The following is a 121896-nucleotide window of genomic DNA, read 5'->3' as shown; positions in this document are numbered from 1 at the left end:
GCATGGAACACACTGACATACCTTGATGTGGGGTTGGGGGGACGAGAAGAGAAAAACCAAAGAATTTATATGCTTATATGCATAGCCAGGGGACATGAACAATAGGGTCATGAAGACCTGGGAAGGGGGTGGGTAGGGGCTGGAAGAAGGGAGACAAAGGGGAGAGAGATGCGAGGTATCTGTAATACTATCAACAATAAAAAAATATTAAAATAAAATTATCAGTCTCCCCCTTCCCCCCCCCCCCCAAAAAAAATGTGGCCATATTTATTCCACATAAATATTTCCACTATTGGATTATGAAATCCCACGTCTAGGAATCTATCCCCCCAAGATGCTATCACACATCAGCAAAGTTATTAGTCTAAGATTGTTCAGTGTAGCATTGTTTATAACAGCAGCAAACTGGAAAAACCACAGGTCCATAACGAGGAGAACGGCTGAGCACATTACAACACAAACATTCTTCTGCCTCTAAAAAGAATGAGGCAAATCTGCAGAAGCTAAAATGGGAAGAGGTCCTTATTGTTGAGTCAGAAATTACAAAATACGTCAGTGCCATTCTGCCTTGGTTTCTCTAAATCTACTTATATGGAGATGGAAAAATTGGGACCACATATGCAAACTGTTCACAGTGGTTTCCTCTGGAGAGTGGGACTGGTTCAGATCCCTTTGCTTTATTTTAAATTTATTGAACAATTATGACTTTCATAAAACGCCAAGATGGTGGGCTAAGCTTCTTTTAGGCTTAGCTACAGAGTAAATTAGCTTTATTAAAACCCTAAACTCCCAGAGGCAGGACCATGCCTTCCTCATCTCTCCATACTCAAGAGCTGTCTTGCATACAGTAGGTGTTCAATAAACACCTTATTGCACTTGACTGGACAAGAGAATGCATCCTACCTGCTGGGCCCACTGTGTGCCGTGAACTGTGTGTGTGAGAGATGGGTGTGGGTGTGTGGAGATGAAGAAAAATAACATAGCAGATTCATGGCTGCTAAAACTATTTGCATGAGCGTGAATATAAAAAAGCTGGCATCGACTCCATCAGGCTTAAGGATTACCTAATGGGGGAGTTCCTCTTGGGATTACGGGAAACATCCCTGCGCCTGGCACAGGCCTGGTCCTGGGCCTGCTCTCTGCAGCAGTTGCTAACAAACACTCCCCAGGTTGCTACCTTCTGGGCTGTGGGGAAGCTGGATTCCTGCTGGCCTCGCGCTCCCGCTCGGGGAGAGACCAGTGTTTGCTCAACAACACTGAGTTGGTAAGGAAAAATTCTTTTCCTTCTTAAGCTTCCCTGGGAGTGTTTCCAGACAAGGAGAGGACTGCACAGACCAATGAACAGAAGGTGGAAAGTCTGCTTTCAGCCAGATGAGGAAACAGCCAAGAAAGAGAAGCACGTGGGAAACATCTGTATGCATGGAAGGGAGACCAGGCACCAGACCCAAGAATCAAAACAGACACAGGCTCCTCCCAGGGAGGGCCACCCAGCTCTCTTCATTGTACCTTTATCCTTCCCTCCCTTTTTTTTTAAATTCAACTATTTATTTTGCTTTGCGGTAAAAGATGTTTTCAATTACAAGTGACATTCAATATTGTATTAATTTCAGGTGTACAGTAGGGTGGTCAGCCATCTACCTGGCACCATACACAGCTATGGCAACATTATTGACTATATTCCTTATGCTGGACTCGGGGAGCTATGCAGGCTGTCTTGCACATAGTAGGTCTTCACTAAATATCTCATTGCACTTGACTGGACAAGAGAATGTGTCCCACTTACTGGCCTCACTGTGTGCCATGAACTGTGGGAGATGCATGTGGGCGTGGGGACAAGAGGAAAAGTGACAGCCGTCAAGAGAGGAACCTGGCATCCCCATGACCTTGGTAACCGCCACTTGGCACTCAGTCTCTTCACCTTTTTCACAGGCACCCTTTTTCCCTCCCTGCATCTTCCCTCTTTCTTCCTCCAAAGGCACTGAACCCCGAAAGCAACTCCAGGCTAAAGAGGCCACCTGATCCACCTCCGAGGGGAGGCCTGGCTCACTAGCTGACACAGAACAGGGGTGACCTCCACTCCATGATGGGGGCCCCCCACCTCTCAGAAATCCTTCCCGCTGACAAAAGGAAACACAAACTTCAAATACCATTCCCTTTTTTATTCTCTTTCATCATTCAGGTTTGCTCACATTATAATAACAGGCATGAAGAGAAAGACATAATCACAGTTTTCAAAACTCAACCTGTCCCAAGTATCATACATGAAATCATGCCATCCTCTCTTAGGAGGGAAAGCATTAAAAAACGACTGTGACCTGACGGTTAAAATTAAGACCAATCCCACGAGTGCCATGTGTTAAGGTTGAAGTGCACATAGTGTTTTCATGGCAATGACTTTACAGAAATGCAGGCGTGATGTATCTGATTGGAAATATTCAAATACTCGAAGGTTTCTGCATGAGCACTTTAAATAACAACTGCCACACTGGCATCGTTTCAGTGGCTTTCAATTTCCTGTTTGATCTCAGAAATGTACGGATGATCTTTGCCGTGAGCCACTTCCATGATCGCCAAGGCCTAAGAGAGAGAGACAAAGGGGGGGTAGAGGGTAAGAGCCCAAAGCCCATCCCCCGCTCCTGCACCGACTTTAATTCAGCTGGATTCTCTGCGTTAAGGGCAAGAGGCAAACTTGCTTTCAGAGTCTGCGCTCTGCTCCAGCATCTGCTCCAAAAGGGGGGAGAAAGAAAAAAAAAAAAAAAAAAAGGCCCTGGCAGGGTGGCTCAGTAGGTTGGAACGACATCTGGTACACCAAAAGGTTGTGTGTTCATTCCTGGTCAGGCCACATACCTAGGTTTCAGGTTCGATCCCAGGTAGGGGCACACAGGGGAGACAACTGATGGATGTTTCTCTCTCCGTCTCCTTTCCTCTCTCTCTGAAATAAATAAAAATATATCCTCAGGCCCTAGCTGGTTCAGCTCAGTGGATAGAGCATCAGCCTGAAGACTGAAGGGTCCTGGGTTCTGGTCAAGGGCACATGCCCAGGTTGCAGGCTCCATCCCCAGTGTGGGGTGTGCAGGAGGCAGCCGATTTGTGATTCTCATCACTGGTGTTTCTCTCTCTCTCTTCCTCTTTCTTCCTCTCTGAAATCAATAAAAATTTTTTTTAAATTTAGAAACAAATATATCCTCTGGTGAGGATTTTGAAAAAGGACAAGATTAGCTAGTAACCAAAGAGTCACCCAGTTTCTACCACTGCAATAGCTGAAGAAACCAGAGAGAGAAACTGATTACATGACATTTTTTACCCTAATAATCTAAGATTTGAGTAAAAAAAATGCTTTAGGGATGGATTTGGCTACGGTCAACCAAGTAAACAGCTCTGCTGGAACAGAAAAGTCACAGTGAACTTTACCTCAAACTTGTTTGATGTTAAGGTTACATTACTGATCTACAAGACACGACTAAGCCATTTTTCCCTTTCAAAGAGTGCATGCTTTCCTCTTAATACATATTCTTAAACAAAAACACCTAAAAAATCGCTGCAGGTTTCATTTTTGGAAGTTAGAGAGAACATATTAAATAAGGTTCTTTTAGAGTGAAGAGCAATAAAGCGAAGTTTCCACTGGCTCCGTTGCTTCCTAGCTGTGTGACCTCGGGCAATTGACTTCACCACTCTGTGCCTCTCAGAGTGAATACACATCGCGTGTTTGGAATAGTGCCCGGCATATAGAAAGTACGTACTGAATAAGAATTTATTTTGCTCCTTTGAACTCAACCATATGACTCACAGAAATACTCAAATGACTCCCATCCTCCCAAGCGGGGTTGCTGATGGCCTGTGACTATGACAGCATTCTTTCTGCTGTGCCCCTCTGTTCCCAGGTCTCACACCCACAGGAGGCAGGCCAGGGAAGAGGGCAGGTCTTCAGAATCACCTACCCTGTTTCCCCGAAAATAAGACAGTGTCTTATATTAGTTTTTTCACCCAAAGTTGCGCTAGGTCTTATTTTCAGGGGATATCTTGTCTTTCCATGCGCTAGGTCTTATTTTCGGAGGATGTCTTATTTTTGGGGAAACACGTTATTAGATGCCTCTGCATTCCTTTCATGACTCACATTCCTTGCTCAAATCTACCCTACCCTTCTTTCACTTCGTACTTAATTACCTACCAGCCCACTGCAATGGTGACCTCACAGGTTAATTCTCTCTCTCCACCCAAGTAACGAAGGCAATAAACAGATTTACTGGTTTAAAAAAAGGAAAATGTTATAGTTAACTCACGTTCCTGGCCTGGCGGGGCCCTGACCGTCGCATGTGGGATTCAGACCTCACCACGATGGTCCCCAATAGCCTGGGAAGGTTTAGGGAATCTGGAGGCCTGGGCATCCAGGCTAGCCGGTGGCCTCAACTTTTACAAACATTCTCTGACAGAGGTCAACAGGCTGGTTCCAAAGGTTACGTGTTACCAACTGTTCACTTCGACATCAACGGCGAGGAGCGTGGACGAGTACAGCCACACTGCTGGGAGGTGAGGGCCAGGACTCGGCCTCCCCAGGGAGCACTGGGTGGCCGGCGGATGCGGCCAGGGGCCTGGTTTCCCTGCGTGCCTGTCACAATAGGAGTGGAGGCAGCTGAAGCCTTCGACTCAGAACGGCCCGTTTAAAATCAAGGCCCCAGCATGTACCCGAGGCTAATTACTTAACCCGTTCGCATTTCAATTTCCTCATCAGAAAAAGCTCATTTTTGTGAGAATTAAAAGCCACATGTCAGGGTCCCGGCTGCCCACGGGCACGGAACAGGCAGCGTGGCCTCCCAGGTGTGGGCTGAGCCTCCCACCCGGGCCGACCCCTCTCCCCACAGGAGGGCCTGGACGCCAACTAGCAAAGGCTCAACAACTCCACCGCCATCTGCTGAGCCCACCCCTCCCACTGCCAAGGCCGGAGGGGGCCAGGGGCCTCTCGAGGGAGGGAGAAAGGAGAACGGGGGAGTGGGGAGAAGGGTACGGAGAAGGCAGCCTCGGGTCTCAGACGTACCTTCCGCAGGGCTTTCTCACCGGCAGCTCTGTTCTCCAGGCCCAGGTACAGCCTGCCCAGCTTCAGCCACATGGAGGCCACGTTCAGGGAGTACCGTGGGTAGTGCTTGCTGGAAGGGGAGAAAAGACAACAGGCCAGCTTGTCAGAGGCTGCCGGGCAGCCCACAGGCCGGGCGCCGTCTGCGTGGCTGCTGATGCCACACCCACGGAAGCCACCCCCCTCCCACCCCACAGGTGTGGCCGGAGCCTGTGGATGGTCAGCCCCAAGGGATCACCTGGAGGCACTTCATGGAATTCCGTTTGTGTGTCTCTGAAAAGCTACATAAAAACTGCAGGAGAAATCCTACACAAAAATAGTTACAAACAAGGCATTCAATCCTCATCAGATTTTGTTTTAGGTGCACCCAAAACAGGGCGTTGGGAAACCATCTTTTTGGGTAAATTCCCTATAATGGGGCATTAGGCCTCTCCCTCCTACTTGCCCACCCCCATTAAAGAGATAGTATACTTAAAGACATACACACACTGATATGCCTCAAGGCCCCAGCTTGGTATCACAGTCTATGATACCAGTTGGTTTAGCAAAACTATAAGCTCTGAAGTCAGGAGAATGCCTCCCGTTTCCTCTAGATCTTCTTCCTCTGTTGTCTGGTAGAGAGCTTTATACATACACAGTGGGCACTGCCATCTGGTTTTAACTGATGGCTGACTGACAGGTGGGGCTGGCCTAGGAGAGAGCCCTCTTCCTGGGAACAGAGACTGGCAGGTGGCTCCTGGGCGAGAGGATGGGTGCTGGGGTGTGTGTAGGTGTTTCTTTACGGGTACCCTCAAAATTCATCCAAAATACACGCATTCTGACTATATTCCTAGGCAGGATCCAGGCCCTGGGGCAATGCTGTCCCCTGCATCCCCATCCTCCTAATTGCCTCTAGAAGATGAGGACTGGGATTCACTAAGCTCAGGAAGAATCCAGAACAGCCAGTTCCTGCTGGGAGAGAAACTGCAAGGCTGAGATGATCTTATTCCTTCTCCTCCTCCTCCTCCTCCTCCTCCTCCTCCTCCTCCCTCCAGATCTCACAGAGGAAAGTGTGCATGAAACCACAGGACTTTCTCGTCCGCTGGCGAAAGGATAGGCTTTGAGATTATCCCCGATGTAGCAAATTCTAAGAGCAGATTTTAGGAGCTGCTTCTTCCCCTTGGGCTCCCCCTGCTGGCTAATCAGGGCAATGAGGGGGAGGTAGAGGGTCAGCAGGGCAGCGAACATTCAGACCAGACACCAATGTCACAGTCCCTCGGCTCAGAACTCAGAACGTGAATGGAGGGCTTCTCACATTCTCGAGAAACACCTGGGGTGCTTCGGGGGCACAGGGATTTCAGGGCCAGGGCCCAGGTTCTGACCCACTTGGTCCTGAGGGGATCGTGGCCATGCAAACGAGAAACGTGCTTAACAAGCACCCCAGGGATCTGACCCAGGCCACGCCAGCCCTGGAGTGGCTGGTCAGAGGCAGAGGACAGTGCCACGGCCTCCATCTGTCACCCACGCTAAGGGTTAACAACCCCTCCACAGGGAACTTCCCCGTGGCTGAGAGTCATTATCACCATACGGTAAGACCCAGCTTGATCGCTTCAAACCGAGGCGGGATATTGAATAACCACAGCCAATCCAATGGCCCCGAAGTTTCCTCGGCATCCTGGGCTGCAGTTTAGGAAAACACGAGGGGAGAAGGTGGAAAATGATGAAAAGAAACAAACAGGTGGGTTTTAAATACTGGCCTGAAACAGCTACCATAGATGGCATCTGGCGAGGTCCCAGGACTCCATCTAGCGCCAGCAATCCCTGCAAAACCTCTACCTGCCATCCTACCTGTCTCTTCCCGATGGTGGAGGGGACAGGCAGGACCCAGGGAGCAGCACCCTGCCCCTGTACCTCCGGATGTGGGTGCAGAGAAGAGAAAGCTGGTCTGGGCCTGCTCCAGCGCTCGACAGTGAGGAGGCAAAACGGCCTAGGTACGCACACCACCAGCCTCCGTTCCGTGCGGAGGTGGTCGGCATGGCCGTGGCAATCACCTGTAGGGCTTAATGATTTTCTGTCCGTATCGCAGAGCTCCTTCCCAGTCCTGGGTGTACAGGCAGACGCCCATGGCTTGGTACATCATGTGTAGCATGTACACGTTACTGTCCTCAAACACCGAGCTCATCTTCTCCTGGCTGAGCTCGCAGATCTCCAGCAGCTCGCTAGGGGGTGCTGTGGGGTCAAGGAAAGCACTGGCCGGCAGGCTGGGTCTGAGTTGTTTTGTCCACTCCACCCGTTCCCGCTCCCTCTGAAAAGGTCCATTACAGAAAGCCACCCAAAAGTGAAAGGAATCACTTTTTTTTTTTCTTGAAGAAACAAATGGGGCAATCTGAACACCTCAACTGCTAAAACACAACAGAAGAACTTCAGCCACTGGCGACAGACCCTCCCTCAGATCAGCTGTACACAATACTGATTAGACTCACCAACCTGCAGCCTCCTCGTTAAATGGAAATCCTCAAGGCTGAGCTGAAGCATTTTTAAGGAAGAAGTCCCCACCCTGGGAAAGTTCTTTCTCACGCTGAGAAATAGACGTGCCTTTTTCCAATTTCCTTGCACTTGGACTGAGTGCTTCCCGTAGTATAAATCTCATGCCTTTTCAACTCCCAAGACAATGTTTTAGGAATATGGGTTGTGGTGGCCAGCAGACACGGGGCAGAATCCTGGGTCTGTTGGGGAGCTGCGTCCTCGGGGCAAATGATCTGTCTCTAATACAGGGTGATGACCAGGTGAGGCAACAGAAGCAAAGCCTGTGCCCAAAGTAACGCGCCCCCAAAATGAGCGCCTTCAAAGAACCGTTCTCTGTAGTTTTAGACAATAACATGTCCACCACATTGAGCTCCTGACCAAACTAGCCAAAGAGAAATAAGATCGACATCAGAAACTGAGGTGGTTGACCCCAAGTCATGGGTGGTGCGTGGGCCTCCACCCATTTACGGGGGGACAGTCTTCCTCCGACATCCAGCACCTTCTGCCCATCCACTGCTCCTCTGCCCGCCTCTCCAGCCCCTCCCGCAGGCACTCCCCACAGCCGCCAAGGATATACTTGTAGTGCTTGGCCCTCCGGAACTCCTCGATGACGTTGCGCGCGTACCGGACCATGTCCCGGACGGCCTCGGCCTTGGGGGGGTCGTTGAGCTTCCGGATTTTCACCTTGGCCTTATCCTGAGGGGAATGTCCACAATGCAAGGCGCCACCTCCCCCGGAAACCACCCGGATGGGGAAACCTCAGGAACGGGGCATTCGCCCAGGCAGAGGGGCGGGCCTGCCCATTCGAAAGTTACCAAAGGATAAAGGGGATCAGGTGGTGGATCGAAGAGAAATGCAACACACCTTTACCTTTTTACAAAAAAACAAACAAACAAAAACAAACCAAAAACCCAAAATATTTTCTAGAATCTAGACAATCCTCACCTGGGCGGGACACCCAGAACACGTGTGTCCAGATATGAACAAAGCAAGAGACTAGAATGAGGAGGGGCGGCGTCATGGACGGAATAACCGGGGCAAAGCAGAGCCAACCCCTACGCCCTCGGAACAGGCTGGGAGCCTGGAAGCTGTGCTCACGAGCTGTCCCCTCCCCTCCCCCCGTCTCTTCTGTGCAGTCCTTTCTTTTCCAGGAAACACCTGGGCACAGGCGTCTCTCATTTGCGCGGTGCCATGGAAACGTCGTCGTCATTGGGTTTGGACAGAGACCCGGTCTGACCGGATTCCCGTGGGCTGACTCAGGAGGAGCACTGACAGGGCAGAAGCCCGGTCGGCGGAGACCCCCGGGTCACAGGGGGCGCTGGTGTGGCAGAGAGGCCCGGACGCACAGAGCCCGGGGACACCTCTGGCCCGGCGTCCTCGGGGGCTCACCTTGTCCTTGGTGGTGCACTCCCGGCACTCGCAGGTGAAGAAGTAAGAGTCTCGCAGCCGGTCGTTCCTGTCTTCTGTGGGATACAGGAGGTCAATGTAGCTGGTGAACACCTAAGGGGGTCCAGAAAGTGCCCGTTGCAGCCGGCCACAGGCCCCCTCGCGCCTCGGCCTCCCTGCGGCTCTGCCAGCGTCCGCGGAGGCGTCCTTGCGGGGACAGACGCAGAGGGCGGCCACGGTTCAGGATCCACGCACTTCAACGCCCAACCCCCCAGTGCCGTCCACCTGCTTTGGGGCGGGGGGGAGAAAGGGCGTCTTTTCCCGCCTCTCACAGAGTCAAGGAGCCCCTAACTTGTCTCCTGGGCAGAAGCAGAGCCCCTCGGAGCAAAAGGCTCCCCTCACCCCCCCGGGGACTGGCCCTGGGCTGTCCCTGCCCGGCCTCTCTCATTCCACAAGCTGACGGCTTTACTGCATTATTGATGTTTCCCCTTCTTCCATCTGCTGGTGAAGGAGCAAGGAGCTGGGCCCGGCAGGCTGGGACACGTGTGCACAGGTGGGACGCAGCTTCTTGGACCCTGGCGTGCTGCGGCCCTGCCAGCTGGGCCCGACGGAGAACCTGGAGAAGTCTCCCCTAGGGGCTCCTCGGGGCCTGCAGTCCTCGCTTTCCCTACCGGGGTCTGTGATGGAGTCTGGGAGCATGTGGAGGAGGCGGGCGGTGAACTGTCCGTGATCTCCTCCCAGGGACGGGACTCGCTGCTCATCCCACACCATCAGGCAAATGTCTGACTGCACAGATGGATGGCACAGAGCCGTCCGCGTGCCAGGAGCCTCGGGCACTGGCGGGCGGGCAGGGGGCAACTGCAGGGGCTGCCAAGCTCTTTCCACCCCAGAGTGCAGTCATGGGGACCTCGGGGCTCATTGATGCCCTGGGGAATGGACTCCTTTCCTCTGTGAAGGGCAAGTCGCCCCCAAATCAGTGCCTTCCCTCAAAGATGGTGACTGCATTGCAGATCTGGAAGAGTCCAGGAGGGCAAACCAACAGGAGTGAGGCCTGTTGGCCTCAGTGGCAGGAGCCTCCTGCCTCATTTCTTTACAATGATTGAGGGCCACATAGTGCAACAAGCAGAAGAGCCAGAAGATGGCGACAGAGGCCGCTCAGTGCCACTGCTCCAGTCTCCTCAGCCCACAGGAGCACCTGGCTGGGTGATGTCCATTCTCACCGCCTCAACCCAGTGGTCAGCAAACTCATTAGTCAACAGAGCCAAAACCAATAGTACAACGGTTGAAATTTCTTTTGAGAATCAAATTTTTTAAACTTAAACTTCTTCTGACACCACTTCTTCAAATTAGACTGGCCCAGGTCGTGGTATTTTGTGGAAGAGCCACACTCAAGGGGCCAAAGAGCTGCATGTGGCTCACAAGCCGCAGTTTGCAGACCACTTCTTTATCCAAAAAGGTACCTGCATGGTCTCCACAAGATATTCAGAAACCATGATACTGCGAGCCCAAGCTCAATACCCTTGTCATGATGAATTTAGCAAAGAACACCTAATTTCAGCTCTGGGTTAGCTGACAGCTGCCGAGAAGCCAAGGCCTTCATCGTTCAGCACACTGATCGCTGCGTTTCACGCTTAAAAACCCACACATGCTCCTTAAAGTGTGAAAGATTGTTAAGCTGAAGTCTAATCCAAAGTGGGTCATCATCATCCCTAACAACTGATTTGTTTCATTTTTGTGTCACGTACATCAGGACAGAGAGCCCGAGCAGTGGCCAAGCACTGGCCCCTGTCACGCCCCACAGGAAGGCGGGAGCTGCAGGTGCCTTCTGCCGAACTGCATCCCTAAAATGCGGACTCTCCCACGTTCAGGTGCGGACTTGAGAGGACCTGAAGGGCTGATATGTCATTTGGAGTTGTAACTTTTAAAAAAGTATTTTATCCTCACCTGAGGATATGTTTATTGACTTTAGAGAGAGGGAAATGGAGAGAGAGAGAGAGAGAGAGAGAGAGAGAGAGAGAGAGAGAGAGATACGTGAGAGAGAAACATCGATCACTTGACTCCTGTGTGTCCCAACCAACCTGGGATTGCACCCGAAACCTGTTTTGGTTTATGGGACCATTTTCCACCCAACTGAGCCACGTGGCCAGGGCTGAAGTTGTAACTCTTTAGCTACTGGGGTGCTATGTGTTCTTTTATTATAGGTAACAATGCTTTTGGCCTGTTGAGGGCAGAAAAATAGGCCAAAATTCACTAATTTAAAAAAAGCTCCAACTGCACTGTTTGGTGGTGGGAACACAGACTCCACAGGCAATCCGGAATTTCATTCTGCTCGCCTTGCCGCCTCCTTTCTCTGTAAATCTCCACGCGCCTCTGCGGGGAACTCCACTCACCGTGTTTCTTTCCTGTTTTCTCTTGGATGGAAACGGCAAGCACCAAGCGGGAGCCAAACGCATGGGACTCCAAGCCATAGGTCACAGCTCTGAACACTGACCCTGGGAGGCCTAAGGAGGACACGGTGGAACGGCCGGGACCCCTCCCAGCCCGTCTCCCCCAGAGAGTTCTCACCCTGCCTCTGGAAACAGCTGTCTGCCCGCCGCCCCAGCCGCCCACGCCTCGCACTCACCTCGTCTCCCGGGCTGATTTCCTGGACGGCTCTGACTTCCGCCAGGGTCCCCTTGTAGGTCACAATGACGTTGGGGCAGCAACTGTGATTCATCAATGCAACACTGTCAATCGGAAGAGAGAACCAACATGCTCAATGAGGGTGACAGACTGGGTCAGTGGTGGGCCAACTCATTAGTCAACAGAGCCAACTATCAATAGTACGACTGAAATTTCTTTGGAGAGCCAAATTTTTTAAACTTAAACTTCTTCTAATGCCACTTCTTCAAAATAGACTCGCCCAGGTATTTTGTGGAAGAGCCACACCCAAGGGGCCAAAGAGCCGCATGTGGCTCTCGAGCCCCAGTTTGCCGACCACGGGTCTAGGTAATCCTTGGCTACTTCCTTGCAAAGCTGCGGTAATTTGGTCTTTTCAGGACATTAACAGACAAACCTAAGAGCTGGCCATCAGATCCTAAGAGGTTTTTCTGCATTCATTGATCATCTTAAACTTCCACAGTATTGAAAAGTGAAATGTGTCGTCCCAGTGACATTTAAAACCAGCCCAGGGATTGAGCATTGACCTACGAATCAGGAGATCAGGGTTCAATTCTCAGTCAGAGCACATGCCTGGGCTGTGGGCTTGGTTCCCAGTGTGGGAGGGGGAGGAGGGCCATGCAGGAGGCAGCGGATCAATGATTCTCTCTCAATATGACTGTTCTATCTCTTTGTCTCCCTTTCCCTTTCTCTCTGAAATCAATAATATATATATATATATTTTAAAAAAACAAAAACAAAATGTTTTTGTGACATCTAAGCCCGAAACAAAAACACACACAATGATAAAAAATTGGAAACAAAGACTCCTGGCTCACGACCCAGCACCTACAGTGAAGTGCATCTCGCTGTGCTCCCCGTTCAAGACAAGTGGGGGATCATTTCCAAGCCGATTTTGATGTCAGTGGATTATCTCTAACGTGTTTTCTTCCGATGCTGAGACATCGACCCCGGGGAGGTGCCATCTTCCTAGGGGAGGGCTTGTGATCCTCCGAGAGACCCGGAGGAGCCCGCGGGAGCCTCGGCCCCTCCGAGTCCTCGTCGGGGAAACTGGGACACGCCGCACCCGCTGCTCACGGCCTGCTTTTCAGGGGCGCGCGGACGGAGACTCGCCTGTGCGAGGGGCTTTGAGCTTTCTGATTATATCAAGGTCAAAGTTCTGAGAACAGAAATTTCTAAACTACAGGGGGAAAATGCTTGATCTCTGGAAATGCTGCCTTTGAAATCACAATGCCGAATTGATTTCCGTCCGAAGGGATTTTTCTCCCAATTAAAAGGGCCTGCAGAAAAACCTGGGGTGCGTGTGGGCATGGGCATCCATATGTCCCATGGCTCTCGGGGCCACTGGCCTGAACCCTCAGCCACCAAAAGCCCTCTCCCGTTTGCCCCAGGAACACAAAAAAAGCAGAGAGGATGGGCTGCCCCGGGCTGGCCGTGTAGGGTGTGTGTGTGTGTGTTGTGGGGGGGGGGGGTAGCCCCCTCCAGCGCCAGGCGCTGAGGGGTCTGAGTGAAGTCGGCGGTGGCCTTGAGCCTTCTCCCTGCAAGTGGTGCCTCGGGCCCTCGGAAACTCCGTAAGCACACACCATGGAAAAGCAGAGCCCTAGAACCATCCTGCAGGAGACGTATGAAGTTTTCCATTTCAAAACAGACCCCTCGGTATCCTTTAAAGCACTTGTGTCAAACACAAGGCCCGCTGGCCAAATCCGTCCCGCCAGGCTTTGCAATGTGGCCCCCACAGCGCTGTCATCACTGCACTCCGCTGCGTTTCCATCACAATGACAGTTTATGACTGTTCAGTAAACCATTCGGCCCGAGATGTAGGCTGGATTTTAGATTTTGGCCCCTTCTCTGATTGAGTTCGACACCCCTACTTTAAAGGAAGGTGGGGGAATGCTAAGGACAAGAACTTAGAACAACTCCCGCTCCGGGCATCATCATTTTCCTGGCAGTCATGGGAAAGGGTGAAGCCTCCGACAGAACTCCGTGGCGCCTGCTTTCAGTCTGACCTTAGAGGCTGGGCAGAGCCATCGAGTGCATTCCAGGCCTAAAGGGGTCCACACCAGCCCCCTGGGGAGGGTCTCATGGCCTTTCTCCTTTCCTCTTCCTTTTCCCAAGGGCAAAATGTCCACAAGAGCTTCTTCCCCAAACACTTCGTCCCTCACTATTGGAGTTCAAACCACAGAGGACACCCTGGTGGCCCCAGGAACCGTATTATCAGGGGGATAAACGCTTTGTTCGCCTGGGAGCCATGAGCCTGTATCCCTGAGGCCTGCAGGATGCACAGAGCTGGGTAACGTCAGGCAGACACCCCAGGAGCTCACATGTCATCCATGCTAAGGCGTGGGGGGTCAAGGTTTCCTGCAATGGCTCTGACCTAAAGCCAGAGGCCCCTGCAGTGAGTACTAAGCAGCGTCCCTGTAGACGGAATAATCTACAACGTGGGTTAACTCAGACAGGGATGCAGGAAGGCTCCTGGCGCCTGCTGGGAAGCCAGGGCTTGATTTCATGGGACTGGAGCATTTTTGGTGAAAACACTCATTCCATCAAAAAGACCGTGGCCAAGCCATGCTTGGCCATCCATGAACGCCAGGGTTACCGAGATCTCCACGTGGCGGCTGGCTAGCCTCTTTGAGTGAAGCATTCCCGAGGGAAGCGAAATTCCCATAGTTCTCTGGCATATCCCCCTCTCACTCTCTGCTTTAGTCCACTCTCTCTCCAAGCTGTGCTGTGCCTGCACAGGCGTTCCTCAAACAGGACAGATGGACAAGCAGCTCGTACATTCTCCACGCCAGCCTGTGGCCAGTTGTTGAACGGAAATTAATGCGCATGAAACCCGGAGATTTCCATAGCCACGGATATGCAAAATATAGCACGTTTCTCAGCAGGGCACACGATAAAGACGCTCTTTAATAACAGCTCTCTAGTAACAGACCGGGCAGGACCTAACACGCAGCAGTTCCCTTAACAACTGCCGTCGGCTCCTCAAACGCAGGGGAAATACTCTGAAATCTGGCAGAATTAAAAAGGTGTCTTAATTCACTCGGAGTTCCATGTCTGTCACATGCAGTTAGGTAGGTTATTTTATTTATTTATTTTTTTAAAAATCAAAGTAGAGTTAAATAAGTAAAAAGAGAAGAAGTCAAACTCAGCCTACTCGGGAAATATTGCTGATCCCAAATGAGACAGTTCTTCATCCTCAATGGTGAAGCCGTTGCAGTTAACCTGCAGTGAGAAAGAAAGAAAGAAAACAAAATAACGCGCACTCGATCTTCCTTCTGGATAGAAATCATTGCTTTCGTGTCTGACCTTTTAATTTCCGACCTTCTGTCCAGATAGAGATCACCGCTTTAATGTCTGACCTTTAATGCACCAGGAAGATGTTCCGGTTTAGTGATTTTAAAACCTTCCTTTCGGCCAAGGTGTCCTTTGTTCAAACAAAATTCGCAAAAGCGAAACGGTCAGGGGAAGTGCCCCTGGTCTAGCCTGCCCGTCCACCTACACGCAGTAGCCCAATGGCACAGACCACAGAGGCCCAAGGACTAACGTCAGCATATCTGCCAGGGAGTTTGTATTCTGGCATATAGAGAGCTCTTTGAAAAGAAAAGACCAGCCCTAACCAGTTTGGCTCAGTGGATAGAGTGTCGTGTCGGCCTGCGGACTGAAAGGTCCCAGGTTCGATTCCGGTCAAGGGCATGTACCTTGGTTGAGGGCACATCCCCAGTAAGGGGTGTGCAGGAGGCAGCTGATGGATGTTTCTCTCTCTCTATCCCTCTCCTTTCCTCTCTGTAAAAAAAACAACTCAATAAAATATATTAAAAAAAAAAATAACAAGTGTTGTCCCAGCCTCACACCATATTCTTGTCCTGCCTCTTGGCCCTCAGCCCCCTGAGCCCGTTACTCTCTGGCTCATGGGAGGGTGGGGGGTAAGGTGTGGCCCAGGTGCACTGGCGGCCGAAGGTGCCCACACTCCCTCCACAGCACGGAGGTGCGCTTTCATCCCTCGGAGCACAGGCATGGTTGGGAAATGTAATTTTGGTGTGCGGCCTACATGTAGTCTATATGCTAATGATGAGGATAGCGTTAGCAAGGCACTTACACTTGATTTGACTTGTGGAGGGGGTGGGGAGGACTGTGGCCCATGTATCTTTTTTTATTTACTTTTTTTATTTTATTGATTTTTTTACAGAGAGGGAGAGAACTAGAGAGCTAGAAACATCGATGAGAGAGAAACATTGACCAGCTGCCTCTTGCACACCCCCTACCAGGGATGTGCCCGCAACCAATGTACATGCCATTGACCAGTATTGAACCTGGGACCCCTTTAGTCCGCAGACGGATGCTCTACCACTGAGCCAAACCGGTTTTGGCAACCCATGCATCTTTCTTAACACCCAAGCTCACTTTTCTCCTCCAGGGACATTTCAGAAGACAGGCAAACTGCTGTGCAATTTGGCTTACACACCATCACCGCCATGTCCCCGGATGCTGTTCCCCTCACCTGTGCAAAGAGTGCCACCAGGCTCTCGTTGTCGGGAAACTCGAGGTGCTTGGAGTAGAAGTGATGGAGAGCAGAAATGTCACTCTGAATCAAATCCTTCTTCTCATTGTCTAATTTATCCAGATCTGTGGGTAAGCACACCGCGACTCAGCAGGGAGAAAGCTGGGTTTCCAGCTGCACCCTTTCCTTACTGTCAATGGCATGGAGGAGACTGGAAATGTACGGGGAGCCCCCAAAATACTCCTCCTCATCACTCAGTCTAACTGATGAACCCGAGGGGAAGAAAAGCTGGTATTCCTTCTCTTCCTCTGACACCTGACGTCTCTCAGGACGTGACATTTCAACTGTCCATGGGCCACGGGGCCAGGGATGCATGGCCGTGACCGATAACCAGCCTCAGCCCATTCGGGGCCCCCAGTCGGCCCTGGCATTGGTGTTATGATCAAGAAGCCAGAGAGCTGCCCCCATTTAAAGAGTTTCAGTAAAGGCATAGGCTGTTTTCAGGACTGCAACTCAGCAAAGATCCAAAAGGATTCAGCAGGCCGGGAGAGCCCGCAGAGATGGCTGGGAACGCAATAACTCATCCTGGAGGTTCCTCCTTCCCATTAATTACTTCCCAATAACCCTATCGACACAGGAAAACAAGTTTTAGTCATTTTTCAAAACAGCGTGTAAGTCAAAGTAAAAGCTATTCATGATGCGATCCCCACCGGAACCAGGACGAGCTATCACCCCCGCCATGGGCCCCGCCTCATCCATGATAAAAGGGGAGAGAAAGTAACTCGGCCACTGCCGGTCACACAGAAACTTACGCGATTCAAACTCCTTCACGGCCAGCAGTTTCTCTGAAGGGGTTCTCCCCGGGTGGCTTTTCTAGTAATCGGGGAAGAAATCACACAGAAACGGGTTTTTAACAACCAGGGAAAAAGGCGCTTTCACTTTTAACATCCACATGAAGGAAAAGCAACAATTCTCAGTGAAGGCGAGAAAGTGACCCAAGAATCCACCACTGGGAGTGTTTGCCCAACGTTCAAATCCAAGAATCCTTAAGTGGTTTGTGACTTGTGTGTGTGTGTGTTTAAGCATCTGCCGTGTGCGTGCGTGTGTGTGTGTGTGTGTGTGTGTGTGTATGTTTAAGCATCTGCCCTGTGCGTGTGTGTGTGTGTGTATGTTTAAGCATCTGCCGTGTGCGTGTGTGTGTGTGTGTGTGTATGTTTAAGCATCTGCCCTGTGCGTGTGTGTGTGTGTGTGTGTGTATGTTTAAGCATCTGCCCTGTGCGTGTGTGTGTGTGTATGTTTAAGCATCTGCCGTGTGTGTGTGTGTGTGTGTGTGTGTGTTTAAGCATCTGCCGTATGTGTGTGTGTGTGTATGTGTGTTTAAGCATCTGCCGTGTGTGTGTGTGTGTGTGTTTAAGCATCTGCCCTGTGTGTGCGTGTGTGTGTGTGTGTGTGTTTAAGCATCTGCCGTGTGTGTGTGTGTGTGTGTGTGTGTGTGTGTTTAAGCATCTGCCGTGTCCCTAACGCCCCGCTAATGCTATGCACACAGTAGGCTCATAAAATTCTTGTTATAGGAAAGAACAGCGGCTGGAAAACAACTTTTTAGGGCCCTGGCTTAAAAGGCCCCGAGCCAACAGATGAGCCGTCATCCTATTGATTATGTCTCCTTCTGAAAAGGAACAAAATCAAGCCCCCCATCCATTTTGCACTTTCTTTAAGCATACGCTAACATGATCTCGGATTCCGCGTTTCAAAAAGAACACTCTGGGTTGTGTCTGTGAGCCCGGATTCGCTTGAAAACGCGTGGCGGCCTTTGTTCCGGGCGCCCCCAGAGGAGCCGACAATAGTAAACCCGCCAGGCTTTGAGAACATGAATAAACTCGGTGTTGACAAGAGTTCAAAAGCGGGGCTCTGGAGCTGGCCCGAGGCGTGTCTTTGTAATCTGGCCATTCAATGTGGGCATACAGGTGGTCTCGCAGGGCGCGCTCACCTCCCTAGTTAACATGTTAAGCTTCTCCCCGGTAGCTGGGCAGCCCGGCTCCCCTAATCCTTTGCAAGCCACTAGAATACAAATGGCGTTTTTTTTAATCATCTGGATCCTACAGGGATGAAAAGGTGGCCAGGTAGCTTTTCCTTGAAGAGACTATTAGTGGCCGCAGTCATTACAATGGGAGTTGAAGGAAACGGGCCTAACTGCATCGCAGCGTTTGGGCGACCCTCTTAGCACCACAACATCTCAATGGTTCTTGTTGGGAAGCAGGGAATCTTCCATTCACGGGGCGCATTTCTCTAAGACTGGTGGCTCGTGTTACCCTGGGAAAGCTTTTCATTCAGGAAAGCACGCCAGCTCCTTCTGGGTTCTTAAACACGACTCTATAAATAATATCAATGGGGGGGAGCGGCCCCTGGGGGCAGCTTGGTCACTCAACTCTCCCAGGATGCCTGCATAGCTAACGGGATGGCTTATTTACCCTGACACCTCACCGAGGCACACGGGTGTCCCCCTCCCCTTTCCTTCTGAGCAGGTACCTGCACATATTTAAGAAACGCTGTATAGTAAGGATCCAAAGGTCAACCTCCTCCAGGGAAAGCAATCCTGATTTCTCCGGCTCCCTCCCTTACCCCGAGCCGGCGCCCTGGCATTTCAGCGAGCACCTGACCCCGGCTGAACATACCGGGGCGGTGAGCTCAGTGTTCGGAAATGATCCACTTCTGTTTACGTGGCCCGGAATCCCAGCTTAGGCTGGGGACGGGATGGTGCTAATCATTGTGATCCCATTTGGCTCAGATAAAAAAAATACAAAGTTTTAAAACTGGGGAGGGAGATGGTGGCATAAAGAAGATGGGGGTGAAGTTTCAGCGTGCAAGAATGACAGTACAGGTTCTGGCTCCCACCTGGTTATTAGCCCATGAGTAAGAGGTTCCAGTTTTCACCAAAAACAACCACGGGAGAACATTCCAGCTTGTGCATGGGCCAATCCATGGACATACATGCCGGTGAGCCCCGCGTGGCCGATGACACTGTGTCCTCCCCCCTTTTTTTTTTTTTTTTCCTTGACCCCTTGGAGACCAGGCATCTCCCTGGCAGGTGGTCAGTGAGGACTGAGCAGACCAGGGGAGAGCCGTCCGTCCTGGCGGCATCAAGGGAGCAAACTGCTGTCCTGGTCACACAAGAGCGTGTCTTTCCTCCCTCCTTTCTTTTACCCTCTGCCCTTTGCCTTGGTTTCTACCTTTCCACTCGGCTTCCTCTTTTCATTTGCATATGTCTTCCTGGCTGTGCCACCCCACCCCTCACCTGCCTAGATGTGGGCAGGGAAGGGGATGAGAAGAACAGAACACAGTACAGGAGGGGGGACTGGGGCGCCCTCTCTGAGTCACAAAAAAGGGCTGGTTTCCTACGATGTGCTCATTCTTCTGTTCAATCGGGTGCTCATGCCTTGAAAAGCCGTATTTTTCCACGTAATCCTATCTCATAAAAAAAAAAAAAAAAAAAAGCCTGAATTTCACAGCCCTGGATAAGCAACACGTTCCCTGCCATGTTCCCGGCCCGGGGTAAGCACCGTCCTGGTTGCCTAGGGCATGTGACAAACCGGCCTCCACCTGGGGTTGTGTTCCCAGCCCTGCCCGTGTGGAGGCGACGGGAAACGGGCACAAGGATGAGCAACACGAGATGATCACACAGGTCAGTTCCTCACCTCTCTGACCTTTAAGAAAAAAAAAAAAAAAATGCAATGACACGCACTCACACATTATCCTGCGTCCTCACCTGTTTGGCCAGGATCCTTGCCGTGAGCCTGACGGTCTCGGAGGGGCTCCAGTTTTCCCCGAAAACAACCATGGCAGAACATTCCAGCTTGTGCATGGGCCAGTCTTCTTTCTGGGAAGGTCAAAACATGGGGTTCAGCGCACACGTCCAGGAATGGAGTTCCAGCGGGGAGGATGCGACAAGTCCTCCCGGCTAAGGTCAAGGGAAACGTGTTTCCTTTTGGAAAACACCACGAGGCTCACAGCAGCCGGAGATGAAAACATCCTTTAAGGTGCACATGGTCCCATAACCCTGACGTGGGGACCTGCCAAGGCTGTCTGGATGGGAACATGGCTCTGTGCCTCTTCACTGGCATCTTGTGTCTTTCTGCAGCCCCTCGCCGCTCCAGGCCCCACACACGCCTGGCCCTCTCTGGTCACAGACTGTGATGGGGCATGGGGGGAGGGTATTTAGACATAAGGCTTCCTGCAGATTCAGTGGAAAAAATGGGAAAACTGGACTCCTTTCTCTTCCACGTCTTCAAGTGTTGGGCCCCAGGTGGAGGGTAGAGGATACACGCTCAGTACAAGAAGGGGAGGGGTGATGCCACGGAGTCCAGGAAGCTGAGGGGGGACGGGACACGAGGTGCTATGGGCCCATGGAAGAGGGTAAGGAGTGAGGAGGAAGGGACTGTGACAGCTGGTGACACGGCTAGTGTGGGATGGCTGAGAACTGACCAGACACCATGGAGGTCACGGCCAACTTTGGAAAAAACAAACAGGTGTGACAGCATGGAATACCTACAGGCTGCTGGCAGTGAGAGAGAAAGAGAGAGAGAGAGAGAGAGAGAGAGAGAGAGAGAGAGAGAGAGAGAGAGAGAGAGAGGGAGGGAGAGACACTGGGAGAAATGGGGTGAAGGCTTAGAGGGGTCAAGGGTGGGGGATCATTTTGTATTTGGGAAATGTCAGAGCACTGGATACCGGTGGGGTCATCATGCCCTCATCCTCAGCGGCACCAGGTAGTGTCCATTCTTCTCTCGGCCTTCCCTCCTCAGGAAACGGCAGCCCATTCTCAGACGCTGGGGCCAGAAGCCCGGAGGCCGCTTTGTCCCCCTCACAGGCACGCTCCTCTCAGCAAGTCCGTCACCTGGGCCTTCAGAGGATGCCCAGAGCCCGATCACTTCTCACTACCCCCTTCCAGCCCAGCACAGCCCTGCCGCCTCTCACGGTGACGACTGCCCTTGCCATCGATGCCCCCTTTGACCCCTGCGGCTGGGAGGCCTGGCTCTGCCTGCCGACCCCCACCGCCTGTGATCCACAGGGCAGCCAGAGTCATCGGCCTGTTACACAAAATCCGACCAGGCCGCCTCTCAGCCCGGAGCCTCCTGCTGGCATCTCCTCCAGAGCAAAAGGCAGAGCCTCAGGTGGCCTGTGAGGACACATATGAAGCGAGGAGTCACTCCGCCTGGTGCCTGACCACGAGGGCCACGCACGCTCCCTCTTGTCCCTGAACAAACCAAGCATGTTCCTGGCTCAGGGCCTGTGGACCTTGCTGGATTTCCTGGCTGGAACTTCCTCCTCAATACCCACGCCACCCCTCCCTCGCTCCTCCATGCCTCTGCTCCCATCACCTTTTCAGGACACCTGCCACGGACAGATACCCTGCCCCAAACAGCACTTCCCACATCGTTATGTTTCTCCTTAGTAACCTCTCACCACCTGATGTATTATTACACATTCACTAGGTTTCTGGCTTAGTGGCCCCCCCCACCGACCCCATTACAACAAAGGAACTCCGTCTGTTTGGTTCCCACCGGTCACCCCAGAGCTTAGAACAGTGCCTGGCTTTCCCAAGGCCCTCCACCAAGTGGCCGGATGAATGAAGATGACTCCCCACCCCCTTCCTTCCCTCCTTCCCTTCACCCCGTTCCAAGGAGGAAGGACACGGTGTCACTCGGTGATTGAATGCTGTGTGTGACACAGACCCTTGGCCCCGGTGCTGCGCCAAGACGTTCTGCAGAGTTAAATAACGGCCGCCGCGCCAAATATAACCGAGGGCGGGGAGAGGGAGGAATGGCAAGGTCTGCACCGGGGAGGAGAAGGGGATCTGCTTTTAGTCAGAGCCTAAAATAAGAGTGTGGTGCCACGAGGTAGGGGGCAGGTGGGCCCAGCTCCCTCCCTGCAGGCAGGCAAGCCAGCGCCCTCCCCAGATGCCAAGCGAAGAGAGAAAGGCAAAGAGCGGGCTCCAGGCCTCGGGATGCTGATGGGAACGGGTGCCAGAGGCAGCGACTGACCACTGGGAGCGGGGTCCACTCTGACCCCCGGAGAGCTAACAAAAGGCCTCGGCAGGGCCTGGGGGAGACGGGCTTTCTGAACTGTGGACGGTGCCTCTGGTGGTTAATGACAACGAGCTCCCGGGAGAAAGAAGTTTAATATTGACATTTGTTCCTATGAGTTGTTCATTGTTTATTCATATACTTGGTACCACATGAACGTGAATAGAAATAGCACGCAATGTTGACACTGAACTGATGTAAATGCCCTCAAAGGGAAGCGAGCCTACCCACAACGGGCGCTCTGGGGGGAGGAGAGCAGAGTGCGGTCAGGTAGGACGCTGGTTGGGAAACCTAAATTCTTTTTTTTTTTTTTTTTTTAATGTAATGTATTGATTTCAGAGAGGAAGGGAGAGGGAGAAAGATAGAAACAGCAATGATGAGAGAGAATCATAGGTCGGCTGCCTCCTGCATGCCCCCTACTGGGGATCGAGCCAGCCACCGGGCATGTGCCCTTGACCAAGAATCAAACTGTGTGTGACCTCCTGGTTCATAGGTCGAGGCTCAACCACTGAGCCACATGGCCGGACTGAAGCCTGCATTCTTATGCCCACACTACAGAGAAGCAGCGGCATGACGCCAGACAGGCCTCTTAATCCCTTTGCGTCCGTAGCCTTGGCCGTAAATAACATGATCCTTAAGTTACTTAGCAGGTCCAGAAGCCTGAGTCTACTATTTTACACCTTCCAGCAGTGCTAATCAGGGACCAAGCTTGAGGCCTTCCAAGGATAAGCAGGCATTCATGTCACCAGAAAGGGACGTGTGAGGGTCCAACCAGCTCATCCGCAGGAAGCACTCAGGACAGTGCCTGGCACACCGTGCCCTCACGGCAGGGTAAGTGTTCATTTATGGGTTCATTCATTCATTCATTTCATTCATTCATTCATTCAATGAGCTCTGCAACTGACCCTACAGGCAGGGACGGGAGAAGAAGTCTTTGACTTTGTTTGTGCCTTTATCGGAAAACCAGATAAAAGCCAGAGCACCCGTAAAGGGATACTGTCTCACACAGCAGCTACAGCAGAGAGATGGCCTGCCTCCAGGGAGCGCAGGATCACATAAGTTTCATCCAGGGACATTAATCAGAATCATACGTTTTCACATTCTGTAGGATGGTGATGACATTATCTTAGAGAAGCCGGTAGAGGCAAGTTGCCCTCGTTTTGCACATATGATATTATAAACAATCAGACTGGACAAAACCGGGGGGAAATTAAGCCTTTTACTCATTTATATTTATTTATGTCTTAGCAGCAACTGCACAAAATAGTTTTGCAACCCTTTGTGTTTTTTAGAATATTTTTGGTCAGTTTCTCTAAAACCTCTTATCCTATTTTTTTCCCCTTCTAAATTCAAGCTATTACTCCTGCCCTGATTGCCATCTTCATAAAAATTTTTTATGTAAACTTGGATCCCATTTTCCAGAAAAAAATGATATACAGTAAAAATAAATGCACAGGAAGGATTACAAAAGGCGTATACCAAAGCATCACTAGTGATTTTCTCTGGAAAGGTAAGGTTATAGATGCTCTTCCTGAGCTTTGAGACTGGACTTCCCGAGTTCCCAACAGGAAGCACAGATTACCAGCGCCCTCAACTCAAACAAGCCCATCCACATAAAAGTAAGACACGGGCTCTTTCTGTGGATTTGTAACTCCTCTTTCATTCTGAGCCAACGTGCCACCTGCTCCGCATGGCTTACCTTTCTGCGCACGGACACAAGTGCTTAAAGAGGCAGAAAGAGTTGCTCCAGTGTCTCGCGGTGAGCCAGCATTTCCAAGCCCGGAAGAGTGACTGCTCAGTCAGCCAGTTTTCTGCAGAGCAGAGGATACCCTGTCTTTCTGGCTCAGGAGACCCCGTTTTTACCGCCAAGTCCCCCTCTCCAACGCTTGCATCTGGTGTCTCTCTAGTTCTCATGGCGCCTTCAAAACAGACACAGGCCGCTTGTACGCACATGTATGCGCTTTCCTGCAATGTGGACTAATGGGCAAACGTCATACACTTTCCATTCCCTTTGAGAGCCAACGGAAGCAGGACCATCTCATGGGGAGGTGACACACGCTGCTGAATCCTCACCCTGAGGACACATGCTCTGCAAAGAGTGACCGTAGGGATGCACTCGGCCACTCAGACACAGACTGTCCCCGTATAACACATATAGAAAAGGTTTCTACTATCATTTAAAAACAAGTGGCCCAGTTGACGATGCTTCCTATGTCTGTGAGACCAAAGGGAACGTAACCAAGATGGAACCCATGACTCGGGCCCATTCACTAATCACCTAGAACCACGACAGGCCACGCGAGCATGTCTGACGCATTTTCAACACGTCAGGGTTTTTTTTCCCAGTTGACAAACATCAAGGGCTTTCTCACATCTTTAGTCACATGCTCCTCACATGTGCTTTTTAAAAATTTTCTTATCTAGGCCAGGGCATGCTCCTTCCTACTTTCAAAAGCACTCATAACCGCATCACCTCCATGTATACAACACAAACAGGGTGTTTTTTTTGTTTGTTTGTTTTGTTTTTCCTGCTTGTTAACGTTAAGAAATAACAACCCCAGAAAGTTCTACATCCCAATGACTCCTCTAAAACCACCGGCTTTCTAAAGCGAGTCTCTTAAACATGTCATGGTGCTGTTTAATGACGTCTGAGTGAGGGAAGATACACTGAGCTTTCCAGGCATATTTATAAAAACAAATGTCGTTCATGAAAACACACAGGTTACAACACGAGCCTAACTGAAAAGCAGGTTCTGTTTCTTTGACATTTCCCCCCATTACCCTCTTCTGCTTCATCCATTAAAACCTTTCCTCTGGCAGGGTCACCCTGACTCAAGTGACGGAGGAGGAGAAAGTCAATGGGGCAGGATACAGCCAAACTGTAGAAAATACAGCAAAATCCGAACACGCTGAGGCTATAGAGAAGGGTCCGGGGGGAATGCACACATCCATGAAAACCTCACTTCCGTTTCTGTAACTCGTTCCCATGGTGTCTTTTTTCCTAGGGCAGTGGTCGGCAAACTCATTAGTCAACAGAGCCAAATATCAAAGGTACAACCATTAAAATTTCTTTTGAGAGCCAAAGTGTTTAAACTTAAACTTCTTCTAAAGCCACTTCTTCTGAATAGATTCGCCCAGGCAGTGGTATTTTGTGGAAGAGCCACACTCAAGGGGCCAAAGAGCACAGCACTAGGGGGCCATCAGCATTCCCACACAGAGTGCTGGGAAGTGGCGAAGGGCTTCCTCTAGCCCTTGATATGCACTGGCAGGTCACTCAACCAGTATGGGCATTGTTTCATCTCCTTGGGCTAAACCTGATCACCTTCATTCCAACCTCACCCTCCTCTTGTGTGATGGTGACCCTCCTGAGGCCTACAGGTGGGTGGGGCCCACCTGGGAAGGAGGCCCAGGGAGGGCGAGGCTTTCTCAGGTGGAGAATCACTCAATTACCTTCTTCCTCCTGTTTCAGCCACCTTCATTCCTGCACCAGAGCCTCCTCGTGGATCCCGTCCAAACCTTCCCGCAGGCGGAATCCCGAGGACATTTCCATCCGGAGCAAATGCCTCCGATTCCTCCCTAAGCCTGTAGGACGCCCTTGCACTCCCTGTTACTAAACGCCTGACCACCTTTCTCATTGTAACGCTCTGCCCTGCACCTACTTAGCTCTTCAGAACTAAAGAATGGAAAGCCAACCTAACCGGTTTGGCTCAGTGGATAGAGCATCAGCCTGCGGACTGAAAGGTCCCAGGTTTGATTCTGGTCAGGGGCATGTGCCCAGTAGAGGGTGTGCAGGAGGCAGCTGATCGATGTTACTCTCTCATCGATGTTTCTAACTCTCTATCCCTCACCCTTCTCTCTGTAAAAAAAACAAACAAACAAACAAACAAAAAAATCAATAAAATATATTGAGGGGAAAAAAGAAAAAGAAAAAAAAGAATGGAAAGCCATGGGCGTCGGCCTCCTCCTTCAACCAGAGGAGGCAGATGAAAGAAAAGGGAAACGAACAGGTCAGGTCCAGCCTGTCACCTCTGGAAACCGGGGGCTTCAGGAGCGGGGTTATCCCTGGTCATCGAGGCGGGCCCTCTGGCCCCCAGATTCCTGGCAGACGCACAGGAAAAGTGACCTGGAGACGGGCTCCCGGGCTGAGGGTGCACGGCCCAGGAACTGGGCAAGCAGCGGGAACACTCCACACATGGCGAGGCTGAACTCAGCGAGCTGCCTAGGCCTTAGGCCTTTGAACATGGCTTACAGTCACAGGACTGCATTCTCCATCCCGGGCTCCCTGCTGCCCAGGCAAGGATTTAACCTTGCTGCCCTTCAGGATTTAACCAGCTGTGCAAATTGACTGCAGAAAGCGAGTGCAGAGACTGTCAGGCTGCCTGCTGTGAAGCATAAACAGGCCCTCGGGTTGGTGTGCCTGGTTCATGTGAACCCCCCGAGAGAGGGCACCCCTCACTGTGTACTCACAAATGGGGTTCTGAGTCTGCAGATCTGGGAGACTAGGTCCTGAAGACAGGGGAACCCGCAGAGCCACCTTAAAACCCCAACATGGCCCTGGCCAGTTTGGCTCAGTGGATAGAGTGTTGGCCTGTGGACTGAAGGGTCTGAGGTTCAATTCCGGTCAAGAGCATGTGCCTTGGTTGTGGGCATATCCCCTGGGGAGGGGGGCATATCCTTTGGGGGGGGGTGTGCAGGAGGCAGCTGATTGATGTTTCTCTCTCATCAATGTTTCTGACTCTCCTTCTCCCTTCCTCTCTGTAAAAAATCAATAAAATATATTAAAAAAACAACAACAACAAAAAACAAACCTCAACGTGGACCATAATGATTCATTAAAATAATGCCACCTCATGAGGCTGACAGGACAGTAGCTTATGCTTCAGACACCCGGAGTTGACTCAGCACCTCACACATCCCGATGTTCCCTATTTATGCCGCGTTCACAGGTATTCAGAGATGTGAAGACTCGTTTTATAATAAGCATCGTTCACACAGTGCACACCATTAGTGGTCTCAAGGTCTCAGGAACCATCCACTCTTTTAGGTTAAAAAAACAAAAAAACACAAAACATAACAAGCCCCTTAAATCTAAAGCATGCTGTATGCCTTATTCTTAGCATAAGCCTGAACTTCAGTCCCACCCGAATTATTATAACATTATTTTTTCATAAGCCCTTGCCCCTGGACACAGTTGTCAGTTGAGATAGATTTCATATCTATCACCTGGCCTGGGCAATTTACGACAACGGGCGCCACTGTCCTTGTTTACACTGGAAGACGCTGAGGTGGAGGGAGGTCCCTGGAATGGCCAAGTTCACAGAGCTAGCAGGCTGCAGAGCTGGGATCCAAGCCTCCTGCTAGTCTGGGTCATATAGTCCCTGAACTGTGTGTGATTTACTACCTGCTTCTCTGGAGACCCAGAAGGTAATGTTACAATATTTTTCTAGGCTTAAGTTAAATATAGAAACAGCTAACTTATCAGGCCTGGGCCACATCACAGAAGTCCCAGGGCTCATCGACATCTCCATCTAACCACGAAATGTCCTATCCACAACTGGTGGGAGCAACGTATGGTCAGTCTCTCCTCTTCGAGAGAAGGCCCACTCCAAACTCAGCCACGGCCGTGTACATTCTCACTGTCGCAAAGGCGGGCAGCCCCGGAATCCTGCCCTGGAGACGCAGAGAGGGGACTGTGCCTGTGGCCTCCGGTGCCAATGGCACAGCCCGGGCCTCCTTCTGGCAGGAGCCCACCGAGGCTGGAGCGCCTCGGTCAGATGACATAAAGGCTTAGCAACCTCTCCCATGGCTAAATATCGCTCTTTGGGGACATTCAGAGGCAGCTGCACGGGGACAGGAGAAGGAAACAAATGGAATCGAGGGTGATTAGAAGTAGATGGGGGGTGGGGGGGCGGGATGTGAATGACACCACGTCACTCCATCAGTGGGAGCCGCTGTTGAAGAGCATAGCATGTCCCAGGGTGTGTTTTTTAGGTTTGGATTGAAAAAATTGACTGGGGAGCTCTAGCCAGTTTGGCTCCGTGGATCGAGCGTCAGCCTGTGAACTGAAAGGTCCTGGGTTCGATTCCAGTCAAGGGCATATATACCTTGGTTGCAGGTTCGGTCCCCAGCCCTGGTCGGGGGCATGTGGAAGGAAAACAATCGAGGTTTTTCTCACTGTCTCTCCCCCAAAACCCCCACCCTGCAAAGAGCCCACAAGACTTCCTCCAACCTGAGTCTCAGGTCTCTTGATACTTCTCCATCAAACCAGATGCCCGTGGTCTGCATGCAGCCAGCCTCCTGAACCCGCCCAGCCCCAGCCCCAGTCCCAGTTCCGAGCAGCCACCCTCCAGCTGTCTGAACAAAGGCCGTGCCAGGGGCTCACCTAAGTCTAGCTGGACTCAGGCTGGGTTCAAACAGCCCAGGGGTGCGGCCTGCTAGAAGGATGTGAACATTTTAAAGACAGCACTTGAGCATTTCTCATCTGTCATCTCTGCATGTTCCATTCGCTGCTGGTGGCCTTGGGGGCAAACGGTCACACACCTGCCTGTGCCCCACATGGCTCTCCCTGTGTCTCTCCCACTTCTCCTGCTCCCTTTTCCTGGTCCTATAAATGGCGCCCATAGGTGACTGTCCGGGTCCCGGGTCAGCTCCCAGGGGTATCCAGCCACATCCCACACCACCAAGCGGCTTTCCAGCTCCGGCGCTGGGGGAGCCCGTGACAAGCCAGAGAAGGATGTTGGGGGTCCCCGATGTTTCCGGAAACAAGGCCCTCCCTGCCAGGCGGCCCCGTACCTACCTGACACTCCACATTGCAGTAAAATGCCTGCTTGCATCTTCCACATTTGGACAATCCTTCTTTCCTTAAAAACAGAAAGGGCACGGTAGTGGCGAGAGGCACAGACACGCGAAGCCGCATACTGATTTATCATGCAATAATCCCAACCATCTGGCCGGGAAGCAGAGCCAAGAGTCCCCATACCTTCCTCCCCCAGGATCAGTGGCGTTTTTTCCCAGAGGAGGTTTTGACCAGATTCAGTCCTTGAGGAGGAGCAAGCGGGTCCAAGAGCATGCGCTCCGACATGCACCATCCTCGGCAGCGTGAAGGGCACTTTCCGGGGAGCGGGAGGCCATGCTCTCTGCTCATGGGACCCATCACCTGCCCTAGGACTCAGGAGTCTGGGCAACTCAAAGGCTTCTAGGTCCCAGTTTCCTCAGCTGCTGCCGAGGGACAGACATAGACCGTAGTGGAGGTTTGACATCCTGAAGACGGAGGACTGGGGCACACAGGAAACCAACTGAGGTGTCTCTCTCACACCGATGAGTGAGTGACAGCTTTATTGTTGTTGTTGTTGTTGTTGTTTTTATAGCAAAGGTGGAGATTTAGTGAAGAATAGGTACAGATTCCCACAGAATGGACTCCCACACAGGGAGGGGGAAAGGGCCCCTGGGACAGCTTTCTTGTTTAGGAGACGCCGGGGATGCAGGACATGAGACTGCCTGTGTCAATCATCCAAAGGTCCAGAAGGGGAAGCTGGAAAACAATGCAACCCAGCAAGCGGGGGCATATCCTTGAGGACAGCGGAACTGGCTGGGATTGGTCCCTACGGCACCTCGTCAGCAAGCTCCTGAGCGGTTCTGCCTCTTCCAGATTCGGCCAACGCTCCCTGTGCACTGGGGTCCTAGCTGCTTCCCAGGAAGGACAGGGTCACGGGAGCTTTCCAGCTGCTGCGTGTGTAGCAGTTGATGAGCATTAGATAAGCCAAAGCTTTTTTAAATTTTTTTATTATTAACATATTTTATTGATTTTTTTTAAAGAGAGGAAGGGAGAGGGAGAGAGAGTTAGAAATGTCGATGAGAGAGAAACATCCATCAGCTGACTCCTGCACCCCTACTTCCCCCCATGGATGTGCGCACAACCAAGGTACTACGTGCCCTTGATCGGAATCGAACCTGGGACCTTTCAGTCTGCAGGCCAATGCTCTATCCACTGAGCCAAACCGGTCAGGGCAAGCCAAAGCTTTTTTAAAAAAACTGTGAAGCTACTGAATTAAACCTCACACGGACAGAACTCCGAAACGATTGTCTGGAGGTGGGGACCCCCAGAAGGTTTTCATTAGACCACTGTCTGGAAAGCACACTGATTCGCACGCTCGGTGCTGCAGCCGGCTTGCTAGCCCGAAAACATGCCAGCACCACGAGGGGCATTCCTGAGGGCAGCACCTCATCGCCACCCTCCTCCCCTCGCCGAGCCCGGGTTCTAGAATGTGCATAATCCCGCTGCAGAAGCAGCCAGTGGCAGTCACCACACAGCTCCCATGGGATCCAAAACAGGCGCCCACGGTGGGAAGGAAGCAGGCTGTCCTGCCGTTTTCATGACAGCACTTGGCTTCCCGGGAGCCGCCTGCAGCGCGGGTGGGAGAAAAGCACATCTTGCCGCTGAGGCATAAATAAATGTTCCGAGTTTGCACATCTCACCGGCTCACCAGGGAACCCACGTGTTCAGCCCAGTGTATCCTCTGGCCTGAAATGCCCCCGAGGTTGCGTCTCAAGGGCTCCGTACTCTGACTTCGCACTTTGGAAGATGAAATAAATGAGATATGAGGTCCGAGCCGTCTTGCATTTTTTTTTTTTTTATCTAGGGAAAGAGGGCACGAAGTGACATGGAAGCAAGGGCTCGGGGCTGTGTGCCTTGAAGAAGTGCCAGGGGGAGGGAGAGCAAAGATGGGCAAAGCCAGGGAGGGGGCTTCCAAAATCCTTTCCAAAAAGAAGTGTTTGCAAACGCATCCTGGGTGGGGAGATGCCACAGATCCTCCCGGCACAGGAGGAGGAAAAGGAACCCGTTACTGACAGCGAAAAGCAAAAGAATCTGCTTTGGTCTACCTGGTCTGAGCGATTCTATCGATAGATGAAGAGGGTGGGCCTACAGAGGGAGCTCTGTTGAAATTCTCCCAATGTGTGCTTCGGTTCTTCCCGTGAACTAGGGGGAGATGTAAACTTTTCTTAAGCCGAGTGGTTGAAACTCAGACTAAACTTTGCTGAGGTGGTCCCCGCATGGTGTGAGCATGTGCTGGGGAGAGAAAGGAAGAGAGAGGAAGAGAGCCTGCGTTTGCCTATTGCTGACGGAGAAGGTGAGCCGAAGAGAAACTTCATATGGGATATTCGCTTTCACCGGAGGAATACACGAGGCCTTGAGAATAAACTCTGCGCCGACAGAAGACGCAGCCGTGAATCTTTCATTTGCCACACAACCTGATCAGAAATGTCCAGGTTTGGGGCAAGGCTGCAAAACAAAGAAAACAAAATTCCCCTCAAAGTTCATAAAGGTCATCTGGGGGAATTAACTGAAATATAAAACAACCCAAAAGGAGTGCAACTCAAAGAAAGTGAAGGGCAAGTCTCCAATCATCTCCAGAGAGTCTCAGTCTGGCCTCGCTGGGCCTGGCGTAGGACCCAAAAATTCTCATCTCGTTGGTCTCAGCTGGGTGAATGTTTGGTTAAGAACAGAGTGGCAGATGCCACGTTTTCTAACTATGGCAAGAAAATATTCTAGAAGCCAGGAGTGAGTTTTGTTTTGTTTTTTTTAAAAATATTTTTATTGATTTCAGAGAGGAAGGAGTGTGGGAAGAGAGAGAGAGAGAGAGAGAGAGAGAGAGAGAGAGAGAGAGAGAGAGAAGCATAAATAATGAGAGAGAATCAGTGATTAGCTGCCTCCTGCACACCCTACACTGGGGACTGAGCCCACAATCCGGGCATATGCCCTGACCAGGAATCGAACTGTGATCTCCTGGTTTAAGGGTCGATGCTCAACCACTGAACCACGCCAGCCAGGCGGGAGTGAGTTTTTAAGACGACAGCCTCAGCTTTCTGTCCACGCCTCCACGCCTCCGGATACCACTTCACAATTGAGGATGAGTACAGCAAGTCCTGTTTTCTTTCTGATGCTTGAGGGGCTATGTGCTTTTGGGGAAATTACTGACCCTTTCTGAACCTGTTCCCTCCACTATAGAGATACAGGCTCTGCCGTATAGGTTTGTTATGAAAATTAAGTGAGAAAACACAAGCTGCCATGTCCTAGGACTCTACGTTTAATTAGCCTTCACTCTTTTTTTCCCCCCTCCCAAATGATATCAACTACTGGAATATCTTCAGGATGATCTCACCCAGACTCATATTTACAGGATTTATGTTTGCAAAGCCTTTGTTTTATGGGCAAACATTCACCCTGCTGTTACCTCTTTGAACGTAAGGAATGGTTCCGTCCACAAAGGGAGGAAAGGAAGGCCAGAGGAAAAGCCTGATCTGATCACAAGCAGCGGGAACAGACCTTAGAAGGCACGCTCCTGCCATTTTTTACTGGAGGAGACGCGCGGCAGTGATTAATTTTCTCGCTTTTAAAAATTCGGAAGCCACGGAGCTGTAATTAGAGACGTAATTAACAACTCCCGCTAGTTAGCGCGTGGCCGCGGGTGCTGTTGGTCTGGAATCTGGATGAAAAAGGGTTTGATCCCCTAAGAGCCCTCGCGTCCCAGACTGAAACGAATGCTGGGTGGGTTTCGCCATGAAAGAAACGATCCTGGCGTGGAGGGGGGCTTGCGATCACAATTACTTTTAACTAACGGCGACAGGAGAAGTGGCAAGTGTGCGCTGGGGAACAGAGACGGCCCCGTCTGGCCGGGGAAAGAGAAAAGGAGAAAAGCCCAGCGGCGCAATATCGCTGCGCCTGGGGTTGACATAAGACAATCAGAAACAAAGTTAGCCTCCCACCGAGAGAGAGAGAGAGAGAGAGAGAGAGAGAGAGAGAGAGAGAGAGAGAGAGAGAGAGAGAGAGGGGGGAGAGAGGTTGCACCAGTAAATTTTTATGTGAGAGAAACAAAAATGGGAGGGATTGTGGCAGAACCCTATTATAATCCTAGTGGTGGGGGGAGGGGGGGACCAAGGATAACACGGAGGCTCGGGGTTTTGTGTGACAGTAAAAGATGCTCCCTGTCACTTTAATCCACAATGGAGCCGGGCGCCGGGCCCACGGGCGGGGGGCAAGGGGGGCTTCTTCCCGGAGCCCCGCTGAACCTCCCCTTCGCAGGCGGCTTTGTTCCGAGGCTTGTTAAAAGTTGGAGCCCGGGGCCCGGGGGAGGCGGGAAATATTTAGGGCAGTGAGGGAGCAACTAATAGGTTTCCCCAACGACAGGAACAGGAACTGGATGTACAAGGAGAAAGCGGGCTTTGGTGGTCAGGGCGATGAATGGCTGGCCTTGCGACAAAACGATGACACTGCGGGGGATGGAGGGGGTGTAGGTCACAGGGTACACATGTTCGGTGGTACATTCTGAGGACTGAATGTACAGCGTGGGGACTACCGGTGAATAATAAAGTATTGTGTACTTGAAAGTGCGGAGGGTAGAGTGTGGGCATTCTCACCGCACAGACAAAAAAAAGTTAACTCTGTGCCGTGATGTGTTCATGATCTTGATCTCAGTCCTCCTTCCACAATGGATACCATCGTACCCTCTACCTAGGAGCGGTGTTTGCCAATTATTCCTCCATCAAGCCAAAGAGTGCTATAAATAGGGCTCTGGCTAAGCTCAGAAATGAAAAAAAAAAATAATGACAAAGAAAAATGAATAAAAAACGACACTGATTTACTGATTTAGGATTTGTTTTAATGCAGGCTTTGGCCGGCATGGAATTCACCTTTGCCTTAGAAAGAGCAGTTCATGAAATAGAGGAGAAAAAGGAAGAGCCCACAGTGAACACTCAGTTGCTCTTTCCAGCTGCTGGACAGCACGTGGTCCAGCCACATCCTGTAGGCCCTGCAAAGCCCTAACAGCTCACGCCTGCCCCACGACCGGATGTGCCCTTTAATATTCAGCATCTGCCTCTGGAAACACGTACTTCATTAACCTTTGTGGGAGATCAGAATGACACTTTTTTTTTCCCCCTCCTAGTTTATCTTCCACTTCTGTCGCCTACTGAAGTCAAAAAGGAGAGAAACAATGAATGCCTTTCGTTTTATCTCAGTTCTCTCATAAATAAACGGACAATAAGTAACATTTCTTCGAATGGTGTCAGAGGTTATCATTAATACTCTGGAACACCAATAATATTAGATTCCCCTATGACCACGTTTGCCCTAACGTCCATAACACCCAGGTGTTGACATACCAAGGGAAGGGACGAAACCAAGGTCATATAAATTTAACTATTTAAAAACTCAAAACGCTCCTCACCGTATTCCTCACTTCAGCATGCAGGCCACAGAGTAGGAAAAAAAAAAAAACAACGTGTGAAAATACCTTTTTGACCTAATGCTAAGCGTGAGTCCCAGAATATAGTCAGGCCTTCTGCAGCCAGACATGAGTATTAGCTCCTTGCCCAACAAACAGGCGATCTGCAATGAATCTAACAAGAAAACGTACCTCTTCAATTGCTTGCAGAAGAATTTTAAGAGGGGTCACCCTCTCATCCTATTTTTCTATACACAAACAATCGTTAATCGAGATGCCAATTTGTGTAGGTGAACTACCCTAATTGTGGATTTTACCCTGAGAACTCAAACTCACCAGATATTGTTTAAATAGTTGTAGCAGACATTTTTCTTTTTTATTTTCCTCCTCATTAAACTTTAATGGGTTTCAAAAGCATGTGACTGATATGTGATCAAGTTGTTTCCATTTAAATGTACTGATTTTCACCCAGCCAGCGTGGCTCAGTGGTTGAGTGTTGACCTATGAACCACGAGGTCACAAATGGTTTGATTCCTGGTCAAGGTACATGCCTGGGTTTGGGCTCCACAGTAGGGGGCAACCAATTGATGTTTCTCTTAGATGTTTCTATCTCTTCATTCCTCTCCCTTCCTCTCTCTCTAAAAATCAATAAACTATTTTTAAAAGTACTGATTTCGAAAACAAATAACTGAAAAAACTGCCCCCCACCACACACAAAAAACTGCCCCCCACCAAATTGTCCACAAAACATTCTTCTTTCCTTCTGAAGCTTTTATGATGCCCTGTATTCATTAACCAGTCTCTTATATTAAACTTAAATGGCCAGTTGAGGCAAACAGTTCTGAGACCATTCTTCCACCACTGATTGAGACTGGGGTGGCAGGGATTGGGGGTACTATTCATTCAGTTAGCCTTCTGAGCTTTCTGGGCAGACTTCGTAACTTTGCCAGCTCCAGCTGCCTTCTTGACTACTGCTTGGATGACACCCACAGCAACTGTCTGTGTCATGTCACGAACAGCAGAACCGCCCAGAGGAGGGCAGTCCGAGATACTCTCACCACACACGGGCTTGCCAGGAACCATATCGATGATGGCAATATCACCAGATTTCAAAACCTTTGGGCCACCTTTCAGCTGTTTCCCAGAACGACGATCACTCCTCTCCTTCAGTTCAGCAAACTTTCAAGCAAGGCGAGCCGTGTGACAATCCATGCCGGCGTCTGTCCGGCGCTGATCTGGCCTGGATGGCTCAGGATAATCACCTGAGCTGTGAAGCCAGCTGCTTCCGCTGGTGGGTCATTTTGGCTTTCACCAGCCACATCGCCACGACATCTTTGACAGGCACGTTCTTGACACTGAAGCCCACACTGTCCCTAGGAAGAGCTTCATTCAAAACCCCACGGTGCCTTCGGACTTCACTTCAGTTGTAACGCTGACTGCAGCGAAGTGGCCACCACTGAGAACACCAGTCTTCACTCGGCCCACAGGGACTGTGCCCACGCCACCCGTTTGGTAGCCATCCTGGAGGGGCAGATGCAGAGTTGGTGGCAGGATGCAATCCAGAGCTTCAGGCAGTGGGTCCCACTGGCACTGCCATCTCTACGGGTGACTCTCCATCCCCCGAACCAAAAGGCATGTTAACACTTGGCTCCAGCACGTCGTCTCCATTCCAACCAGAAATTAGGACAAATGCTACTGTGTCTGGGGGGTAGCCCCTTTTCTTCATGAAGATGCCGACTTCTTGAACAATTTCCTCATATCCTTTCTGCCCGTGAAACTCACTTGGTTGACACCAACTATCAGCTGTTTCCCGCTCAGTGTGTCGGCCGGAAGGGCCTGTAGTCATGGTTTTGATGAAGTCTCTGTGACCTGGGGCATCAATGATGGCCATACAATACCTTCTGGTCTCGAATGTCCACAGGGAGCCGTCAGTGTGATACCACGCTCACGTTCAACCTTCCGTGTGGGAAGCCGTGTTCCGTGGGGCCCGAGGGCAAGGATGGAGCATAGGGTAGGGACGCCTACCTGCTCTCCCCTAAGCCTTCAGGGTCAACTAGGGACAGGGCAGACCATAGCCCCATTGTTAGGGAGTGCGTGTGATGCACGACTTATCTGGATGTTCCCAGCTAGGCTGTTCTCAATGATATCTAGCCAGATGCTTGCTCTATGTATCTTTTCCAAGAATGTCTTGAGGAGCTGTCGGGCAGCCTAGTCCTGGGAAAGGGGCACTTGGAGAAATGCCCAGAAAAGCCGCATAAATGTACGCCTGCAACTAATAAAGTTACTGCAGTCTCATCATGGACTAGCAGTCCTCCTGAAGTCCCGCTTTCTCTTGTCTTTATTTCTCTTAAAACCTCCTAGCCCTACCTCCAGGACCTGTGATGCCGGCTGGATCCGGTACTTCCGTTTATCCGAGACCCAGGCAGCCCTTCTCCACCTCAGCAGCGTCCTCCTTGTCAAACTTTCCCATGGTTCTTTGTCGATCCCCCCACATCTATAGATCTGCTGCCAGTAGAGGCAGGCTTGCGGGAATCTGGGTCTCCAATAATGACGATGTTGAAATGCATCTTTCACGACCCCCGTGTTCTGGCTGCAAACCCGTTGCGGAAAAGCAGAATTTTTTTTTTTTCAATCCTTACTGATTTCTGAATAAAGGATCCTTTTTATACTATAAAACCTTGTCCATGAGGCAGAGACGAAGTACGTTAATCTACCTTAGCCAAGTAAATTGTATTCAGAAAGTATTATTTTCTATGTGTAAGGTAGTGCGTCAGGCTCTGGGGGAATAGTATTTTTATAAAAACGGGGCTTTTTGAGGAAATACGCCCTACTTTCATGACAGTGATTAATATAAACATCAGGCAAGATGATTCAGATGACACTGAACTGACAGCAGAAAGCTACTCCTGGGACTGTGCTCGTTAAAGACACGACAGGGAGGGCACCTACAGAGAATGCTGTCCTGATCACCCCAGAATCCCCAGGGTCACAGCACAGGGCTGGGGCAGTAGGGTGTTTAATCAATATACATAGAAGAATGAAAATTGGTAATATATATATATAAATAAAATTAAGAGCTGTGTGGGCTGGAATGTTTAAAAGGGAGCTGCATAACAGAGATGTAAGTTGAGTTGGATCTCTGTTGAGGATGAACAGACGTAGGGAAAGAAGGCCTTACCTGGACGGGGCCTTCTAGGTTACACAAAGGAGGAAGGAAGAACAACACGGATAAAGGGAAAGGAATGAAGAAAGACCACCCAGATTGCGTTTAGGGTCTCGGTAAAAGAGCAGGGAGAGATAACGCTGGATAGGATGAGGTGGGCGCTTCATGGGGAGAGACATAATGGTGCTTCAGACCCACCTTGCTCGCTGGACTAGGTTTAGGGTTTTTAAGGGGCTGAGGGAACAGGCTGGCGGGACAAGTGTTAGTTGGAGGACCTTGGAACTTGGCCATTTATGGTAAAGGGGTGTCAGCACCGGATCTTCCTGGACAAGGGACCCTTGGAATCTGAAAGGGTCCCGGTGTTCAAGTTCCGGTTATGTCCCCAGGTTCTGTGGGGCCTGAGGGGTGGGGGTGGACTCTGGTTCCAGCTGGGGACAGCTGGAGGTCAAAGTTCCCTCCTCTACCCACGAGTCCACCGCATGACCTAACGGTTTTGCTCTGTTGTCTCTGGAAAGATCAAACAGGATAGGGCCATTCTGGGCGGGTTCTGCGGTGACAGCTCTGCTACATATGTGTGTGACTGATGGAGAAGAGATTTTGCACGTGTTTCTTATACCAACATCTCCCCAGTGAGGACAACCAGCAGAATATAAGCCCGGGGCGGGACCCACAGCCCTGCAGAGTCCTCCCTGGTACTCACAGACCCAAGTGAAATGTCCAAGGTCTTTCCATTTTTTTGTCAAAGATTGCAACCTAACTCCTCTCAAGAGCCAGGACCTCAAATCCTTGACTTTTTTTTTTTTTTTTTAATTTGGCTCAGATGAAAAACTGTTTCTCATGGGTCAGCCAGACTTTCTCGCCACCTCCATCTCCCTCCTCCTCTCCACTCCCCTCCCCCCCCCCCCCCCCCAATAGGCCTGTGTCATCAAGCCCTGGTGTGAAATTCCCTTCTCCCATGAGCTGGCCTATTGCTTCTCTCCTCCTGGGACATTATGAGTCCTGGGGACACTGTACATCACCGTGCACGCGTGGATACACACCGCTGTCTCAGCTATCGTGGCAAGCATTCATTCTGGTTTCTAGGCATCCTACATTTGCCACAGATAAGCATTTAGGAATTTTCCGATGCACTCCTTCCCGTAAAAGCTAAGCTAATCCACTTGATTAATATGCATACAATATTTCCATTTAACCACTGAAACCTTCCACTTGGTGTACAAGAGCCACCAGATTTTATGTTAATAAATTGGCACAAGGAGCGCCACACTATTTTTAAATTTCTGATTGAAGGAGAATCTGAGGGACACAGCTGGGTTCTCAGCAAACGCATGAACTAGAAAGATAAGTTGTTTCCTGTGCCCTCAAGACTTTTTTGGCATTATTTTCCTGCTAAATTGCAGATTTCTGTCCTTCAGAGAGGTCTTGAAGAGATCTGATTTCCTTCTGTTCTATTGTGCTGGCGTGAACGCCTTTGCAATTGAAAAGGAGGCCACGGAGGGTGGTAGGAACAGAGTCAGCAGAAGTTGCACAAAGTGAGGTGTGCGGCTTTGTGACTGGGTAGAGCGCCTGTGCTAATGAGGCCAAGGTCGTGGGTTCAACCCCTGAAAAGGCAGTCACTTCAGACAATTCCCTGCTGGAGGGCTGCACCCCTAAACTACCGCAGATTTGCTAGAAATCCAAAGATGAGAGGGCCGGGGACGTGGGTGGGAAAGGTGAGGGTGATGTACAGAGACTGATCACGCAGGTCCCTTGAGAGGGGACGGACCTCTGGTCCCAGGACTGGCCACTATCCAGGGAGGGGGGAGGGGCCAGGGGCAGGGTGGTCACTTCGGAAAGCCTCAGGGCCACCCGGCTGCCCAGAGGAGGGCTCACCATCTGTATCCGGTCAAGTACAATCAGGGTGCCCTGTGCTAGGTCTGCCTAGCTCCCTGGTGAGGATCAGGACATACACACACACTCGGAGACATGCAGGCAAACCTAGAGAGAGGGGCTGGGCTGTCCGTGAGAGGAGCAGAAATGGCACTGAGGACTCAGTAATAGGGGACATTTTCTTAAATCAAATTGGCCTTGCACAGGCCAGATGAAAGCATGCCTTGAACTTCGAAATATGAATACTTCACCCACTCTACACCTGAGGTCCACAAAAAAGCTGTGTGTGTGTGGGGGGGGGGGGGGCACACGGAGGAGGGGGAGGAAGAGACAAGGTGACTCCAGGAAATATAAAGGATATTTATAATGACCAACTGCCTCCTTGGGAAGCAGAAATAAAGTGGCTTAAAATTGTGATTATTTTGTATGTCTTTACATCGACAAGAAAAAATAAAGGGGATATTAACCTAAAGGCAAAAGAGGTAAGCCTAACACACAAACATAAATAGGAACTTCCTTTGTAATTCTCTATCTCAAATTCTAACACAGGCAACTGTGCTGTCCCAGGTTCCCCCTGATTCTGAGTCCTCCTGAAGACCAGCTGCTGCCAAAGTGTCACACCGAGCCCCGAACCTTCCCAAAGAAATTGAAGACATCACTCAGCATTTTTTAAAGAACCTCTGACCGATAGTGTGCCATCGGCGTATCCCACAGAAACACCACGCAGGGGCCTCCTACAATAGCTGCATCATAAACTGTTTCCAAACCTGGCTGTCTTACCTTTGCACAGAGCGAGGTTCTGGGGAACGGATACGTTTAAGAAAAAGGAAAGGGGTTCTACGCTGATGCTGCCCTCCCAGAGATGTAGGTAGGTCTGAAGACTGAGATGACAAACCCATCTTAGTTCTAGCATAAGATTAAACGATATTACAAACCCACAAAAGGACCAAATCCTGGTGTTCTTTTTACGGCTTATTAGGTAACGATTGATACATATAAAGGAATATATGTAGCTCTTGTGCAAATTCCAAAGCACTGTAATAAAAACATCTCCGAACCCGTAACAGGAGACGATACAGGCACAAGTCAGATGAATCCAATTTATTTGTTAAAATTTTAAAAATAATGCATTCGTTTGTTGAATTATCTTTTGGGGAAAGCAAAAGAGGTGGTAAAAATTGCATTCATTCAGCCTGGCCAGCATGGCTCAGTGGTTGAGCATTGACCTATGAATGAAGAGGTCATGGTTCTACCAGTATTCCTGGTCAGGGCAGATGCCAGGGGTTTCATGCTCAATTTCCCAGTAGGAGGTGTGCAAGAGGCAGCCAATCAATGATTCTCATCATTGAAGTTTCTCTCTCTCTCTCCCTCTTCCTTCCTCTCTAAAGTCAATAAAAAGTATGTATATTAAAAAAAAAAATGCATTCATTCAAGGAGAAACCAGCGACGCATTAAGGCCTGGTGTCCAGGTGTGAACGACACAGTCGATTCAGGCGGAAAGGGGCAGAGAGAGGAAGCTCAGACTGCAATAGGAAGACAGGGCTCCATCTGTGAAGAGCACAGAGCCTGACCCTTAGAAGACATTCAATGCCTATGTGACAATAAAAAGAAAGCGGAATTCAAGGAAACAACTTAACCTGCCTAACATTCAGTTTCCTCCTACCTCCCCGAGAGAATCAAAATAAGAACGTGCATGGAAATGCTTTCTGAGCTGTAAAGAGCAATGTGGTTGAAAGTAATACCATTTTATATAGATCTTCAGATTTTTTTTTTATTTTTTATTTTTTATTGAGAGGATTTTCTGCAATTGCTTTTGGGACGGAACGGGGCTAGAAGGTGGTTTTAACTCACCGGGGTTTGCATCTCACTGCAGGACATCCTGCTGCTGTTCTGTCTCTTTCATCTCAAATTGTTTCCAAACGGGCAGCTTGGGCACTGAGCCTCTATACGCTAACACAGACACGATGCTCCCTGCATAGGAAAACTTCGCATGTTACAGCACTTGGCACCTTTGAAGTCCAGAGGAGAGAGCGGAGAGGAGCCCTGCTATCCTTGCTGTGTGGAAAATTCTGTTTTCCTCCATTCCCCTTTTCAAATATGTGTTTAATGTCATAGTGAACGTGTGTTAAAGTGTCTAAGCACTTTGGAGCTAGAAAAGGCTTTTTAGGAAAAAAAAAAAAAAAAAGCTTTACCCCTGGCCAGTGTGGCTTAGTGGGTTGAGAGTCCTGTGCACTAAAAAACTGCTGGTTCATTTCCTTGTCAGGGCATCTGCCCAGTTTGTGGGTTCAATTCCCAATTGATTTCTCTTTCTCTCTCTCTATCTCCCCCCGGCCCCTGCTTCCCCCCCCCCCCCCCACCTCTTCTACTTTCTAATAAATAAATAAATAAATAAATAAATAAATAAATAAAAGGCCTTAAGTGGAACTCCCATTTGACCCAGTAATCCCACTTCTAGGAATAAATCCCAAGAAACTAGAAACACCAATCAGAAAGGATATATACACCCTATGCTCCTAACAGCGCAATTCACCATAGCTAAGATTTGGAAACAGCCTAAGTGCCCATCAACAGATGAGTGAATTAAAAAACTGTGGTACAGCTACACAATGGAATGCTATGCTGCTATAAAAAAGAAGGAATTCTTACCATTTGCAACAGCATGGATGGAACTGGAGAGCATTATGCTAAGCGAAATAGGCCAGTCAGAGAAAGATAAATATCACATGTTCTCACTCATTTGTGGAATATAATAAACAACATAAACTGGTGAACACAAACAGACTCAGAGACAGAGAAGCATCTATCAGACTGCCAAACTCAGAGGGGAAGTATGGGAGGATGGGGGTAAAGAGGAGAGAGCAACCTAAGGACTTGTATGCATGCATATAAGCCTAACCAATGGACATAGACAACAGGGAGGTGAGGACATGAGAGGGGGTAGGGAGGGAAAGGGGGGCAATGGGAGGATAAGGACACATATGTACCATCTTAATCAATAAAGAAAAAATAAAAAGAAAAGCTTTATCTGTGTAGGTTTATGATATCATTTCCATTAGGTTTTGAAAAATACTGCACTATTCTGGGGGCCTGAGTTTGAGAGCTGCTTCTTTTAGCTCTGGGTCATGGGCCATCTGAATGATGACTCCATTGGCCAACCATTTCCAGTATTTCCTTCTCAGTATCCCTCACTCCAACCCCAACACCATTAAAAACAAACAAAACAAAACCCACACACCCCTTCCTGAAATCACAACATTTGATCACACTACTTACCATTTGCCAGCAGAGCTCATCAAACAAATACCAGCCAGACACCGGGCCAGTCGGACCACTAACTCTGTGGTAGGGCTGTGCTGAGCCCCCGATTTCCACCATCTCGGGGCTAGTGTGGTGGGTGGGTATCAATGTGTACATTTTACAGACAAAGGAGTCTGGGAATTCAGAGAGGTAAAGCGATTCACCTAAAGACAAACCAGCAGGAAGGGATGAAGCCAGAATTCAAACCAAAGTCCCTCCTTTGCAGCCTCTAAATAAAAGAAAAACCTGAAATATGGCAATGTGGAAAGTGACAACACACTATCTCACCTGACATACAGATGGCTGAATTTTGTGTTCTTTAATGTACCTTCTTAGAAGAAATCTGTTGTCTGTATTTTTGAACCTTACTACCCATTGGGAAAAAAAAAAAAAAACACACACACACACACACAACAAAAACAAAACAAAAACCATGTGAAAAGAAGGTGGAATCCTCTATTAGGGCCAGTGTCCAATTTTTCACTCAGAAAACAAGGTAATGTGAGACGATGTGAAGCTATTTCTCCCCCTTGAGACTCCAATTCTCGGAAAATGTTCTGGGAATAAGTACAATCACAGCAGCCCTGCCGACAACACCTGTGGGCAGAGCAGCAAGATGGCCCTGACAGTTTGGTCAAACAGGAAGGAAGGGGGATGGACATTGCTACTGAACACATCGGGGGACTGTACATCTTTATAACCGCTGAAATAAGGTGTCTCCACCTGAATGCTTTGCTCATGCAAACCTTTTAAGTCTTAAAAGCACCCCTGAGTGGGCCAGACATAATACAAATTCCTTGAAACTGGGTTCCAACAGCTCTATTCCAAGGAAGTTCAGTGGGCCTTCCCACTTTCCCCCCATAATCTAAACAAATGAATAAAAAGACAATATTCTCGCCCTTAAATGACCCAGGAGCCAAGAGAATAAAAGATCATCAGGGGGGACGTTTGCCCACCTGAGGACCTGCATAGGAAGTGAATAATCAGATGGAACACTCACTGAGATTACAGCGAATTTTCCCACTTCTCCCTTTCGAAGACAATGTCAAGTGCTGAAATGTGTCACATACCAAGTTTGAAATATAATGTAAAAAAAAAAAAAAAAAGCCCCAAAAAACTGCCACAAAACGTTGGCCAATGCCAAAAACCTATGTTTGAATGTGAGTGGGTGTGTTCATAAAATGTATCTAAGAGGTCTGGTAAGGACAGCTCCCAATTAGAAGACGTTTATATTTTTAGAAGCTGCCTTCCAGCAGCTGAGGCAAGATTCACATCTTCCCAAGTGTCACCTGCCCGAACTGAGACAATATGTCTCAAATGAAAACCTCTCCGGCAGAAAGGATCCTTGGTCTGAACTGTCCTGACAGTAGCAATCCCAATCCAAGGTGGCCTAAGAGACGTCCCGTGGTTTTTGTGTTTAGTTTTGTTTTTCCAACTTAGAGAATGCAATTATTCCTCAAGCAATCACCTATTTTCCTCCAAAATAAGTTAAACCTTCATACAACGACTATGACAGGGAAAATCTCTAGGGGCCCATGTATCTAAGCACTATTGTTTTTATTAAACTTCCAGCATAAGAAAAGATAAGGAGTAGTTTTCTAAGGTAAGGGGTGGGGGGAGTGTGGTGGGTAAGGAGTGGGTTTTGCCCTGTTTGCTTCAATATTTGAGAGTTCTGTCCCTGCTCCCAGGAGGCACCATGGTGACAGACATCCAGGCGTTTCTCCAGGACAGCTGGACCGGCTGATCTGTCCCGGGTCACGCACAGTGGACAGAGGAAATAGTGCTAAATCTATGAGAATGATCTAACTCACTCCCAACTAATCAGAGGGAACAGAACTCACAGAGTGGAGTCGGAAGATATGTCTAATGTCATTCTAGCGCCACCGTATCCTGATTTCTTGTGTGTTACGTTAACTGTGACTTCAAACGGGAGGAAGTGAACCCTGGGTGTTGACAGGTCACACAAGCCAACAGAGAAAGGTGGGGGAGGTGCGGGAGAACCGCCCTGCTGCATGTGATAGCTCTGGTTCCCGGCCTAGGGCAGCAATTAGCAAACCTGACAAGTGTCATTCAGAAAACAAACGGGGAGGAGAGTGGGGGTGGGGGGCAAACTTTGTCACATAGGCAAAGCTGACCCTGACTGTGCATCAGTGTTCTAAGGCTGGGTGTGTGTGTGTGTGTGTGTGTGTGTGTGTGTATGTGTGTGGAACAGATAAAGTTAAGGACACTCACAGCTAAAGAAAAGCATTTCTCAGCCCTGCTTCTCCCATCTCAACCCAGAGATATCTAATCCCTAATTCATTTGAGGTGAGGACGGGGAACTACCAGCTGAGAGTACCTACTACGTGTCTGGCACCGCGAGTCTTCTCTCCCACCACGGACCGCTAGGATCCCTGACGAGGGGAAGGACACCCCTTCTGGGGTGGGTGATCCTGCTTTGCTCCCGCCACTCCTGCCACCCACGCTGCTTCAGGCTCTGAGCCACAGTGAGGCTCAGAAGATCAAGGGGACCAGTCGCAGCAGCCTTTTTAACTTTGGGAAAACCCAATGCTCACTTCACTCGCACATTGCAAAGTGGTGCCATGACCCTTTAGCTCTGGGCTCGCCAATTCAAAGCGCCACATCACATACAGCCCTGACGCTGCCCACCGCGATGATTCTGTATCTAGTTCCTTTCCAGATTCTCCCAAGCGGAAGACAGCTCTGTCAGGGAGTCCTCTGGCCAAGATTACTACGGCATTTAGCTTCTGTCCCTTCTTTTCAGGCGCCTTACTGCGGAATAAGGCGCACCCGTCTCGGAGATGGAGTCCTTCGGTGTAGGCTGGACTTGAGACCTGTATTCTAAAGGAAGCTGCGGGAACTCGGGTGCGCTCCACCTAGCCCAAGTTTCCGCACCTCAAAGATGAAGAAACTGAGGTTCGAAGAGAGTACAGCAGAGTCCATTTCTCAGAGAGCAGTGGGAGGCCAGCGACAGACTTCACTCCAACGCCATGCTTCCAGCCATGCTCATTTTACTGAGCACCTAACTGGGTGGGACATGGGCAAAACTGAAGAGACCACAGATTTCATTCCCTTAACTACGGGTGTGACTCTTTATACACAGTCACACTTCCTCTCTGGGCATTAGTTTTCCCGCTTGTTAAATGGTGCGAGAGGGTGTTGCGTGGGTGACTTCTAAAGTGCTTTTCAGGTCTGAAGCTATCATAAAGCTTGAGGCTATAATTACGTGTCGGTGTATGTGGGTATATACTCATACATACAAACAGACATATAGGGGATAGATCCTCCCTTCCTCCAGTGGATGGACAGAGGTAAACCCCACCTGCGGCCAGACAGTCCTGAGCTCTGAACCACCAATCAGCACCTGCCAAATACCCTAAGCCCCCCCTCCCCTTTCCTAAGTCCCTAGGTCCCTAATCACCAATCAGCGTGTGCTCAGTGCCCTAAGCCCCACTCCCTATCCTTAAAGGTGCTTGTACACTGGCCCTCGCTCTCTTCTCTCTCCGCCTCTCTCTCTGAAAGCAGCCGGCAGAGGTACTCTTCTCTTCAATAAAGCCTGTGTGTGTCCTGCCATCCCGGTCTCCAGCCTTCTCTATTTCATCTATCAATATGCATAGGATATGCTACAATTAAGTGCCATTTTCAACCACACATTTTTTTGCCTAACCCCCCAGTGACTGTGTCTCCCCGGTTCTGAGCCAGGTCTGATGCGCCCCATCAGTGCAGGCCCTTAGAACCCCAGGTGCGTGGCCAGTGTCCCTGGGGCTTCTCTCCAAACACCAAGTGCGGAGCGCCAGAAGAAGGAAGAAGAGGGAAGGCATGCACTTTCCATGAATATTCAGTGTCACTAAGTCCCTTGGAGGAAACAGCAAATCTGTGGCAGGGCCGGGCTGCGGGTAACAGAACACACCTCAGGAAGCGCAAGTTAAAGGTGACAGACTATGGCTGCCTGAACCTGGGGTCTCCCCACTCCACCCCCACACCCCAACCCCTGGCAATGCCCGGGGCGGGCAGCGCATGGCCTTGCGTGGAACAAGGCTGGCTCCACGCCCAGCCCACGTCTGCGGGCAGCACCCAGCTTCTCCCAGCTTGGCACAGCCCACGTGGGCAAACTCTGCAAACGTGCGGGACAGGGCCTGTGGCGGTGGGAACTTGGCTCCCGATCCCTGCATCACGTGGCTGGCCCAGCGGGGATCAAACCACCGGCCCGCCCGCCATTGGACCTCCCCCTAGACAACCCGCCCCCGACCCTCCACCTGAGCGGCCGGCGCTAGGACCCCGCGCGCCGCGCGCACTTCCTCCCGCCGCGGTCCGAGCCCCGGCCCGGCGCCCCCACCCCGCTCCGGCCGCCGCCCGCCGCCCGCCGCCTACCTGGCGAAGCAGTGCTCGCAGTGGTTGCCCCGCTCGTTGGCCGTGAGCACGCAGGCGTAGGCCGGGCAGGAGAAGAGCAAGTCCCCCACCTGGAAGGGACGCAGGGCGCGCAGCCCCCGGCCCTTGCCCGGGCTGCCGAAGCGCTCCAGGCCGTCGCCCTCCTCAGCCCGCATGGTGGCGGCGGCGGCGGCGGCGGCGGCGGGAGGGCGGCGGGCGCCGGCCGAGCCCGAGCAGTGCTCCCCGCGCGCTGTTATTGGAGAAGCGTCACCCCGAGCCGAGCCGCGGGGGGCGGGGTGGGGAGCCGCCCCGGCGGACGCGGTCTCCCCGGAAGGGAAGACGGCCCCGCCCGGCCCCGCGGGGCGGGGGGGGGGGCGCGGTGAGGGGTGAGGCGGGGACCCCGCCCCGAGCGCGGGACCCTTGGCCGCCCCCGCCGCCTCCCGGGCCGCTTCCGGTGCGGCCGCCACAAAGGCTGCAGCCCCGGCGGCTCCTCCGGGAAGGAGGCGGGAGACAGAGGCCTGCGCCTCCGCCGCGTCTCCACGGAGCGCGGGACGCGGTTCCCAGCCGCGGGGCGGGAAGGTCGCCTGCCTGCCTGCGGGGACCCGTCCCGAGGCCTCCCCCCTGGACAGTCAGCCGGGCCCTAGGAGGACCCGCCCTGGGTAATTGCAAGGGGGCAGAGGTGTCTCTCAGCCTGGCGTGCTCGTGTCCTAAAGAAGCCACCACCGGGGAACAGGGCAGAGACATTGCAGTTAGGAAAGTTGGATGTGCTAAGGGTTAGAGGTTTCTAACCTTGTGAGGCTTTACTTCCTCTAGGGTGGCTTTGAGGATAGACTTAGTGTGGACTTAGTTTCCCCTTCTGCCTGCCCCTCTAGAGGGGGTTTAGCTGCAGGGCCCTAAGAGAAAGGCGGGGGTGTGCAGGCTGACGGAGGAGACTGCAGATGTTGAATAAGCAGCAGAGTTGAAGGCTCTTGTTGGGGGCAATGCCAGGCTGTGGCCAGAGCCCTGAGCTGGAGTTTGCAGTGGTTCTCACAGTCATCTTAGAAAAGTCAGGTCAACACCCAAAACATGTACAACAGTGCTAAGTAGCTTTAGTCCCGTGCACATGTGTGCTGTTGGTGTGTTATGATGAGAAAGAAGGATGCAATCTGTGCACCTAGGATTATTATGTAAAGGCCGAAGCTGACGTGCATACAGTAAAGACGAAAAGGGTGAAGAGTTTAGCAGAAAAGTCGGATGCTTACCACTCAGGTTTGTTCTCAAACTATGTTACCCCTGGAAGGTCCAGGATTACTTTAGCAAAATGTGGCTTGGAATATGCCATGAGATCAGTAGACTTTTTGACACTTATTAAATTTCAAAATTGACTAAGCCTCTAGCTTCCCTGCAAAGAAAAATACATCAGGAATGCCATTTCGCTCGTGCATCTTAAGAACTGTTCACTGAGAGCACCCACCATGAGCCAGATAGAAAGATGGACAAAGTGTAGCTCTTTGCATTCAGCACATTCACGATCCAATAACGATTACTGGAGAATTATGGGTCAGGCATCAAACTAAGTGCATTAATCACGATATTTCATTTGATCCGTGGCTACAACAGTGAGTTAGGTGTTTATAGCTCCCGTTTCCAAAATTGGGCAACTGAGAGTCAGAATCATGTCCAAGACCACACATGTCAGTTGCAGAATTTCAACCTCAGTCTGAAATGGAGGCCCACACTCCTAATGTGACTCTCCCGGAGCAAACAAACACAGCTCACTTCATGTTGATGTTACGGTGGCCTGGACAATGTGTTCTGTGAAAATTCAGGCCATGAGGACACACTCAGCCGGAAGAGTGAGGAGGGTGCCACGCTCAAGGGACATTTGAGCTGGGCCTAAAGGATGGATGGGGCTTTGCCAGTACAGGAGCCGAGAACAGTTTTCCGGGCAGAGAGAACCACGTGCAAAGACAGGGACCTCAAAGAACAGTGAGTGTAGTTGGGCCCCCTGAGTGGTCCTGAGCGCAGTGTGAGTGAGTGCTCAAGGGGAGGACAGCTGATGAGGCGGCAGCAACAGGGGAAGTTTTGTCGCAGACATGGGGTGGGAGACCCTGGAAGTGTTTCAGCAGAGGGGGTGCTACAATCAGTGTTCTAGACTCAGTTCTACTGGCAGTCTCGCAGGTAGATTGGAAGGGGACAGGACTGACCACGGGACCGCCGCCGGTTCAGGGAGCATCTGCAATATTTTCAATGAGAGGTGAAGAAAGCCCGAAGGAGGCATTGGGGAAAGAAGCAAAGGTGTTTGAGGATCATTCCCACTTCTTCTTGGGCATCAGGTGTCTCTTCCACGTGGGGGAGATACGTGGCAAGCAGATAACAGCTAGTGTCAACTTTCTTCCTAGCCGTAGCCTGATCGGTCTTACAGGCTGAAGGCAGGAACCATAAGTATCCTAGAATGTGGGGACCAAAAGCGGCATTTTCTTGCTAACAAGGAAAGTAAGGGCCTGTGAAGCTAAGGAGCTGCCTATGTAACCCAGGGACAGGCAGAGCTAGCATGGAAGCCCACCACATGTGCGTTTAACATTTAAATATTCATTACATGCTTACTGTGTTCCAAGCAACAGAGATATGGGCTGCTGATAGAATGGTAACGAAAGCTGACTCATTCCCTGCCCTCGCAGAGCTCTGTACAGAATTCTGGTGGAGGAAGCAGACTTGGATCACATAATCACACAACTATGGACAGTCAGTTGGTCTCAAGGTCTTAGGGGAATCGAACCTAGTCTAGGGAAGCTTTTTTTTTTGGAGACAGTGATGCCTGCACTAAATCCAAAGGATGGATAGAATTTTGCTGAAACCGGTTTGGCTCAATAGATAGAGCGTCGGCTTGGGGACTGAAGGGTCCCGGGTTCGATTCCGGTCAAGGGCATATACCTTGGTTGCGGGCATATCCCCAGTAGGGGGTGTGCAAGAGGCAGCTGATCGATGACTCTCTCTCATCGATGTTTCTAACTCTCTATCTCTCTCCCTTCCTCTCTGTACAAAATCAATAAAATATATTTAAAAAAAAGAATTTAATCAAGAGAAGAAGTGGAAGGATGTGCATTCAAACAGAGGTATATATATATCAGCCTTTGATATATGTATATGTTAATGAAATAAATTTCCCAATCCCTACAAATTTTTGAGTTACATGTCCACATAGGCAGCCCTTGGATAAATTTTGAGGCTGTTTGGTTTTTAACTGATTTCTGGGAGCTTTAAGCAGAACAAAGAAGAAAAGATGACGTGGAAGTAAACACACAGTTATGAACAGTAAACAGTTTACCGTTTCAAGGATCAATTGTGCAAAGTAATCTATTGTTTGCATTTTAGTTGTATGCAATTTTTTTTTCTTCCCTCAGTGAGAAAAACATTAGCATAGCTGTTGAGTTGTCTTCCCAGGCAGGTGGCGGCTGAGGCAGACTTGTTCTTGCGGTGAAGGTGACCGATTTAAGGACACGGGAAAAGGAGCCATCTCCTTTCAGAAACACGCCTGTGCTGAACACAGAGTGACTCAAGATGGAAAAATAGTCAAGCAACAGCCATGAATTGAGGCACTTAATATACAAAGAAAACTGTTTACAATGAATGGCCAAGGAATGGCAACAGACCAGCCTGGGCAAACCGATGACAGCACTCTTAATGCAATCCATACTTGTCACTCTCACTCGGAATTCTCACATTCCGTGAAAGTCACCTTCCAGCTGCCGGGGCCCCTCCGTCTCTTCTTCCACTTGCTCTGCCCACGGTTTGGAAGGAACGGAGAGAGTTCTCCGTGACTTCGCCTCGCTGTAGCTCACCAGAAGTGAGACAAAGATGAAGACCCCCTTTGCTTACTATCTCTAACCTAGAAATTGATCTAAGTAATGGGGGAAATTTCCTTCCAATCACAACTTGGCAGGTGAGGGAAATAGCTCTGGCCTAGGGAAATCAAGCCTTAGCTAAGAGGGAATACGGATGAATGTGGGCAATGGACTGGCACCGTATACTGGCACACCTCTGTGTGTATTCCAGTTATTGATTATGCATCATGTGTCTACACTGAGACCCTTTGTCATACAAAGGTGAAGAGACCAATGTACATGCAAAGAGCTATGCAGTGGCTGAACGATGGCATCTGAGGATATTGTAACCCGTAAACATTAACGTATATCCATGGTCAGCAAACTACGGCTCTCAAGCCACATGCGACTCTTTGGTCCCTTGAGTGTGGCTCTTCCACAAAATACCATGGCCTAGATGAGTCTATTTTGAAGAAGTAGCACTAGAAGAAGTTTAAGTTTTAAAAATGTGGCTCTCAAAAGAAATTTCAGTCATTGTACTGTTGATATTTGGCTCTGTTGACTAATGTGTTTGCTGATATGGTTACCTTAGATATGTTCAGTTAAAGACTTTGAGGTGCCATAAGTGTCCTCGATTATCAGGTTGGCCCTCACTGCAAGCAAATGAGTCTTTATAAGAGATTGGACAGTCAGATAAAGAGGCAACAATGTTACCTCAGAGGCGAGTTGCTACCAACCCAGCAATGCAAGGACCACCAGAGACAAGGAACAGATGTTTCCCGAAGAGCCTCTGGGGTCAGTGTGGCCCTGCAACTCCTTGATTCCAGCCCAGGGATACTGATTTCAGACTTCTGGCTTCCAGCGTCATGAGTGAATACATTTCTGTTGTTTAAGCCACCTGATCGGTGGTAATCTGTCACAGCAGCCACAGGAAACTAATACAAATGATAACGATCAAAGTTTTAATAGGGGAACGAACAAAATGTGGTAGAAGGGCTTCACAGAAGACCTGATATTTTTCGCTCCTTCCAGAAAAAAAATTAAGGATTGAGCATGAAAAAGAGTCTGTGCCCCCTACCCTTACCCCCAAACGGGTTTCAGAACCTGAATATGTAAACTCACTGGGATAGGAGAGAACCTGACAATCCAGAGAATTTTTCTTTTACTTAATAATCACTTCCCTAACTCTTATTAGGTACCAGGTGCACTTTTACATTACGTTCTCACTTTATCCTCCTAACAGCATTTTATAGATGAAGACACTGAATCGCCATAGTTGGGACACTTGTGAACACACTAGGTGAACAGTGGCGGGTGGACTCGAAGCAGGCTATGTAGCTCTGCATCCTTGCCCTGGGCCCCTGCACCTCGCGGCCTTCCTATTTGGCCTGAGCGATAACCATGGGTGGGGACTCTCCAGTGAGGCTGGGGCAGCAGGAGTGGCCCCACATGAAGGGTCTTGTAGAGCTGTGTGCCTATGGTTAGGGCACAGTGGAGCCAGAGAAGGAATTTGGCAGATGTGACCTAATTGTTGCTTTGGAAAGGTCACTTTTCAGGGCTGAATGGAGGGTAAATTACAGGAGGGTGAGTGCAGGGGGAGAGAAATGAGTCTAATGCAGTAGGTAGTCCAGAGGAGGGAAATGGCTGGCGTGAACAAGGGCAGTGACAGTGGTGATGGAGAGGACGGATATGGATTTGAGATCTTCTCATTAACAGGACCCGGGGATCAGAGCACATGAAGAGGAAGAAGAAGGGGGATTATGAGCCATGAGAAAGTACGGTGACGGCTGACATCACCTCCGTCCAGTCCCTCCAGTTCATTTCCTCCCACCTTTCACCCTGTGAGTATTCCTCAAACAAGGTCTTCTTATTTCTTCCACCTCTGTGTTTCCAATTTAACTCTTTATTTCCCTTCCTAGGCCCCTCCACCCTTATGGCCTCACTTCGGGATTACTGCGATAGCAGTAATATTTTGAGATAGTGAATGGTCGGTCACTCATTGGGTTCTCTGTTTACTTTTATACCCTTGCCCTTACCGCCCACTCAGTGGCATTGACTAAAAAATAAATGATATTTATGCATTAGATTCTGAAACATTTTCTGAGTGACTGAAGTTCTGAAAGAGGTGATAAAGTTTTGATGTGTGCTGATACTTTAATATCAAGGGTATGTCATACTGGTAATGTTTGACCTAGCTCATAGATTTCCTTTCTTTTTTTAAAGTATATTTTTATTGATTACAGAGAAGAAGGAAGAGGGAGAGAGAGATAGAAACATAGGGTTAGGGCACAAACATCCTTCATCCCCCCTCCCCCCCACAACTGGGGATCAAGCTGGCAACCCAGGTATGTGCCCTTGACCAGAATCGAACCTTGGGCCCTTCAGTCCACAGGCTGACATTCTATCCACTGAGCCAAACCGGCCAGGGCGTTCCTAGACTTTCTTGTTCTTTCGCAGTGTGGGGGAGGAGGGAAATATATTATTGTTATTTTCCTGATCATGGACCCATAGGTGTTGGCTTGCAATACTGACGAGTGTCCTGTGTTGCTCTACTGTCTCAGTAGCGAGCAAAGGTGTTCACTTGGCCATAAAGAAACCTCTGCTTCAAGCTGAAGAGCAGCAAGAGCATCCCTAACACATACTTTACAGCCCTAACCCAGCCTCTCAGCCGCACTGCAGCGTTTTCACATAGAGGCAGAGTTACCATGGAAGGAGAAGCTATTTATATCAGTGGGAGGAATACTAAAGCCTGAGAAAAGTACATACATAGCTATTTGGGAGTCAGTTTTATCATTTCTTAAACTACCAGCCATATCCTCTTGTATGTAGAGGGAAAAAGAGAGAGATTAAGAAACAGAGCTTAAACTGGGTTTGTCCTCAGCATTCAGGAAATATAATAGTTCTAACTAGATACTAAAGATGGAATAAAAAGGCATCAAAAAAACAAGGCCCCATTACTGACATTCTTGGTTCTCATCTAGACTCATAAGTTGTTTTTTTTTTTTAAATCTTTGAAAAGTCTTACTACCTTTCCCCCCATTTAAAAAACAAAACAAAACAAAAGGAGGTACTAACTGTAACAAAGTTTAGAACTTGTGATATTTCTAAGTTGTTGAGAACAGGCTAAATTTCTTATCTGGGGGAGGCCGGCTTATCTAACAGCTGGAAGGAGGGGATGGACACAGAATTTGATTTTCTTACCAAAGGCTGATGGCTTTGAGCAACTTGCCTGGAGCCAGATTTTTGGTCTTTTATGCTCCCTCTAGAATCCTCTCTGATTTTATGTGAAAGCAGAAGACTTCTATAAAAAGAAGAGATGGCCCTGACCAGTATGGCTCAGTTGGTTGAGCTTCATTCCAAATACCAAAAGGTCACTGGTTCCATTCTGGGTCAGGGCACATGTCCAGGTTTCAGGCTTAATCCCCAGTAGAGGGTGTGCAGGAGGCAGCCAATCAGTGTTTCTCACATAGATGTTTTTCTCTAAGATCCATTAAAAATATTTTTTAAAATAAAGAAATGTGTATATATATAAAAGCCTAAGCGACGTCCAATTGTTCAACTGGTAGCTATGCACGCAATGACCACCAGGGGGCTGGTGCTCAGTGCAGGAGCTGCTGAACTGCCTTAACTCGTCAGCTGCGGTTTTCAGGTGAGCACTGGAAACCAGAGAGGAGGGAGCCTAATTTCAGGGTGCGTCACCTGAGAACCACCCTCTTGCAATCTGAGACCCCTGGGGGGATGTCAGAGAACAGGTTTTGGCCTGATCCCCACAGGCCAGGCCAAGGGACCTCCCACAAATCCATGCACTGGACCTCTAGTATATTTATAAATATGTTTATAAATAAACTAGTGACTTGGTGCATAGATTCATGCACATTGAAAGGAAATTAATTAGAAGGTAGCTGGTGGGGCAGGACTGAGTGAGACAAGAGATGGGCTGGACATGCCCTGGAGCCAACCTCTTGTGGTCCCTTTCCAGCTGCACCTGGGCCGAGCCTCAAAGGTTATCTGTAGAATGAGCAGGGTCTTTCTGGCAGTTGGGCTCCCTTGGCCTGGCCTGTGGGGATTGGCTGAAACTGGCTCTCCAACATCCTCCTAGGGGTTCCAGAGTTGCTGTTGTACAGGATGTGAAACACAAATGTGCAGCAGTAAACAACTTATAGAAAGCTATAAAAATGTACTAGAGTGTAAGATTCCTCCTGAAGGCAAGGTTACTAGGCTGTTCTGCTCCAGGCAATGCCTGAAGCAAGGTAAGTGTTCAATAAATATTTGTTGGATGAATGGATAACACAAGGCAGAGAGTGTTGAATCTTATGAGAATTGTAAAAAAAAAAAAAAAAAAAAAGGCCCTGGTCAGTGTGACTCGGTTGAGTGTCCTTCCATGCACCAAAAGGTTGCTGGTTTGCAGTCGAGGCACTGATTAACATTTCTCTCTCTAAAATCAGTAAAAACATATTTTAAAACATATTTTAAGGGAAATTGCAATAGAAAGGACAGGAGACTTCAACATCTTTGAAGTTATATACTTAGAGTTAATTAAGCAGATAGTCAGGCCATGAACAGAATCTCCTTTGCATTATGATTGTTTCTCGAATCCATCAGTTGCTTTGCCTTCCTCTTCGAGTAAGACCCTGAGCACGTTAGGTAATTGAACACGTTACTTGTTACACCGGGTTCCAGGAAATGAATGTTAGACCAGATGACAAATATGCTAGGTGTTTTTGGATGGCTGGATGATTATATGGATAATGATTACATGAGTAGCCTGCCAAAGCTCTGATTCATAGACAGTATTTCCTAGCAGAGAGACCTAACAGAAAGATGTTCGATAAGTAATAGAGGTTATGCAAATGTGATAAAACATGTGAGGACAACACATTAATGATTGAGATTTGGGGAACGGGGAAAAATATCATTAAGGGTCATTTTAGTTTTACTGTTTTATTATTTAAACTGACTTCAGCCAAAAAAACTTGTCTCTGCCCACCCTATATAGTGCTAGACCTAGTTCACTTTGAAATCCTTTGGACTGTTTTCTCACCACTTTCTGAATAGTTGACTAAATATACATAGTGGCTGTTTGTCTTGGGGTGCTCTCTTACACTGAGCTCTTTACTAGACCTCAGCGACTCTGGTGCCTGCTACAGTCTCACCAGTTGACAGCAAAATGAGACAAACACGAACAATATACTACTTATGTATAGAAAGCTAAGCTGACTAATCTTAAAGGAAATTTTTTTTTAAAATCTGAAATTAGGACCTTTTCAAGGTTAGAATACTGTTTCTTTTTAAATGTTGGAGGCTGTAGATGGTAATTTTTTTTTAATGTTTTAGGCAAAATAAAACTGTCAGTCCTATGTGGATCCCACTGTCTTTTACATAAATTATTTTCTGAAATTTAGACACATGAATGCTAAGAATGGCATGACAGAGACTAATTGTAATTATTTCTTAATGCAGATTGTTGAGTCTTTAAATAACCTCATGCTAAATGTTCAAAATCAAGACGCCTTGATTTCCTTTAGTTCTCGGTAGTAGACATAGGTGCTTGTCCACACCACTTAGTACATCATACTACTAGGGATCAAGAAGTAGAAGGCCTCATGCAATTAAAATTATTATTTTCTTAAGGCATTTAAAAAACTCATTTCTGTTTTTACCACATTTCATTATTTTTTGGAAAAGGGATTAGGCATCTTTGGTAGTGTTACTAACATTACCATTTTAAGCAAGCATTTACTTATATACTGTTATTGAATCCTATTTTCCTTTGATCATAAGTGATTTATTTATGTAACTAAGATAACTAAGATTGCTAAGGAGACAAACTATGGAAAAAATTGATAAGTCTGCTGATTTTATTGTTCTATAAGTAATGTAGGAACTTGATGAAGTTTAGAAAACACATATCAACTCAGTGATTGACAGTATGAAGTTTTTATTATAGATCCTTCTGTACCATTACAAACATATAACTGTCTTACAACAAAATTATATTATTCATCCTGTTTTATAACCTGCTTTTTTAACTTAAAAAATGTGTTGTAAATCTCTTTCCATTACATTAAATGTGTTTCTACATCATTTTAATGAGTTCATATTGTGACATTTTATGATATACTATAATCTGTTTTAGTTCTTTATTGTTAGATACTATTGATGTCTGTTTTTCTCTTATAATATTGAAATGAGCATCTTTGTTAAATTAAATCTTTATTTACATTGTTGAATAATTCGTTAATATAAACAATAAAAATAAAGTACAAAGTGAAAATCACATATAATTGCACCATTCAAAGATAATTATCCTAAACTTCTTCATTTTTCAAATATATAGGGCAGGGTAAAAGTTGGTTTATGGCTGCTCATATGTAAAATAATACAATAATTAATAAATAATAATACAAGAATAAACTCTGTGTTTCACATACTCACAACTGTAAATCTACCTTTGCCCCACCCTGTATATACTTTATGTGACACATCTACACATCTATTTAGATAGATAGCATACAAAATTTCATGCTGTTCTATAATCTACTTTTCCCACATGTCATTGACATCTTTTAGTATCATTAAACATTGACCTAAATCATCATTTTTCATGGCTCCATGGTCTTCTATTGCACCATAAGTCATTTAGCCAACCCGAAATTCAGGACCATTTGAAGTTTTTAGTTGGTCTATACAATGTTCTAATAAGCATCTTTTAAATAGCTGTTTAAGTAACTCTAATAAAGAAATTGCTTTTCTTAGGGGAAATGTTACATATAATACTATTTCCTGGAGCTTCACAAGGCTTATTTGTGTATTAAGCAAGTATTTACTGAGCATCTACCACTGTGCTAGGTGCTGGGATTAATTAATATATTCAAGGCTCTGGAAATTCTTACAATAAAGATGAAAGAAATCTCTGAAATTTTTAAATTTAAGGTTTCCCAACTTGTATTCTATTTTAGTTGTTGATCATGGAAACCTTTCCCTTTTTGAAATAGAATATCACTGGTATTTCAAACGAGCATCTTTGTATTTCACTTGTCTTACTTGGAGCAGAATTTAGAAGATGATAATCTAGTATCAGTCTTGTTGAAACTACTAATTAAGTGCCTGTATTTACCTGTTACTTTTATAGGAACTCCGAAAAAAAAATCTTGGGAATTATTTAGAGGAAAAATATGTGTTAGACGTTTCAGAAGAATACATCTTTGATCTAAATTACCAGATTAACTTCCAGAGTAAGTAGTATTTTGGTATAAATATTTTGTTGAGACACTGGGATTTTATTTTGCTTTGTTGGTTTTTTAAAAAAAAAATAGTATTCATTCAGTGGATAGAGCGTCGGCCTGGGGATTGAATGGTCCCAGGTTTGATTCCGGTCAAGGGCATGTACCTTGGTTGTGGGAACATCCCCAGTAGGGGTTGTGCAAGAGGCAGCTGATGGATGTTTCTCTCTCATTGATGTTTCTAACTCTCTATTCCTTTCTCTTCCTCTCTGTAAAAAATCAATAAAAATATATTTAAAAAAATAGTATTCATATCATCAGAACAACAGGGCACTTGAACATAGGAGGAGAATATGAGATAAAGTGGATTTGTTGGGGGGAAAGGAGTGAATTTTCCCGGGGAAATAGAATAGACTGAGGAGGAGAGAATAAAAAAGAAAGAGATGAGATTATTAAAAGGAATTAAGGATGTAGGTTATGAAGATTTTATAGCAACATGTGGAATAATTAAAATAAGATATTTCATATAAAAAGAAGGATCCTGAGTCCCATTTGTAATATGTAAAAACCAGCAAGGAAAAAAAAAATTGAGTGAGAAGGAAGAAATCAATAAAATAATAGTGTTCAGATTTGGGTGCTTTCTCCCCCCTCAACTCTAATCACAAGTTTTCGTTTTTTATTTTTTAAATACATAATACAATTGAAAAAGAAATCCTAAAGGATGAGACAAAATTAGGAGAAGAGAGGCTTATGGAGGAGGAGGAAGAGAGAGGTTGAGTCGGACAAAGGCAACACATAGATTAAAGCGAACGAGGGTAGGAGAAAGAACATCCCATTTGTCCTGGAGGAGATCATTAATGGCACCAGTGCTGTGAAGTGGACAAAAGCTGTCTGTAGTGGGGTCAGATGAGAGAACTGGAGAAGAATAATTTTTTTTTTCAGGACCTAGGAGCATAATAATTCACCGAGAGGGTCCCACCAGCCACTGTTACTTTGGTTTGGGTTTTATCACGTAGGGATTTTGCCTATATCATTTTTTTTTACCCCCAGAAGCTGATAAATGAAAACCTGAAAAAAAAAATCCTGTGAGTAAGTTTCTTTGCCCTTATATTTGAACTGAATAATAAAGAAATGGTAAATTCTTTCTCTGAGCTGTGATAGAAATGCTACCGTATAGAAATCTTAATAATATGCCCTGTGTATACCATTTAAAAACAGGAGAACCTGGTCACCCCAGGTCATGTCAGGTGCCTTTTTTCCCCTCGGTGATCTGTGTATATTTTATCCATAAAAGACAAGTTATTGTGAAAGGATATGAAATATAGGTTTAAGAATCTCAAAGAACAAAGTGCATTTTTTTTTGCTGTTTGAATTTCTTAAAATTAAGTTCTTAAGACTCCTGCTGCTTACTTTTAAGCAAGCAACCTTGGAACTACTCCATGAAACCTGGTGAAAGGATGAACCAAAGAGTTTCCATATATATATATATGTTAAAGCAGATGGGAGAGAGAACATGTAAGTCTCTTCATACTTATTAGCTCAATTGAATGCCTGTGGTGGGTCTCTCGGGAGCACACAGTAGCAGCCTCTTTGTATCACAACTCAGCCGGAAGCATTTATTCCCTTGCAATTAAGGCCAAGGGTGCCACCAGTGATGCGAATGGAAGCAATTATGTGGATTATTCAGTTCCCTCCACGTGTCTCAAGAGTTTGTGTGTTTGTGGCTTTATGTTTGTGTGGAAGTCCCTGAATTATATTTCCCTTGGTTCTCCCTGGCTCTGCAGGTCCGACCTCGGCTAAGAACAATAGCTAACACTCTTGTGGCGCTTCCTCCATGCCAGACATTATGCTGGGCGCTTTAGATACATTATCTTTGTCCGTCTTTTCAAAACTCTGGGGTGGGGGTGGGGTGGAGGGAGTGTTAAATGTGAATGCATTGGTTCCCCAGAAGCAGATACTGAAATGAAGTTTATTATACAGGGTTTTATCCCCGAGATGGCTCTAGGAGAGACCAGTATGGAGTCGGGGAAGCAGGCCAGGGTTAGGGAGTTGAGCCAAGCGAGGGAGCAGCTCAGGCCAAATCCTTCAATCTGTCCCACAGAGCAACTCTGGGCCATGGGCTAGGAAAGGGAGCTTGACTTCTGTCCAGGAGTGTATAGTCAATGATTAACAACCAACTGGGGTAGCAAAGTATATTGGGGTGTGGGCGGGGGACTCTATGAAAGAGGAGTAGCAGGTGCTTACTGAAGAAGGTGGGACAGAAATATCTATGTTTTCTGCTGCATTAGGTACAGTTACCTCCATGTGACAGTTGAGGCCACTGAGTCTTGCCCAAGATCTCAGGGCTCATACGTGTAACACAAACCATTTCAATTTTGATTTGTTTTCTAAAAATGCCAAGAGTAGTCTGAGGACCAATCTGTTAATTCTTTGTTAAACTAAGCTTCAGCTACCCAAGTCCCTAAGGTAAGCTCACAGAACAGACTAAAACGTTGGACAGTTGGTGTGCTTTGTAGAATGCACCGCTCCCAAACCACCTAACCGACAGAAATTGCCCAGTTCTCATAGAACTGTGTAAAAAAGAATTCCACGAGTCTTTCTTAACAAGATGTATTCACACAGATCTGTTTTTACATGATGATAATGTCAGTTTAAAATGCTGACCTGGTTTTCTACACACTTATCGTCCTCTTAATCTCCCTGTTTTTCCAACAGAGTTTATTTTCTTCACCAGGTCACTAACATGATTTTCTTGGCTTGGATTTGGTGTAAAATTGTCTGTTTTCTGAAACAGCTTAAAAATTCTTTTTTGTAAACTTTAAAATTTTTTTCTAAATGAATTCTCTTTATTTTCCCATCTGAAAATGGTGAGTGCACACACTTATTGGCTATCCCTTTCCACTGAGTAAAGGGAGGCAATGTTTGTGAGTAGTGGTGGGTGACCAGTGATGTGATCTGTGTTCAGAATGGCTGTGCTGGAGCGGTGACAAGAGGACAAAAACTGGTAACCCCACCCGAGTCAAGGAATCAGCTAGAACGTTGCTGGTCCAAAGGTGATGCTAAGGTAGAGAAGGCGCCTGGACAGTGTGAGAGCACTCACAGGGGAAGGCTTGAGGATGGGGGAGCTAGCTGCTCAGCCATCTTCTGTAAGTTGGGGCTAAAGGGGAAAATGCTCTTTTTGTTTTTAGATACCTGGTGAGGATGATACTCTGTAGTTGCCTTGAATCCTAGTCTCTGCTGTGCCATCGGGACTGCCGAGGCGGGGAGACGGAGGGAAAGGCTGGAGTGCTGGCAGAAGGTTCTGCGATTCTGGATAATAAAAGGTAACCCTTCTGCGGTGCTTATTAAATATAAGGGACTGTTCTAAACATTTAACATATGTTAACTCCTTACATTCTCCAAACAGCCTCCAAGGTAGGTACTTGTATTATCTCCATTTCACAGAAGAGGACACTTGAGGCACAGAGAGATGACATAACTTGTTCACCATCATACAGCTGGGTGGTTGTGGAGCTGGGGTTCAAGTGCGGGTTATCTTGCTTTCCGATTCCATGCTCCTACCCACTACTCAGTGCCTCCCAGCCAGAATGTAGAGAAGGTGCTCATTGCATTACTAGAAATGATGCACTTGTAGTTTAACCTGTTTCTGAATGGCTTGCAACTTTTTTTTTTTTTTGAGGGCTCTGTTTCAGTACCGTGGAATAGCTAAGTAATAGGAGAAAACTTGACTTCTGAGGGTTAGAAACATTTACCAAAAGGCCTTCAAGCTGAGGCCACGTAGAAAAGTCCACGTACTACCTGCTGGGCAACTGCGAGCAGAGGTGCCCCCTTCTGTTGGAGGAAACGGTGTTCTCTCCCAGGGGAGCTGCCATGGCAACAGTTTTATCAGTTATATCACAAAGTCATCTCAGCACCCAGCTGCTCGCTAAGAATTAAACTGCTGGAACCAGATCTGGCGAGCCTCATGTTACCATGGTGTGGAGAGGGTGTGCAGTTACTGTGATATATTTAGTTTTTCAAAAACAGTTACATTTAAGAAGGACTTTCTTACCAAAAAATAATATATCTTGATATTACTTGTGGTTATTTGCTTCATGTTCCCAAGTAAACAATCACACACCTATTTATTCTGAGCAAAGTCAACCTCGTGCCCAGTTTATGGTTTGTGGACAGGACTGCCTGGGGGAAGGCGGGGATCACTCACACTCCCAAAGGAGCCCAGAGCCCCCGTGCCTCTGCTGCACTCTAGAGGCTGTCAGGCGAAGACAGCTCTTCTCTGAACCTTCCTTGTGAAGTGTAGGAAGATGCCTTTCTTACTCTTTCTTTTGAATATCTAATAAATGCCACTTGTCAAAAGGTGCTGAGGTAAAAACACTCAGAACTTCCAAAAGCAACAATGGGACTTAATAAAAATTCTAAGCCAGGCCTTTGACCTTTCCGTGGGTGACCGAAGAGCTCCCTTGAATCCACGTGTCTGCGCTGATTCGGGCTTCTCAGCTGCTTGATGGACCTCTCCGCTGGGGTTTTCCAGGCCTCAGAGAAGCTACTCCTTTCCTGGTAAGGTGGCGGAGCCCCCGAGCCGCAGCCCTCAGCTCGCCACAGCCCTCAGCTCGCCGCCACCTCCGCCACCGCGGCAGTGCTGGCCTCCCAGCCAGGAAATCCTGTCCAGGGGACAGCTCCCTACCTTCCTTGAGAACTCCGCTGCCCCTCAGCTGCCAATCAACATTCCCTGAGCTGCTCAGACGCTACTTTTGTCTGTTCTGGGACCAGAGTCAGAACAAGTCCGACTGTTCGGTCGCCATCTTCAAGCCTAAAAGTCTAAGCCAGGCCTTTGATAGTTACTCTGTACTCAGGGAAGGTATAAAGCTTCTGTCCTATGTTTTCTACCCCCCTCTCCTATCCCCAATCTCAGACAATAGATAGGAATTAGTCAAGGTTGTTTTAAGACTATAAATTGAGCTAACACAAAGCATCTGCCACATGCCAGGTACTAGTCTAAGTGCTTCTCATATACCAACCTATTTATAATCTATATAACAGTCCTGCGAGATGTGTAGTGTGATCATCTCCACTTTACAAATTAGGGAAGCCGATGTTAGGAAAATGATTAAATATTTCTCACAGTACACGAGTGACAGAGCTGGATTCGAACCCAGGTATGTCTGGCTACCTGGACTGGACTTGTGACCATTTTGCATACTGCCGCTTTTATAGCTATTAGAGCGTGCATCAAAAGTTTAACTTTAGGTAGAGGTTTTGCTAAATAACTTTAACCTGGATCTAGAGTGGATTACTGGCCTGGAAACTTTCAAATATGACAGACAAAAAAGGAGGAAGAGGAGAAGCAGAAGGAGGAGGAGAAGGAGAGAGGAAGAAGGAACTATTGCTGAGATATGGCAACAAAATATGATGCGTGGTCCATGGCTATATCTTAAGTATAGAAAACAAAGCTATAAACAACATCACTGGGAAATTTGAATATGGACTATATTGGATAACAACATATTCATGTTAAATTTCTTGAATATGATCCTTTCATTGTGATATAGGAATATGTTGTTGTTCTTAAGTGGCACTTGATGAAGTATTTATAGGTGAAATGTCATGATATCAGCAATATACTATCAAAAATTCAGGGAAAAACAAAACATATACATGAGAAAGGAAGTTTAGCAAAATGTTAAAAATTCGTAACACAAGGTATAGGTTATATAAAATCTACATAAAGATTTTGCAGGTTGTCGAAGGACTTGTATACATGCATATAAGTACAACCAATGGACACAAAACTCTGGGGAGGGAGTGTATGTATGGGAGGGGAGGCAATGTTAAAATATGTACACAGAAAATAATTTAATAAATAAAAAAATAGAAAAAAATACAAAAAAGAAAAAAAAAAGAAAAGATTTTGCAGGTTGGAATTACAAGAGTAAAAATTAGAGGAGAAATAAACTGTATCTCAAAGTTAGAGCCAGCCAAGAATAGAGCCAATCTATTTGCCTAGACTGCCCCAAGTAAGGACAAATAAGAGAAGTGTGTGGGGGCTGGAATCCATAGGCACAATTGGAAATCTGTAGACATGTGTTGTGTGTGGGTATGAGATGTTAAAGCTTGTTTATTAATGTTTTTCCATTAGTAATAGATATAACATGCTTCAGTTATATTTTCAAAAAATATTTACATTTACATCCAATGGAAAATAAAGCAAATTATAAAGCCCTTTATAAAACTAAAACAGGCCTAATTTCATGGTTAAGGTTACTCCGTTTTTGTCATCAACAAATAAGACATAGAGAGTGGTCTATCTTTTTTATTTTATTTTTTTTAATTTTATTCAGGAGATAAATGTTCCAGGCACAGATCAAGGTGTTTGAGATACACAAGTGAATAAACCAAGACCCCTGAATACATGGTGCTTGTCTTCTGGTGGGAAGGAGATGATAAACATGAAAACTAACTGAAGTGCAGATAATGTTAGAAAGTGATCATTGCCAAGGAAAACTAGAAAAATAGAACATCATGGCAGGGAGTTGGGACAGGTGGTTGTGGAGAAAAGAGTTAGTGATTTTAAATAGGATCTCCATAGGCTTTATTCATATGTGACCTCATGACATTTAGAAGGGAAGTAGAAGAGAATAGTGAAGAAAGTCCCCAGGGTAAAGGCATGCCCAGGGTGGCTAGAGCCGAGTGATCACGGGGGAAAGAGTAGAGGATATAAAGTCAGAATGGATACAGAGGACTAGTTCCTAGAGGTAATGATGAAGGTGTTGTTTAAAAAAAAAATTAAAAAATATATATATATATTGTTGATTTTTTTACAGAAAGGAAGGGAGAGGGAGAGAGAGAGTTAGAAACATTGATGAGAGAGAAACATCAATCAGCTGCCTCCCACAAACCCCTTACTGGGGGTGTTCCCGCAACCAAGGTACATGCCCTTGACTGGAATTGAACCTGGGACCCTTGAGTCCACAGGCCAACGCTCTATCCACTGAGTCAAACCAGCCAGTGCTGGTTTTTATGTTGAGTGAAAATAGGAAGCCAGTGGATCTGACTTCATATTTAAAAGGATCATTCTTTTAGGCAGTCAAAGCAGGAAGCAGGAGTCCCCAGTTAGGCTATTGCAATTATCCAAGCAAGAGCTGATAGTGACTCAGCATTGGTCAGTAGAATTGGTGGTGGAAATTGTGATCGGATTCTGGATATGTTTAGACAGTATAGGCAACAAGAAGGATTTACTGATCAATTAGTTGTGTTTGAGAAACAGAGATATGTCAAGGATGACTCAGTGTTTCATCCTGAGCAACTGAAAAAATGAAGTTGTCTTTCACTCATACAGGGAACATTAGGTAAAGCACATTTTGAGAGGGAAGACCAAGATTTGAGTTTTGGACATGCAGAGTTAGGACTGTCAATTAGACATCCAGACGGAGATGTCATAAAGGTACTTTTGATAAAGAAGTTGAGATTGAAGAGAGGTCAGGTTTGGAGATTTAAAACTGGTGATCATAGGTGTATAGATGGTAGGATCACTAAGACAGTGAGGGTGAACAGAGAAGAAAAGAAATTAAGAACTGTGCCCTTAGGATTATTATTTTATGTTTATTATACTTGTTATGGTTCTTATTTTGTTTTGAAAATTATTACACTCTACAAAATAAAAATAGACAATTATCTAAATTACCGAAGATTATAAAATAAATTTGCAAAGTATATTAATTTTCCTCTGGTTTGATTTTTCTACAAAAGTCTGCATTATTTAGATACTAGAAGAACTACAATTTTAGCTGCTTTATCCCAGTGTTATTTAATCAATAATCTGTTAATCTTTAGGAGAGTAAAGCTCAAAAGTGCTTTCGAGTAATTCTCTAGGTGGAGTAATCCTCATCTGTATTTTCTGAATTTAAGTAAGATGTTTTTTGTTGGAATATGATAATTCTTTCCTCTTTTCCTCATGCTTATACATGGCAGTTCTCATTTTGATGATAATAGTAAATGGCTTTTGAAAATTATACCCACAAAACTACAAATCAAGGAGAGAGAGAGGAGAAAATGGTGTCTCTAGGCAAAGATACATAAACATATTTGTTGTTTTACCTAATAAAGACAATTGGTGAAGATAAGGAATTCACTAAACAGCAAATAAGCTCATGTCATAAATGCATTTTATCAGTAAGATTTGGATGTTAGTGTTAGATCCATTTTAACGTGATTTTTTTTCTTTTTTTTTCTCACAAATGAAATATATAATTGTGATAGGCAATCTAGATAATATTCACCTGTGATGAGCTCTTTCAATAAAGAAAAATCCAACTTAACCCAACTTTAAAAATAAAGGAGTGCATTGATTCACATAATGAAAAATACAGAGGTAGTCAGGCTTCTGAGTTTGTTTATCAAATACTTGCTGTTGTTTTTCCTGTCTTCCTGCTCTGCCATCCACTGTGTTGTCTTCAACCCAGAGCTGGCTTTCTTTGCAGGCCAGAGAGGCTGCCAAAAGTAGCTGAGCTATTTGCTCTCTTGAAAATGCCCAAGGAAAAAGAATGCCTTCCTCATTTATCTGGCAAGTGATCTGAGCATAGTGCCAATCCTCGTGGCCAGTGGAATGCCATGTGCTGATAGTCTCATGGCCTCAGCCACTTGATCCTGTGACAAAGGGCATAGGACACCCTTGACTTTCTATATCCTTGAAGATGTCGGTGAGGTCAATGCCCTTTGAGGCATATGGCTGCTACATAGCAGGTGTGGAGTGGCATGGTTGTCAAGGAGATAGTTATCACAGGTGATCCAACTCAGTTGACACTCCACTTTAATGTATTGTTGAAACTCAACTCCCTAACCTTGACTATATTTCTCCCTGAGGGCCTTTCTTCATTTGGTAGTGACAGAAAACCACCTATATCTGGTTATAAAAAATTTTTAACTGAAACTCAGGAGACATAGACAAGAGAAAAAGCATTTACTTTTCAAAAATTACTATCCAGTATAAAAGGTAATGCTTTGTTGCACCTATAGAGAATGTCTTTTTGACCAGAGCAGATATAGAATAACCTACATAAACATCGTTTTTATATGAGCACTTCTCTATCACTGATGTGTTTGAACACATTTTTATGATAGAAGCTTGTTTCTAATATATTTAAGTTCTGCTATATGTATAATTCTTTTTAAAAAAATATATCTTATTGATTTTTTACAGAGAGGAAAGGAGAGGGATAGAGAGTTAGAAACATCAATGAGAGAGAAACATTGGTCAGCTGCCTCCTGCACACCTCCAACTGGGGATGTGCCTGCAACCAAGGTACATGCCCTGACCAGAATTGAACCTGGGACCTTTTAGTCCGCAGGTCGACACTCTATCCACTGAGCCAAACCTGTTAGGCCTACATGTATAGTTCTAAGAAAGAAATTATAGTCACATCCTAGTTTAATGGGGGCAGTGTTTCAACTAATGGATGAATCAAACATTTGTGGCTTCCCCCTAAACTCATACTAAAATGAAAGTAAAGGTGTTTTGGAAAGCATAGATCCTCAGGGACAAGTCTAACATGAGATGAGATAAAAACAAGAGTTAGAAAGGCAATGGATAAGTGCCAGGCCATGAAAACGTAAAGCTTACAGTGGAAAAGACACAGAAGCAATCTAGTTTAAACCTCTAAAGGCTCAGGAATTGGCAGTGCAAGGTGTCTTTGAAAGTGAAGGTGGTGACGGGGCTGAGAACATAATTGTTTGTTAGGCAGTTGAAGAAGCAGTTAAGCCCACATCCGTGTTCTCATGCTCTGTAGGTGAGCAGTTGTCTCCCTGTTCCATTCCTCCGCACCATAATTTAAAAAGAGATTTCCTTTTAGAGGAGAGGTGAACCAGAAGATCTCTGGATTGGAAGGGCAGAGGAAACCTTCTAAAAACAGGATGATCTCAATAAAAGGGGAGAACCTCAACTTTAATCTCTTACCAGGCTCCCAAAATGCCAGAAGCCACACAGGAGATTGAATGTCCCTTCTCTGAGAAATCTGACTAGCCCAAGACCATAGACCCAAAAATACAAACAACTCAAGGATCCAGTAATGAAAGGGCTGAATGAAGTCCTACTTTAGAATGAAGTCCATCACTCACAACTTCCAAGCAGCTGTTTAGTTCTCCATTTTAAAGTGTAAGCAGATTTACCATATATTCAAGGGAAACCTCGAATAAGAAAGACAGACCAAATAGCAGAAACAGAAATTTGGAAGAAACAGGAACTGTGTTCAGAAAAGAAAACTGTGAGGGGGGAAAACGAGCCTCAAGAATATAAAAAAAAAAGTCATTATATGTATGGAACAAGAACATAATACTATAGTAAAAGAATATTCAGAGGTTTTAAAAGAACCCTGGACATTAAAATATGTTTTAAATGAAAACATGAAGAAAGATAGAATAGCGAAAATTTCAATAAAGTTGAACAATTTGACGAGATAGATAATAGATTAAATTAATTTAAAATAGACTAAATGGATTTTTAAAATGTAGAGAGTCAGTCTAGAAATTCCCATTTATAATAATAAAAGCATAATATGCTAATTAGACTGGACAGTTAAATATCCTTCCGGATGTCATTCTGGTGGCAGGGGCTGAGATAGAGGCAGTTAGGGGTGATCAGACAGGCAGAGTAGTTAGGAGCAATCAGGCAGGCAGGCAGAGTGGTAAAGGATGATCAGGCAGGCAGGTAGATAAGTGGTTAGGATCCAGCTGTCCTGAATTGCAAGAGGGATGTCTGATTGGCAGTTTGACATCCCCTGAGGGGTCCTGGATTACAAGAGGGTACAGTCCCGGCTGAGGGAGTCTCCCCCTGACACCCCATGCACTAATTTCGTGCATTGCTCCTCTAGTATGTAAATAACAGGAGTTCCAGAAAGAGAAAATCATAAGGCTTCCCAGGGTTGGGGAGTTGAGACCAAGTCATATGCATAGAATGTCAGATGGCATTTGAGTTAATAACAACAATGGGAGTTAGAAGAGAATGTAATAATGTCTAAAAATTCTTTAGGTAAATGATTTCAACCTGGAATTTTATATACTGCCAAACTGTCATTTAGAGTAAGGATATCCTCCAACAAGTGAAGTATCAAAAATATTACTTCTACAAACCTTTGACCAGAACAACTAGGGGATATGGTATGCCAAAACCAGGAAATAAATCAAGGGGAATGATGTGTCTAGAACAGCAGTCGCTAACTTTTTGGATCTTTGGACCTTAGCAACCTCTCATCTAGGACACATACACGGGGAGAAAAAAGTGTCTTAGGATGCTAGGAAAGGTAGATTGTAGGGCATAAAACGTAAATGTAATCACAGCATATTGTTCCATATTTTGTTGACTTTAACATGCTATCAATTATAAAATAAGTCATTATTTTATGTACAACTAGAGAAAGAAAAATCTCTGCAATCAAATGACACAATTACTTAATGTTAGTTTTGTGTGATGAATGAATCAGTCACATCAGTCCCTTGTTGCTTTGAAATTTCTTTTTTACTAAGGGATTTGGTGTACTTTCTGGTCTTAATTGCTGTGATAAGGAATCATTTCCACACTCTCATTAACCAACATAACATAGTTTCTCTACTCATGGGTATCTTTTTTCTTTAGTCTCATGCAAAGCACTTGGTTATGCTTTGCAAGAAGATATTGAATTGCTATCATTCAACCAATGACAAATGTTTGCTTTACCAGTAATAAATTTATGCTCCAGTACTCTCCTTTTTCTATGTATACAATAACTACTTGTTTTAATGCCAATTTATAGTGTGATATTTCTGGAGGCATTATGTATGATAATTACATTCAACATGTAAAGTGTTTATCATGTATGAACTCAGCTGAAGCGATGACATTATCAATAGTTTTGACCAAACTTACGCATATACTATGACAACTAAATCACAATTCCCTGCCTAACCACAATCGAAAAACACAGCTAGAGGTAAGAGATGTTAAAATCTGAGGAAAAAAGAATTACATAATAAGGTAGCTCATCTATGATTAGGATAAACATACTGATCTATATATAAAAGCCTAAGTGACTGTTATGACTGGTCAACTGGTCACTATGACGTGCACTGACCACCATGGGCAGATGCTCAATGCAGGAGCTGTTCCCTGATGGTCAGTGTGCTCTCATAGCCAACCTCCCACACCCACCAGCCTGTCCCAATTGGCCCCATAAGATTGGGTGAGATGGCCTTGATCAACCCTGATCACCTGCCAGGCCTAGAGATCCCACCCATGCACAAATTTGTGTGCCAGGCTTCTAGTAATACTATAAACAATGAATATGAAATAATCAAAAGTTGATATATACCTGTATTAGAGGAATGGCTAGGGGAAGGATATATATATATATATATATATATATATATATATATATGTGTGTGTGTGTGTGTGTGTATACATATACATACATACACAACTATATATGATGGTTTTGGGTGCAACAGTGTTGAAGAAAAGCTAAACCCTTAATTTTTATGGTGAGAGGACAAATGTTAATGCCTGATCTTGAATATTCATGATGTACAAGTAAACATGTTATTGAAAGATAATATTAACACATAGTAAATAACTAAAAGAATTGAGAGAGGTTGTCTTTGAATAACAGTTCTGGGGTCAGAGGACTCTTAAAATAAGGCTTAAGCTATTTGAAATTTTAGGCTATGTACATATAACTTTGATAAATAGAAAGTTTGAAATAAATCAGTGGCAGCATAAAAATTGCTCACATGATTTTCCATTTTTAGTAAACTATTTAGGAGTTTATAAGCTTAGTTGACATTTTAAAATCTCAGGAATAATTTTCTAACAGGAGAGAGAACACACCAGATGTGATATGAAATACACCATGGGTCTGTATGGAGTAATTACTTATACTGAACTAAGAAAGAGATCTGTGTCGTTACTGAAACTGATTTTTCTTTTTTGGCTCAGGTATCATCATCTTACCCAAACTATGTAGACATAAAAAACTTTCTTCCTCTAAATATCTTATAAATGTTGGCATTTACAGCTAGGACTCTTTCCACCTCTCTGCATGTTAGCAGTCTTGATCGGCTGGGCCTTTCGCCTTCCTCAAAGTGCCTTCCTTTGTATAGTTTTCAGATCAACTTCTGTCCCTTGTGCTTCATTGCCTCTTTGTGGGCTCCTCCTCCTCTGCTCATATGGGAGGTTGGTTTTAAGTTGGTGGATCAGATTTCTTAGTCAAGAGGCAGTATCTCCCATATCTTAATCAGATCTTTTTTTAAAATATATTTTTATTGATTTTAGAGAAGAAGGGAGAGGGAGAGAGAGAGAGAGAAACATCAATGAGGAGAGAGAATCACTGGTTGGCTGCCTCCTGCACATCACTTACTGGGGATTGAGCCTGCAACCCAGGGATGTGTGCCCTTGACAGGAATCAAACCTGGGACCCTTCAGTCTGCAGGCCTACACTCTATCCACTGAGCCAAACCAGCTAGGGCTTAATCAGACCTTCTTAATTAGCCTATGAGGGTAGCATGATATAATGTGAAGAGCACTACAGAACAAGTCAGGAGACTGGATTCTTATCCAAGCTGGGCTATCTAGTGTCTCACTTGCACCGTAGTTTTCCCATTTGTTCATGGAAAAGTTTAGAATAGGAGCTTTCTAAGGCATCCTGCCCTTATAGTATTGTATGATTCTGGGCATATGCACTTATCTAAATGCTTTATTACTAGATTAAATCACAACATAAACTAGTAATTCTGATTTTTTGGTAAAGCTTTATCAGTGTGTACAATAGGTTGGGAAATAAGAACTTAAAAGAAAGAGATAGACTTAAATTACTGGACAAAGAAAATAGCTGGATAAAGGGCACAGAACTTTCTAAAGTAAAAAACAACATTGATGTTGCATTCTATACTGGTAATGTAGATATAGATGACATTTTAGGGATAAATGCTTCTTAACTAGTTGATGCACACTTGTGAGTGAATGGGGTATATAGTCTGTTTCTAAATATTGCTTCTAAGCAAATTAATGACGTTAAATGTTAATCCATTGGATTGTGACCTGTTACGACGATCACTGCTTGTTTTATGATGTCACCAGTTAAGAAAGAAACCGACTTGGCAAAATCAGGTGAATCACTACCTTGAAAACAAGCCATCTAATCACAGTTAATTAAAACATTAGAAATTCTCCTGAAAACAATATCAGACTGTGGCGAAAGAATGTTCAGTGGATCAAAATTATACAACACTTAAGAAAAATATATCCTCACTTCTGTTGCTGTATTTAATGAAAACAGCAATAAACTTTGCCTTCCATGAGAAGAGTTATGTGAGATTGGAAGGCCTTCAATGACAAGGCATGCTGCACTGTGCAAGTTGTATGATCTTTGTGCTACTCACGGGGAGCTGACCTACAGTTAGAGGACAACTAGCTTTTCCTTTCTCAGTTCCACCGCCTCTGCAAATGCCATGCATAAGGGGGAACCAGGTAAAAGTCACATAGAATGTCAACTTTGTGTTCAAGCAATCGCACAAAGCCCTTCAATTGTACATGGAACAAGTCACTACCTCATTGGTTTTCAACTATCTGAGGATTGTGTTTTTTTTTTAGGTTCATCTATCTAGACCCCATTCTTTGAAAAGTGGCTCAATTTGTCTATAATCTATATGTTTTGTTGAAAACTACACTAAGTGCGGGTTCTAATATCAATCAAAGATTGTTAAAAACTTTTATTAGGACACTAAACCCTTTAATGAAATATTTTTGATACAACCCATTTATCTTAAAACCTACCTGAATTTTAGACCTTTATTTTATGGTCTTTGGGATGGAAATCTTACTGATATGCTTGTTTCTATAATATTTAATTCAATGAAAATAACTAATGTAGTCTACTTTAATCATCTTTATTCTTTTTCTTTTTAGGGGGGTTTTATTGAATTATTTATTCCATATTCCTCAAAGTATGGAGAGCAAAAAATAGGTTATAAATTATGTTACTACTGCTTTTCAATATCTCAATCCCATCTTTGACTTTCCCTCATTAGTAGAATCAATACCCATAATATGTGGCCATTTCCCAAAGATAATGTGCAATTTCAGAACTTCACAATTTTTTATAGATCAAAAAGAAAAAATATATATCTTTCTAGATTACCTCAACTCATTTCTTTCCTGGTTCTTGTCTAGTATAATAGGTTAAAAAAAAAGATACAAAGGAAATGCAAGTTACAAGCAGATTTCTTCTTCTTTGCCTCCCTTCCAGTTTTGTTTTCTGTTATTATGGACTAAAGATAATAGAGGTATGAGTGAGGCGAGTGGGGACAAGGGAGGCAAGATTGGGAGATTCTGACATACCTATTTGGTGGGAAATTTTCTTAACAAAATCTCCTCCCTATCAGGTCTTGACGAATCTCATGTTTTTGACATAGATGGGAGGCTACTTGGTGAAACTAGTTCCACATGCGGTGAGGAACTGCAAAGTGGCTTTAACACGTGGCTGACTGACTTGGAACATGCTCCCTTCGCGGTGGAGCACTCAGCAAGGCCCTCGGAGGTTCTCTGCTTGACAACCTCAAACTCTTCTTTCCGTTGTCCCTTCCCTGCCTGCACAGAGCCCCAGATTCCCAGGCCTCACACCACCTCCACAGGCTTTAGAAACCAAAGTCTTTCTTGGGTAAGATTTTTCTCCCATCTTTCCCTGGACACATTCTTTAATTCACACACACACATGCACATACGCTACTTTGCAATGAACACGATGAAGGGGAGAGAAAGAAAGGTGAAGGCTCCAAGGGAACAGACAGATCCCGGCTTTTATCTCAAGTCTCTTTGCTTCTATGGTTCATGGGACTTTGGTTTTGGAGTCTCAGCCCAATTTGAACGTTCGAGCTGCCTATTACTGGTGGAAAAGGGGGGCAAAAAAAAGAGCCGCTTCCCTGTCTCTTTGCCTTAATCTGCTGTTCACGTGGAAGAGTGTGCGGCTGACCCAAACCTCGCTGACATGTCAGCGTGCAGCCGCAGGACGAGGGGTGTTTGATTTATAAATGGAATGTATAATAGGCACGATGCCTTCTGAGCCGACCGTTCATGGAAAATCACATGCCGCTCACATGAGGGACCAAGATCTTTTTTTTATTATTTTAATGAATTGAGTTTTGTCAGTGCACCAGGGAGATAAGAAGATACCTGCCAATAACCCTCTGATTGTGTCCTCGGCCAATTGGTGGGCTTGAACACGGGTACCCCTCTCGTCAATTGAGTTTGTGTGTTAAGTCAAGGTTTAGCTTTGGATTTGAAGCTCTCGTTCAAACAAAGCCACAGACGCTCCAACTCCGACTCCCGACGGTGGAAACCATCACATAATTCCTCCTCTTTGTTTCTTTAAAGAACACGGGGTTGGTAAAAAAAAAAAAAAAAAAAAAAAAAAAAAAAAAAAAAAATCCATTTTGGGAAGACTTGGTCTGAAGATAATGATAGTGAAGATGAGAAAAGACAGCAGGTTGTAAGTTCTGGCCTAAGTTTGGAAAGAGGGACAGGGGGAGGGGAGGGTTGAAAAGGTAATAAACTACAGCAAGGCCAACAGATCAACCAATGCGAGAAAAACCAACAGGTAACAAGGGGCCTCTGGAGCTTCTGAAGAATAGAGATCAGTAGAAAAGCGTTTTGAATGAGAAATAAAATGCTCCTTCCTGTCAGGAAGAGAGGTGGATGGTGCTTGAGAAACAGGGAAAAAATGCAATTAAAACCCAGATATGAATAAAGATCAGGTGGGAGAGGATGTCACCCTGTGGCCTTTGGAACTGTGTTTCTGCTGCTTCCCCAGATTATTTTTTCCCTGGAACAAAGGAACAATGTTGTGGAAAAGTGGGTGCCAGATACTTTAGGAAAATGAGACACAGTGAAGCGGATAAAGGAGACAAAGACAATCGCAGTCATAGGCAGTAAACCGAAGGCAGCTGAGGCCTGAGACAAAAGGCGAAAACTCAGAGCCAGCAAGATGACTGAACCATGGGAAGGAAGGAGGGGAAGATGATTCACAATGACATTTGAAAGACATCGGTTTGAATATTTATTCGAGTGTTGCACACTGCTTGGCCTTGGGGAACTGCCTTTGTTCAGCAAGCCATTTCCTAGTTTTAAGGCAATAAACAGGAAGAGAGTGTGAAAGATGGCCACAGATGCTTGGTCCATGGCGTTGAGAGTGAATCTGATATAAGACTTTGGCTCCGAGAGGCTGGTGGGATGGAGGCATTATTGCCGAGGAAGATTGTCTCTCTCTCCACAATCAGGTTCCAAGAGGAAATGCATGGTTAAAATGCTGTGAAAGGATTCCTTGTCATGAGACTAAAGTTTCCACCATGTCCTCTTCTGGGGTAATTCCACTTCTATTTAATTCATCCTGGATACAGACAAGAATAAGAGAGTGAGCAAGGTCAACTGTATAATAAAGAAAGCTTGGAACCCATTAAGTGATTCACCTTTGAGGAGGGCCTCATGTCTGTATATGTATGTATGTTCTTTCATGTAAACATGCCCATCAGAGGAAGTTTTTTATTTTTAATTTTTATTTTTATTGATTTTTTACAGAGAGGAAGGGAGAGAGAGAGCTAGAAACGTCGATGAGAGAGAAACATTGACCAGCTGCCTCCTGCACACCCCCTACCGGGGTTGTGCCCGCAACCAACGTACATGCCCCTGACTGGAATCGAACCTGGGACCTTTCACTGGGACCTTTTAGTGGTAGACCAACGCTCTACCACTGAGCCAAACTGGTTTCGGCCAGAGGAAGTTTTAAGTGAGACTTATTAGTCCACCAGTCTCATTAATTTTCACAGAAAATAAGACAGAAGGATAATTCATAGAAGAGAATGATCATCATCCTTTAGGATGCTCTGCTGTTATCAAAATATCAGTGATAATACCCCAAGAATGGTATTCCTATTGTTCTTAATAATAAAGTGAATTTTTCCTGTGCCAGTCAAGGATGTATTTATATAACTAGTTAGTGGGTGTTTATTCTGGCAATGAAAAAAAATCACCCATAACTGTGGAGCTGCTCTTTAAGCATTTATTAGTAAAATTCTGCCCCAAATGGGAAAGAACCTAAACAAATTTCAAAAACTGAAAATTTAGTTTCCCATGGAGGTGAGAAGCAAAGGTGGAGAACAGAATTGCCCAAGGCATCAGTGAGCCCCTGAGTTGGTTGGCAGTGTTTGGGTGTAGTTAGGGGAAAATGATCTAGAGCACTCTGTCATGGAGGAAATGCACCTGCACTGCCATTGGAGTGGACAAGGAACTCGGTGCTGTCCAGTCCAATGCCCAGAGCAGCATAGTGGCCACTGTAGAGGCTGAGTCAGGGTTGGTAAAAATGGGGCAGTGGGAACGACAGCACTTAGCCAAAACATTGATTTGCTGTTGGAAAGGAAATGCAGGTTTAGAATCAACAGTCAAAGAGTGTTGTGACCTTATGTCCTCTGCAGCTGGGCAGCAACACAGTCTGAAGAAGTAGAAGCCCACAGTCTCTTCATTTGTCCTCCTGTACCTTAAAGAGCAAGTATCTTGACAAAGGTCAGCTGAGTTAGGACAATCCATGGATGGTTAGTTCAGCCAATAGACAGAGGTTATGCCTCAATCTTCCCAAACTGGTGGTATGGAATCCTGAGATTGCTCCATCACATGTTAAAATGGTTCCCACATTCCTGAAAAGAAAAACTAATGCAGAGGCATTTATTTTACATAGAATTCCAGGGTCCAAATGTAGAGGAGCCAGTCCTACTTACATATATCTCTATCACATCCTTAGTTGGCCGATGCTTTTACTATGTGTTAACTCATTTAATCATCAGATGATTATTTGTTTTGACTAGGTAAGGTGATTGAGGACAAAGGTCATGTCTTGTTTGTCACCAGTTGTTGCCTATATAGAGCAAAGCCCATGATAAATGTTTGTAGAATAATGAAATTATTTAGTATCCAGAGAGTTAAATGTCTCATTAATAATTCATTTAGTTTCTATGTTTCTTGTGTAAAAAATATGATGTTTGGACTAAATTTGTCCCCATTAGCTGGCTATGAGAACAAATCTGGGTTTTTTTTAAATGAACACATTCCACCCTAACCGGTTTGGCTAGGTGAATAGACTGTCAGCCTGCTGACTGAAAGGTCTCGGGTTCGATTCCAGTCCAGGGCATGTACCTTGGTTCCGGGCACGTCCCCAGTAGGGGTGTGCAGGATGCTGCTGATCCATGTTTCTCTCTCATCGATGTTTTGGACTCTCTATCTCTTTCCTTTCCTCTCAATAAAAAAATCAATAAAATATATTTTAAAAAAAGAAAAGAAAAGAAAAAGAAAAAGAACGCATCCCCAGGCTCCAGCCCTGTCCACATAATTGGAATATCTCATTGTGGGTCCAGGGAAAGCAAGTTGAGGACTAGAAGAGCTCTCAGCACCCATCCATCTTTAAGATTCTCTGAAATGAATGGCTCCTTTAGTATTTTAAGTATTTACCATTAATTAAATAGCTAAGTAAGGACAGTGGGTTTTCGAATCTTTGCCTTGAAGAGAAGAAACACACATACACGCAAACATGCTTAGCTCACAATACCATTTTATACACTTTTCAGAGAAGCTATGCTGATTGCTGTGAACCCTTTCATTTATGCAGCGTGTTGTCAATGACTTCATCTCCTTATCTTGTGTGGTTTCGGCAATAATCCCCACCACCACCATTGTGTTTGATTTCTGAGACCCATGCTGACAGGTCAGAGAGGAGAGAATGGAGGAGTGAAGACAATGAGAACAGAATAATAAGAGGTAGCATGTTTGACTCTTCTGGTCGTTATGGGATTTTTGCAATGTTAGTGAGCTAATTGCCATTTAGAAAGTTGTAGTTGTCTGTGTTACCTGGATGAGCTACGCTTACACAGCTGCTTCTTGTTGTGGTTGGTAATTAGATGGTGATTTCTATCCTCCAACAGGCAAATTTGGAATCACATTAGGTTGTTTCTACCTCAGGGACACTGCTGGGACTTCGGGGAAGTTGTGACAGCTGTAGGGTGAGATTCAGGACAGGACCTGCTACAGCCACATGGGATGGAAATAATAATTACTGAGGAATTTCTAAGAATATATACAATCCAAAATGGAAATGGTAGTGTTTCCTTTCTTTTTGAATGAGTATAGTGTGGACCCTTTTGGGTTTAAGGCCACATTACATAAAAAATAAAGACTATTAAAGACTCACAGCCAAGAAGACAGGAAACTTCATTTTTATGCTCTCAGTGGCAAAGTCAGGTGAGAATATTTCTGAGGGAAAGACCAAGATTTGAGTGGATATTCCCAGAGGCAATTGGTTGGACCTTGTCTTAGGCAACAATGGTGTGTGTGTGTGTGTGTATTTGTGTGTGTGTAGGTGTATGTATGTGTATTTGGGGGCAGAAGGTGTGTGGAGGAGAGAGGGTGATCACATTCTTAAAACTCACTTAGCTTCAAAGAAGGAGGAAAAGGCTGTGGATTATTTTGGCTAAATGCACCCAAGAACAATTCTCAGTCAGGCAGTCCTAAGACCAATGAAATAAGTTCTTACCTTCATTCTCTGGAGAGACAGTTTCTATTGAGAAGCCTTTGAAAGCCACAGGTGTGGGAGGTAGCCTGGAGCCCCTCTGAGAGGCGGCCAGGAATGCATACGTGAATGGAAGGCCTCCTGGAGCCCAGGAAGAACGTTTCGGGAGAAGAAACTCAGATCCATGGAACAACTTTCGAGTTGTAATTAGCACATACGCAGTTACAACCATCTAAGTCTGTACTCACAAAATGGGGGAACTTAGAATGGCAGAAAATTTCCTGTGTGTGTGTGTTTAGATTTCAAGTCTTTAAATTCTTAAAAAAAACAAAAAAACAAACCCACATTAGCATCCAATGAATGTATCAGGAGTTAATTTATTTCACAAATATTGATTGAGAAACTGTACGCCAGTGAAGAAGCTCTTGTGTTCTCTTTCATCACGGGCTTTTTCTCCTGTGAGTCCTCAGCCTGGACCACCAGAGCCTTGAGACACCTGCTGCCGCCATAGAACTGAGGCCCAAAGAAATGCCCACAGCCCCCTTCCCGCACTCTTCCTCTCAGGGCATGGGAGCTGGGTCTGAATAAACTGGAGGAATACAACAAGTTGTTTTACAGATATATTCTTTACCCCCTCACTCCAGAAAAACTCATTCTTTTGAACATAAACTATTAGCTTGTTTACCTTCAGGAAATAAAAATAGTCATCACTTTGAATTGCTGTCAGGTGATCTCTCCTCATTGATGCTCTAATTCCCCTCACACAGACCTATCACTTTAGGAAATGTACTTTTCCTCCCATAAAGCCAGAGGCAGATAGATAGAGATCAGTTCAAATACAAAGTCACACGAGATACAAAGTTGAAGGGACTTGCTGAATAGTTCACCTTCTGCACCAACCTACACACACACACACACACACACACACACTATTTCCTTGAAATTAATGTGAGACTTTAGGGTCTATGGTAAAGACTTGGATTGTGGAGGGTTAACGTTTATGGAATGTGGCAAACATTAAAACATAACATGACATTAAAAATATGTCGGGGCGATGTCTGCAATATTTTTCAAGTGTTTAGACCACTGCATCAAAATCACCTGGAAGAATTGACTTTAGACTCAGCTTCTATTTAAAATTATTTAAAAGTTTATATAAGAGAGTTGTAGAAGTCTAAAATAAGATTTCTGGGGTTGTGGCGTTATAATTACACCAAAGAATCCTCACTTTGAATGAGCAATCGACACTGGCATTCAGACCCTGGGGGTTTAGCTCTGTGACTGATGCCGTCCATTTGTCCGCTCCCAGGAAGCCTCTGGTCAGTGCTCCTTCCTTACCTTTTCCTTCTCCTCTCCCCCCTCAGCCGGGGTCCTCTCTTAGGATTCTCTGTTCAAATGATCTGCATTCTGATTTGCAAATTCTTTCTTTTCTACATTTTTATGTGTTTTTCTTTTTTACTTTCCCCTCCTCTTCCAGGCTTTTACCAATTCTCAGAGAAAGAACTTTAGAGGCTATTTCTAAACACAATGTCGGAAAGGCCTGGCTATGCGTTTGTCTTCTTTTCCATGGTTTTCTCACTCTTCTTCCTCCCTGAATAGAGGAACACAAATGAACGAGACAGACCTAAATGCCGCCTTAGCATAGTCCATTCAGGACGTTCCCAGATCACTATGCTCCCTCAGTGACAATATCGATGGTGATGATGGTAAGTGTTTATTTGTGGCTAATGCCATTTTTGGACAGCTTGCTAGAAGCTGGAGTGGAAATACACTGGAGGATGAATGGATGAATATAAATGCATTCTCTGTAAATAATGATGGTCTGGAGGAAAAAACAAAGGAATAATTTCCACCATTTCGATTCAAGGGATTAGCTGAATTGAATAAATTAGCCCATTAACATTATAGTATCATAAAACAGAAAGTATTCAATAAATATTTGATGACTAACTGAAAAGTTTGTTTTTGTTTTCCTCATTAAAATATGTGAATCAACAAAGCTAAAAATATATGGCTCTCCATGTGGGAAAGCCATGATCACTAACAATCAATCTGTTTCGAATTTCCACAAATTATCAGCTACATTTTAAGGACTCGGGGATTGTTGACATTAACCTGGATTTCTAGGAAATCAAGATTTGGTTCAAATTGAAAGATGTAAGATTTTATGAACCCAAAGATTTAAAAGGCATTAAAATAAAATAAATGTTGACTAATCCCTTTGGGAAATCAGCCTAGAATTAGATTATGTTCCTATGATAAATCAGAACTTCTCAAGAAAATGAATAGAACACCAGACACATATTAACATCTGTGTTTTATCTGGAAAAATATAAAGAAAAATACTTGTAATTCTTGTTTGGAAAATTTACTCAATTTTATTTAAATGTGGTATCATAGAATAGTGCCATGAACACACTGGCACCATTCTATTGTTTTTTCATGGGGGAAATAATGTTCACATCTGAAAATATTTAATCATAGAATGACACCGTTACAAGGATCATTATAAACTTTGTAGAGAAACCCCCTCCCTCACAAGGGGAAAGCAAGGCTCATAGGGAGGCAGGATCCACTCAGGACAAACCCATGTTTCTCAGCAGAGATGTCTAAGTGCAGGGTCCATGGTTCTCAGCAGAGATGTCTAAGTGCAGGGTCCATAATTCATATTGTCTCCACAATCACCATCTTTGACAGTTGATCTCTCTCTTTTTTAAATTCTCACCCAAGCCGAAACCGGTTTGGCTCAATGGATAGAGCGTCGGCTTGGGGACTGAAAGGTCCCGGGTTCGATTCTGGTCAAGGGCATGTACCTTGGTTGCGGGCATATCCCCACTAGGGGGTGTGCAAGAGGCAGCTGATCGATGACTCTCTCTCATCGATGTTTCTAACTCTCTATCTCTCTCCCTTCCTGTCTGTACAAAAATCAATAAAATATATTTAAAAAAAAATAAATTCTCACCCGAGAATATTTTTCCATTGATTTTTTTAGAGAGTGGAAGGGATGGAGGAGAGAGAGAGAGAGAGAGAGAGAGAGAGAGAGAGAGAGAGAGAGAGAGAAACATCAGTTACTTGCCTCTCACATACCCTGAATGGGCTGGGAATTGAGCATTCAACTGAGGTATGGGAACCCACAACCCTTTGGTCTGTGGGCTGATGCTCTAACCACTGAGCAACCAGCCAGGGCAGTAACCAATTTTTTTACTGGATTACTTGAAATCTGAAGTGTTCTTGGAAGGTGGTAAAATATGATGCTTCATTCCTCAAACTCTGGCCGCAGAACTGCTTTATATACTCTTAAAAACTGCTGAAGACCCCAGAGAGCTTTGTTTATGTGGGTTATTTCTATGAACAAATGTTACAAATTAAAATCGGTAAAATTTTTAAGGACAAGAATACACAAACTCACATACTATTAGCCTCAGTGCTGCCATCAACACACAGCATGAAGCTTTTGGAAAACTAAACTGTATACTTAGGAGAGAATGACAGTGAAAATGTGTTAGTGTCATGAAGATAGTTTTGGCCTTGGAGAAGCAGGCTGCTGTGATGAGAACCACTGTTATTCTGGTACAAATTCTGGCTCTGTCACTTACTAATTGGCCAAGTTGGGTAGCCTCACTAGGATTCAGTTTTTTTTCATCTCAAAATGTGTACAACAGTGTCTCTCTTGTACGTTTAAGGTTAGTATTCAGTGAAATAATGTATATCAGTACCATTGCTTAGTTCAGGGTAAGCAGTCAGTACTGGGAGCTGTTAGTAAATGGGGTTTGTATCTGACTGGGAAGACCTAGCTTATCTGTGCCCAGCGGTTATTACATCATCGGTCCTATTGGGGTCCTATCCAGGGTGATCTTCCATCTTCAATTTCCACTCATTTTTGAGTAAAGCAATAATTGTTTTAATAAAAATGCCAGTTTTCTAAAGTTACTGTGACTGAGCAGAGAAAGAAGATAACTTAATAGTTATTTAATACTTTTTTAATTTCTCAGGCATTTTTAATATATATTTTTATTGATTTCAGAGAGGAAGGGAGAGGGAGAAAGAGAAACATCAATGATGAGAGAGAATCCTTGATTGGCTGCCTCTTGCACGTCCCCTACTGGGTTACTGAGCCCGCAACCTGGGCATGTGCCCTTGACTGGAATCCAACCTGGGACCCTTCAGTCTTCAGGCTGACGCTCTATCCACTGAGCCAAATCAGCTAGGGCTTCTCAGGCATTTTGATTGATTAAAGAGGAAGACTGACATATTTTATTGACATTACTCAATTTTCAGCAATAAAATACATTTGCACAGAATGACCTCTATAAAGATGGTATTTATACAAAGGAAGAATTGGGCTCAAGAGCTGTTACAACAAATATGACTAAAGTTAGTATCTCTGATCTCCAAAACAGATTTTCAGGTATAAGCCAATGTAACTTGTTTCTGTTCTCTTTTAAGTGCTGACATTCCAATGAGATAGAGTATTGGGAATTTGCTGAGACCTGATTTGGTTCAATAACTTATGATTAGCCATTGTTTGTGGGATAAGGTGCATTTTGTAAGAAAATGTCTTGCAGTATATGGAAGAGATACATAGGTCTAAGATTTATCTTGGATCCATTGTGTAATTAAGCATAATGTGATAATATTTACAACTAAAATCCCCAGGAGTACCTTCTTCTTTTTCTTGCTGTTAATAAGGTGTCCACTTCATTAATGTGGTCACCAAAAACCTATGTTTATATATGTTAGGAATTTACATATTAGGAGTGAATTGTCCACAGAAATTGGAGTGAAGAGACAAGGATTACAAAAATATCTAGATTTTTTCTTTTTGAGAGAGAGAGAGAGACAGAGAGAGAGAAGAGAGAGAGAGAGAGAGAGAGAGAGAGAGAGAGAGAGAGAGAGAGAGAGAGAAAGTAAGTCATAAGGCACCTGAAGCTTTTTCTTTATAGCAGTGTCTGTGGTATATTAACTAAACTTCTCACTTCTATGGAATTCTCCTTGGAAACGGAGGGTTAGCATTGGAGCCTGACTCTGCAAGAATTGAGGCCACCAGCTGGATGAGCATGGGAGGGCCTACCTGTGCTCAGAAAGCTGTGGTAGGAAATGGATGTGACTTGATTCTACTGATCGAAACATCCATATTCCAAGTCACATGGATGAATCTTGGATGAGGACATTTTCCTTGGTGAGATACATCAGTCACATATGGATAAATACTACAGGATTCCACTTATATGAGGTGTCTAACATAGTCACAAGCATGGAATCAAAGAAAGGAATAGTGGTGGCAAGAAGCTGGAGTGAGAGAGAATTGGAGGTTGCTAATCGCAGGGGAATAACATTTCAGGTAAGCAAGGCAATTAAGTTCCAAAAAGCACTGTATCTATTGTATGATTAACAATAGGTATTACACACTTAAACATTTGTTAGAGGGGAAAAATATTCTTACCATCATAAAATAAATAAGTTCTTTAAACTACTCTTTTCTCTGAACCTTGCAGATATATGTACTGGCTCCTGAATATAAAAGGCAGCATTGTCAGACCTGAGGCACACAGCTGCAGGGCTTTCTCTGAGATCTATAACCAGGTATGAGCACCCCAGGAAAATCCTGACTAGTTACCCCGGTATGTGTCAGAGCAGTTTATGTAAAGCCCTCCACTAGCGGTGAATTATTTAAGCAGAATCTGCCCGGTGAGATTTGAGAGGACATCTTGTGAGTTTTAGAAGCAAAATGCCAATGTCTGCTGTCATCCTACTTGTTTTTTTTTTTTAGAGAAATCTGCAATAGCAGGAAAAACAGAACTCTGGCCAACAATGAAGAGGGTAAATAGGGAGCTACTTCAGGCGAGGAGCCGAAAAGGACCCTTGCCAGGGCCTCCAGATGTTTCCTCTGGCCTTGCCTCATCTCTTCGGTTTTATCTGTCTTGCACTCTTGCCAATTTCTTCTACCTAATTGCACACAAGCCCCTTTTCCCTCCCCCACCTCCCTGCCCCGACCAATAAATAGTCTCTGTAATGTCCTTAAATAAGTCAGAGGCTAAGAATTGAGAAAGGACCTGTTGACAGAAGGGTTCACCATGCTCCAAACAGAATCTACTTATCCACAAGTGTAAAAACACATCCTTATCTGTTCTCAGCTCACTGACTGATATTTCCATGCCATCTCCAGAAGGTGTTTGCGTGCCATGCCAATGGTCTTTCTGGAGCCATGGAGTGAAGAGGGAATTTTCCCCAGAGGGCAGAAGAGTATGCGTGCTGGAGCCAAGCAGACATTTCCCAGGCTCCGGTATTGTCCTGTTAGCCAGCAATGAGCAGATGTTAGCTTCTTCTGATGCACAAGGAAGAAGAGTGCAATGTTCTCACCATCCTGATGTCATCTCCGATTGTTGTTTTTGCTGTCCTTCTAAATAATAGCGTTTCTGGCATGAGGACTTATCTCAGGATTCAGCCCAGTCGTGTTCTGAGATCCCTGGGCCCCGACGCTGATGGATTTATGCAGGTTGTGATTCTCTGACTAATTTGCTTTGAATGAGGTGAACACTTGGGAAAACCAAAATGTCATTTCCAAGATTTTACATCCTAACGGGAAATACAGCAGGAAATGTAGAGAGAGAAAAATATTTTTCACCTCTGAGTGTCAAAATGGACTTTTTGTTTGTCGTTTAAATTAATTGGAGAAAAAGAAAAGATAACCCAGTTATATTTTGTTCTTCTTTACACAAAAATTGTAAGACCTTGCAATACTTCTGTTTCTTCCCCTTTTGCTATCATAAGTGATTTTAAACATTCTCCATGCGGCTGGAAACGGAATAATTTCATGGCTTCCCTGTTGTGCTATGTGAATATGTAGGTTAGTCTTTTTGCCCTGAACGTCTCCTCACACTTCTGTTAAGGAGCCCAGAATTGAACCTCTTTCAAAGGAAGTCACCACAGGGGAGGTCACCTGGAAACTCAGGACCAGAGGTGGATACCACTCCTGACCGTCTCTCTCCTTTACTTCTGCATGGCACTGTCCTGTACCCTTCGGAGGAATTGTGATCCTGACTTCGCATAAAAGGAAACTTTGGTGGGGGTGGCTGGGTAACCTGTTGAAAGGAACAGAATCAGTAAGTGAGGAACCCACGTCTGACCACTTGCAGGAATCATTCAATGCTTCGGGTACTTCATTACAGCCCAGTGAGAGGCAGTGAGGGGAGTTCTGAGGACCAGCAGTTAATGTTGGTCTGGACATTTGGATGAAATGAAGTAAAACCTGCGGAAGGCTTTGGATGAGTTTCTGCAATAAAATTATCTTTTTCTAATTCTTCAGCCCAAAAAGCTCCTCAAATAGATCCAACTTCAGGGGGCTTGCCCTTCTTTCCCAGGCTCTTTCAAGGATGGTCCTCTGTAGGGTGTCAGTGGGGACCAGCTCCATGCGGTTCCTCCACCAGGGAAAGGATGAGGGGAAGGACGGGGCTGCCTGGCGGCTGCTGCTGACAGAGACCCAGTGGTCCATACATTCCCCGCCACCTGGAGGCTTCCTTTTCTTTACTTAAGCCAGTTTTCTTCTAACTCTGTGTGTTGGCGAAAAGGAAGAAGATGTGATTTAAAAAACTGGGTCACACGTCCCATCAGCATGCCTGAAGCACTCAGAGGAACTCAGTACGATTTTTAAGAACTTCAGTAGGTCTGTACTTGGAAACGATCCTTAGTTATTCTGTTCCCTTATACAATAGAATTGTCTGCATGAGCAAGCCACACAAACTCTCCAGGCCTCACAGTCACATAAACTTTGAAATGAAGAGGGTGACTAATGTAAAGTTTTGACAATGAGGTTCTGCAAAAATCCAAATATATACCAAGGCCAGCACGTAGAAATAAGTTGATGGAGTCGACCATAAGCTCTTCAAGGGCAGGGACCACCTCTCTAATTTCTTTTGATTCCTCTAATGCTTGGTGCTTAGCGCCGAGCAGGTGTTCCTAAGCCTCCTTGGCTGTCGAGCCAAGTGCTAAGATTCAGAAGCTTTATTTGTCCGCACCAATCTGTGCTGGGGGCCTTCCCTGCCAAAAGGGGCCGTGAATTAAAGATTCCATAATTAGACACCGTGCTGCCCCGGGCACTCTGTCCCTGCTTGTCAGTGTCCCCACGATGGCACGTGACAGTTGCCGGTCTCTCCGGGGCACCTGTTCAGCTGATGGGAATGTTAATTTTACTTTATTTTTATTCTGCACAGAGGAAAGCACATTATTCAAGCCCATTGAAGAATTTATTGCCACTTAAAACTCAAGAGAGGGATTATTCCCCCCTTCAATGGCAAGTCATGGATGGGGCAGTATAAATGACAAAACTGAGAAAAGGCCAGTCTGCCTATGGAAATCAAACACATGTAGTGTAAACAGTCTGGAAAGGGATATGTGTGTATACACTTTAATCCTATTTATTTGGCACTTACTATGTCTCACAAATTTTATGTAGGGCATGCTATTATTCCACTTTATCTTCACTAAACTCCCATGACAAAGTTAGTACATTATTAGTCCATTTTAGAAATGAGAAAGTAGGTTTAGGAAGATAAAACAGCTTGCCCAAGGTCAAGGAAATGATAACTGGTGAACTGTAGTGTCTCTCTCTCTCTCTCTCTCTCTCTCTCTCTCTCTCTCTCTCTCTCTCATCCCTTTAATTACTATCCTCTCCTCTCTCCCACAGCCCCTCCGTTTTTAAAAATGTTTTTTATTGATTTTTTTTTTTACTGAGAGAGAAAGGGAAAAGGAGAGAAGCATCAATCTGCCCCCTGTTACCCCTACCAGGAATCCAGCCTGCAACACAGGGCTTGAACCAGAAACTTGCCACCAAAAGAGCCACACCTCCCGTTTTGTATGTAGGAAGGGAGATAGCTTCATTGTTTTTCTCCTGCCTTCTGATCTACAGTTAGTGCTGAACAGAAAAGTTAGTAGTTTTTTGAAAAATCTATTTTTTAAAAAATATATATTTTATTGATTTTTTACAGAGAGGAAGGGAGAGAGATAGAGAGCTAGAAACGTCGATGAGAGAGAAACATGGACCAGTTGCCTCTTGCACACCCCCTTCCAGGGATGTACCCGCAACCAAGGTACATGCCCTTGCCGGAATCGAACCTGGGACCTTTCAGTCCACAGACCGACGCTCTACCACTGAGCCAAACCGGTTTCGGTGAAAAATCTATTTTGATTGATTTGTTTGTAGGGTTCCAGAAGCTGGAGGTATTTTGTCATTTTTTTCCCCAAGTGCTTGCCTCTTCCAATTCTGTAAGTTTAGTTAAAGAAAGAAAAGGAGCCAGGACTGGGAATAATAGCAATCACAAAGACAGCTCCAGGTCTGCAGTTAGTGGTTACTGTTTCACTGGATCCTTATAACACACCTGGGAGGCAAGTGGGGCAGTATGGCTGAATCTCGTTTTACAGACAGGGAAGGGAAGCCTGTGTGCTGAAGAACATGTGCAGGACCACTCAGACGGTGAGGAAAACTCCGTACTCAACTCCAGATCATTGACCCTACGTTTGAGATGCTTGAAAATACAGAGTTATGGTTTCAATAATCAGTTCCCAGAGATTTCTAGAGGATTTGGGGCCACTAGTGATTTCATCCCACTTCCCCACCATTCCCAACTCTAAACCTGGTTATCAGTCCTGACCCAAGTAGCGGTGGGGCTGGCAGGCAGCTCAGAGCAATGAAGGCCTTAGGCTCCATGGGAATTCCAACATCTGGGAGAGGCCCCAGAGAGCGGAGAAAGAGTGATAACATGGATAAAGACACTTCTAGCCAAATAGGTGAAGATCAAACAAACATGTAGAGAAGCCTGGAAGATATTTACTGACTTTAATGAAGAAAATAAGACTACTTAAGGGAATTCAAGGATAAATAAGCAAACAAAACAAAAACATTTTCCAAACTAAAAACTGAGATTTGTAAACTAAAATATTCAGTACAGAACTTGAAGGAGAGCATGAACACTGTTAAGATTCAAATTAATATGACCAAGTGGGGGGAAAAAAATGTTAAAGCAAAGAAGAAAAAAAAGCCGAAGACACCCAAAACAAACAAATAAATAGTCCAAACAAACAATAACAAAAGGTAAGAAAATTATGAGGAAAAGATAAGAGACTTGAAGGATAGATCCTGGTCAAGAAATCTAAGAGAGAACCAAGCTGGACTAGCCTATGAGGTTCAGATCAGTTATGATGGTGAGGTTATTAATTTGACTTGTTTCTATGTAGTGAATATTATGTATGTGTGTATATATAATAAGTTTATAGTCTAAGGTATAAAGAGACATTTGGGGAGAAACACATATATATATGTTGTACACAGTTTGTATTACTCTATGTGAGTATATGTGTATATATATTTGCCCCTCCTCCCTCATATCTTTGTCTCTACTTTATGCTTTAAGTTTAAAGGCAAGATCTGTATGGCTATATTCTGTGGTGGCTAGAGAGGTATTGAGTTTTGATAACTGATTAACTTTTGCCTTTCTGATTCATTTCTTTCTCTTTGTACTCTGGCCAGAACTTTAGGCTCTTGACAAATCCTTGTGGAATAGGGAGGAAAAGAAACTATGAGAAATGATCTTAGGGGGTGGGTGGGAATGCCTGTTTTCCCCAGCTCAGCTGCTTTCAGGCAAAGTTGTGAAACAGTCCTTGGTCCCCCATCTAGCTGTCCATCCACCCCCACCTCAGGACTTGGCAGCTCCTCATTTATCTTGCTCTCTCTCTCTGTCAAGAGTCTCCCATCCAAAAGGGCACCAATCATTTTTTTCATATGTGAACTTTCCAGGAGCAGTTTGTGATCATCCTTTTGGTTCAAATTTGAAAAAACAAAACACACAAACAAACCGACAAAAACCTTCAAAGGACTCCTCTTTAAGAGAGATGAAACTTCAGGTATTATCAGGCTATGAAAGAAAGTATTTGGGTTCAACAGAGCCTCTCACGAGTTCCTCAAACAACAGAGATTGGCCCATTGGAGAATTATTAAATAAGCACCAGCAAGTTGGAAGGGCAGGCTCATTCAGTCCATGGGACAAAGGCACTGAGCCTACCATCTATTAGTACATTTATTAGTCCATTTTAGAAATGAGAAAGTAGTTATGTGGAATGTAATCAAACAGAAAGAGTTCATTCACCGGGTGCTAGCAAGGCCACCCACGAACCATGAGAATTGCAGTGGAGAAAGTTTGGCTATTTTGTTAGGAATGGTGCCACCCAGGAAATGGGAAGTTAATGCTCAAAAGCTGGAACTCCATGTGTAGGCTGCAGATCATGTAGGGCAGCATCATGCGATGCTGTAGATCAGGAATGCAGTGTCGTGCTGGGAGCCGATTGGTTGGAGGTCTGGGTAATGAATCATTTCTCCAGGCCTTGCGGACAGCTCTGAGGTCTGTTCCCATGTCCCTCTGTCCCAACTCATGGAAAAGTAGCCAGGGACCGTTCCACCTTAGGGCTGAGGAACTGAAATGTAACTTAGGTCAAGATGTTATCTTTAGCCGGCAGAGGTCCAGACCATTAGCCAGGGCCAAGGCTGCCTTTCCTCTGCCGCCCAGAGGTTATTGATTATCTGGGGGAAAGGTTGGGTCTCTAAGGGGTAGAGAGAGAAGGAGAGAGAGATGATTTCTAGAGCTCGGATTTAAAGCTAAAGTCAGTAATGACCCTCAGCTTCACATCCAGGCAGATGTTGGGTGCAATTTCCTTTCCTACACCCACCTCCCCAACTTACCCAGTTCTAGAGTGAAAACCATGTGTAAAATGCTCTGCTTCTTTAAAATGGACTCAAAAAAGGGAAGCCAGATGAGCACACAACCCATATGGAGGAATATTCAACCTGGAGAAACTGAGCAGAAAGAAAAGTAAGCAAACAGCCAAGAGGCCGTCCCATTATTATTAATTTAGGCATCAGAGCGAAACCTGAAAACACAATGAAAGCAGCGAAGACCTTGGTTGTAAGAACAGAGGAGAATAAGGCAGAATTAAAGAGCTGGAAAACTCACACTGTCGGGGGGAACGTGAGGGGGTCTCCCCAGAGCCCGGCATGACTAGGAGGGGGAAGAGGGTGAGCTGCCAGGGAAGCTGGAGCAGGTGCGGGGCCTGCGAAGGGGCCTGTGGAACTGCATTTGCCTGCAGAGTTCCTTGAATCCAGATCAACGTGGAAGACAGGGAGACTGAGGAGGCAAGGGGCGTGCAGAGTGGGGCCCCAGGGCCTGCTCTCTCTTCACTTGCCTCCCAGACGGTTGTTCAGCCTAGAGAGAGGGGTGAATGTTTGTTTGCATGAAGTTAGGTCCACATATAGTTGAGCCTTAATGGATGGTAATTTCTGCTTCTTTATTCTCAGGACAGTTTGAGTTTTGGAAGTGACAGTCCCTCCTTCACCAAACTTGAGTCAAATTCCTCTGAATTCCTTTCCCAACTAGGCCTCCTCCACTTTTGGATCTCCATGTCTGTCTTGAACAAGAATTCAGTCAAGTTGATTTAACAGAACCTTCCCACTCCTTGCTAAGTTTTTCCCAGCTCAGGTGCTTCCTGGTCACCTTCAATATAGGATTCATTTCCTCATTCCCTACCGTCCCAGGTGATGTCTGATCACCCTGGTCTGCCTAAATCCATGGTCAGCAAACTGCGGCTCGCGAGCCACATGCGGCTCTTTGGCCCCTTTAGTGTGGCTCTTCCACAAAATACCATGGCCTGGGCGAGTCTATTTTGAAAAAGTGGCATTAGAAAAAGTTTTAAGTTTAAAACATTTGGCTCTCAAAAGAAATTTCAATCGTTGTACTGTTGGTATTTGGCTCTGTTGACTAATGAGTTTGCTGATCACTGGCCTAGAGCAAGAACTTTGTTAAGTTGATTTAGCTAGCATCCCCCTTATTCCTGATGTTTCCTCTTAGTAATTTTCTATCCACAGACCATAAACCCCAACCCCTCTGTTCCTACACATCCCACTTTTCCACATTGCATTCAGAGTATTGCATTCATGGTCCCCTTGGATGCCTGGGTCCCAGCAAGATTCTCATTTAAGTGGTCTGCATGTGACATGGGTAATGGAGAGTTTTAATATATTTTTATTGATTTCAGAGAGGAAGGGAGAAGGGAGAGAGAGGGAAACATCAATGATGAGAGAGAATCATTCATTGGCTGCCTCCTTCACACCCCCTACTGGGGACCGAGCCCAGGACCCCAGCATGTGCCCTTGGCCAGAATCCAACCCGGGACCCTTCAGTCTGCAGGCCAATGCTCTATTTGATTGCCAAACAAGCTAAGGCGGGCATGGAGAGTTTTAAAAGTTCTCTCCTATTACAGAACCCTAATGCAAAACTTGCAAAATCCTAATTTCTATTCTAATTGTTCCCTGATGAAGTCTGCCTTACTGTTTTAATAAGTGTCATGAATAATTTTTTTGAGAGAGAAAAGAGGATCCGTATTTTCTGATAATCTGGGAATGAGCAAAAGCAAATGAATTTGAAATGAGGTACCTAAGCATCATTTCAAAGGTATCATTCAGACCCAAGGGTGTGTTTTATTCTGTCGGCACTGTGGTTCTCTTCTCTCTTCTTCTCCCCCTTTCAATCCTCTAACTCCATGAGCTCCCAAATGTGGATAATTCATAAGTGCAAAATGTTGAAGATGAAGTCAGACTTTTGGGGCATAGTTTAGGCCTTCGTTACTTCTCTCCTAAATCAGAGCTTCCATGCAATATGAATTATAATGTGCATTCATATTGCATGGAGTCTTATAGTTGCCAGCACCGTAGCAATAGCACTGGGCATTTGCTAAAATGGCACTAAACAATTGTTAGTAAACTAAATGCAACTTAGATAAGCCTCTTGCAAAGTGTAAGTTTTAGGATTTAAGTTTATGACCATACTTCTCATATTTCTCTACTGGTGACTCTTCATTCCTTCTGAGGGTTCAGTCAGGCCAGATTTCAGAATGGCTGTCTGTTAATATGAGTGCTCCCAAGCCTTCCATTGCTTTCCCTTGAAGTATTTCTCAGCCAACACATCCTTATTTTTTTCTGAAACTATGCTGTATTTTCCATGCTGGGGTGGGGGAGAGTGCTGGTCAAGCAAGGAGGTGGGACAGAGTCTTTTGTTTCCTGCTGAGCTGATGGAAGCTTTTCCTGCCTGCCCTGCCCTTAGAAAGAACTGCCTGCTCAGGCATATATTGATGGCAGGGAGAGACTGGAGCTAAGGGTAAGGCCGGAAAAGATGTGCAAACCTTTCGGAAAAATCCAAAGGAAAGTGCAGCAATTGCTAAATTTAAATGGCTATTCTTTGGGATGCCTTTTTTTTTTTCCTTGAGGGCAGTTAATATTTTAACTCAAGATTTAAGTTGGAAATGTGTATGGTTATAGAGAAGAAGAGGAAGGTTCTTTAATAATGAACAGAAATATAATCCTCACCCCCTAAATCCCTGCACTTAATTTTAGAATTAGTAAGACACCTGGAAGGAACTGAACAGAAGTGTGTCTGAAGGATTTTGAGAGTTGGCCATACTTTTTTGCAAATGAACAGCAGGCTGTGTTTTGAAAAGTATTCTTTCACATCCAAGGAGACAGCCAGGGACTTATCTCTTGTTCTCTTCTCCTTGGATGACCTTTGCCAACTATAAGCTTTTAAAAAATGCATTTCTTTAGAGTAGTTTTAGATTTACAGCAAAATGAAATGGAAGGTACAGAGAGTTCCCATATACATCCTGCCCCAGACATGCATAGCTTCCCCCATTATCAGCATCATCAGAGAGGTACCTTTGTTAACAGCTGATGAACCTACATGGACACACCGTTATCACCCAAAGTCTTTAGTTTACATTAGGGCTCACTCTTGGTGTTCATTCTGTGGGTTTGGACAAAGAATAAGGACATGCATCCATCATTATAGTATCATATAGAGTAGTTCCACTGCCCTAAATATCCTGTGCTCTGCCTGTCTTCTCTCCCTCCCCCTGCATCTCCTGAGAACCACTAATCTCTTTTCTGTCCCTATGGTTTTGCTTTCTCCAGAATGTCATATAGTATGTAGCTTTTTAAAGTTCTTTTTCATAGTAATAATACATTTACCTTTTCCCTATGTCTTTTCTTGGCTTGATAGCTCATTTCTTTATTTTAATTAATTAATTTATTCCTTTCTATCTTTTTTTTGTTTCCTTTCTTGCTTTTTCAGTGCTGAGTAATATTCCATTATCTGAATGTGCCACAAACTTGTTAATTACTTCCAGGTTTTGACACTTATGAATAAAATTTCTACAAACACAGAAGGATTTTGTGTGGGCATAAGTAAATACCAAGGGGTATGATTGCTGGATCCTAAGGTAGAATATGCTTAATTTTGTAAGAAACTCTCAAGCTGCCTTCCAACGTGGTTGCACCCATCAGCAGTGAGTGAGAGTTCTTGTTGCTCCACATCCTTGCTGGGGGGATGACCGCTTTTGGTGCTGTCAGTGTTCTGGGTTTTGGCCCTTCTCATCCATGTGTAGTGGTATCTCCTTGTTGTTTAATTTGCATTTCCTGATGACCTATGATGGGGCATTTTTCATATGCTAATCTGCCACCTGTATATCTTCTTTGTTGAAGTTAAGCACCAACTCCATGTATGTCTTTTGATCAGGCTGTTTATTTTCTAATTGTTGAGTTTTAAGCAAACACCAGCTTTTTACCCAGTGTCTTTTGGGACCAACTTCTTATATGAAGTGATATGGACTGAGATTAATTACTAAGATTCAGAACCTTAAAAAGAAAGTGAAGATTGAGAACAAAACCAACTTTTTGTGAGATCCGATTTGGTTTAAACCAAAGATAAAAAGGATACCGCATGAAGAGCAACAGCTGGTGGGATTTAGTCCTGGAGTCATAAAAAAATGGGAAACACAGTGCCAACTTTTTCTGGTCTGTCTCCCGCTTTTCCACAGAAGCCATCCCAGTATCATGGGTCTCAGTGGCCTTCTTAGCTTCACTTAGTTCCCTTCCACAAATGTTAGTAACAGGGCTAGCCTTGTCGCTGTGTCCTCCATCAGTTGCCTTTCCTGAGCACAAAGTGGTGTGGAGGAGACATGGAACAAAGCTCTAGAATTGTGTCATTCAAAGGAGGCATATAGGTTTTTTTCAAGTCCATTTGTTTTGTTCCCCAAATCTGCAGATGGCTTGCACCCCATGAGAGGAGTCAAAAAGGTGAATGGCAGCGATCTAAAGAAAATCTTGAGAAATGAATAGCTGGAGGGCCAACGCAACAAACCCAGGTAAGTGGACAGCCACGAGTGTGTACGCCTTCCATGCAGACTGAGCTCTTTCAGGGTGAGTTCTCCCAACGTGGACCCGGGAAGCTGTTTCGGGAGGGAGATTATGTTGAACTTGGGTCCCCATCTGCCTTCCCCCATTTGTGCCTCCTCCCTTGGCTGTTGCAAGGGATGGATATTCCTCCTCACTATGCGTAAATGCTGTTCCAGGAGGGCCATGGAACCTTGACTCTCATATGCGAGTGTATTGACACGAGCTTCTGTTTTGCTTGTAGAGATCTCGTCCTTAGGCAATGGGTTACTTTGCAACAAAAGTGTGGACTTTTCTCCTTAGAGCCTTGTAGTCGCCATCTCTGCCACATGTGGTGCGGTGTAACTGTGGACTGATAAGGTGTGTTATTTCATCCACATTGCCCCTGGAACACGACTTACTGTATAGGGATCACTCTTGAGCCATTTTATGGCTCAAGAAAATACTTGTGATACTGGTTAGTTTTCCAGACTTAAAGATAATTGTTATATTTGTATCACTTCATGTGTTTAATTATAGACCCGTGCCCCCCAAAGAAATAGAACACTGAAGATAAGCATGCTACCTGAATAACCAGGCTGCCCTGGGAACCGCCTGTTCATGTCACTTGCCCAGTTTATTGGCTTTAGAAAAGTTATTGATATATAAATTTTATTGATTTGTAAGCGTTCTTAGCATATTTGAATTTAAGAATACTCGTCTTTGTCACGTGTTCTGCAGTTCTTTTGATTTTTGAAGTGCTTTTTGCAGTACAGAAGATGAAAATGTGATAATACATTGTCCTTTGTAGGTTCTGAGCTTTAATACTTAGAAATATCTTTTTTATCTAAGACGGCAATCAGATTCTCTGGTGGTGGTAGGTGGGGAGGAGGGTTGGTAATTCCTTTTAAAGTCTCTAGGACATCTTTGGTTTCTCCTGTTTTCGTGACAGAGCTTTTCAGGAAACGAGTCCACAGAACTAACTCCTTTCCTAGCTCCTTTTGCCACGACAAGCAGCTGGGGAAGCAGGCGGAGGTAAATACTAGACATTAAGTTGGACCGGGCACACAATAGCTACTAACACACCTTTATGGAAAGAATGCACGGCTAGCTTTTGTCTTAATTCCGCAGGGGTAGAGGTCTTCCAACTTTGCCAGGTGCTTTCCAGACGCTATCACTTGCACAGCCCCAAGATTTCCTGCAGCAGAAAGAGAGGTGGGGCTGGGGTGGCTTGGTCAGCACTGGCCAGAGCCTGACGACAGTTTTATAGAGGAAATGCCTTGTGGGCGACACTGGGGCTGTTCCTCCTCCAGGTACTAAGATATGGTGACTGGAGAAGGTCAGACATTGACAGTTTCTACTGGGAGCTAGCTCGCTTTGAAGAAGGACTTGTTACTTTAAACAAACCATAGTGTATGCAAGATGCATTTTGTCCCACAGACTGGGAGCCAGCTGAGAGCCCTGCTGGGGTTTCCAGTCCTTTTCTTGTCACTTTCTGCCATCTACCGGCGACAATGTGAATTACTCCAGATTTATTTGAGGTTATGCCCATGAGGAAGGATTCCTGCAGCTTTCTCAATATGAAATATAATTTTCCAGAGAAGTGGTGCCGTCATTCACCAGGATCCAAAATTTACTTCTCTCAAAATCACAGTTCTGAGGGGATTGAATTTTCTGAGGGATCACTGTAGTATTCTTTGTTTGAAAAGCAGGATTTGAATGCTGACCATCTGAGTTTAAATCTTGGCTCTACGAATGTCTGTGTGACTCTGGGAAAGAAACAACTTACTGGAGTCTCAGTTTGCTCATTGGTAACAGGGGATAGATAGTGCCTCATAGGGTTTGGCTCAGATGATATGAATTCTCAAATAGAAAGCGTACAGAATCTGGCACCTCCCAATGTGATCTGTTACTTGCTCGAAGTCTGCCTGACAGTTTAGTTAGGCATTAATTTGGAACACAGCTCATTTCACAAACTAATTACTATGTATAACTCACACCCATTGTTTGTAGAGTTTTTTGCCCCCCTCCAAACTGCTTCCATTTTAACTCTTGAAGCTCCACTCAAAAGCAGCCACTGTTTGGTCAACACCCCAAGGAGAATAAAATGATACATCTTTACAGTCCAAGTCAAAAAACATCCTTCTCTTTTGCTAGACATTCTCCTTCAGGCTTGTAAAGTGGAACAAGACTGCCAGGAGATGTAGTGGACTTTGTGGGAATACCCTAACCCCGAAGTCATGGTAGCACATGACAGTGTTCAGACCTGGGGAGACAGTAGAGTGCCTCTGGAAGCTGGGGTTACCAGAAAATTGGCCTGACTCCCCAAGGACATCACAGCCATAGATGACACTATTGGCCCAACCCACAGATGCAGTACTAGTCCTAGGATGTGGAGTAGACCAGACAGGAAATGTGGAGGGATGCCTCTTATATCTAGTCCTCTCACATAAACAGGCTCTACCTCCTATCTCCCTGACTCTCACTGCTGGCTTCCTGTAACCTGGCCAAGCAAATGAGATAGAGAAGCGGAAAGGGATTGTGACATCCCTGCTCCTCTTTTTGCCACTTCTACAAGAGTTCCCTGGTTTTCATGAGGCTAGCAAGGAGACAGAGCTATGGAGGAATAAGAACCAAGATTATAATACCCGAATTTCCTGGATCAGGATGCATTGCAAGACTTGGATAATGTAAGTGCTCTCAGCTAAGCAAAATTAAAAAATAAAAGTGAATACATGACTCATGTTGGCTACAACTGTTGTATTCTATGCCACCTTACAGACACACAGGTGACAAAGGTGGCCATGGGTCAGAGTGGGACTGCGTTGGCTTTTGGAGGCAGACAGAATGTTTGAATGTCCTACTGTTAGCTTTGTGGCTTTCATTCACCTCTGTATTTGTTTCCTCATCTGAAAAAATGGGGATAATATATTCCTTTCAAAGTAATTATAAAGATTAAAGAAATACATATAAAACATAAAGTACAGTATCTATTAACACTATGAAGAATACGTTGTCTTGCCCCCAAGGTGCTTGTAAGTCTAGTTTGGAGTGCCAAGACTATCAGCATAATAATAATAATTGTGTTCTGTAACAAGCAGTGCTTTGCAAGTAACATAGGAGTTTGAAGTAGGGAGACAAGCACCCCATCAAGTTCTGTTACATCTCAGTGTGTTGCACTAGGCTGTATTATCACGATGGTTCTGATCACAGATTCTAGAATCAGAAAGATTTGTGTTTCAAACCCATCTCGGCCACTTCCTAGAGTTGTGACTTTGGGCAGTTATACAGCAAACATTCTGAGTTTTTTTTTCTCACTTATAGAATAAGGTTTTTGATAGTACCTGCCTCATAGGTTGCTGTGAGGAATAAGTTAATTGATACTCAGAAAGGATGTAGCAAAGTTCCTGGCACCTTGCCCATGCTAAATAAGTTACTGCTGCTGTCCTTTTAACTGTCATCATCATCATCTTACCACCACTCCCTGTGCACCTCACAGTTCAATAGATCCTGGAACCATTTCTGATTTTTGAAGCCATTGATAGGTATCCAAGCAGAATAGAACCCATTTTTCTAAAAAGGGAAAGATTTTTACTTGGGAAATTTGCAAGGTGTTGCCTGGGGTGGGGGTGGGGGGTACTTTCTTGTAACTACTTTGGGAGTGTGCTTCCTGAGAGCTCCCCATGAAGTGAGGGCAGAGAGTAGGGTCTTTACTAGGCCTGGTATTTGTTACAGAACCAAAACTTACCTTGTTCAGTCTTTAAATTATGTAAATGGCCAGATTTAGCGACTAGGGGTCCTGACTTGCTATGTCCCTTAACATATATTAATGCACAACTGTGGTTTGTGTATCCCAGGGGACTCTAAAGTTCCGTCAAATAAAATATGACTGAGCTGCTAATCTACTGCTTAGGAGCCACTTCATTGGGGAAGGGGCACTTTTAGCATGAAAGTGGCCTAAAAGTCAAGAAGTGGGCTCCAGAAAAAGGAAGTTCTAGTCTCTGAATAAGGCTTTCACTCCTGGTTTATGAGAAAAGAAAACAACCAAACCAACAGGATTGCTTATTAAGCTCCTTTCATCGAAGAATTTTGAAAACTGAGGTGCAACTCTGCTCTGAGATGGGGGTAGACCAGATGGCCTTAAAGTTTTTTTTGCAATACGGTGTTCTGCTCATTGGGTGGAAGATGGACCAGAACCCAGAAGAGTTAAATGGGAACTCCTATCTTTACAGGCCACACAGAGTTCTCTTTAGAATTTTTCCAAAGCCGTTGGCTAACTACCTATAACAAGTCAGCATCCATGAAGGAGAAGCACGTCTGGGTATTTTTAGACAGAAAAGTGCTGTCTCCTTGTCATTGTGTAGAAAGTGCTTTTCTCGCCCGTTCCCTTGGTGAGGCCTCCAGTCACTCCAAAGAGAAAGGAGCTACCTGGCAAATAAAGATAAGCTGTGCTTATTAGCAGAGATTTGCAAGGGAAAAGGCTGTTGAAAAATGGATAAGGAGGTGATTGTGTTCCCCTGGCTCTAACGCAGGGACTGGTTTCCCTGCGTCAGGAGCGAGCAGCCAGCGAGGAGCTGAACATGTTGCCACCCGCGTGACCCAGAGTCCACTCATGGCTGCACTCCATGGAAGGAACCCGCAGCCCAGGAGGGGAATGAGCTGTCCTGACCGTAGATGCCCCCGTGGAGGACTGATGCTCTGCCAGGAGAGTGCCATGCTGTGGATGTTGGGAGAAAAGGGACAGTCATGCAGGGTAGCCCCAGTGCCAGGCTTGGGTCCAGCACAGCACCTTGGTGTGTCTCACCCCACACACACCCCTGCCATGCTCCACCCAGTTAGCAAGGACTCTTGCACCAAGTCTCTTGGAAGGATCAGGTAAATATTATAGTTGGAGGTGAAAATGAAGGATGGTGGTAGAGGCCATGTGGTCATGATGTCCAACATCTGGTTCAAAATTGAGTGCAGTCAGATGTTCCACATGCATAGAAATTGGCCAATGGGAAGACTAAGAGATCTCTTAACTGACTGTAGCACTTACACCTGATTTTGGAAAGTGGTCTGTTCTTTTATACCGTTTGCTTTTTGATGTGAAGAACTGGTATCAGCCAAAAGCCAAAGACACCCATGTTTGTCCATCTACGGCTTATCTCCCAGCTTTCCCCACCGTCCCCATCCAGGGACAGAGGAAATGGGAGAGCCCTGAGGGGAGGGAACTAAGTTGGCTCTTTGTCCAGCTCCTCAGGGCTGTGCTGACTCTGGGGGATTCCCGTAAAGCAAGAGCCAGGACAAAATACCAAAAAGATGACCCGATCCACTTGTGCCTGGCTCCTTCACATGTACCTGCTGCTTGTGATTGGACCTGGGGAGAAGGGAAAGCAGGTGTGGGCAGAAGTTATACCGAGAAATGTGTATTTTTTTGAGGCCAGACATTTTGTTCTCAGGCTAATTCATGAACCTTATAGGTGTGTGTGTGTGTGTGATACCTCAGCGTCATAAAGCAGAACACGAAGACTGTTTGCTAGTAGTTGGGAATCAGTTGTCAACCTTCCACCTTAACCCCCAAACTGATTATTTGCCTCATCTGGTTATTTGGATATTTCTGAAGAATAATGAAGAGCTGGGAACAAAAGGTTATTGAAACATCCACTTACAGCTGTGCGTTTAATTGCTTGGAAGTGTGGAAATGCAGTTTTGTATTTACAGCCTCTATCTTTTCCAGGCACATTCTCTTCAACGTTTTTTGTAGAAATAGGCAAGACCCCAAATACTTCTAGAACAAGTCTGTAACTCAAGCGTGCCTCAGTCAGAGTGGATTTACCAGGAATGAATGAAGCTTAAGCTCCAGGCTTCTCACTTCTATAGGCTGCTTAAAGGCAGCCTGGGAATGTACCAGTGTGTCACATGGTTGCATGTTTTTGTTAAATTTGCAAAAATGAGATCTTTAAAAAAGTGAGGTTTTTCTTAAAGAAGGCCACCCCAATGCTCGAAGTTTAAATACCCGAGCAAACTTACAGAGGGGTGATAATTTCTTAAAAGCCACTCACCTTCATCTTAAGAATAACTAGGTGAACTTAGAATACGTTAGAAGAGGAGTGTTTTGGTGATTGCCATTGTGTTCTCAGGATACCAAACATCATTTATTATAGTTCGGTTTGTCGAGGAAAGTGGCTACAGAGGATGGAAGGGTTCCTGAATGGTTTCACAATGCTAATAACGGGGCAGAAAATAATACCTCCTATTTCAGGACAGGAAGGGGCTGCCTCCATGTTAATTGTGGGACATTCGTTATTGGCAAAAGGGCTGCATGGCACATGTGTCCTCTGGGCCCTTTCTCCAAGACTGGGAGAAGTGACAGGCCTGTTTGAAATGACTTGGGGACATTTATATTTCCTTTGCTGCTTTCATCTCCCAGTTTTTGGACAAGGCTTGGGCCTCGATGTTTCCTGTGGTTGACTTTGTTGAATCAAATGGTTCCCAAGGATCAGGGAGCAAAGGGCTCCTATAGGGTATCAGGGGGGGGGGTGTTCATGAGATCCTGAGGCTCTGTGTCATTTGAACCCCAACTCTGGTTCTCATAACCACATCAGAACAGGGAAGGTGCTGAAGCAGAGAGAGAGGCAGGGCATCTGAAATTCAGGTGGCCCAGGATTGATTAGTATGGTCCCAATCCTTCATTTATCCCCTCTCTTTCTCCCTACTTCTCCCTGTGTGTTTTAGATCTCAACAAACAACATGACTGAAGCATTTTAGCTTGCTCTGTGAGCTTCTGTTCTCTGCCCTCTGAGGTGGTTTGCCTAGGGATATACTTAGAGGCTACCATTGCATCTAAGTAATTTTCCACATAATAACATTAATCAAAAGTATTTAATTCTGGTAATAACTCCCAACAACAATCCTATATGGATGTTTCTTGTCAGGCAGCTTTCTTAGATAGCTCTCCTCAAAGCTCTGACCTGGGAACACAGGAACCTTTGATCTGTGGCCTCACCTCCTTGAAAACACTGGAATCCTTTCCATTAAATAAGCAGATGGTGAAGAATTACACGTGGGATAATTACACGTATCACAAACCTGCTCCCAATTGCAAGGGAGGCTGGGGAATGTAGTCTAGCTGTGTGACCAAGAGGAAAAAGGGAAAGGGGTTGTGAAGAATCAGCCAGTGTGTGCTGGAATGTGAGTACAAACTAATACCAACCATGAAGGGAAGGTGTGTAATTTTCATTTCTCAAAATTTACGATTGTAAGATTATTCTGTTTACACACATTCCTCGGGGCCAGGTGGTTGAAGCTGATGGCTACTTAAGCCAATTTAAAATGACACAAATAATCAATACTATTTTAGAAAAATTAGGAAATACAAGATGACTACTTGATACACATTTTAATTGATGGTGCTCTCTGTTGGCACCATTCTGCTGAATAGTAAGAAGTGTGTAGCTTTATCTGTTAAGACTATATTGAATCACAGAATAATTTAAAGCAAAAAATTAAATAGAATAATAGAATTTTAGAACTAGAAGGTACCTTAGAAATTATTTAATGCAAAGCCCTAATGGATGATGAAACTGAAAGCAAAGCAGAGGGAAGTCCATTTCCTGAGCTCGGACAATGCTTTGAGGTCGAAACTCTCCATTCCATGGAAAGCATAATGACTTGACTTACCCAAAGTCACAGAGCTGCTGTGAGACTGGGACCCAGAGCTTCAAATTATAAGTCAATATGTTCTTCACACATATTGAATTAGTACTTTTCCCCTCCCCCTGCTGTGTATGCATATATATATTTATGCTCCTTTTCCAAGTCATTTTATGCGAGTTTAATTTACAGTCCACTGAGGTGGAAGGAAGACATGATTCATGTGCATGATTCTCAGAATGTGAGGCCAGCAGGTCCGGGGTGTTACATCTGTAATAGCATCATTTTCACGGCTTGCATGCTATTTTGCATATAGCGTCAAAGTATTTTGCGTGGTAGTCACCAAGTTCCAAGAGAAATGGGATATTCTTTTCACTGTCTGGAAAAGAGCAAGGCGCAGTGCCTGACTTCAGAATGACCCATTGTTCCGAGCCTAACAGGTGCAGATTTTGACAGTAAGGGTCGGATCCCATTACCACTCGAGTTGCACGGATCACTGACCTTGAAAGAAGGCTGCACACACATCAGTTTGGGACCCGTTGTTTAGGAACCACGGCCACTAATCTGAATGGCTATTTAGAGCTGTGAATGGCATTTAACAGGCGGCCCTCCATTCTCCTGTGCTCATGGAAGAATCTCAGGCCTTCTCATTAGAACTGACACTTCCCAGGCCAGAGGGAGGGCCAGGCTGAGTTAGAGAGGTGAGATCTTCATTCTAAAGGACAGGGTACAGTTTGGGGCCAGCTGGGGATAAAAGAAGTCACTATTGGCAATTGGGACTTAGAGTTTATGATTGTGCCTCCATGACAACAAACAGTCAGGTGGAAAGTCTGAAAGATACCTCGGTTTAAAAGTTAAATGATTCAATAAAGTCATTTTATAAGTAGCTTGTTAAAAAGAATAAATCCTTCAGGTCTTACTCATACACCCCTTGCCCACACTTTTTTTAAAATTTAAATTATTTATTGTTTAAAGTATTACATATGTCTCCTTTTCCCTCCATTGACCTCTCCCAGGCCCATTCTTGATTTTCCACATAAACACGCCTTTCCCCTCAGAAGCTGGTTTGATGTTTTGTTTCCATTTCATTTCATTTAGTTTGTAGTTTGCTATTGTATACATGGTGGTTACAGTGATCACTTTGGCTAATTTCTTGAGATCAAAATATAAGAAAGGGAACTACAAATGGTTTAGTAATTGATTCTGAGGGTATGTGGCCACTGCATGGCTATTTCATGGACAAATTTGTTTGCTGCTGGGTGCAAATAAAGCATTTACCTAATTTTGTCTCACACTGAATATCAGATACATATTTACAACACAACATTTAGCCCACAAAGATATTGAAAGAAAAATGAATTAACATTTTATATTTTATTGAGATGTAATTGACATATAAAATTTTATAAATGTAGGATATGCAATCTGTTTTCCATCATAGTCTTAGCTAACGCCTCCACCACAACATACTATTGTACATTTTTCTGTGTGGTTAGAACAGTTAAGATCTAATCTCTCAGCAACTTTGGAGTTTATAATAGAGTGTTGTTGGCTATAATCGCTATGCTGTGCATTTGAACTCAAGCACTTATTTGTCTACGAGCTGCCAGTTTGGACACTTAAATGACATCTGTCATTCCACTGATCTCACCGGTTGATTCAGTTTGTCTGGAAGGCTAAGCAGGTGTCTCCTTTCTCCCTCTCCACCCCATGTGTCCCTGCTGGAACCTACAAACACACTTTTAAGGTCTTAGTGCCATCTATTTTGCATCTGGGGAATGGTGAGGTTATAAAACTTTCTCAAGATCCTTGGGTAAGAAAATGAGAGTTCTCTCATTAGAATCCGGACTGCTTCAAACCCAGGCAAGATTCTTGCCTCCCAGTGACATGATAACACTGTATTAACTGAATAAATCAGTGGTGAGTTCAGTTAACAAATTAGTGGAGGAGCAAAAGGTTATCCTTAAAGAAATGGAAAAGCTTGTTGGCCATGGTTACCTTCCCTTTCAGTTGCTTGTCATCTTCTGTTCAATGGTGATTACTACAATACTTAGCTCTCAGCTCTTCGGCATCATTTAGGGAACCAGAACGCAACACAACTTCCAATATTCATTTGTATTTGTATTTGTTCTACAAAAGTATAATTCTTTACTAAGTTATCAGTTTTTTTTTTAACCAATTGCTTCTTATTTATTTATAGTAATCAGTTTGTATAATTAACCACAGCATTTTTTTTTGTACTAGTAGAGTATAATGTTACCCACTAAAGACCAAAAACTAAACTCCTAAGTATAAATAAAGTGCTTATCTTATTTATGTGCTACTACCCTGAGTGGGGTTTACATAACGTTGGCTTTCCTCCTGGACTTCAGAAAAAGATCGCCTTATCTTATTTCTATCTGTGGCTTATTGCAGTCTCTCTTCATGACAGTTATCAGCATCATTCAAGTATTTCCTCAACTGTTAACATTCATGTTACTTTCTGCCCACCATTGTTTAGCGTACCCAAATGACCATGTGTTCTGTCTCCATTTTTCCTTTTTAAGAGGATGGTTAACAAAATCCCTTCTTTGAGACTTGCTGGATAATGTACTTGCCCAGAGATGGATCTCGGATTGGAGACATGAGAAAGTGGGAATATACCCAACATGCTTCTGCCTCCACCTGGTATTGTCTGTTTACTTTCTTCCCTGCTGACAAGGTCTAGTAGAGCACCTGGCATACATAGCTCAATACACGTTGACTCCGATGTGGTCATCATGTGTTAACATAAGCAGGTATGCTGACTCCCCATTGTTGAAATGCAGATGTCCATGGCATGGATCAGGGGGCCAGAGGTTTAAGATTCTGATTGGAGAGGAATACCTATCCCCCCGCCCCTCCTGCTTCTGTTGTTTAGGCACAGCCCTCGCATCCGCCCCAGGACAGAGTTTTTCTTTGATGTCCCACACTCTTCGTATTTGTTTCATTCCTCTTCCAGAGTCATACCCTAATTTATCTTCCCTGGGTATGTGTTGGGGGTGTATTTACTCAGTGAAGGAACAATCCAATAACACTTTCTGTTTTAATGATGTTTCTGTTAGCCGCCTTCTTTTATTTCCCACGCTGGCCAGGGCCCCATTCAAGAAGGAAGGGGGCCTTTAACTAAAGTACAGGGTCCCTGAAAGCAGAGTAGAAGCAAAATTTAATATTAAGGGTGGTTCAGTGAGGAAGGCGGAGGAGTCGTGGCGAGCTGGAACAGGGATGAAGATGAGAGTGGGCGTGCAGGAGGAATGTGTGTTTTTGAAAACAAGGGTGAAGGATTGAGAGGAAGGACCTAAGATCTAAGATTTAAATACAAACTCTGGCTTTTCAAGTCTCAAATGAGTTCGCCTGGCTTGTTTAGATTTGGCTTTTAGTAAAATCTATTATTATTGCTGTTGCTTTGTTGTTGTTGGTGGATTTGTCTTTTGCTTTCATCTCTTTAGAAGACCTCTCTGTTGCTCTGAGATTGTGTTAGAATGCATGTAAATGGGGGAGGGTGGGGGATGGTTGTAAAAAAATGGATGACCTGGGGGGAAGGTCAGTGGGAGGGGAAAAGGAGACATATGTACTACTATTTGTAATACTTTAAACAATAAAATAAAATTAAAAAAGCAATGGATGACCTGCAAGGAGGTTGTTTTGAAAGCTTCATGGTCTGAGAGGGAGAGACAAAGGGGAATTTGCCAACGTTCTCACGTTATGAAAGGATTATTTGGAAGGAGTGATATTTCAGGAACCACTCGGGTAAAGGGAACATCATAACTGGCAGTGTGTGCAGAGGGAGAGCTGGCTGGGAGGCAGGAGAGAGGACTTGAACAGAGGAGCCGTGCATGTTGTGAAACAACCATGAACCTGATGCTGATTCTGTGGGAGCTGCTGCCCCGAATTCGCCCATATCTGACGCTCTTGCTGCTCTCACAACTGGCCCAGCATCGGTTTTGGATGAAAGTCTTTCTTCCTCTTTTGTCTTGACCCACTGCCTTTTCCAAGTTGGTGAGTGAGGTCATTGAGATGACCTACAGAAAAATAAGATGAAGAAAAAAGTAACAACTAAATTGGGATATGGAACGGTTTATCTTGGATCACAGATAGACATACACAGATGATGCCATTTCACTTTCCCAAATTCCCATCCCTTCGAACTTCTAGCCCAGCCCAATTAATCTGTCTTTTAGGAAAACTTTCGTATGCCCCCAGCAGTGTGTGACCATCACCTTCCTTTCACTGCAAGAGCATGCTCAGCCTTTCTCACCCGCCTCGTGGACAGAGACCATGCCTTATCTCTTCTTCATGTGCCTGTGGCCAGTGCCTGCTACATATTTTTGAGTCAATTATGGATTAAAATGCAATAAAGATGTTGAATGGTTCCATTTGGACAGAATCAGCAAACTTCTGTGTTTGTAATGATTACGTAGATATTTCTATGTACACACACGTGCTTTAACCTTTACGTGGGCCCACACTTGTTCAGAGGCAGTGGAGGAGGGGGTCGAGGTTTAGCATTCAGGCTCTGGGGAGATAGAGGTTTTTCACTCTCCAGCTGCGTGATGTTGGGCAAGGTCTTCAAACTGTCCTCCTTAAGTATCCCCTTGTGTGACTGGGGATGATACTACTAGCATCTGTCTTGTAAGACAGTTTTCAGAACAAAATGACATCATACATGTAAAGCTCTTAGAGCAATTTCTCTCACTAGTGAATACATAATGAATAGTAACTATTGATGATATTATTATTATTATTATTATTATTATCTTGCTTATAAATTCTCTCATCTGTGTTAGTCTTGTCCCCAATCCCAGAGTGTATAAACTTCTTGTGGGTAGAGAGTTTCTCTCTCTACTATATTTCCTACTTCAATCTTAAGTAGAGAACAAACATGTAATAATTTGGCATTTCTTGGAATTAGGGTGATATAGTGGCCCCTGGAGAACTCATGGGCCTCACATTTCTCAGCAACATGCCAGGCAGTGAAAGTGTGAAGGTAAGTGATAGGTCTGACCTCCGAGGAGTCCCATGTTTGATCAGAAAACCCAGGGGCCTCTGGAACTTTCTGAGATGGTAGTAAGAAATATTTATACCCTGTTTCCCCCAAAATAAGACAGTGACTTATATTAACTTTTGCTCCCAAAGATGCGCTAGGTCTTATTTTCAGGGGATGCCTTATTTTTCCATGAAGAAGAATACGGTACACATTTATTGTTAAATGAAAATAAAGTAAATTTATTACCTGTATACGGTACGGTAGTACTTTAGTTGTCAACACAAACCAGACAAACTGTGAATCCTACAGTATCAAGAATTTACTCATTTATTCAATGACAATCATGTCATCATCTTCTGGAACATCATCATAACAATCCAATTCCTGAATTTCCTGTTGAATTTCTTGTGACTCCATTTCTTTCAGAATCAGTGGACCAAATCTCTCATGTTTAGCCTAGGGGGGGCCTTATTTTTTGGGGGATGCCTTATATTTCACTCAAAAGGAAACCTGTAAGTAGGTCTTATTTTCAGAGGATGTCTTATTTTCGGAGGATGTCTTATTTTCGGGAAATACGGTAGCTACAGGCAAAACCTTTTGCAACAGAAAGCATTAAAAAGAAACTAAACTCACTTCAAGTTCTAACCATGTCTTAGGAATGATAACATGACTGGGTAATTTTAATTTTTTCTTATCGCTTTTTTTTTTTTTTAAGTAATGAGATTTGAAATTAAATTCTTATTCATTGCTATCAATAAATTTTATCTGGGATAATGTTGCTTTCTAGGAATATTTAGTGCAGCTTTTCATAGGCCTTGGGATACAGGAGTAGGCAAAAGTAGGTTTACAATTGCATTGCAACATTCTTTTGAGTTAATAAAGTTATCATAATAATTATAATCTGCATATCTTTTTCCATACAAAAATCGTAAACCTACTTTTGCCTACTCGTATATTTAGTGTAGCTTTTCAGACTCCGTTCAGGGAGAAAAATGAAGTGAGGACCTAGCAAGATTGTAGTATTGGGAAAATATCTTCATCCCTTTTTCAAACATTTTGAGATGAGTGAGACTCCAGATACCTATTGCTAAATAAGTGCCCTCTTCACCAAGATATTTCAAGAGAAATTGAATCCTTTAGACTCTGATTCTTTTACACTCGACTCAACAGAATCTTTTGTAAGGGCAACTTGATAGCTAAGAAATCCCCGGAGTCTTTATTCTTGAACTTGGAGGTCACATTTTTGCCAGTGCTCATTGCAACTTGAACCCGAGGGAAGCTCAAGCTCAGATTCAAATTTGGAACCCACAACCTTGAGCAAGAGATAATGCCGGGAACATCCCTTCTCTCTGCACACTCACACAGAAGTCACACTGGGAGACCTGGACATCTTAGTGAAGCATGTGTTCTGGGGAAGGAAAGAAACGTTGGGCCAGTCCAGATGTGTCTAAGGGCCAGGTCACGGGCAGGAGTCAGCCCATGCCCATGCAGTGGCACTTGGGGAAAGGTGAGATGTGGAATTCCAAGGTCCTGTACCCAGGGGCCAGCCTGGGAAAGAAGTGAAGCCTCCAGGGTTGTGGATGAGGTGAATGGTGTTGTGGGCTGGGTGTGCTCTGTGAGTTCATTCATTCCTTTAACAAGTACTCATCAAGCTGGTGCTATGAACAAACATTACACGGACACTGGAAATGCAGAGGCAGCATTTCTGTCAGAGGTCAATGAAGCTGGATGCTAGTTAATTTGGGAAGGACAGATTTTAATTGGCAACAACTATTGCCATACAGAAAAAAATCCAGCGTGACTGGAAGTCAGTTTCAATAAGCACAGAGGAGATGGGTGTTTGAAAAAGAGAATGAGGGGGTGCATAGAGGAATGAATGGGGTTCAGTAGAGTCATGGAAGAAAAATATGACAAAAAGTGGGAGGTTGGTCCACGTGAAACCCATCTGCGTTTACTAACTGGCGTTTACTAAAGTTAGACTCCTATCCCCACAGGCTAGGAGATGGGGCCCTTTCTCCAGGTGTTGGCTGGAACAAACAGTAAATTCTTTTGGTGGGCTTGAGTTTTCTCAGGCAGGTGCTTTAACAGGAGCTGGGGTCACCATAGGGATGTGGCCTCCAGCTTTTAGAAACGATATTAGTGTTTGTTCAAGTCTTTTAGGCCAAGATTGAGGCTGACTAGAATTTGGTCAGAAGAGACTGTCACTTCCCTTGTGGAATTTCATTCTTTCAGGAAATTAAAGAGTACCACTTGATTAAATTCTTTTAAAAAATATTTTTATTGATTTCAGAGAAGAAGGGAGAGAGAGATAGAAACATCAACAATGAGAGAGAATCGATTGACTGCCTCCTGCACACCCACTACTGGGGATTGAGCCCGCAACCCTGGCATGTGCCCTTGGCCAGAATCAAACTTGGGACCTTTCAGTCCGCAGGCCAACACTCTATCCACTGAGCCAAACAAACTAGGGCTAATTAAATTATTTACAATGACTTTACAGTAAGAGTGTGTGTTCTGTACTTCAGATATTCCTAGCAGGATTAGTAAGGAAGCAATCGGTTAATTTCTATGAAATTAACTAACTTGGGACATTCATGCAAGAATTACTCCAGTCAGGTGTAACATCTAAATGAGATCATTCTGTTGTGACATGTTCATTTCATTGTCCTCAAAGAGTTGATCATGATGTCTGAGAGCCTTTGGCATTCAGAAAATCTGAACTCGCCTTCGTCAATGGATAGTTCATGTCAAACACACGAACACATCTCTGTTTTGACTTAACATGATGATTTGGACACTTTCAGAACCAATCTCTGCCCCAAGTCTTGAAATAACTTCTCAATCAGCTTCTTGGCACCTCCTTCTTACTATTTTTGTATCTTCAAAGAGGGAAACTCATAATATCAGGGCCCAATATAAAAATCTGAGCAAAAGTAGAACCTGAGTTCTGGTTCCAATTCTGTCACACTTCCCCTATGACACAGGATAGGTCAACCCCTGCGGCATCAACTTCCTGCTCTAGGCTCTGCAGGACATAGTGAGATGTGCCCCGATGGAAGAGTGCTGTGAAGATTAAAACATGCTATTCACATGCTAGTGTCCATGGAGTTCATAAGCATGGGACACACAGCACTGGATTAGGTAGGTACTACAGGGGAGACAAATATGTAGAAGATGTAGTTCCTACCTTCAAGATGCTGACAGTCATTTTGAGATGATGCTATAAGGAATTTAAAGCAAAACATGGAAAAATATTGTGATTTCCATTGTTATAGCTTTGTCATTTTCAGGGGAAGGATTTGAAAGGAGCATGCATACACTCTTTCCCCCTCTGGCTTAAGCCCTATATATGAGGGACTAAGAAACACATTACACTTACTGTGCTATTGTGGTTTATTGGAATATGAGATGCAAAGTAAGGCAGTGATCTGGTCACATATGCAAGGAGACCAGCCACCTGCTTCTCTGATGCAGGCCATGTGGTGTCTCCCCCGACAGGGCCTTTACTGGGATGATGACTGAGCCCCTGGTGGGGAAACATGACTGTTCAGAAGAGCCTTTTCTCCGGAGGGACATTATGTGTCCAATGTGGACACAGGCCCCATTTCTTCTCTTCATCTTTTACTAAAAGGTTCACTTGAGTTATCTGTAAATTCAACAACTGTGGCTTAAAGTCCTGTTACTTCGCAGGCCTTATTCCATCTATTCTGGCCCTTTTTATCAGTACTCCAGAATTTGGGGCTTGCAGCAATAAAAAGCAGAGAAATATTGTCTGCCTCTCCACACCTTCCAGACCTGGTGTCTCACACTGCCTCCTCCTCCCACCCGCTGCCCCAGATGGAGAGACAGCTCAGGACTGAGTCTGCAGTGAGGACGAGACACTCAGTGCTCTTCTGGTCCCCTTTCTTCTCGTGTGACAATTCTGCTGCTGTGAGAAGCATTCACAGCTTAGTAAGGGCATTATAAACGCTCCCTGACAAGCCCCAATGGATGGAATCCCTAGGCCTGCGTTTCCTATGGTTCGCAATGCATGCTGTTGCAAAGGCAAGTGGCCTTTCTTTATTGATGAAATACCTTGAGCAGTTCTTCCACAGCTCGTGGCTGCCATGCCCGATTGAGCAAATCCTGCCCTCCTGCTCGGCTCCCAAGAGGAGCCCCTCAGGACCACACTGGAAAAAGCAAATGATGGATTGATGATGAAATTGGCCAACTTGCCAATAACGAGAAATGGCTTTGTTCTTCCCATTGCAAGGATGTCAGCTCGGTGTGTAGCCTCTGCCGGGAGGCAGGGGATGGGAGGGAACCCTGGTCAAAATGGACACAGATGAACTTTTCGGAGCGTTCCCAGGGAGCACAAGGACAATAAGAGTGACTCAGGATTCTGTCTTGATTTTGACCAATTTAAAATGTTTCACATCATCTTATGAGCAGATATTTATATTTTCAGAAGAAATACAGTGGTAAGAGCCAAGATTTGCTAAGAACAGGCTTCTCATCCCTTTATTTGGGTGAATGAGAGTGTCATGGGTGAGCATGCAAATTTTAATATATATAAAATACTCCGAAGGCAACAAGACAACTAGGAGAACCACTAGGAATCTGCAGTCCCCTTGAGGAAACAAAATATGCACATGAAACAACGTGAAAATAAATACAAAACATGGCAAAAAGGAAAAAATGGATAAAACGGTCATTTTTTTATTTCATATGTCTGAAATCATAAAATTAATCCTTTTATTTGAAGAGGAATATTAATTATCTTATAAACTTTAGAATATACATAAAATAATACAGATAAGAATAACTACTAATCCAGAAAAAGAAAAAATTACTTAACAATATAATTATTTGTTTATTTTTTAAAGCTTATAGAGTTTATTTGTATCGATAGAAGAGTACTTCACCCATACTCTTTCTAGAAAATAACAACAAAGAGAATAATATGCAAAAAGGTTAGGTACATTCACATGATTATACAACCAATCTGATATTATTAAAAGACATGTATAGATAGATATAATAGATTTTTTTATTAGACTTATTTTTATAAGTAATGTTTTGTCCTTCATGAATAATCCATGTTCAGTACAGAAAAATTAGAAAATACCCATTATTCTAATTCTAAGAAATAATTAATGTTAACTTTTACTGTATATCTTTCATGCATTTTCCCATGCAAGAACATGGATATGTGTAAGTAAACATGTATATATCTGATTGGGGCTGGCATCCAGGAGCCTGGAGTGGGTGAGTAGGTGGACAGAGGTGACTACAGACCCGGAATGTGAACTCTGAGTCCCAGAGGGAGTTAGGAGAGGATGGTTTAAGAGACAGATCTTGAAGGTTCCCCATATAACATTACAGGGAGACTGAAGAGAGAGAGGGACCCGCCACCCAATCTTAGAAGTGCTCAGCTATTAATAGTACACAGTGCAAATCATCCCTAGAGCCTGGGTGTTCTAACTTCTAAGTAACTTCTGAAGACCACCACGGAAATCAACATGTTCTTCCAGCAGGACAATGAGCTGAGCATATTACAGAAGTAAACAACCAAGAGCCAAAGATCAGTGTGGTGGACATTGTGATGGGCACCACCCAGGTCTCCGTGCAGGAGTAGAGGACTCATTCCCCAGCCAGAAGACCCCAGACAGTGGTCTCTGCTGAAGAAAACTTCCTCCTCACTAGTCTGAATCCCATGACTATTCAAACAAGGAGGATAAAGCTATGGCCCCCTCATGCCAACTAGGAGCACCTCCAAAGGGTCACCCCAGCTTCAGAGCTCCGGTAGGACTGGTTGATGGCTGCACTGAGATAGCATCACCTATTCCCTCTGCCAGCTTCTGCCTCCTTCCTTCCCGTTCCTTCCCTGGGTGTTGATACCTAGGGCATTGCTCACAACACCTGCGAGCCAATCTCCATCCCAGAGTCTGCTTTCCAGGGTCTGCCTGCTTTCCTGGCTGACAGTTTGTCTTTCAAGAGTCAGGCAGTGACTGAGCTTGACAACAAGGTGTGAACGTCTATGTCAGGTTCTAAAGAAGAGGTGCAAGCCCGAATAGATAAGCACTTGGCTCTATGATGACACTGTCAGCTGACTTTACATCTTCAAAGCCTTTCCCACAAGGCTTTGATAATCTCCACCACCTGATGGGATAGGCAGGACAGGTCTGGTGTGTGTGAGTTGGTGCTCCTTTTACCTGTTTGGAAACCAACAGCAGACTGAGGGTTGGTGACATGAACAAGACTAGTAAGTAGCAGAATAGGGACTTGGAAATGAGCTCGCTTGATCTCTGATTTACAACCCTTATAAAATACATGGAAATGGTACTGTCCTTTAAAAAATGGGGATTTTTGTAGACACCACAAGTGGGAAGGCAGGAGAATTGCTGTAAGGTTCTACCAAAGTACATATGGCAAGGTACAGATGTGTGACCACGAAGAATTGCAACAGTGGTGCTGTTACACCATTTCTGTCCATACTAGTGTGTTTTTTGTTTGTTTTGTTTTTTTTTATAGCAAAGGATAAGTCTGTGATCACACCAATTATACATATGTATTGACTAATCTATGTAATTATATATTTTATATACACATGCAATTTTAAACCATATGTATGTAACTCCCCCCCCCCCCCCCCCCACTGATTACTTCCTATGGCTCTTGGCCCTCAAGCTGTTTCCCAAGCCTCCGGTGTTTTAGCCAAGTGGACGGTCTCCCACGTAGTCTCAGGTCACATTTATTTCTAAGGTTCACGTGTGGGCTGTGAACAGGCACATCGGAGCACAGCAAGGCAAGCCCAAGTTTTCTCATGGTTTTCTCCCTCCAGAAGCTTCCTTTTTGGCCCTAAGACATAGCTGGCATCCAAGGCAGTTTTCTTTAGGGTGTGCCTCGTGCGCACCCCCCCCCCACCCCACCCCCCACCCCCGCCTTCTCGCCCATCTCCTACAGGCCACACAGTGCAGGACAACCATGCTGCAGAGAGCAAACAAGTGGCTTTCTGGTGCCTGTGGCCTGAAGGTGTCTGAGGAGCACAGGGCTCCACACTCCCTCTGGGCAGTTAGCAGATTGCTGTGGCCCGCAGCCCGCAGGTCGCTCAGAGAGTGACTTCAGCGCCTGCCCACCTCTACTGCAAACAGAGGCACGTTGTGCGGCTTTCTGTGCAAAACAGCCACAGCGTTTCCACAGCGGATTTCTCAGCATCATGGATCGCAGACTACAGCAACAAATGTGATGATGAGGCACAAGTTTTAAACAGACATGCAGAGAAGTAATCGGAATAAGGCCATGAAATAATCGTCCTCATTAAAACCAAACCAAAGCAAACACAGTCATCCTTCAAAGAGTATTAAAGGGGGAAAAACCCAAAATGTCCTAAGAGATTAATAATTTGCTCATTAATTTTATTGGATAATTACACATCATTGGTCCTTCCAGAGTTGCACATTTTTTTTTTAAATAAAAAAAAAATGCCTTTCAGATGTCTCCCTTCCGATGGGCACATCAGGTGTGCAGAGAGCTTTTTTAAGCATGCAAAAGAAATGAATCACAATATTAGGCAGTTGCTCTTTTTCTTTAAGATGGCAGCCTCTCCTAAAACATGAACCTGTTCCAAAAAGATGCTCCTAATTTAGAAGAAATTAGAGGCAGAGTCTACACAGCAAACACCTCCACTAACGCTTCATTAGTATGTATTTTCACATAATTCAATTAGCCCAAAACACACACGCACACTAGCCATGCTGTTCCCTGCTCTGGGAGTGTCAGCGAGACTTTCAGCAGATCTGAAACAAAATTGCATAAATGGCATGTAAAGCTCCGTGCATACAAAGAAACCTTCAGGGTTCTAATAAATTCATGAAACTTTTTAAAGTATGATTTCCTAGCAGGCAATCACTTTTAATTAACAGGATCACCTACAGCAACACATGTCCTTCAAAAACTTACATTATTTTTTCTTTTTGAATTTCAAAGTTTCTGTAGTAAAAGTTGAATAGCTGAGTAGCTTAACCTCAAAAGGATTCCAGGCTTTTATGACAGTTATAAATCACTGTGGTGCCTTCTTTATAAGAAAAAAAGATTCTTAACACAACAGAGAAAGAAGGAAATCTCTTTTTAGTCATAGCTAGAAGCAAGCATTTTCTCCAAAGGTCAAAAAACTTTTCCTCGGTTAAAGAATAATTTTTAAGGACATTGCAGCTACTTGTACAAGTAATCTCTCCTAATTTACTTTATGAATTAAACATTCGTTTCCAGGATTGTGGTTTGACACGGGATGGACGCGCCTCTTTACGCAGCTGGCTTTTGTCGCGTTTTTCTTCTTTGGTTTTTGGTAAACACGGGGCTTTGGTTGAATGTGGGGTCTTACTTAATGAGCCCTCCTCCACGAGGAAAAAGAGACTCTATCCACTCGCCAAAGGATTCAGTTGAGTGGTTCTTGCCATTTTCCCCCAAGTCTTTGTTTGAAAGACAGGGATGTGTTCCTAGGCTGACCAGGGCTAGTGGTGAGATGGGAGAAATCTGAAAAAGAGACCCTTGAGATGAGGGAAGAGGAAGGAACACCAAAAAGAAACCTGTTTACCTCCCCACCTCCCTTTGTGCTTAGGGCATGTGGGCAGTTAGTTAAGGGATGCTGGCTGCAACAGTACCACCTGGTGAGGGATTTCCCTCCTGCCACTTTCCTGCACCCCAACCTTGATCCCCCGCCCCCTAAGGCTCTTGTTCTCTTAAATAGGGGGCTGCTTTGGTTTTGTGATTTCCCCAAATGGGAGAGAGAATCCTGGGAATCTGGGGAGTGGAGAATGAGGATGATGTCTTCTGTGAAGGTGGTAAAATACTTGCAGGGTGGAGATTGCACTGGCAGGACCTCGGGGCTAAGTGAGGGGGTGCGGGCACATCCAGCTATTCAAGCACTTCTCCCCGCTGCCTGGCATCCCTAAGGCCAGGTCAGCATTCACCTGGGGGACTGCAGAAGCCGCGCTGCTGGTCCTTTGGCCTCTAGTGTTCCTCTCAAACCCATTCTCCACATAGAGTTCTCTCCCTGAGGTTTGAAGGAATTGACCTGGCCGCAGACTCCAGCAGGTGTTAGGAACACAAGACCGTTTCAAAACATACATCTGATCACTTACTTTTAAATTAAATTCTCTCAATAGTTTCCTCCTGTCCTTAAGAAAAAAAAAAAATCTCAATTCCTTAATTTGGTACAAAATACTTTTGTGATTTTCTCCTCTGCTTGTATTTCTAGCCCCCCTTTTATCTGCCAGACTGATTCCCAGCTATATTATACTATTTATAGGCCATTTTCCCTGAATGCCAACCAGAGGGCCATTTTCTTTCTGAGATTTCTTTCCCCTCCCCGAACATGGCTTTTTAGTTAAAATCTTTGGATGATCCCTTACTTTACCCCCTATCTTTTTCAGTTTGAGTCAAAGGTCATGCTACTTAATACCTACTCATTCATCAAATCCCCACTTAAAATTCATACCTTCACATCCGTTTGGAGAACTACTCTGGATCCCCCAAACTGTAGACCATGCTAGGGTCTCTCCACGCATGCTAAGTTCATTTCAGTGACCCCTCCCCCCATTTATTCATTGAAAGGATTCTCACCATTAAGTTAATTAATTAACACACCCATCATTTTTCGGGGGGGAGGGGAGGATGAGAATGCTTAGGATCTAATCTTAGAGAAAATTTCAATTATACAATACTGTATTATCAACTCTAATCACCATACTCTACAGTAGATCCTTTGAACTTATTTATCTTATAACTGAAAGTTTATACCCCTTTACCAATCTCTCCTCATTTCCCCTACTCTGGTTTTATGAGTTCAACTTTTTATTTTATTTTAAATTCACATATAAGTGATGCCATGTAGTATTTGTCTATTTCTGTCTGTTTGGCTTATTTTCTTTCTCTTAGCATAATTCCCTCAAGGTTCATCGATGTTGTTGCAAATGGCAGGATTTTGTTCTTTTTAAAGGCCAAATAATATTTCGCTATAAATATACATTCATCCATTGATGGACACTTGCCTGTTTCTATATTTTGGCTATTGTGAATAATGCTGAAACAAATATGGTAGTTCAGATATCTATTTGAGATAGTGATTTCATTCTGAAATAGTTCTTTTTGTAAAGTCTTTATTTTACCTTGGGTTCCTGATGGTTATTTTCACTGGATATATAATTATAGATTGTCATTTTTTTCTTTCTGTACTCTAAAGATGTTATTGCATTATCTTCTAGCTTTTATTGTTGTTGTTATGAAGCATGCAGTAATTTTTATCTCTACTTTTCTGTTTATGTCTTTTTCCACATTGTCCTTTTGAAGATTTTCTCTCTTTCACTGGTTTTTAGCCATTTATTGTAATTGTAAAATAAAGTCTTGATATGACTTTCTTTTTGTTTATCATGCTTGAGGTTTATTGAGATTCTTAGACCATTGTATTTAGTGCTTTCATAAAGTTTGAAAATTTCTAATCATTATTTCTTCAAACATTCACTGCCCTTCCTTGGCACTTCCGCTACACTACTTGTTATAGTGTCTCAGTTACTGAAACTCTTTATTTGGGGGGTCTTTTTCCATGTTTCATTTTGGATAGTTTATATCTGCAGTATCTAATCTGTTGATAACTTCATCCAGTGAATTTTCCATTTCAAAAATCTATTTCAGTGAGAGAAGTTTTATTTATTTTTATTTTAAAAAAACCTTTCATTGATTTATTAATTATAAATTCTTGGGCATTTTTATAATAGCTGTTTTAACGTCTTTTTTTGCTATTTTTTTTTAACTGACATTTCTGCATCTATTTCTATTGACTTATTTTATTTATATCATCACTTTTTTTTTTCTTCTGGTTCTTGGTATGCCTTGTATATCTTGATTGAGTGCTAACTATTGTGATTTTTACATTGTTGAGAGGCTTTTTTTTTTTCTTTTTCTTTAAATAGTATAGTATTCTGATAGTATAGTATTCTGTTCAACCAATTACTTAAGCTAAGTAAAGGCCATATTGATTTTTTGGGGATCTTAATTTCCAACTTTTAAAGGGTTGAGCTAGAGTAGACTTTACCCTAATGCTATTTTAGTACTACTACTTAGGTGAGAAATTTCTGGACTCTGTACTAAATGAACGAAGTCATTAACAATGTCCTTCATTTTATCTGGGAAGAACTTGAAATTCTTCCAACACTGTGAAATCTGAAAACTATTCAGCAGCTAATATCTTTTTTTCCTTGTCTGGCCTTGTGCATTTTCATCCTGTTTATAACCAGTATATTATTCAAGAGCAGACTCAAGGGATTGCCTATGCAGATTCCTGTACTTCTTTTCAGAACTGTTCCCACCTCTCTGATACTCTGTACATCCTACTGCTTCAGCTTCTCTTAACAACTGATGACAATGACATTCTTAGAATACTTCAAAGATTATGTATTATATTTTCCAGATCTGTCAAATGATGAAATATCTTGATAGAAAATATAAAATTTAACCTTAGGTCTACTTTTAGACTCACAAAGGGAAAGCTAAATAAATGCTGTTAAAAGAATTGGATTTCATTTAGACAAGATAACAGATTCACTGGGAGAGTTAGGCAAAATAATAGAAAATTCTCAAATTAAAAAATGGTTAATTTTTCATAATATTTTCTGCAATTAAGATGATTTCTATATATGACTTAATTATAATGATACATAAAATTATGTTGTATTTCTGTATCTAACATACTTTAACATGTTTTTACTGATAATTTCATTTACTACTAAAAACATTTTCCAAGTTAAAATGAATTTTAAAAATTATTTGAGAATGATGTGGCTCAAGAAAGGTTGTTTATTTGGTATTACTAAAAATGGAATATAGATTATGTGAACATCTTAATTATAAAACACAGTGATTTTGCTGAAATGAATGCAAGAAAAAGAAACTTTAGGGATGAATATACTTGCAGTGTATGTATCTTTATTACTAGTCCAAATATTTCTGGCCCATGATATGCTCAATATTAATTTGCTGTCTTATATTTAACCTGTGTGAATGTGTGTATATGTGAATTTTAGCTTTATATATGTTTTTCCATTTTGTCATTGTGAAGAGATGTTTGTCAAGATAGAAGGTTAGAACATATTGCATTAAACGATTGTTAGCTTGATTTATAACTTTTAAGACTTACAGTATGTGGCTGTCACTTGTACACTTATCCTGGACCTGCAAGTGATAGGGTTGCTCTTGGTCAGAAGAACCATTTCTGAGACGTTATTTTGTCTCTTATTAACTGTGTCACCTTCAACAAATCACTGAACTCCTCAGAATCTCATTTCCCAAAGACATAGGCTTATGATAATATATTATCCACTTGTCTCCTAGGGTTCTTTTGAAAATCAGCTGATATGATGATGATAGCAGCAGCAGTAGCAGCAAAAGCAAATATCTAATGCCTATTGTGTGCTATTTATTAACTCTTTAATCTTTGCAATAACCCTGTGAGAGAGTGCTATTATTGTCTCCATTTTATAGATGAGAGACCTGAGGCACAGAGAGGTTAAGCAACTTACCGAATGCTACACCACTAGTAAATAGTGGAGATGTGATTTGAACTGAAGCAGTCTAACTTACATTTTCTAAACCATAAAGAACATGGGAGGTATTGTCATTATCAGCTATGGTCTGTGAACATATTCACATGGGTAGGTGTAATAGTGACTCACACAGCATCTACATTGTTAGTTTGATGCTACATTTCTTGCCTTCCAGCTACTTATGGAAGAGTTAGGGGCTGTGAATTTATAGTGCCCAAACTTTCCTGCTGGGGTTCATGGCATAAATAGAAAATCGACCTTAAAAACATCAGTTATTATCACTTTGTGAAAATGATTAAAAGGTTTGGCTGGAGACTGATATAGCCCATATGTTGAAACAAGTATCATCAGTCATGTAGTTCAATGCAGTAACCCCTTCAAAAATATTCCTGATACTTCAAGTTTTCTCAGGGTCTACTAATTTGAATTAGTGAAAATTAGAAGAAATAGAAAATTGATAGGAGAGAACCAATGACAAGTCAGATAAATATCAATCAGATAAATAGCTCAAAAATTGTGAGGAATGGAGAGAGATGTAGTCCTTAACCCCAACTTCATAAAATATAACGTTATCATTTGTCTCATAAATGTAGTAATAGATAACTGAAACATTTAAGTCCCCCTCAAGTCCCAGTGATTTTAAAAATAGACAAGTAATTTATAGTTATTGTTCTGACAACTCTATATTATGTCATATTGAGTCTAAATATAAATTCATCTTCATCTGAAAAGTTTTCTAATTTCTATAGAATTTCTGACCATGGAAGGGAGAGAACCAAACTTTACAGGCCCGTGGATGCTGGTCCTTCGGGCTCTCACACTAGATGGGAGACATGCCGTGCAGTTATCAGCAGGTCTTGGCAGACTGGAAAGGTGCTACATGTCCTGGACCTTTGGGGTACCCTGCCAACAGCTGAATTTGCTCATTTTACATCCAGGAAAGTGGGGGCCTCACGTAACCATAACCACATATTGGAGCCAGGTGTCTGGTATTTTCCTTTTGTTTATGTTTTTGTGCTGATGCTTGAGAAACTCAAGGAAAACCTGTCACTATTTCAGCCACAGTTGTTTTTGGACAGTGGCACTGGCATCGAATGCTTGGCTCCCCAACATGACTGCAGGAGTCGCGGGCTATGCTCATCAAGGGAAACCCAGAACATTCCTTTGCAGCAGCAACTACAGACTGGGCTCTGATGGGAGGCTACTGGGCATTCTATGAAAAAAAAAAAGGGGGGGGGGGACCAGTTATATTCAAACAAAATTGGGAAACTCTGCTTAAGAGAATCAACTGTGAATGTTTGTATGCCACGGGACTTCTCCAAACATGTAGTCTCTCAATGTGCCCTGTGACTTGGGGAGGATCACTCAGAGCACCTCCGTGATGCGTGTTGTGTGGAGCACGCTTTGAACAGGGGCGCTCTGCCATAGTACTTCAGACTTCATAATCCGTGCCACCTCAACGAACCTGGTTGTTCGAGGAAATTGGAGGCGTAAATATTAAGGTGGCGCCTGAATGGGAAAGGCATAAGCAGGAAGCAGCGAGCCCACCGTCTGTCCCTGTCCCCTTTTCAAATGCGGGAGCGTGCATGGCTCCCCTGCTGCCCCCGCCCTTTCTTCTCCCTCTCCAAGAACAAGAAGCAGGGCACTCGGAACAAACACAACTGCTTGTGCAAAGAATCGGGCACCGTGGTTCCGAGTGGCTCCAAGGCTCATGCCTGAATTAAAGGCGAGGCCA

The 121896-nt window shown here is 44.8% G+C and overlaps 1 protein-coding gene, 1 long non-coding RNA gene and 1 pseudogene across 3 annotated transcripts; 1 reads left to right on the top strand and 2 right to left on the bottom strand.

Moving 5' to 3' along the window:
• Positions 1-2144: 2144 nt before the first annotated feature.
• SMYD2 (SET and MYND domain containing 2) lies at positions 2145-47451 on the bottom strand. The gene is made up of 12 exons (XM_036442490.2): positions 47114-47451; positions 28989-29052; positions 19879-19989; positions 16928-16988; positions 16116-16240; positions 14772-14839; positions 11583-11685; positions 8963-9073; positions 8149-8269; positions 7099-7273; positions 5033-5141; positions 2145-2577 (listed from the first exon to the last, which is right to left on the bottom strand). The coding sequence occupies exons 1-12, from the start codon at positions 47284-47286 to the stop codon at positions 2497-2499; spliced, it is 1302 nt and encodes a 433-aa protein (XP_036298383.1). The 5' UTR covers positions 47287-47451; the 3' UTR covers positions 2145-2496.
• Positions 35017-37747, bottom strand: LOC123652569 (annotated as a pseudogene).
• A 10593-nt stretch (positions 47452-58044) lies between the features above and the next one.
• Positions 58045-95089, top strand: LOC118721221. Of its 2 annotated transcripts, none has more exons than XR_006741942.1 (4): positions 58045-58148; positions 61325-61459; positions 84196-84283; positions 94837-95089. It is a non-coding gene; the product is annotated as an uncharacterized LOC118721221 (long non-coding RNA). The 2 variants fall into 2 exon arrangements; XR_006741941.1 differs by lacking the exon at positions 94837-95089 and adding an exon at positions 84867-87289.
• Positions 95090-121896: the final 26807 nt, after the last annotated feature.

The sequence above is a fragment of the Pipistrellus kuhlii genome, unplaced genomic scaffold (genome assembly GCF_014108245.1).
Source record: "Pipistrellus kuhlii isolate mPipKuh1 unplaced genomic scaffold, mPipKuh1.p scaffold_m20_p_18, whole genome shotgun sequence".
In the NCBI taxonomy this organism is placed as follows: domain Eukaryota; kingdom Metazoa; phylum Chordata; class Mammalia; order Chiroptera; family Vespertilionidae; genus Pipistrellus; species Pipistrellus kuhlii.
Note: the sequence above shows the minus strand (reverse complement) of the source record. Positions and strands in the feature narration are given on the sequence as shown.

Bases quoted from the DNA above. Each gene is read 5' to 3' on its own strand.
- SMYD2 (XM_036442490.2), bottom strand. From the start codon at position 47,286: ATGCGGGCTGAGGAGGGCGACGGCCTGGAGCGCTTCGGCAGCCCGGGC. The intron at 8,270-8,962 runs GTGAGCCCCCGA...CATTCCCCTCAG, and splicing joins AGTGCACCACCAAGGACAAG to GATAAGGCCAAGGTGAAAAT. The intron at 7,274-8,148 runs ATATCCTTGGCG...ACCCCACAGCAC, and splicing joins GAGGGCCAAGCACTACAAGT to CCCCTAGCGAGCTGCTGGAG.